At 37.5% G+C, this 144179-nt stretch overlaps 1 protein-coding gene and 1 non-coding gene across 12 annotated transcripts; one reads left to right on the top strand and one right to left on the bottom strand.

Annotated features, from left to right (window-relative positions):
• Nucleotides 1-45941: 45941 nt before the first annotated feature.
• C2CD5 (C2 calcium dependent domain containing 5) lies at nt 45942-142481 on the top strand. Of its 11 annotated transcripts, XM_055571781.1 has the most exons (29): nt 45942-46129; nt 46291-46409; nt 57722-57808; nt 63907-64078; nt 67587-67682; nt 70255-70410; nt 71889-72087; nt 77202-77353; nt 80582-80773; nt 82391-82476; nt 83079-83111; nt 88342-88450; nt 100555-100669; nt 104064-104159; nt 109768-109959; nt 113360-113546; nt 115329-115493; nt 117314-117454; nt 119361-119424; nt 119812-119873; nt 120094-120192; nt 120814-120903; nt 121386-121473; nt 122524-122610; nt 134084-134134; nt 135034-135135; nt 136456-136646; nt 140330-140476; nt 141185-142481. In XM_055571781.1, the coding sequence occupies exons 2-29, from the start codon at nt 46320-46322 to the stop codon at nt 141314-141316; spliced, it is 3381 nt and encodes a 1126-aa protein (XP_055427756.1). In that variant the 5' UTR covers nt 45942-46129; nt 46291-46319; the 3' UTR covers nt 141317-142481. The 11 variants fall into 11 exon arrangements, with proteins under 11 accessions (XP_055427756.1, XP_055427795.1, XP_055427765.1 ...); XM_055571820.1 differs by lacking the exon at nt 80582-80773; XM_055571790.1 differs by lacking the exon at nt 83079-83111.
• Nucleotides 52390-52462, bottom strand: TRNAG-CCC (transfer RNA glycine (anticodon CCC)). Its single transcript has one exon. It is a non-coding gene; the product is annotated as a tRNA-Gly (tRNA).
• Nucleotides 142482-144179: the final 1698 nt, after the last annotated feature.

The raw sequence follows: 144179 nt of genomic DNA, 5'->3' as shown, positions 1-144179 counted from the left end.
TCAGGATTGAGTGACTAAGCACACACAAGGAAGAGTAAGGAGAAGGAAATGGCAACCCAGTCCAGTATCCTTGCCTGAAAAATCCCATGGAATGAGGAGCTTGGCAGGCTACAGTCCATGGGGCTGCCAAATAGTCAGACATGACTTAGCGACTAAACAACAAAAGAAGAATAAAATAGGAGTATATATTTATAAAACAATTTAAGCACTGATTGGTTGAACAAGTATTTACTAATAATCTATCATGTTTCAGGCATTCTGCTAGGGGTTGAAAGAAAATGTAAATGTTTCAAAATCTCTTAGCTAGTTAACGATTTTCAGAATATTTTTGTATGTACTGGTAGCTTCTAGCAAAGATAGACTGGGCTATTTCTCTAGTCCCTTCCACCCCCATTCCCAACAGCCTTGATATCCATATTATCTTGCAATAAAGATAAGCCATAGGTCAATTCTGATAGGTGTACTAAGGTTTACTAGAATATCACATATATATATATATAAATTATGGGCCTTCCACATTGAGAAAGAAGAATCCCATTTAAGAAATGCATATTAAAGTGATGAAGGAAACCAAAATTACAGTATTAATATTTTCATGGTAGGTTTGGGAATTAGCCGTTTGCCATTTTAATGTTTTATGGTTTGGTGCTTTAAGTACTTGACATATTTAATATTTTACAGATTATCCTCATGATATTCTCATTTTTCAATATAAAAAGTTATGTCAATTTATGTTTGCAATTTTAAGCTGAAAGACATAAGACAGTGTTATTAGGTTTTATAAATAATATTATAACTTTTAAAATAGCTTGAGATTCAACATAAATACATTTACATATTTAATTTTCTAGATTTAGGAGTTATTCAAATACCTGGGAAGTTTTACTGATCAGACAGTTTTAATCAAAAGCCTCTTAAAAGTAATTGTTAAATTTTTTCAGATTTTAAATTAATAATTTGATTGATAAGTGAAGTTAAAAGCTTAAGAAGAAATGAGCTTTTTAACTTACAACTTTAATAAATCAAACATTAATTTAATAACCTCAAGTAATCTTTTCCCAAGACATTGTCAAGGACACCCAAATATTCTCATTTAAATAACGTAGATTAAGGGTTCATCAATGTTAGGTGCAGCTTTTGATGAAAAGGAATAAATGCTATCATGTGTGTGCATTCTCCTGCTTTGTTTCTCTATTTGTTTAATAGCTAAAATTGACATTTCTAAAACTTAGTTTGAATGTTTAAATATTTCAAATAGTAAACTGCTAAGAAAGACATTTTTTTCCTTTTTCTTTTTCTTTTTTTTGAGTACTGTTCTATAAGGAGCAGCTTTGTTCAAAAATGGCCCAGAGAATTTACTGCAGGTTTCCCAGACAATAAGCAGCTGTCTCTCAGGGGGAGGGGCTGCCTTTGAACTCAGCTATCCACCAGCTGGTGGCTTCTTCTACCTACCAGGATTACAATTTTTCACGGATTGAAAGAGTTCCAGAAAGGGTTGAATCTTGGATTTGTGGAGCTTGAAATTTATCGTCTCCATTTGCTAAACTTTCAGTTTTGTTTCCCCAATAAATCTTCTTCCTTAAGCATATCTTGTGACACTGCAGAATTCACTTTGACCCTCTTCTTAAGTTCTGCTGTTTGTATGCTGATTCAGTGCTATTACTTTACATCTCTTTCACATGCACCAATTGAAGAAATTAATTAGAAATTTTATCCTGCTCAAATACAAAGGAAGTGTAAGATATACCCTTGCAGTCACAATTACGTGCAAGCAGAATGGAAGAAAACTTAGAAAGACACTTGTAATAATTAAATTAGAAATGGTCATTCCTATGAGCGAATTGCAACAGATGTGAAAAATATTTTAGGAATAAAAATGGATATTGCTGTAAATTATGTGTTGTTGCACCATATAACCCATTTTCATCTATGCAGATAATTTGCCTTTGTAGTAAATCCAAGATCTTCAAGAGAAGATCTATCTTGAGCTGGAAAGAAACCATCTAAGTATATGAACTTCGGTGTCTACAAATGCTCCCAAGTGATGAATTGTTTTGGTCCTGGCTCTGCCTTTTTTCTGCAATGTGACTTCACTAGAGATCATATATAAAGCAGAGAACTTACAGCTTACTCTGCCAACATGATAGTTATGTTGTTCTTTAGCTAAGTGGATGTGAAAGGTTCTTGAAAATTCAGCAAAGAGGCGCTACCACACCCGGCACTTAGCACTGCTCCATATTCCTGAGCACACAGCTTCCCAGTGCTTAGAAGACACAACTTTCCCCTCTTCGTGTTCTGAACAGGTATGTCCCTTTAAGTCCATGTTCAATAGCTATCACCTCCTAGCGCTTTCATGGAAATGTTCAGCCTCATCTGAAGTCTTCTTTAGTCTTAAAGCTTTTACTGATCATAGAATTATTTGGCTCATACGGTTTGTTATTTGCTTGGATCAGTTGTTATTTTATTTAATTTGGTCACACTGTGAGACTTGCAGAATCTTAATCCCCCGAGCAGGGATTGAAGCCATGTAGTGAAAGTGCTGAGTCCTAACCAAAGGACCATCAGGAAATTTGCAATTGTATTTTTATAATGGAGTGTAATGTCACATATTGAAAGTAGGAAGGGGATAGTATCCAAAAGTATTCACAGTCTGAGCAGATGTGCACGTAGTTTTTGCTAGACTGTGTGGGGACTCCAAGGTGATCATTCTTCTTGTTTCTAGGAATATCATAATGTAGTAGTAGAGATGAAACATTCTGCTTATTAAATATTCATAGTCATTACCATTAAACACCATAAAATCATTATCATCTAGACAGTATCCGAAGTCCTAAGAGTAAAGGAACTTGATCTGAAGAGATTTTAGAGAGAAGTCAGCTTATGGCAGAGGCTCTGAGATTCAATATGTAAGAGATTCAGGAAAGAAGGCTGAGAGTCCAGGAAAGGCTGTGAGCCTAAAACTGCTTTTTAAAAAATTACATTAAAAAAAAATGAGCACTAAAAAAATGTTCAATGTGGAATTACAGAAATACAAATTAAAACCATAATAAGACACCACTCCCCATCCACTAGAGTGGTTAAAATGTAAAAGACTGACAACGCCAAGTGTTGGAGAATATGAAGCAACTGGTACATAGAGGCTGCTGAGGGAAATCCAAATTGTGCAGCCATGTTGGAAAGCAATTTGGCAGTTTCCTATAAAGTTAAACATACAATTAAAACACAGTCCAGAAATTCCACTCTTCAATATTTATTCCTAGAGAATGAAAATATATGTCTCCATAAAGACTTGATCCTAAATATTATGAGCAACTTTATGCATAATAGCACAAAACTGAATTCAATCCAAATGTGGTTAATGAATAAGCAAGAATGTCTCCTTTTATTACTAAGTAATATTGGATTTTATGGGTGGGCTGTATTTTTTTTTTTAATTCACTAGCTGATGGACATGGGTTGTTTCTAATTTAGGGTTATAAATATTTAGGTATAAGTGTTTTTATAGACTTCAGGTTTTATTTCTCCTGGGTAAACGCCTAAGAGTGGAATTGCTATACTGTATGCCAAAGGTATATTTTGGGAATTCCCTGGTGGTCTGATGGTTGGGACTCTGAACTCCCAAAGCAGAGGATACAGGCTTGATCCCTGGTCAGGGAACTAAGATCCTGCAAATTGTGTGATTCAGACCCCCAAAAATGCATGTTTCAGTTTACAAAAATCTATCAACATGTTTCTACAATGGCTGCACAAATTGAATTCCCACCAGCAATGTATGATAGTCCCAGTTGCTCTGCATCCTAGCCAGCATTTGGTACTATCATTAAAAATATTAATGTTTCTAATATTATGGATTGAATTGTGTCCTCCTCCAATTCTATGTTGAAACCCTAACCTCTGAGTATAATTGTATTTGGAGACAGAGTATTTAAAGCTAAATGAAGTTATAGAGTGGAGGCTTAATTCAATAGGACTGGTGTCCTTATAAGAAGAGGAAGAGACACCAGAGGTACAAAAGCACGGGAAAAGGGCCAAATGAGGACACAGCAATATGGCAGCAATCTACAAGCCAGGAAAAGAGGTTGCACCAGAAACTTACCCTGCCAACACCTTGATCTCTGACTTCCAGCCTCTAGAACTGTGAGAAGATTAATTTCTGTCAGTTAAGTCACCCAGTCAGAGATATTCTCTTATGGTAGCTAGCACAGACTACTACAAGTATATAGTGGAATCTCATATGGTTTTAATTTGCATTTCCTGAGTGATTAGTGATGTTGAACCTCTTTTCATGTACTCATCTAACATCTCTAGGTCTTCTTATGAAGTATACATTTCCATACAATTATGAATATTAAACCTCCAATACTTTGGCCACCTGATCCAAAGAACTGACTCATTGGAAAAGACCCTGATGCTGGGAAAGACTGAAGGCAGGAGGAGAAGGGGATGAGAGAGGATGAGATGACTGGATGGCATCACCAACTTGATGGCCATGAGTTTGAACAAGCTCTGGGAATTGGTGATGGGTAGGGAAGCCTGGTGTGCCACAGTCCATGGGGTCACAAAGAACTGGATATGACTGAGTGACAAAACTGAACTGATGAATATTGTTGTATCAAAACTAATTTTTGTTCCAGATTTCTTAATTTGTTAGATCATTGTTTTTATCATAATACTGTGATTCATCAGTATTTTGTATATGAATAAACTTTGCAAAAATTAGGTTTCAATGCTGATATCTTTAAATGAAATTTATAGTAACCTTCACAATAATGTTAGATGTTTTACCTTAGAATGACCTTTCAAAAACTTAATTTTGATTCCATGAATTGTATTAAAAACTACTGAAATGAACTGATTTTTTATTTGAAGATCTGATAACACTGATATAAAAGCAGGCACCATTTAACTATTTACAAACAACTTGTTCTGCTAATGGACCCAACACATTAACAGCCCTTGCTCCACTTTTCATGAGTGCAAAAAACATTCAATAAAAAATGAGTAAAATTAATTGAAACCATCATTTGATCAATGCATCACAATGTGGTATGTTAAGGCTTTCTACAACTGCACATGTTAAATTTTTGGTTTTGGGGCATAGTCTTTTTCAAAGAAGTGCTTACTTTTGAAGTATATATCACTTCTTCAACTAATTTTTCTTTTCTGGATTTTTAGCAGTCATTTAGTAGCCATTACTGTTATCCCCATGGTGGATTTAAATAGTAGCAAATATATTGTGCAAGTAATACTTCTATCATCAATATTCTTAATAAATGGAAACACAGTGCTTAATTTTTCACTAAACACACATGTTATGGATTAAATTGTGCTGCGTTTCCCTTTAATATATTAATATATTTCATATATTGCTAAGTCCTAATCGGCTGGATGGCATCACTGACTCGATGGACGTGAGTCTGGGTGAACTCCAGGAGTTGTTGATGGACGGGGAGGCCTGGCATGCTGCGATTCATGGGGTCGCAAAGAGTCGGACATGACTGAGCGACTGAACTGAATGCCTCTGGTGACTGTATTGGAGACAGGGACTTTACAGAGCTATAAAATCTTGAGATCAATGAGAGCAAAAGGGTGGGGTTCTGATCCAATAGAATTAGTATCCTTGTAAGAAGAGGTGTCAGAGAGCATGCATACTCTCTCTCCAACATGTGGGGACACAATGAGAGGTAGCTGTCACCAACGAGCTCTCACCAGAACCCAGTTTTATTGGCACTGCGATCTTGGACTTCTAGTCTTCTGAACTGTGAAAAAATAAATTTATGTTGTTTAAGCCACCCAGTCTATAATATTTTGTTAAGATTGCCTAAGCTAAAACATACAAGAGGTCAGTAGAAGCTTTTGAGTCAAAGAGTGACATAATCTAATTCTTCATAGGAATTATTCTGGCTGCTGTGTTGAGAAAACCTAGACAACCACGTGTAGCTAAGGGAAGAAACAGGAAGACCAGTTAGAAAGTTGGTGAAATAATAATACACATGAGATGTGATGATGGTTTGAACCACTTAGATAGTAGTTAAACATAAAGTGAGAAATGATAATCTGGTTTCAGAAGCTGCAAACAAAATTTGCTAAAAAATGTGAGGTACAAAAGAAAGAGGAAGGAGAACCTCCCTGATGGCCCAGAGGTTAAGACTGCCCTTCCAATCCAGGGGGCACAGGTTTGATTCCTACCTTGGGAACTAAGATCCTTGGCTGGGGAACTAAGACCCCCATCTGCTGCATGGTGTGGCAAAAAAAAAGAAAAGGGGAAGTCAAGGATGGCTCAAAGGTTTTTTGCCTCAGACAGTTGATATGATGAGAACAATTAATGCGATAGGGAAGAATGAAGATAGGAATTTAGGGGAAGACTTACCAGTAAGATCAGGAATTCTATTTGAGAATGTTAAGTTTGAAATACCAACGCACATCCAATCTGTAGGAAAATGATTCAGGCTGCAGATTAAAATTTAGTACTTGTGAGCATTTAAATGATTTATAAAGTCATGACGTAACAGAGAAGAACAAACCTGACTCCATATTGAACCTATTGTTTGAGCTCTAAACTTTGTGCTTTGTTGCCTGTGCTTAGTCATGCTGGGGGTTCCCAGGCGGTGCTAGTGGCAAAGAATCTACCTGCTAATGCAGGAGACATGGGTTCAATCACTGGGTGGGGAAGATCTCCTGGAGAAGAACATGGCAACATAATCCAGTATTCTGGCCTGGAGAATTCCATGGACAGAGGAGCCTGGAGGCCTACAGAATCACACAGAATTGGACACAACTGAAGTGACTTAGCATGGTCATGCTGACTCTACACCTTTTGTAAAAGAATGTTGCTTATAGACTGAAATATACAGGATAGTCCATTGTCAAGGTTCAGTCATGTCTCCAGGCCAGAATACTGGAGTGAGTAGCCTTTCCCTTCTCCAGGGGATCTTCCCAACCCAGGGATCAAACCCAGGTCTCCCGAATTGCAGGCAGATTCTTTACCAGCCAAGCCACATGGGAAGCCCAAGAATACTGGAGTGGGTAGCCTATCCCTTCTCCAGAGGATCTTCCTGACCCAGGAATTGAACCAGGGTCTCCTGCATTGCAGGTGGATTCTTTATCAACTGAGCTATCAGGGAAGCCCATCCACTGTTGATGGGATTATGAATTGGTGAAGTCACTATGGGAAACAGTATGATGTGATCCAGCAACACCACTTCCAGGTATTTATCTGAAGAAAATGTAAACACTAGCTTGAAGGCCATATTATCACCATGTTCACTGCCACATTATTTATAATAGCCAAGACATGGAAACTATCTAAGTTCCACTGATGGACAAATGAATCATCAAGATGTGAAGATGTGTCTATATATAGAGAAACTCACACACACAAAGAAATATGATTCAACCATAAGAAAGGAGATCTCACCAGCATGAATTGCCCTTGAGGGCATTATGTTAAGTGGAATAAGTCAGACAAAGAAAGACAGATACCATATAATTTCACATGTATGTGGAATTAAAAAAAACAATGAGTCATAGATACAGAAAATAGATTGGTGGTTGCCAGAGGCAGGGTATGGAAGTTAGTGAAATGAGTCATTAAAATAAATGTCATGGGGATGTAATGTACAGCATGGCAACTATAGTTAATGATAATGGTATTGCATATTTCAAAGTTGCTAAGACAGTAGATCTTAAAAGTTCTCTTCACAAGAAAAGAATTTTTGTTAAGTGTGTGAGGTTACATACCTAGTAACTGGTCGAACTGTGGTGCTCATTTTACAATATGTACAAATATTAAATCATTACATTGTACATTTGAAACTAATACATGTTTTATGTCAATTATACCTCAATAAAAATTTTAATGAAACCAACTTTAAGTATTTATGTCAACATGTAATGAGCTTATAATTATTATTTTTAAATGAGTGGGTAGAGTTTTTACATGTATTAGTCGCTCAGTCATGTCTGACTCTTTGTGATACTAAGGACTGTAGCCTGCCAGGCTCCTCTATCCATGGAATTCTCCAGGCAAGAATACTGGAGTGGATAGCAATTCCCTTCTCCAGGGGATCTTCCTGATCCAGGGATGAAACCTGGGTCTCTTGGCATTGCAGGAGATTCTTTACCATCTGAGCCACCAGGGAAGCTAAATTTTTAGTGGAGTAAATATCAACAGATACAAGCCACATAACCAAAGCTCTTTGAGATTCTCAATAATTTCTAAGAGTCCAAAATGTTTGACTAAACTACTGGTTTAGAAGTTGGGGACATGGGACAGAATCAGAAAATGAGACAGAAGAGGACCAGCTCATGAGGAAAGAGGAAACCAGAAATGTGATGTCCTGGAAGCCAAATGAGGAAATTGTTTCAAGTAGGAGGGTCAGGTTAAATGTGCCAACTAATACAGAATTGTCAAATTGCTGATGATAAGGACCCAATAGACATGGAGCTTCAGGGGAGAGGAGGGCTAATCATTTGTGTTAGAACGCTGAAGAAGAAGGTGATGACATCTGGAGCAATGGTTGAAGAATTTGCCATAAATGAGTGACAAGTTCCCACTTCAACCTGAGACAAAAGGCAGTGAATGAAGGATGAGGGCACCTACAGGCAAATTTGTAGGTACAGGAACAGGAAACTCGGGGGGTGCCAATGTGATGGCTTCTGTTTTCACCTAGTAGTTGGAAGTGAGGCATTGTTAGGATAAGGATGTAACATGTTTGGAGGCTTAGAAGAGTAGAAAAAGTGAAAGGCGAGGAGAGAGAGCTGACTAGAGAAATGACACGGCTAAGCAGGTAATGTTTCCAGGTGGGGTTAGAGATCATGAATATATCATCCAATTTACCAGTTGATGTAACTGAAGGATTTTTTTCTCTGACAAATATTTAACATCCCAGCTGTTGGGACAGAGAAGACAGATAGCAGAACTGCTGGACCAGCGATAGGTAAACTTTTTCTGCAAACAGCGTGATAGTACCTATTTTAGGAGTTTTGGGTCATAAGTCCATCACAGTTATTCAGTTCTGTTTTTGTAGTGTGAACTCTGTCATAGGCAATATAAAAATGAAAAAGAATCACTGTATTCCAATAAGACTTTATTTATGGACATTGAAATTTGAATTTAATACGGTTTTTCTGTTTATATATATTTACTTATATTTATTTATATATATCACAAATTATTATACTTCTTTTGATTTTTTTTCAACTGCTTTAAATTCTACACATAAATATTAACTTATGGGCCATACAAAAACAGGCAACAAATGGCTTTGGTCTGTTGGAACCAAAACTTGTGAGCCTCTACACTAGACAGTATGATAGATCAGAAAAAGTTACACCCTTGAAGAAGAACTACCCCAGAACTCTGAGTAGAGCTGGGGTTGCCTTCCATTTGTAGGATGCACTTGTGCAGTACACAACAAGCACCTAGGTATAGGAGGGTCCTCACAGAATTAAAGTCTATCACATGATATGACAACAGGAAGAAAAGCACAGGAATTGAGAATATTGGCAGGAAAGTGGCTGAAGTTATGAGCCACTGCAGTGTAAGCTGGATAGGAAAGGAAGTGGAAGTAGAAAGGGGCTGATAGACATCCAGACAAGTGGGTCAAGGGCCATTAAGTCTTGATGAACCCAAGGATCTGATATAATAGGAATAGTGAAGGGAAGAGTTGGAAGGAAGATGAAAGTCCTAGAGTGGTGTGATTTTAGAGTAAAATGTTTTCAGATGATGACAGTGTGTGTGTTTCTTATTCAGGGGTCAAAGTCTGTGATGAGAAAGAAAGAATGACCAAGTTGTCAATAAGTGACTGTACTAACAAAGGTTAGAAGCTGATATAGCTGATGACATGAATCATATAGGAACAGTGAGGATGAAAGTATAATGATTTGAAAATGGTTCAGGACCAGACGGGAGATCCATCCATTGCTCTAACATACGCCAAATAGTCCCTAATCATCTCCCTTCCAAAAATTAGCTACCAACATTTTGTTCTTACATCCCAAGGAATTAGGTCCTTTAAGATCCTTTTCTTTTCTCTCCAAGAACCGGTCTGGCAGAGAAACAGTAGTAACAACACTTAGAAGATAATAGGTGAGGGAGAAGGAAAGCTGGGTCACATTTTTTTTTTTTTTTGCTTCATTATATTCATATATTTAAGTTGCCTACTGGCTCTCCAGTTGAAAATATCACAGGCTTCTTAAACTCAGCATGCCCAAATAGAACTTGATTTTCTCCTTGACACACTCTCCCACCTCCCGCATCTAAACATTTGCCTCCTCTTGAGTATACTGTACTAGTGAAAGACATCATCAACCCTCCCCACCACAGCTCTTTTCTTTGTTCTTCTTAATCCATCCAACTGTGTTGAGACCCAGTGCTCCTCTTCCACATTAGGTTCTCATCACATCTTTTTAATGATTTCACTAATAACCTGGCCTTTATTTAAAATTTTCATAAGTTGTTCATCATGGACTTTTTACATTAATTTTTATTTTTGAAAATAATACATTAAAATACCATTTATCTTATTTACTAGGTCTCTGGGGGCCTCCTTAAGTGATACACACAAAGCAAGTGCTTCACCCACTTCATCCTTGTCCCACCTTCTGTGCGTCCTCAGTCACATCTGACTCTTTGCCATCCCATAGATTATAGCCCATCAGGCTCTTCTGTCCATGGGATTTTCCAGACAGGAATACTGGAGCAGGTTGCCATTTCCTTCTCCAGGGATCTTCCCAACCCAGTGATCAAATCCATGTATCTTGCATCTCCTGAATTGGTAGGTGGATTCTTTACCACTGAAACTCCAGGAAGCCCAAGATCTACTTTCTAAACAATTTTCAAATATGCAATACTGTATTATTAACTATAGTTACCATGTTGTACAAATGCGTGCTGCTTTAAGGTATTAAGGTACTAAGTTACTAACATTTGTCTGGCAATTTGTTAAAGCAGCAATAGGGCACACTTCCTGAGAGAAGCCTTTTTTGATGCCCCTAAACTGAGTTCAATATTCCTCTTCAATGTTGCCTCCTTTCCCTGACCTTGCCTTCCTCATAGTACCTGCCTTACTGCATTGCATTTCTGGGCTAGGACCAAGACTTGTCACTCCCAAATGTCTCTTTGGTAAGTGGATTATTTTGAGCTGAAATCAGTCAAGGCCCAAAAGACTCAGGAAGAAGCTTTGACCTTCACCTTCAGTTCAGTTCAGTTCAGTTCAGTCACTCAGTCGTGTCCCACTCTTTGCAACCCCATGGACTGCAGCAAGCCAGATATCCCTGTCCATCACCACTCCCAGAGTTTTCTCAAACTGATGTGCATCAAGTCTGTGATGCCATCCAACCATCTCACCCTCTGTTGTCCCCTTCTCCTCCTGCCTTCAATCTTTCCCAGCATCAGGGTCTTTTTCAGTGAGTCAGTTCTTCATGTCAGGTGGCCAAAATATTGGAGCTTCAGCTTCAGCATCAGTCCTTCCAATGAATATTCAGGACTGATTTCCTTTAGGATGGACTGGTTGGATCTCCTTGCAGTCCAAGGGACTCTCAAGTGTCTTCTCCAACACCACAGTTCAAAAGCATCAGTTCTTCAGTGCTCAGCTTTCTTTATGGTCCAACCCTCACCTCCATACATGACTACTGGAAAAACCATAGCTTTGACTAGATGGACTTCAGTTGGCAAAGTAATATCTCTGTTTGTTTGTTTGTTTAGCAGAGTTTTATTAAAGTGAAAAGGGGCGGAACTGGTTATTACAATAAATCAAAAGAATGTCTCAAGGTTGTAAAGATCTTACTAGACCCACTCCCACAATTTTAAGATGACAACAAAAAGATCTTACCAGGCCCACTCCCATAATATACATTTTAAGATAACAGGATTAGTCAGAAGGTTTTCAAGGAGAAACTGTCCTCAAGCAGGATATATTGTTTTTACATAATCCTTACCAAGGAATGTAGGAGAAAAAGTTTGTCATTTCCTCCTCCTTGAGAATTCCAGACCCCTATCTCCTCTTCGAGAGCCCCAGGCCCCTTTCTCCTTCTCAGGGACCCTGGACTTCTTATCAACCTACCTAGGAATTGACTCTCTCTTTCTCCCCTTTTCTTTCAGGAGAATTATGTTGCCTAGGGAAAGGGGCATCATTTTCATTCCATAACTACTTCCGGCTGTTGAGAGGCATTGTCCCTAAATTATTAAGGCATCATATCCTCCTAACTCTCATATTGAGGGTCTCTGATCCAGGGGCCTCAGGTAATAGTTGGAGGAGGTCGTGGCACTCATAGGAGCTTGAACAACCATTTGTAACCTAAAAGCTTTCAGACGGTTAGAAACATATCCAGTTACAGATGCAGGGAGCAAAAAGTAAAAACGGAACAATTAGAATTATTACAATTAAGATAGTTTTTCACCATGAGGAGCTAGTTAACATTTCCCAAAATGAGGTGACTGAAATTATGAAAGGAGAATTCATAGCCGGAATCATCTTGTTCATGTGTTTAATAAAGTTAGTAACATTAGTACTCATATCTGGTATATGTACAGCACTGGGTATGAATAATAGCACAAGTTCCTCCCTGTGCAGCCGTTAGAGTATCTAAGGCCAATCTGATTTGTAAAATCACCTTTCTAATTTGTATTTGTTCAGCATTAAGGGCTGAAATAACTTCCCTGGTGGTCCAGTGGTTGAGACTTTGCCTTCCAATACAGAGGGTGCCAGTTCGATCCCTGGTCAGGGAGATATAATCCCATGTGCCTCTTGGTCAGAAAACCAAAACATAAAATAGAAACAATATTGTAGAAAATTCAGTAAAAACTTTAAAATGGTCCAAATGCAAAAAAGCAAAATGGCTGTCTGGGGAGGCCTTACAAATAGCTGTGAAAAAAAGGCAAGCGAAAAGCAAAGGAGAAAAGGAAAGATATAAGCATCTGAATGCAGAGTTCCAAAGACTAGCAAGAAGAGATAAGAAAGCCTTCTTCAGCGATCAATGCAAAGAAATAGAGGAAAACAACAGAATGGGAAAGACTAGCGATCTCTTCAAGAAAATTAGAGATACCAAGGGAACATTTCATGCAAAGATGGGCTTGATAAAGAACAGAAATGGTATGGACCTAACAGAAGCAGAAGATATTAAGAAGAGGTAGCAAGAATACACAGAAGAACTGTACAAAAAAGATCTTCATGACCAATATAATCACAATGGTGTGATCACTCACCTAGAGCCAGACATCCTGGAATATGAAGTCAAGTGGGCCTTAGAAAGCATCACTACAAACAAAGCTAGTGGAGGTGATGGAATTCCAGTTGAGCTATTCCAAATCCTGAAAGATGATGCTGTGAAAGTGCGGCACTCAATATGCCAGCAAATTTGGAAAACTCAGCAGTGGCCACAGGACTGGAAAAGGTCAGTTTTTATTCCAATCCCAAAGAAAGGCAATGCCAAAGAATGCTCAAACTACTCCACAATTGCACGCATCTCACATGCTAGTAAAGTAATGCTCAAAATTCTCCAAGCCAGGCTTCAGCAATACGTGAACCGTGAACTTCCTGATGTTCAAGCTGGTTTTAGAAAAGGGAGAGGAACCAGAGATCAAATTGCCAACATCTGCTGGATCATGGAAAAAGGAAGAGAGTTCCAGAAAAACATCTATTTCTGCTTTATTGACTATGCCAAAGCCTTTGACTGTGTGGATCACAAAAAACTGTGGAAAATTCTGAAAGAGATGGGAATACCAGACCACCTGACCTGCCTCTTGAGAAACCTGTATGCAGGTCAGGAAGCAACAGTTAGAACTGGACATGGAACAACAGACTGGTTCCAAATAGGGAAAGGAGTACATCAAGGCTGTATATTGTCACCCTGCTTTTTTAACTTCTATGCAGAGTACATCATGAGAAATGCTGGGCTGGAAGAAGCACAAGCTGGAATCAAGATTGCTGGGAGAAATATCAATCACCTTAGATATGCAGATGAAACTACCCTTATGGCAGAAAGTGAAGAGGAACTAAAAAGTCTCTTGATGAAAGTGAAAGAGGAGAGTGAAAAAGCTGGCTTAAAGCTCAACATTCAGAAAACTAGATCATGGCATCTGGCCCCATTACTTCATGGAAATAGATGGGGAAACAGTGGAAACAGTGTCAGACTTTATTCTTGGGGGCTCCAAAATCACTGCAGATGGTGGTTGCAGCCATGATATTAAAAGACGCTTACTCCTTGGAAGGAAAGTTATGACCAACCTAGATAGCATATTCAAAAGCAGAGAAATTACTTTGCCAAAAAAGGTCCATCTAGTCAAGGCTATGGTTTTTCCTGTGGTCATGTATGGATGTGAGAATTGAACTATGAAGAAAGCTGAGCACCGAAGAATTGATGCTTTTGAACTGTGGTGTTGGAGAAGACGCTTGAGAGTACCATGGACTGCAAGGAGATCCAACCAGTCCATTCTAAAGGAAATCAGTCCTGGGTGTTCTTTGGAAGGAATGATGCTAAAGCTGAAATTCCAGTACTTTGGCCACCTCATGCGAAGAGTTGACTCATTGGAAAAGACTCTGATGCTGGGAGGGATTGGGGGCAGGAGGAGAAGGGGACGACAGAGGATGGGATGGCTGGATGGCATCCCAACTCGATGGACATGAGTTTGAGTGAACTCCAGGAGTTGGTGATGGACAGGGAGGCCTGGCGTGCTGCAATTCATGGGGTCACAAAGAGTCAGACAGGACTGAGTGACTGAACTAAACTGAAGGGCTGAAATAGCTTTTTGAGAATCTTGTAAAGCCTGTTGAGTAAAATTAGTCAGAACATCAACTTGTAGCATAACATCTATAGTTCCCAGAGAGATAATCATACCAGTGAAATACACACCTTGCCCAATGAGTGGTAAGGTGTGGCAGATTAGCAGGCTTCTCTCGAAACTCTGAAAATATGAAGCCATGAGTAAAAGCTACACCTAGGGTGCATCTCCCTATCCAGCCAGGGGGAAGCCACACCCATAGGTAAGAGCCACATATACAGTAGGTCCATTTTAGAGCAAACCAGTATGACTGAGGGATCCAGTCCCAATCAGTGCCTGGCCAGGCAAAAAGAAGGACCTGAACTTCTTATGTGCAGCAAAATAGTCATTAAACCAAGTTAAAATATAATAAAAATTAAGAGTCACATTATATCCATAGTTACATCAGTTTATCTTAGGATTGTTAGATGTCATCACAGAGTTGAGGAAAGTCCTTTCTTTGAAGTGGAGAAACCCACCCTGGGAAGCCTTGAATTGATGAGGAGGTTGAAAAGCTGAAAGCTGAGTCACATAGTTAATTCTAAGGCTTCAGGGTCTATGACAATATCTGTGCACAAAAACTGTCGTTGAGATAATCCCTTCTTCTTAGGGGCAGTTAAGCCCTCATTAAAACTATGGGTCAAGCTTTAAATCAACTGTCTTGTGTTTCCTGAGTTAGCTTACACAGATGTCTCTTAATAATGTCATTAGCCTTTTCAATTTTTCTGACATTGGAGTCTTCAGGAACAGGGTAAGTGATATTCTATTCCTCAAGTTTTTGACACCCCTTGAGTTACAGCAGCTTTAAAGGTGGAGCACTGTTGCTCTGAACTTCAGAGTTTAAGATCCCACTTATATCATGAGAAATCAGTACAGTAAGATTTTGCCCATTCAATTAACCTTGGGCTTTAGTGGATACTGCTTTTGATGTGAAAATAGGTGAGGGTCATTGAGCTTGATAATGACAGGAACAGTATTTTGTGCCCAACTCAGTTTTTCCATCAGTCCACACTCTAGAATTTACATTTTGTTCAATTAATGGGAGAGAAAGAGCAAGCTCCATATTCATGAAAACAGAGGCCTGGACCTTGTTCAGAATATCCTTCCCTAGAAGGGGTGAGTGAGACTCTGGCAAGATCAGAAACTCATGACAAAACAGCACAGAGTCCCAGTTGCAGCTTACAGGATGACTGAAATAATAGCCTTTGGCTCGTCCTGACAGTCCCACTACAGTAGTGGATTGGGAGAAAAGTGGACCGGGGCTTCAGTGAGCACAGAGAAAGTTTCCTTGGTGTCCAAAAGAAATCAACTGATTGGCCCCCCACAGTTATTAATACCCAGGGTTCCTCGGGTATTATTATGATGGGGGCTTGTGTGGGAACCCCCAGGCACCTTCGGTCCTGATTGTCTTGAGAGTCCGACCCCAGAGACCTACGCCTCAGAGGGCAGTCTCTTCTCCAGTATGGTCCTTTGCAGACCGGACATGGAGCTGGGGGCAGCTTAGATGCCTGAGGGCATTCCTGCTTGAGATGCCCTTTCTTTCCACAGTAATAACAAGTCCATCCCTTTTCACCTGGGTCCCTCTGGGTATTTTTCTCAGGCTGTTTCAGAGCAAGTTTAAAAGCCATTGTTGGGGCTTCAGTCTTTTGCCTGATTTTTTTTTCCTATTTTCTTCCTCATATTCTCTACCATAATATCAGTCTGAGCCATCTGTAACAGTTTTTCTAAAGACTGATTTGGTCCAAAAGCCTGTTTTCATAACTTACGGCAGATATCTGGAGCTGACTGAGTGAGAAATCTATTGTTTAATATTACTCCTCCTCTGAACTTTTGGAATGAACATCAATAAACTTGTGGAGAGCCTTCTGTAGTCTATCTAGGAATTTACCAGGAGTTTCCTTCTCTCCTCGTTCTATGTCAGCCAAGTTAATATAGTTTAAAGTCTTAGTGTGCGCTTGCTTAAGTCCTTCAAGTATACATCCGGCAAAGCAGCTCTGTTATTGGAACCACTTGGCTCCCAGTAGGAAGGAGGGCTATTTCATGTTCCCTCTTTCCCCTTGTCTCACGTTCAAGCCATTTATCTCCAAAAGTAATTGATTCCCCCAAAACTCAAGTTTTTGAGTCAGGAGTCAGTGTCTGTCCCAAGAAAGACATGCATTACATCTCTCCAAGTAACATTATAAAGTAAAGTTAGTTCTGTAAAGCCTTCTATGTACCTTTTGGATCCTCTAAATAGTTCAACCACAATTGGGACTGTTTGAATTTTTACCAAGACTGAGGCAACCCCTCCTGGAAGGGTGCCCTGTTCAGCCTTCTCAGCCTGTTCAGTTGGGAGCCTCAGATACAGGGGCAAAGTAAGAGAACAGGAGGGAGCCAAAGGTTTCACACCCAAATCTGCACCTTTAGGACATAAGTCTGGCATGTCTCGCAGAAAAATAAAGAGCAACATATATGGTACTTCTACCCATTTCTCTTGTTTTCTACAGAACTGGTCTAGTTATAAAACAGTATTGTAATTAAGAGACCCTTCAACAGGCTAGCATTCCCCATCTTCTAAAGGATACTGTGACATTCAGTATCACAGAAGAAGAGCAGGTGTGTCTTTTTTAAACTTTGGGTCAAACTTGTCCCTTAAAAAAAAAAATACATTATAAAGGAGTGGTTCTGGAACTGCTAGCTTCCATCTGTAAGAGGGAAAAAAGTGCATCCACAGCTGTGGTTTCTTTCCACCAGAGGCGTCCCTCTCCACCCTAGATGGGGGTGTAGACAGACTTTCCACCAAAGCTTTCCTTCCCTGGTCAGACTTAGTCTGTCCCTTATGGATGCAGGTACCTTATTCGTCCCCCCTGGTTCTACCACTGATGTGGGGTGGAGATGCACCAGGGGTAGACCTCATGGCATCCCAAATTGACTTTGTTCCTTACCACCAAGACCTTTGTTTGATTTCTTCTCCTCCTCTGATGCCACCCAGAGTGGATCAGAGTAGTCTTTTGTAATGTTTCCCAAGCTAAGATGACTAGGGGAAGCATCCATCTTCCCTCTGCCTGTGCACATTCCTCAGTACAGTCCTGACTGCAGTAGAAATGGTGAGTCATAAAGGGATGAAAAACAACCAAGATGTCCCTTCTGAGTGTCACCATGCCAGCATATGTGAGAGCAAAAGGGTCGGCCAGCGAGGAAAAAGTGATTTTTGTCCTCAAGCTATTAGGGCCAATCCTTCCAGTTCATGTCCACAGATTCCACAAAAAGAATATCTAAGGAGTTGAAACAGAAGCCACTGGAGAGCTTTCTCTGGTCTTCTAAGAGCTAGCACGACCAAAGGAAGAGGCCCATTGCACTTGCAATCTAACCAGATCCTGCAATTCCTGATCTGTGTCCTCAAAAACCTCACGATCTTCAGCAGTGCTTCTATCCACATAGATCAGAGGCACAGCCATGACAAAGATTCGCTTTCAGGTCATTGGCCCCTGAAGCAGGCAACCAAGAGAGACGTTGCTGAAGCTAGAGTTCCACTTCCTTCCCAAACATGCTCCTGTAACTTTTGGCTACTAGCAAGCCTAAATGCTTCCATATATGGGGTCTAAGTAAAAGTACACAGCAACAGCATGGATCACAAGTCCCTTGAAAGTCTATAAACTGACAGATTAGGTTAGTAGTTCTAATTCCCCATGTAATCATGAAGTAGCCAAAGGGACCAGGAAAAGTTGACCTAGAAAGGAAAGTTTGGTCCACACGCTTCACCCATTTCTGGCCATTCTCTTCACAGGGACATTGAGTGTCTCTTGGCATTGGCAGGTAGGTATAAACCCCTGACAAGGTTCCCCTTTTGGGGACTGCCTTCAATCATTACAAGGCACTGCAAAACCACAGAGCAGGGCTCATCACTTGCTTCATACAGAGCATATCATATTCATTCACACAAGCACACCATACAGTTAGTGAAGTAGAGCAGAAAATGTTTACACTGAGAAGGCAGAGAGGCTAGAGCTCTTGAGTGTCCTTACCTTGTCCTGAAGATCCTGGAGGAGCCCCCAAGATGATAGCTTATGGTGAATGGTGTTGGATTCATGATCTCCGAAGAAGATTTAGCTTTGGGGCCGGACACCAGGCTTAATCACTCAAGAGTTTTGTATAGCAGAGTTTTATTAAAGTGAAAAGGGACAGAGAAAGTTTCCAAGGAACAAGTATCTTTTAATTTCATGGCTGCAGTCACCATCTGCAGTGATTTTGGAGCCCCCCCCCCCCAAATAAAATCTCTCACTGTTTCTATTGTTTCCTGATCTATTTGCCATGAAGTGATGGGACCAGACGCCATGATCTTAGTTTTCTGAATGTTGAGTTTTAAGGCAGCTTTTTTGCTTTCCTCTTTCACTTTCATTGAGAGGTTCTTAGTTCCTCTTCGCTTTCTGCCATAAGCTGGTGTCATCTGCATATCTGAAGTTACTGATATATCTCCCGGCAATCTTATTCCAGCTTGTGCTTCACCCAGTCCAACGTTTCTCATGATGTACTCTGTATATAAGTTAAATAAGCAGGGTGATAATATACAGCCTCAATGTACTCCTTTCCCTATTTGGAACCAACCTAAAGACTAGAGATTGCTTCAAGAAAATTAGAGATACCAAGGGAACGTTTCATGCAAAGATGGGCTCAATAAAAGACAGAAATGGTATGGACCTAACAGAAGAGGAAGATATTAAGAGGAAGTGGCAAGAATACACAGAAGAACTCTACAAAAAAAGATCTTCACGACCCAGATAATCACGATGGTGTGATCACTCACACTCACCTAGAGCCGGACATCCTGGAATGTGAAGTCAAGTGGGCCTTAGGAAGCATCACTACAAATAAAGCTAGTGGAGGTGATGGAATTCCAGTTGAGCTCTTTCAAATCCTGAAAGATGATGCTGTGAAAGTATTGCACTCAATATGCCAGCAAATTTGGAAAACTCAGCAGTGGCCACAGGACTGGCAAAGGTCAGTTTTCATTCCAATCCCAAAGAAAGGCAATGCCAAAGAATGCTCAAACTACCGCAAAATTGCACTCATCTCACACACTAGTAAAGTAATGCTCAAAATTCTCCAAGCCAGGCTTCAGCAATATGTGAACTGTGAACTTCCTGATGTTGAAGCTGGTTTTAGAAAAGGCAGAGGAACCAGGGATCAAATTGCCAACATCCGCTGGATCATGGAAAAAGCAAGAGAGTTCCAGAAAAACATCTATTTCTGCTTTATTGACTATGCCAAAGCCTTTGACTGTGTGGATCACAATAAACTGTGAAAATTCTGAAAGACATGGGAATACCAGACCACCTGTCCTGCTTCTGGAGAAACCTGGATGCAGGTCAGGAAGCAACAGTTAGAACTGGACATGGAACAACAGACTAGTCCCAAATAGGAAAAGGAGTATGTCAAGGCTGTATATTGTCACCCTGCTTATTTAACTTCTATGCAGAGTACATCATGAGAAACGCTGGGCTGGAAGAAGCACAAGCTGGAATCAAGATTGCCAGGAGAAATATCAACAACCTCAGATGTGCAGATGACACCACCCTTATGGCAGAGTGAAGAAGAACTAAAGAGCCTCTTGATGAGAGTGAAAGAGGAGAGTGAAAAAGTTGGCTGAAAGCTCAACATTCAGAAAACTAAGATCATGGTATCTGGTCCCATCACTTCATGGCAAATAGATGGGGAAACAGTGTCAGACTTTATTTTTCTGAGCTCCAAAATCACTGCAGATGGTGATTGCAGCCATGAAATTAAAAGACGCTTCCTCCTTGGAAGGAAAGTTATGACCAACCTAGATAGCATATTCAAAAGCAGAGACATTACTTTGCCAACAAAGGTCCGTCTAGTCAAGGCTATGGTTTTTCCAGTAATGATGTATGGATGTGAGAGTTGGACTATAAAGCAAGCTGAGCGCCAAAGAGTTGATGCTTTTGAACTGTGGTGTTGGAGAAGACTCTTGAGAGTCCCTTGGACTGCAAGGAGATCCAACCAGTCCTGGGTGTTCATTGGAGGGCCTGATGCTGAAGTTGAAACTCCAGTGCTTTGGCCGCCTGATGCGAAGAGCTGACTCATTTGAAAAGACCCTGATGCTGGGAAAGATTGAGGGCAGGAGGAGAAGGGGACAACAGAGGATCAGACGGTTGGATGGCATCACCGACACAATGGACATGGGTTTGAGTGGACTCTGAGAGTTGGTGTTGCACAGGGAGGCCTGGTGTGCTGCGGTTCATGGGGTCACAAAGAGTCAGACACGACTGAGCGACTGAACTGAACTGAACTGATGGTCATACTAAAATCATGTGTCATGGCTATTAAGTTTACAATTCAGCTATATTTGTATTCCTAGCCTGAAAAAAAGATAAAAATTAAACAGGCAAGAAGTGGGCTTTTTCCTAAATACCCCATGAATACAGATGGAGGCGGTGGTTGCCTTGACAACTACGAGAAATCTGCTTTGCGCAAGGAAACAAATGAAGCATCAAAGCAAGAGGCAGTGAAATTATTAAGTAATTTGAGGTTTAACAGGTGTTTCTAAATTTCTTACATAGTAAGACACATGCTTAGACGTAACCTATGTGCCCGAGACCAGACATTTTTATGACAATAATGAATTGAATGTGGCTGGGCTGGGCTTGCTACCTCTGAATATGATTTCAACATGAGTCAGGGCCACATGGCAATTTATTTATTCCTATTTTCCTTTTGTCATAAATCTTTGTTATCCTCTAGCTTCATAATGTAATGTTAGTATGCAAATTCTCAAAGGGGGTGATCATTACCAAATTGTGATGGATTATTATAGAGTCAGGCAATGGCACCCCACTCCAGTACTCTTGCCTGGAAAATCCCGTGGATGGAGGAGCCTGATAGGCTGCAGTCCATGGGGTCGCTAAGAGTCGGACACGATCGAGCAATTTCACTTTGACTTTTCACTTTCATGCATTCAGTTCAGTTCAGTCGCTCAGTCGTGTCCGACTCTTTGCGATCCCATGAATCGCAGCACACCAGGCCTCCCTGTCCATCACCAACTCCCGGAGTTCACTCAGACTCACGTCCATCCAGTCAGTGATGCCATCCAGCCATCTCATCCTCTGTCGTCCCCTTCTCGTTCTGCCCCCAATCCCTCCCACCATCAGAGTCTTTTCCAATGAGTCAACTCTTTGTGTGAGGTGGCCAAAGGACTGGAGTTTCAGCTTTAACATCTTTCCTTCCAAAGAAATCCCAGGGCTGACCTCCTTCAGAATGGACTGGTTGGATCTCCCTGCAGTCCAAGGGACTCTCAAGAGTCTTCTCCAACACCACAGTTCAAAAGCATCAATTCTTTGGCGCTCAGCCTTCTTCACAGTCCAACTCTCACATCCATACATGACCACTGGAAAAACCATAGCCTTGACTAGACGAACCTTTGTTGGCAAAGTAATGTCTCTGCTTTTGAATATGCTATCTAGGTTGGTCATAACTTTCCTTCCAAGGAGTAAGCGTCTTTTAATTTCATGGCTGGGGTCACCATCTGTAGTGATTTTGGAGCCCAGAAAAATAAAGTCTGACACTGTTTCCACTGTTTCCCCATCCACTTCCCATGAAGTGATGGGACTGGATGCCATGATCTTCATTTTCTGAATTTTGAGCTTTCAGCCAACTTTTTCCACTCTCCTCTTTCACTCTCATCAAGAGGCTCTTTAGTTCCTCTTCACTTTCCGCCATAAGGGTGGTGTCATCTGCATATCTGAGGTGATTGATATTTCTCCCAGCAATCTTGATTCCAGCTTGTGCTTCTTCCAGTCCAGCGTTTCTCATGATGTGCTCTGCATATAAGTTAAATAAGCAGGGTGACACTATACAGCCTTGATGTACTCCTTTTCCTGTTTGGAATCAGTCTGTTGTTCCATGTCCAGTTCTAACTGTTGCTTCCTGACCTGCATACAGATTTCTGAAGAGGCAGGTCAGGTGGTCTGGTATTCCCATCTCTTTCAGAATTTTCCACAGTTTATTGTGATCCACACAGTCAAAGGCTTTGGCATAGTCAATAAAGCAGAAATAGATGTTTTTCTGGACATCTCTTGCTTTGTCTATGATCCAGTAGATGTTGGCAATTTGATCTCTGGTTCCTCTGCCTTTTCTAAAACCAGCTTCAACATCAGGAAGTTCACGGTTCACATATTGCTGAAGCTTGGCTTGGAGAATTTTGAGCATTACTTCACTAGCTTGTGAGATGAGTGCAATTGTGCAGTAGTTTGAGCGTTCTTTGGCATTGGAGGAGGAAATGGCAACCCACTCCAGTGTTCTTGCCTGGAGAATCCCATGGACAGAGGAGCCTGGTGGGCTGCCGTCTATGGGGTCGCACAGAGGCGGACACAACTGAAGCAACTTAGCAGCAGCATTACAGAGTCATCCAAGTTTCTTTTGCATCTTCTGTGTCACCAGATGGCCAGCATGGTGTGGCCAGGCTTTCTGTTCAGGATATTATGAACCTGAAATCAAAGCATCATATGGACTGAGATTTTTGCCTGGGGGCTCTAGGGGAAAATTAACTTCCAAGTTCATTTGTGTAGTTGGCCGCATTCAGTTCCTTGTGGTTCTTCTAAGACTGAGGTCCTCTTTGCTTCCTGGCTGTCAGCCAGGAGCTATTCCCAGGAACTAGAGGCTGCCCTTAGCCCGCTTCTGCATGGCCACCATTACCACTTCACAACATGGGAAGCCAGACAGTTCTCAAATGTCCCCTTCTTCAACTAGCCAGAGAAAATGCTCTACTTTAAAAAAAAATTATTTATATTTAAATATAAATAAATCTTCCTGCAATCCCTAGGTCAGGAAGATCCCCTGGAAAAGGAAATGAAAACCCACTCCAATATTCTTGCCTGGAAAATCCCATGGACAGAGGAGCCTGGTGGGCTACAGTTCATGGGGTCACAAGAGTTGGTTACAACTTAGCCACTAAACCACCACATTTACATTTATTTATTGATTATTGACTGCCCTGGCTCTTCGTTGCTGCATGTGGGCTTTCCTCTAGTTGTGGCAAGCAGGGGCTACTCTCTAGTTGTGGTGTTTGCTCTTTTTATTGTGGTGGCTTCTCTTGTTGCAGAGATGGCTCTAGGGCACCCTGGCTTCAGTAGTTGCTGCCGTAGTTTTGGTACATGGACTTACTTGCCCCGACGCAGGTGGAATCTTCCTGCACCAGGGGTGGAACCAGTGTCCCATGCATTGTAAGGTGGATTCTTAACCACTAGATCACCAGGGAAGCCCAAAAATGCTCTACTTTTAAAGATTCGATATAATTAGTTCAGGTCCATCCAGATAATCTCCCTAACTTAAGGTTACCTCTTCCTGTAACAACATAATCACAAGAGGAAAATTTATCAGAGTCACAGTCCCAGGGATTATCAGGTAATGCACAACCTGTCAGTGGGATATCTGGGGACCATTTGAGAATTTTGTCAACCATACCACTATCCATGAAAGTTTATCAGAATGGGGAGTATATTTTGAAAAGAACCCAACAAACAAAGAACATCTAAGGTTTTTCTTAGTACTTTCCCCCACATTCTCAAAGAGAACCCTTTCTTTAATGGAATTAAACTTGAATTATTCACAATTACATAATTAGTTTCATTCATTGTGATTTATATGACTAAATCCAATTCTTCCAGCACGACTCTGAATTTCCAAGGTTAGACAATGATGGTGGCAAGTGTTAGCATTGTTGGGTTATCCTTGCTGGCCTGTGAGTTCATTTTGGGCTAATTTAGCTAAACCATTAAATAACAATAAAAAAAATTTTTTGGAGTGCTAACAATATCCAGTGATGTCTGTATTATTGCACTAGAGTTTTGTAAGGTGCTACTTACTATTGGAAAAGACCCTGATGTTGGGAAAGATGGAGGGCAGGAAGAAAAGGGGGTGACAGAGGATGAGAAGACTGGATAGCATACTACTGACTCGATGGGCATGAATCTACTAAACTCCTGGAGATAGTGAAGAACAGGGGAGCCTGATGCGCTGCAGTCATGGGATTGTAAAGGGTTGGCGATGACTTAGTGACTAAACAACAACTTACTATTGGGGGAAACTGGGTAAAGGGTGCATGGGATCTCTTTGTTACTCTTACAACTGCATGCGAACCTACAAATTTCACCTTAAAATTCAAAGTTTAATTTTAAAAAACTATCCACTTTTTTTGTGGCACATTAAATTCAGGTGCCAGCTATCTGGAACATTGGGGCATTGATTTTGTTTTTTCCGTAAGAAAAAGATATATGAAAGAGGAGCAAGATAGAATGAGAAAGGATTTTTGGAATATCCTAAGTGAGGAATCTGATCAAAAGCTCTAGACAGGCTCTTCCCCAGCTTAAGTCAGCTGAGTTTCTAGATCAGTTTCTAAATTTTACAGAGTGAGTAAATTATCTATTCATGCTTTGGAGTTTGTGTGTTGTTTAGAATATTGGAAATCCAAAGCTTTCCCTAAGTTTCCATTATATTATGCAGAGGATCAGATGTTTTAAGCAAAAATATTGTGACTTTTGTAACCACGTAAAAGAGAATGATTAAAAAAAAAATGGTATGAAGCACCCAAAGAGCAAGGAACATATTTTCTCCTAGACACTGTTTCTGTGATTTCAGTTACCATCACCATGTGATGAACCCATATATATATTCTTCTCTGTGGATAGGCTACATCGTAGGTGAGAAGAGAAAAGAGCTGAAATGAGTCTTTGATTCTGTTCATTATGATTTTTACCATAAAAAGTGTTTGAAAGAACTATTATGTTTTAGCTTGTTATATAATGAAGCTTTAAAACAAAAGTATCCTATGCTAAGAATGACATCAATCTCTTACTTATTTCTCTATTTGACCCCAAGCAAAAAATTTTTCAGGTAAGTTCCAGATGCCATTCACCAGCTATTTTCTCCTCACATCTTCGTTAAAGATGCATCATCACTCCAAGACTGTAATAATTGAAGTCATTAACTGACATGTCCGCACTCTGCTAATCTTGGCTTATTTTTCACAGAATTGCTAATCTTCAGGGAACATCTCAAACCATCATTTCTCTTTCTGAGTCAGAAAAACAGAAAGTGGAGAAAGTTATGGATGAAAAGCACTCTTGAAACATTAGACTTCAACATGGGCCATGTGACCATCTCTCTTATCTGGAAAGAGACAGATCTGATACACTGTCATTAACATTCAAGGCACCCCAAAGCTGTATGGTCTAAGGAAAGAGTATAAAGGATGTTTTTGTCTTTATATCTTTCTCTACATCATGAAAATTTTTGCATGCGTGTGTTCAGTTGCTCAGTCATGTCCGACTCTTTGCAACCTCATGAACTGCAGCATGCCAGGTCTCCCTGTCCATCACCAACTCCTGGAGTTTACCCAAACTCATGTCCTTTGAGTTGGTGATGCCATCCAACCATCTGATCCTCTGTCGTCCCCTTCTCCTCCTGCCCTCAATCTTTCTCAGCATCAGGGTCTTTTCAAATGACTCAGCTCTTTGCATCAGGTGGCCAAAGCATTGGAATTTCAGCTTCAACATCAGTCCTTCCAATGAACACCCAGGACCGATCTCCTTTAGAATGGACTGGTTGGATCTCCTTGCAGTCCAAGGGACTCTCAAGAGTCTTCTCCAACACCACAGTTCAAAAGCATTAATTCTTTGGCACTCAGCTTGCTTTATAGTCCAACTCTCACATCCATACATGATTACTGGAAAAACCATAGCCTTGACTAGATGGACCTTTGTTGACAAAGTAATGTCTGCTTTTGAATATGCTATCTAGGTTGGTCATAACTTTGCTTCCAATGAGTAAGCATCTTTTAATTTCATGGCTGCAATCTCCATCTGCAGTGACTTCAGAGCCCAAGAAAATAAAGTCAGCCACAGTTTCTCTATCTATTTGCCATGAAGTGATGGGACCAGATGCCATGATCTTACTTTTCTAAATGTTGAGTTTTAAGCCAACTTTTTCATTCTCTTCTTTCACTTTCATCAAGAGGCTCTTTAGTTCTTCACTTTCTGCCATAAGTGTGGTGTCATCTGCATATCTGAGATTACTGATATTTCTCCTGGCAATCTTGATTCCAGCTTGTGCTTCTTCCAGCCCAGCGTTTCTCATATGTAGTCTGCATATAAGTTAAATAAGCAGGGTGACAATATACAGCCTTGACGTACTCCTTTCCCTATTTGGAACCAGTCTGTTGTTCTATGTCCAGTTCTAACTGTTGCTTCCTGACCTGCATACAGGTTTCTCAAGAGGCAGGTCAGGTGGTCTGGTATTCCCATCTCTTTCAGAATTTTCCACAGTTTTTTGTGATCCACACAGTCAAAGGCTTTGGCATAGTCAATAAAGCAGAAATAGATGTTTTTCTGGAACTCTCTTGCTTTTTCAATGATCCAGCAGATGTTGGCAATTTGATCTCTGGTTCCTCTGCCTTTTCTAAAACGAGCTTGAACATCTGGAAGTTCACGTGTGTTGAATGCGTGTGTTGGGGAGGGGGAAGTTTCCTCTTCTCCCCTTCTTGTGCTCTTGTAACTGGAGTAATAATATAACTCACAGAAGACTGATTCATAGGAGAAAAAGGAACACAATTTAATTCATGCACATGGTGGTCCCATATAAATGACACCTAAGAAGTGATGAAAACAGGCAACTTTTATACTTTTTATACAAAGAAACAATAAATTTGTGAGGAATTGACTGGACAAAGAAACTTAGGTTTGGGGTGCCCAATTAGTGAAGAATCTGAACTGAGTTTGGGCTTGGGGTAGTAAATTTTAAAACTCGTCAGGTCTATTTACACAGGCTTCTCAGCCCCAATTTCCTACCTCAGGAGATAAGACTGTCCTTCTGCCTCCAGGTGAAAGAAGGGCATCTTTTACATGAGACATTTATTTCCTGCTTTCAGGGAGACAGAGAGGAGAGTCAGAGTTGCCCTGTTGCATTGGCCATTTCTTTAGCAACTTTGATTCAAAATAATCAATATGCTATTGAGGTACATTTTGGAGTGAGGTAGTCTGAACCCTAATACATGTAACACTTCAGTTGAAAGAGGCCTGCCTTACAAGGCCCTAAGTATAAAAAAAAAACTTTTTAAATGGTATCATTTTAAGTATCAAGTTCACTTTGCAAGGAAAGAGGAGACTGGGTCATGATAATAGTTCCTGACTGTTAGGTGGACTTTGGAAGCTTTGAAGGTAAGAAATTTCAGTGACAGACTGTTTCTGCCCTACTGGAATGCTGGCTATGTCTACTATATTAGAGCCAGTCTACCCCACCACAGGATGGAGCACATTTTCGGGAGACCTAAGACCTCCTAGTTAACAGCCAGTGTCGAACCCCCAATCTTGCAAATTCCAGCGTTCTTGCAAGAACAGCCATTCTTGCAAATATGCAGCTGCATGAGTGGGTCAGCAAAATTGACAGAGGAGCCATCCAACCAACTCAGAATTGGCCTAAGAAATCCTTGCTGTAATGTCATTGGGTTTTGGGATGCTTAAAGCAGATTGGGACAGTTGAGGAAGACTTCATGAAACTCAATGTTTTAAAAAAGAAACAATAGTCCCAAAATAGAGTCATTTATGTTAAGTCCACGTCACCAAATCAAGACTTAATACCTAATCTAATTACTGTCTTAACTCCCTTGGAATGTGATCTTTAACCAGTTAGCCTGGAATTACCTGTCAGCACTAACTGAAGCAATTTGGCCAATAGGTACGTTCTCTCCCCTTAGAAAGGTGATCCTGTCTGAAACTGCATTGTTTGTTAATAATTTTCTGTTTCCACCCCCTTTCTGCCTTTAAAAACTTTTCCTTTTCCATAACTCAAGGGAGCTCCTATCTGTTTACTAGATGGGTGCTGCCTGATTCATGGATTGTTTAATAAAGCCAATTTGATGCTTATATTGACTCGGTTGAATTTTTGTTCTTTAAAAATATTAACTCAAATATTAACTCAAATAATAATAAAAAATATTAACAAAACAACTCATTTTTCTTAATTTTCATTTTCCCCCTTTTCTAGTAATAATGCCTTCATTTCTGTGTCCTCATGTTTCTTGCCTGGAGAATCCCAGGGACGGGGGAGCCTGGTGGGCTGCCATCTATGGGGTCGCACAGAGTCGGACACGACTGAAGCGACTTAGCAGCAGCAGCAGCAGCATGTTTCAAAACTTGAGGCAGTCTTTTTCTTTCATTTTATTTCCCTTTAATGTGCAGAGCTATGTCTCATCAATTCTTCCTTAATAATTTCCGACTCTACTTTCCTTTCCATTAACAGTTACCATGTTTATGCTAATAGCTAAAGCACAGCAATGATTCTTTGGCCTTCAGCAGTTCAATTTATCCTGAATCCTCACGGAATTTTCATTTAGTAAAATATTGCTCTAATTATGCCTCTTTCCTCCAAAAAATCCTTAGATGGCTTCCTTTGCTGACATAACAATGTCCTTGCTCCTTCGATTTATTGATCGAATCACCTCCCTCCCAATTCTGGTTGCCATTTGTTGCCCTGGGGATAACCTATCCTTCCATGTTACCACTTTTCTCCAAAATCCCAAAATCCAGCCACAACTCTAGTCATTATTTCTAGACTATTCCATCAGCATTCTTTCTTCAATAGTTTTGCTCTTGATTTTTTCCTCAAAGGAATCCCCATTGTCTAGACCTTGCTAATCCTCAAATTGCCAACTCAAATCTATCTTTTATGAGAGGCTTCTTCCCTAACTTTTCTCAGATTCCTTAACTCCTTTAATATTTTGTCCAAACCATTCAGTTAACATCCAAAATGTTGCTCAGTGGTAAATAATCTGCCTGCAATGCAAGAGACTGCTTGGGTTCTTGAGACTTGCAAGAGACGTGGGTTCAATCCCTGGGTTGGGAAGATCCTCTGGAGAAGGAAATGGCAAAGCACTCCAGTATTCTTGCTTGGGAAATACCACGAACAGAGGAGCCTGGCGGGCTACAATTTACGAGGTTGCAAAGAGTCAGACGTGACTTAGCGACTAATCAACAACATGTAGTCATTTATTATAGTTAACATTTTTCATGTGTAATAAATGTTTCATCCACATACCTGAACTACAAACTTCTGGAGATCAAGATCCATACCTTACACCTGTATAAGGATAAAGCATCATCAGAAAATAGTAACTGATGCTGAAGGAAGCAGTTAGATTTGCATAAGTAGGGAGAGAAAGGGCATTCTAGAGGAACAACAGGGACAAGAAAATATGCACTGTTTGTTCCAGAGACTAGAAAGATGATATCAAATAAAGGGTCAATTTAATTCCCTAACAACAGCAACGATAAAAGCAGTGCTCAACTATCCTTCCACTTGCTTACTTTTCTCCAAGGCACATCGGGGCTCATTTTTGCCTCAGGACTTCAACACTTGTTGTGGAAAATATGATAACCAAAACAGAATTTTAAAATTACTTTGTTGTTTGCAAGAGGTGTGTTACAGGAAGGAAAGAGGGGGCGTGTTCACTAACCATAGGCAAATTACCACTGAACCCCAGTTCCTTAACATATGACAGGATCTATTTATACCTGTCCCCCCCACCTCCCAGCCTCTCTTCCTCAGAGTTGTCTTGTGGCTTAGCACAAGGAAATGCCTCCCTAAATGAGCAGGGTGGCAGAAGAGAGGGCCCTGTAGTCAAAAGTTCTAAAGAGCTGTTTAAAAAGGGTGCTGTTTGCATAAATTTGAAAGAGTCATGCAGTTGGTCCAATAAAACACTCAGTAACCACTATTTACATGAGCCCTTAAATTCTCTAACAATCAATATATAGTGGTGTCACCATTCAACAAATTCATTTATTCAACAAATATTCTCTGAGTGCCAACAATGAGATAAACACTGTGCTAGGGGAAACATGCCTCATAATAAAAAATATGAAAAATTTATATACAGAGAAGTCTTATGAGGTGGCTCAGTTGGTAAAAAATCTGCCTGCAATGTAGAAGAGACCTAAGTTCGATCCCTGGGTCAGGAAGATGCCCTGGAGAAGGGAATGGCAGCCCACTCCAGTATTCTTGTCAGGAGAATTCCATGGATAAAGGAGCCTGGTGGGCTACTATCCATGCAGTCACAAAGAGTGGGACACGAAGGGCAACGAACATTTTCACGGGTAGAAATATACCACCAAGGCAGCACAGTGGTAAAGAATCTGCCTGCCAATGCTAGGAAAAACAGGAGACATGGTTTCAGTTCCTGGGTTGGGAAGATGCCCTGGAGAAGCAAATGGCAACCCATTCCAGTATTTTTGCCTGGAAAATTCCAAGGACAGAGAATATACTGTGAGAATATTGACCAATCGAAAGCTGGTTGGGCAATATTAATAGATAAATGTTCATGAAAAAAATATTGTTAGTTCACTTTGTAATGTTGAAATGGTCAACAGGAAGAGATCACAATTTTATTTCTGTGTCTTCTGAATAACAGCCTCAATATATATAAAACAAAAAAAAATTGATAGAACTGTAATGGAAAATAAATAAATCCACAATCATAATAGTTTATTAAGGAGAAGCTAATTTCTTTACCATCCCTTCTCCCTCTACATCGTTACATTGTGTATTCCCCTCCTTTTTTCCTGATAGTATCTTCTAAAAGAGCTATTTTCAAGTTATTCTATTTAAAATAGTTCCTATTATTCTTTATTGTGCCTATACTTGCCTGAGATTACAGTATTCATTTACCTATTTCCTAATTTCTCCTCTATTGAAATATCCCATGAAGGCAGTGATAATATTTCTCCTGCACCATGAAATCTTTGGTTCCCTGAACAGTTTCTGCCACATAAAAATGTTTGCTGAATAAATGAGTAGCTAAACAATAGTGAATGGTTGTTGGATACTTCTGTGTTCCAGAAACTGTTTTTTTGTGTTTTTTTGAAGAATTATTTACTTACGGCTGTGCTGGGTCTTAGTGGCTGCTCCTGCTCTTCTCTAGTTGCAGAGGGGGCTACTCTCTTGTGGTGCAGGAGCTTCTCGTTGCAGTGGCTTCTCCTGTTGCAAAGTACGGCTCTAGGGCAAGGGGGCTGCAGCATTTGCGGCTCCCGGGCTCCAGAGCACAGGCTTAATAGTTGTGGCCCATACGCTTAGTTGCTCCACGGCATGTGGGATCTTCCTGGACCAGGGATCAAATCCATGTCTCCTGTATTAACAGGCAGATTCTTTACCACTGAGCCACCAGGGAAGTCCCTCCAGAAAGTTTAAATGCATTATTGAAATGCTCCCAGCACTTCTTAATTTTATAGAAATCCTTAGTTTTTACAGTGTAAGTAATTTACTCAGTCTCAAACAGTAAATGAGGAGTTAAAGATTTAAATCCAGGGCTCTTGTCTCCTTGCATGTCCTTAGCATTTCATCAAACTTGAGAATCTGTTCTTCTTACACAGGGACATGACATTTTATTCATTTAATAAAAATATACTGTATTGCCTACTGTGTGTAATCTGCCAGCAATGCAATGATGAGACAGAAATTGACGGTGCTTGATTTCACAGGGCTCATTACCAGGGCAGAGGGCTTTAAACAACTACTCACCTAATTATTTAGTTACAATTATTTTAACATTAAAAGGGATAACTTAAAATACTACACAATGCTGACCTAATCTGGGAATGCAGGGAAGGTTTCTTTGAGAAAATGCCAATTGTGTTGAAATTCATTCCCACTCATCTTTCAACTTAAATGTCTTGAGCACCCTAGACACAGGATGAGTAAAATAATTCATGGTGGACTTAATTTTAAAAGAAAACATTTATTAATTCTATATATTTCTTGTAGGGGTGAAAAAATTTCTAGGTTCTTGGGTTGGTCTAATAATTAAATAAGACAGAATAACAGGAGAAAAACACACTTAAATATATATGTACAAGAGCCTCTCAGAGACAATGATGGTCAAAATCTGTCAGGAAATTGAGGCTAATATAAGGCTGTGTCCTCTTCAGCTAAGGAGACACAGGTAGAGGCCTGGGACTTCAAAAGGAGGAAGACAAGTCCCCAGAAGATGAGGAGAGTTTGGCTTGCCACACACAAGTCTTTCAGATAGAGAAGTCATCTCTGAACTGATCCAGCTAGATACATATATTTTCCTTTAGAGTTTATTTTTTTCTTTTTTTTTTTTTGTTGCATAATTTGTCAATATGACATGGCTAGAAAGCAGCAAAGTTTATTTTAAGGTATTGAATATAGTTCCCTGTGCTATACACCCCAGACTGGTAATATTTTAATTTTACTATTCCTTTATTTATGAACTGGAATATATCTATAAAGAAAAACTTTCCCTTAAAATTATTCCCTTAGGTTATCCTGAGGTGAAATTCTTCTAGGAAAGGCAAGATAATACTTTATTCATTCTCTTTAGTTTCTGTTCTCAGAATAATGTGTTTGTTTCCTAGCATTCTCCAAAGGGAACAACGAGGCTTTTTATTCTATGGCTGTAAATATTATGAACATTGGATTTTTACACATTTGATGTGTTCCAACAAAATATACATGCTATTAAATTTGATGTGGCCCAATAATATATATATATACACACATATATTCAATATGGATATTATTACTAAAGATTTGATCATATAAAACAGATTAAGATTTGTTTGTAGTTATTTTTGTCCCTAGGATACTTCACAGTAGGGATATGTAGATGAACTTCTATGTTGTAAAGACATTTGGAATGGTTTTTTGTGTGTGTGGTTAATTTACCAATTTTCTCTTTGAGACCCATGGACTGTAGCCCACCAGGCTCCTCTGTTCATGGTATTTCCCAGGCAAGAATACTGAGTGGGTAGCCATTTCTGTCTCCAGGGTGATTTTCCCGACCAGGGATTAAACCCAGGTCTCCTGCATTGCTGCTGCTGCTGCTGCTGCTAAGTCACTCCAGTCGTGTCCGACTCTGTGCAACCCCAGAGATGGCAGCCCACCAGGCTTGCCTGTCCCTGGGATTCTCCAGGCAAGAACACTGGAGTGGGTTGCCATTTCCTTCTCCAATGCATGAAAGTGAAAAGTGAAAGTGAAGTCGCTCAGTCGTGCCCGACTCTTAGCGACCCCATGGACTGCAGCCTGCCAGGCTCCTCCATCCATGGGATTTTCCAGGTAAGAGTACTGGAGTGGGGTGCCATTGCCTTCTCCGCTCCTGCATTGCAGGCAGATTCTTTACCATCTGAGCTACGAGGCAAGCACCTTCTATATAGTTAGATTTGCCTTATTTTGATTTCAATTAAAAAAAATTTTTTTGTACTTTGTTTCTAAAGCCTGTGCCACAGAAAAAAGTACTTTTCTAAAAAGGCTAGCTTCTTTTCTATCTTCTCTCTCTCTTCACAGGTAACCATTTTCATTAGTTTTCATTTATCCTTTGCTTCAAAATAATATATGTGAATACTTTTCTCTTTATTATTATTCCTCCACTTCCTTCTAGAAAAGATACTTGGTGGTTGTTTTTTTTTCCCCCTCAACTTGGTTGTTTTCAAAACATGCTTCTTTTTTTCATGCTTAGCCTGTATATTCTGGTAATTGTTCCTCAGTAGTATATGGATACTGTCTTTACTCATATTACAGTTGCATACTATTCATATTTAAATATGCAAATGACATAGTACTTTATTCAGCCTTTCATGATTTTCAGACTTTTTCATGATAGGCGTATGTGTTCTTAGTCTTTTGCTGTTACAAAGAGTGCTATCATTAATAGCCTTGTGCACACAATCTTCTGTGTTTTTGTTAGTGTTTCTTTGGGATATGTTTCTAGAAGTAGGATTTTTGCATCAAACAAAAATTCATTTGTAATTGTGCTAAATATCCCCACATTCTTCTCCACATGGATTATATTTTGGCATTCCCACCAGAAATGTATATGTTTCCCCGCAGCTTTGCCAACAGAGTATGTTTGTCAAGCTTTTGGGTTTTTTCCTACCAGATATATAAGAAATGGCAATTCATTATGGTATGATTTGCATCTTTTAAAATTATGAGCATCTTTTTATATGCTCAAGGACCATTCGATTTTCTTTTTTTTCTTTGTTTGCCCCTGCACTGTGCAGCTTTGGGGATTCTAATTCCCAGACCAGGGAATGAACCTTTGCCCTTGTCAGTGAAAATCCTAAGCACTGGACTGCCAGAGAATTCCCTGATTTTCTCTTTTCAGGTGGTTCAGGGTACAGAATCTGCCTGCCAATGCTGGACATGCAAAAGAGAGATGTGGGTTTGATCCCTGGGTCAGGAAGATTCCCTGAAGGAGGAAATGGTAACCCACTCCAGCATTCTTGCCTGGGAAATCCCACAGACAGAGGAACCTGGCAGGCAAAGGCCCATGGATCACAGAGTCAGACAAGGCTGAGCACCCACGAACAGGATGGACGTGAACCATCTGTTTATACTTCTTAGTCATTAAAAATCTTTTTTAGAAGCTCTTTATATACAGAGCTATTAATCCTTTTTCTGTGATATAAGTTCCAACTACTATGATGTGAGGAACATGTTCAATTTTTCCTTTTCCATACAGCTATTCAGTTATCTCAACATTAATTATTAAGAAATGGAAAATGGTATTGTTTAAAGGAGACCAATGCAGTTGGAATAGGTCAGTGGGAGGGAGGGTCATGAAAATTAAGCTAGTAAAGTTAGGCTTCCCTTGGAGGTTAGTTGGTAAAGAACTTGCCTGCAGTGCAGACCTGGGTTAGATCTCTGGGTTGGGAAGATCCCCTGGTGAAGGAAATGACAACCCACTCCAGTATCCTTGCCTGGAAAATCTCATGGACAGAGGAGCCTCGTGGGCTGCAGTCCATGGGGTTGCAAAGAGTCGGGCACAACTGAGCAACTAACACTTACTTAGTGTTTGTAGGGGCCAAATCACATAAAATCTTAGAGTATACTTTAGAAATTTTGGTTTTTCTCTTTGTAGCAGTAGACAAACATTCAATAGTAATATATATCAGGAGATGTTTGAGCAAACTTCCTTTGGCTAGGTGTGGTGGTGGTGAGTCAATTTCTTTACCCAAGTGGGAATGAAGACAAGCCACAGGAGTTAAGTAGGAACTAAGGTCCCAAGGTATGTAGCTGAATTTATTCTTGGAATATTCAGATCCCTACATCAACTGAGTTTTGTTGTTCCAACCCCATAGGTATTGCTAAAATTTCAACTGGTTGCATCTGAATTGCAGTAGCTGTCTGTATGTATGTTGCCTGTAATGAGTGAAGTTACTTTCTCCTGTGGGAAGCAACTCAATCGATAGCAGGTCTAGAAATCCTTTATGCAACTGTTTGGAACAGACTGCAAGTGTGTCATATCACAGTGAGCTGTACAGGGATACTAGCCATAGGTTAGGTCCACTTCTGTTCTTCCCATCAATTGCAGTAATTATTAACTGCCTCACTTCTTACCATCCCTCCTTTAAATAGTCCACAGTGAGTTCAGCCTAGAAGCTGAATCTTGCTCATTACAGATTTTAGTAAATATATATCTCTAGCTTTACTTTCGGAGAAGGCAATGGCACCCCACTCCAGTACTCTTGCCTGGAAAATCCATGGACAGAGGAGCCTGGTAGGCTGCAGTCCATGGGGTCGCTAAGAGTCGGGGACGACTGAGCGACTTCACTTTCACTTTTCACTTTCATGCATTGGAGAAGGAAATGGCAACCCACTCCAGTGTTCTTGCCTGGAGAATCCCAGGGATGGGGAAGCCTGGTGGGCTGCCGTCTCTGGGGTCGCACAGAGTCGGACATGACTGAAGCGACTTAGCAGCAGTAGCAGCAGCAGCAGCTTTACTTTTCAAGATACATTGGAACATTATTGAACATCTCCTCTAACAATAGGAAAATACTGGACATTAACAAAGGGGTTGAGAAATTTATACCAATGTAATTCAATTAATGTTACATTCAGTGTCTCTGTGAAGATAATGGCCTATAGGGTCAGGAAAACTCTATTAATGTCACCTAACTGGCAAAGGAAAAATAATCTGCATCAGAGGAAATACAGCAGCTGAGTTAAAACTTTTAAGGGTCAGTATCTAGCTTGTATATGACTTCCTAGGTGGCTCAGTGGTAAAGACTCAGCCTTCCAAGGCACGAGACGTGAGTTCAATCTCTGGGTCGGGAAGATCCCCTGCAGAAAGGAATGGCTACCCACTCCAGTATTCTTCCCTGGAGAAAAAAATGGATAGAGGAGCCTGGTGGGCTACAGTCCAAAGGGTGGCATAGAGTCAGACAAAACTGAGCACGCATACACAGAAGGCAGTCTAACTTGTACAACTTGTAATGAATTATGGTGAATTGGGATCTATTTCAGTCTGTAGATACTGAAACAAAACAATTCATTTGAATAACAATCCCTTAGAAATGGAATAATCTAGCATTAGGTGATAGGGTAACACAGGTGGAAAGTCATGATTTGGCTTTAAACAAACCCATCAAGGCAAATATTAAGCTAAAAACCCACTTCTGATCTCCCTAAGTTCTGAACATTTTTACTTTCTTATAAAGAAAAGTCTCTGACAAGAAAAAATGGATGTCATCTAATCTTTGGCAAAAGTATTCCCCTAAAATAGAGTGACGCAAATATATTTGCTATTTAAAAACATCTCTTTGGTGGCTTCATAGTTTTAAAACAAAAGTGGAAGTGGGGTTACCAGACATCCAGGTGATAAATAGTGAAGGAAGTAGATGGATTTGAAAGATGCTTATTGGAAGGACTGATGCTAAAGCTGAAACTCCAGTACTTTGGCCACTTCATGCGAAGAGTTGATTCATTGGAAAAAACTCTGATGCTGGGAGGGATTGGGGGCAGGAGGAGAAGGGGACGACAGAGGATGAGATGGCTGGATGGCATCACTGACTCGATGGACGTGAGTCTAGGTGAACTCCGGGAGTTGGTGATGGACAGGGAGGCCTGGTGTGCTGCAATTCATGGGGTCACAAAGAGTCGGACATGACTGAGTGACTGAACTGAACTGAACTGAACTAGGAGTAAAAAGCCACAGGACTTGGCAATTCTTTGAGTGTCAAAGGTAAGAGGAAGAGTCCAAGGTAATTATCAATTGTGCTTAGAGTTTTCCAGAAAGATCTTCAATTCAGTTCAGTCTCTCAGTCCTGTCCAACTCTTTGCGACCCCATGAATTGCAGCACGCCAGGCCTCCCTGTCCATCACCAACTCCCGGAGTTCACTCAAACCCATGTCCATGGAGTCGGTGATGTCATTCAGTCATCTCATCCTCTGTCGTCCCCTTCTCCTCCTGCCCCCAATCCCTCCCAGCATCAGAGTCTTTTCCAATGAGTCAACTCTTCCCATGAGGTGGCCAAAGTGTTGGAGTTTCAGCTTTAGCATCATTCCTTCCAAAGAAATCCCAGGGCTGATCTCCTTCAGAATGGACTGGTTGGATCTCCTTGCAGTCCAAGGGACTCTCAAGAGTCTTCTCCAACACCACAGCTCAAAAGCATCAATTCTTCGGCTCTCAGCCTTCTTCACAGTCCATCTCTCACATCCATACATGACCACTGGAAAAACCATAGCCTTGACTAGATGAACCTTTGTTGGCAAAGTAATGTCTCTGCTTTTGAATATGCTATCTAGGTTGGTCATAACTTTCCTTCCAAGGAGGAAGCGTCTTTTAATATCATGGCTGCGGTCACCATCTGCAGTGATTTTGGAGCCCAGAAAAATAAAGTCTGACACTATTTTCACTGTTTCCCCATCTATTTCCCATGAAGTGATGGGACTGGATGCCATGAACTTCGTTTTCTGAATGTTGAGCTTTAAGCCAACTTTTTCACTCTCCACTTTCACTTTCATCAAGAGGCTTTTTAGTTCCTCTTCAGTTTGTGCCATAAGGGTGGTGTCATCTGCATATCTGAGGTGATTGATATTTCTCCCGGAAATCTTGATTCCAGCTTGTGTTTCTTCCAGTCCAGCATTTCTCATGATGTACTCTGCATATAAGTTAAATAAACAGGGTGACAATATACAGTCTTGACGAACTCCTTTTCCTATTTGGAACCAGTCTGTTGTTCCATGTCCAGTTCTAACTGTTGCTTCCTGACCTGCATACAAATTTCTCAAGAGGCAGATCAGGTGGTCTGGATTTCCATCTCTTTCAGAATTTAGGACAGCACATGTAGACAACCCTTGAGAGGCTTAACTTTGAGGGGATGGAGAGAGATAAAAGGATTTTAGGAAATCAGGAAAGAGCGAGCAAGGTATTAATACTGTAAGTGTTACTTAAATTTAATTCAACAAGTATTTTTTTGATCACATAAAGGGCAGGGAACTGAGAACTGAGAGATGAGTGAGCAGAAAGCAGTCCTCAAGTTGCTCAAAGTTCAATGGGGAGAGACAGGCCAAAAATTATGTATATGGACAGTGCAGTATTACATGTGTTGGATTCAGTGGTAGCATTGTATGTTTATTAGGAAGGAGAACAGGGAAGACATCTGAGTCACATTTAAACTGAGTCATTAATTTTTTAGGTGTCCCTGGTAGCTCAGCTGGTAAAGAATCTGCCTGTAATGCAGGAGACCCTGATTCAATTCCTGGGTCGGGAAGATCAGCTGGAGAAGGGATAGGCTACCCACTCAAGTATTCTTGGGCTTCCCTGCTAACTCAGACAGTAAAGAATCCGCCTGCAATGCAGGAGACCTGGGTTCCATCCCTGGGTTGAGAACATCCCCTGGAGGATGGTATGGCAACCCACTCCAATATTCTTGCCTGGAGAATCCCCATGGACTGTATGTAGCCTGCTAGGCTCCTCTGTCCATTGCTTCACAAAGAGTTGGATATGATTGAGCGACTAAGCACAGCACACACATGAATTCTTAAATGTTTTCTATGATGACTATCTCAGAAAGGCATTTCAAGCAGAGAGAAAAGCATAATTTATTGAAAAACTACATGTAGCCTTTAAAGAACAAGGGTTCTTGGAATGGCATTGTCTAGATATAAATCCTGCCTCCAAGTTACCAGCTCTATGACTTTGGGTAATCACCGTGTGTTTGCCAAGCCTCAGTTTCCTCATCTATAAAATGAAAGCTGACAATTACTATCTCAGGTTTTTAGGGAGGCTTAAAAGTTGAGATGCGCTGACTGTTGCACATCAAATATTCAATATACATTAACTTTGGTTAATACGGTAGGATATAAAATGTAAAAAGTGTGAGAGGGTATGAAGCTAAAGAGGTAATCAGGAAGCAGATCATGATGGATTTGTCAGGAAAGTCAGTATTGTTCCCAGAACTAATTAAAAGAAACCAGTACAATATTAGATGACAAACTGAAGCCAGATTTAATTCTGTGAAAAAAAAAACTTCAGGAAGCATCTTAATTATAATCTCCTGTTGATAAGCCTAAGGCAACAGCTATGTACAAGTACCTCTCAGGCTACTAATTAGGAGGCTGAATGACTAATCTCTAATTGTGTAATTTACAAATTTTTTTATTACAACATCCTGTAACATTATGCAATATTTTTCCATTAAGATTGTTGCTAAACTTAATTTATCTAATTTTTCTCTTTATATATATATTTTGGTATTAAAAAATGATAGTATAGCTACATTTTGATTTCAGTAAAAAAGCTATTTCACCTCTACCATTGAAACAAAATAAAACAAACCAAGATTAGCTGATCATGTACTTATTATAGCTGACCTTGAGAGTATTGTAAGGGCATTTTAAGTGTAGAGTTACACTCCACAAAAACTGCAGGTAGATTTAAGGAAATTTGCATTGAAACTGTTGCCTCTATTCATTTGTCATAGTTTGGATGGATAAAGGTTTCTCTAGTTTCATCTTTTAGATTTTAATTTTGAGGTAGTCTTTCTTTTTTTTGGAGGGGGGAGTTCAACTTCTCACTTACATGAACAGTATTCCTTCTGTAAAGAAATTTTTGCTTTGAAAAGATAATTCTGGGTCACCACTGTCTAGTATACTTAATTTAACCTGTTGAGTATTTTTTTTTTATTGAGGTAAAACTAACATGTAACACTGTATTAATTTCAGGTATACAACATAATAATTTGCTATTTCTGCTTTATTGACTATGCCAAAGCCTTTGACTGTGTGGATCACAGTAAACTGTGGAAAATTCTGAAAGAAATGGGAATACCAGACCACCTGACCTGCCTCTTGAGAAACCTATATGCAGGTCAGGAAGCAACAGTTAGAACTGGACATGGAACAACAGACTGGTTCCAAATAGGAAAAGGAGTTCGTCAAGGCTGTATATTGTCACCCTGCTTATTTAACTTATATGCAGAGTACATCATGAGAAACGCTAGGCTGGAAGAAGCACAAGCTGGAATCAAGATTGCCGGGAGAAATATCAATCACCTCAGATGTGCAGATGACACCACCCTTATGGCACAAACTGAAGAGGAACTAAAAAGCCTCTTGATGAAAGTGAAAGTGGAGAGTGAAAAAGTTGGCTTAAAGCTCAACATTCAGAAAATGAAGATCATGGCATCCGGTCCCATCACTTCATGGGAAATAGATGGGAAAAGAGTGGAAACAGTGTCAGACTTTATTTTTCTGGGCTCCAAAATCACTGCAGATGGTGACTGCAGCCATGATATTAAAAGACGCTTTCTCCTTGGAGGGAAAGTTATGACCAACCTAAATAGCATATTCAAAAGCAGAGACATTACTTTGGTCCGTCTAGTCAAGGCTATGGTTTTTCCAGTGGTCATGTATGGATGTGAGATTTGGACTGTGAAGAAAGCTGAGCACCGAAGAATTGATGCTTTTGAACTGTGGTGTTGGAGAAGACTCTTGAGAGTCCCTTGGACTGCAAGGAGATCCAACCAGTCCATTCTAAAGATCAGTCCTGGGTGTTCTTTGGAAGGACTGATGCTAAAGCTGAAACTCCAACACTTTGGCCACCTCATGGGAAGAGTTGACTCATTGGAAAAGACTCTGATGCTGGGAGGGATATGGGGGAAGGAGGAGAAGGGGATGACAGAGGATGAGATGACTGAATGACATCACTGACTCCATGGACGTGAGTCTCAGTGAACTCCGGGAGTTGGTGATGGATAGGGAGGCCTGGTGTGCTGCAATTCATGGGGTCGAAAAGAGTTGGACACGACTGAGCGACTGAACTGATGAAGTGATCAACACAGTAAGTCTAGTTACCATCCATCACTATACAACTGACCGCTTTCACCATTTTGCTCACTCTCAGCCCTCTTGTCCTCTAATCACCAGTTTTTTTCTGTGCGTTTGGTTTTGCTTTGTCCTCTGTTCATTTCTTTTTTAGATTCCACATGTATGTGAAATCATATGGTATTTGTCTTTCTCTGACTTATTTCACTTAGCATGATACCCTTAAGGTCCATTCATGTTGTCACAAATGGCAAAATTATCTTGTTTATGACTGACTAGTGTTTTATTGTATATACATACACTGCATCTTCTTTATCCATTCATCTATCACAGGACATAGTTTGCTTTTGTATGTTGGCTAGTTTGTAAATAATGCTGCAATTAAAATGGATGCATCTTTTCAAATTAGTGTTTTTGTGTTCAGTAGACAAATATCCATAAGCTTGACCATATCATAGTTCAATTTTTAATTTTTTGAGGTACCTCCATAATGTTTTCCATAGTGACTGTACCAATTTACACTCCCACCAACAATGTGCATGGACTCCCTTCTCCACATTCTCTTCAACACTTGTTAACTTTTGCCATTTTGAGAGTAGTCATCCTAATGGGTGTGTGCTGATATCTCAATGTAGTTTGATTTGCATTTCCATGATAGTGATGTTGAACACCTTTTTATGTGCCTGTTTACCATCTACATGTCTTCTCTGGAAAAATGTCTATTTAGATCCTTTGCCCATTTTAAAATCAGATTATTTTATTTACTATTGTTTGCTTTCGACATTTTAGATACTAACCCCTCATTAGATATATATTTGCACTTCTATTCAGTAGGATGCCTTTTCATTTTGTGGATGATTTCCTTTATTGTGCAGCTTTTTAGTCTGATGTAGGCTCACTTATTTTTGCTTTTGTTGCCTTTAGTTTTGCATGCAGTGTGCAGTTGTGTCTGACTCTTTGCAACCCTTTGGACTGTAGCCTGCTAGGCTCCTCTGTCCATGGGGTTTTCCAGGCAAGAATACTGGACTGGGATACCATTCCTCCTCTAGGGATCTTCCTGACCCAAGGATCGAAACTGCATCTCCTATGTCTCCTGAACTGCAGGTGGATTCCTTTACCCGCTGAACCATCGGGAAAGCCCTAAAAGGCTTTGCTTTTGGATTCAGTCTAAAAATTTAATGCCAAGACCAAAGTCAAGGACCTCATTGCCTATGTTTTCTTCTAGAGGTTTTATGGTTTCAGGTCTTATATTTAAGGCTTTAATCCATTTTAAGTTAACTGTTGTGTATAGTGTAAGATAGTGGTCTAGTTTCATACATTGCACGTACTTATAAAATTCTCCAATGTATATATACTCTTGGCTCCTTTATGGAAATTGCCCATACACTTGTGGGTCTATTTATTGCTTTCTATTCTGATCCACTAATCTGTATGCCTATGTTTTTGACAAATCACTCTATAACTTTGCAGTATAGTTTGAAATTGGGGAGTGTGATACCTCTTTCTCAAGGTTGCTTTGGCTATTTGTGGGGTGTTTTTTTTTTTTTTTTTTTGATTCCATAAAAATTTTAGAATTGTTTCTTCTAGTCCTGTGGAACATGGCTTTGTAACTTTGATAGCGATTGCATTGAATCTATACAATACCAATGCTTTTGGTAATATGGACATCTTAACAACAGTAATTCTTCCAATGTATGAGCATGGAATATTCTTCAATATTTTGTGTCTTCTTTCATCAATGTCTTAACAGTTTTCAGTATACAAGTCTTTCATCTCTTTGGTTAAATTTATTTCTAGATATTTTATTCTTTTTGATACAGTTGTAAATGGAATTTTAATTTCTCTGATAGTTTTAAAGAAAGCAATAGGTTTCTATATACTGATTTTGTATCCTGCAACTATAGAGAATTCATGTTAGTTTTAACAATTTTTTCCATGGAGTCTTTCTTTATACAGTATCACATCATCTGTAAATACTGAGTTTTACTTCTTGCCTTCCAATTTGGATGCCTATCTTGTTGAGTATTTTCAAAGTTAAAAATATAATCTTGATATCTTCATCTGGAATTTTCCACTCCTGATGAATCCCAGTGGTATAATATTTCTACTGAAATTGCTAATGCTCATTCTGGTATTTAACATAGCATGCATTGTTAACGCTGTTTTTGATACTTTTATGGAGTGATTTGTGTTACCTCATGTGTGTGTGTTTCAATTTCTCTAATCTTTTTCTGATGTCTGAGCTTATAAATTAGGCTTCATTTTAGCAAGTTTATGTATATATACAATTGGGTCGAGTCTTCAAACTGTTTAATCAAGTACGTCCAATTAGCTGAACATAATTTCCTATGGGGTGTGTATTAGTTGCTCAGTCGTGTCTGACTTTTTTAGTCCCCTGACTATAGACCACCAGGCTCTTCTGTCCATGGAATTCTCCAGGCAAGAATACTGGAGTGGGTTGCCATTTCCTTCTCCAGGGGATCTTTCCAACCCAGGGATAGAACCGAGGTCTTCTGCATTCTAAGCAGATTCTTTACCATCTGAGCCACCAGAAAAGCCCAATTTCCAATGGTAGGAGGTCCTGAAATTCCGGCAGAATTGTAGATCTCTGCTGCTGCTGCTGCTGCTAAGTCGCTTCAGTCGTGTCCGACTCTGTGCGACCGCATAGATGGCAGCCCACTAGGCTCCTCTGTCCCTGGGATTCTCCAGGCAAGAATACCGGAGTGGGTTGCCATTTCCTTCTCCAAAGCATGAAAGTGAAAAGTGAAAGTGAAGTCGCTCAGTCGTGTCCGACTCTTAGCGACCCCATGGACTGCAGCCTACCAGGCTCCTCCGTCCATGGGATTTTCCAGGCAAGAGTACTGGAGTGGGGTGCCATAACCACACTGAAACGAACTAAGAGTGGAGGGCAAATCCCTTCAAGAAGTTACAAGAGTGTCAGGGCAGGGGCAAGCTATAGCCGCTCAGCTCTATAGCCATTGGTTAGCACCCAATGGGCTCTTCCCCCAAGCAATTGACAGGGAGCAACTGTCAACCTGCAGCTGTTACTGGTTCTGCTCAGTGATTGGACTTCCCTGGTGGCTCAGACCCGTAAAGAATATGCCTGCAATATGGGAGACCCAAGTTCGGGAAGATATTGTGGAGAACGGAATGGCTACCCCCTCCAGTATTCCTGCCTGGAGAATCCCATGGACAGAGGAACCTGGCCGGCTACAGTCCATGGGGTCGCAAAGAGTCAGACACGACTGAGCGAGTAACACTAACAGAGTGGGCCCCTCTCCCACTTCTGTATAAAAGGAGCCTGAATTGAGATTAAGCAGAGGTAGCTTTTTGAGGCCTTAGTCGGCCATCTTCTCAGTCTGCTAACTTTCCAATTAAAATCGTTATTTCTTCTTCCAACAACTCATCTCCTGGTTTATTGGCCCGATTTATGGCCAGCATAACCAGCCTGAGATGACTTAAGGGTACGAGGCAAATTCCTGCAAGAAGTGCCTTTGGATTTCAAAAATTTTCCGTCCAAAATCTACCTTAACATCTGTAACCCAGTACACGTGTATATGACTGAATAAAGAATGTTACTATAGAATACTCGACTATCTTACTCCAATACTTACTCAACTACCCGAGAGGTTCCTGAAATTTCTCACTCTATTTCATATAAGACAAAAACTGTAGCCCTTCCAGGTAGAAACCAGTTAAGCTGATTTCACGAACTACTAAATGGTAGTTAAAGGCAAACTGAAACCGCTCCTCTATCCGTCTCTGCTGCTGCCCGGTCTCTCCTGGCCCTTTGGAAACGCGGCGCTGGCAGCCGGGAAGGTAACGGCCCGCGGAGAGGTTAGGAGCTGCACCTGCGGTCCGCCCTTGACCTGTAGGCCGGTTTCCTCTCTGGAAGCCGCTGAGCTCCAACTCACAGCCCACGCTCGCTGGATGATGCGGAGCTCCACCAGTTTCCCTGCCCTCCGCTTCCTCGAAGTCCGTCCCGCCTCTCACCTGCTCTCAGCCAATTTCGCATCTCCTCTGCGAGGTGGGCCGAGCGCCGAGCAATCGATGCCTCCTCCTCCGCCCCGGGAGCCGCCATTTTGGGGGAGGAGAAAGACTAGTAGGGGCGGCAGCGGCTCAACGGGATGTCGACTGGCTTCTGCTTCTCTTGCCAGCGCTGTGGAGCTCGGGCAGAAGCCTCCATAGGGGCCACTCCTCCGCCTGCCTCTCCGGAATGAGGCCTAAGTTCCCGCACCGGAAGGCCCCCTTTCTCCTCCAAGAGTAAGTAGCACCAGGCGGCGCAGCGCGCCCCCGCGCGCCCTCCTCTGTCAGTTACCCCGCGCGTCCCCGCGGCCGCGCGCCGTTCCCCGCGCGCTCCCACCCCTCCCCCTCCCCCTCCCAGGCTGGGCGCTCGGCGCAGACTCGCTTGTTTGTGTCTGCAGGAGCCCAAGAAGAGGCCGAAGCCGAGACGATGCCTGGGAAGCTGAAGGTGAAAATCGTGGCCGGGCGCCATTTACCAGTGATGGACCGAGCTAGTGACCTGACTGATGCCTTCGTGGAGGTTGGTGCAAGGTCCTGCCCCTCCAAACCCAGGGAGCGCCAAGCCCTGTGAAGGATCCTAGCCACCTTGCCTGCAGTCCCTCAGCCCGTTCCCCGCCCACTGGCCTGCCGGGTGCGGTGCTTAGCCAGCCCTCCCTGGAGAGCTGACTGCTGAGACTGCAGCCCATGTAATGGGTGCACGGCTTGCAGGCGTCAGCGGCACGCTCAGCCGCGAGGGAAGGCTGTTACTGCTCTGTCTGCAGGGGTGACCCTGATGTCAGGACTCCTCTAACAGGCCACCCGCCAGTCAGGAGATCGCAAGGCGTGGCCAGGCGGCCACTGAAACACACACACACACACCCACATCCACCCTTCTCTGGGGGGAGGGTACCTGGTTTTTTAATGTTAGAGTGATGGAGATATTTAAGAATATAGATACAGTCTGTTATGGACACGGGAGAGCTGCAAGGCGATCTCCTCTTTAACATAGTGATTTCTGAATCATCAGTGCAAGTTCTGAAACCCAAGTGCAACACTTTTCTGCTCTTGTATAGACTGGTAGGTCTGATGAGCTGTTTCAGGGTAATTTAGTGCCTTGAGGTAGGAAGCCAATTAAGTGCCATGGGTTTAAATTGCAAAATTGCTTTTTAAATCTAATGATTAGTTTAAAACTCATGCAAATTAGCACAGGCCTGGGGCGCGGAAAGTAATAATCCAGAGTCTGAAAGAAGCCTAGTAATACTGTAATAAAAAATTGTCAGGACGAGCCAGAGCATTAGAACAGTAATTGTTTGGGCTATTAATGCTTCGAGTTGATAGATACATGATAATATACAGCCTGATTCCATCTCAATATAAAATACTGTTCACGGTCCCTAAAGATTCTCTAACTCAGTCAAATATTGACACAAACATTGACATTCTTAGTCTCAACTTCATTTTTATTTGAGAAACAGTTACTGAGTATGTTCTTGGGCCAGATGATAAGTCATGGGGTTGCACAGATTGCAATAGCATAGTCTTTGCTCTCAGGTGTATCAGAGACTGACCTGCACAGTTTAGGTTAATAAATAGTAGCTAACATGTGTTGAGTCTTGTTATTGCCAGGTCTGTGCTAAGTATTTTTCAATTCTTAGTCTTTATATCTTCAATTTTAGTCTGGGTCTTTATATCGGACTTCCCTGCTAGCTCAGGCCGTAAAGAAGCTGCATGCAGTGCAGGAGACCTGGATTTGATCCTTGCGTTGGGAAGATCCCCTGGAGAAGGGAATGGCTATCCTCTCCAGTATACTTGCCTGGAGGATTCCACAGACAGAGGAGCCTGGAGGGCTACAGTCCATGGGTTCGAAGAGTTGGACACGAGTGCAGGACTAACACAAAACCTAGCCTTTATATCAGTCCTACTATTGTGTTATTTCCCATTTACAGTGGAAGTACTGGAAGGACACAACAGATTGGTTAGTTTTAATAACATATGGACTTTTGTTTCCAAGCAATATGTACATATAATCGATTAAAACATATCTGAAAAGAATTATGATACCTGAGAAATGCTATGAAGACTTGCTGGTACAAAGGAACCTGGCAAGTTCAGGAGCCAGGGGAATATGTTCTGAGATAACATTTGCATTGTCAACCTGTATTGACTGTTTTTACAATTAAAAATGCTTTACAACTTGAAAAAAGCCTAGGAACAGTAAATAATTTGCCAGAGGTAACTTAACCTTGTAATTCTCCATAGCCTTGTGGTCTGTTAATCCACTGTGCTCATACTGCCTTTCCAGACAAGATGATGGGTGTTTTCTGTAGACTCTGGAAACTTAATTCTGTCTCTGAAGGTTGAGGGGTCTTCCTAAAAAAGAGATATCGGAGCTGGGCTTTGTAGAATACCCAGAATTTTCCAGGCAGAGTGGAAAGGCGCAGAACATCAAAGGCGCCGAGTGGAATACGTGGTGTGTGAGGAGACCAATTTGGTTTGTGATGTGCTTGGTGTCAGAAGGGATATGTGGGTAGTGGAGCTTTGAGGGGTTAAAGCTAGAAAGGTAGGTTTGCGCCAACCTCATTTTCTGTATTAAAGGCATTTTCCTTTATTTTTTGAGTATAAGGTAGTTTGGGGAAGTTTTTCAAGCAGAAATGAAATAAGATCATTTTTGTATTAGGTTGTTTCTTTCTAGAATGACTTGAATGGTGATGTTATTGATAGACTGGATAGATGAGAGACGAGGCAAGGAGATCAGTTGAGAAGGTGGTAAAATTATCCAGACAATGTGTGCATGTTTAGATGATAGTAGGAATGAATTAAGGGAGAAAGATTTGAGGGACATTTCTGAGGTAACATTCTCAGGCCTTGGTAACAAATGGTGTTTGCTGGAGAGGGAGGAGTTGGATTTAATGGTGACTCATTCATTCCTTCTTTCAACAAATAGTTACTGAGTGTCTGCTGTTTGCCAAGCCTTGTGGTAGTCACCGATCTAGCCGATGCATATGTGATAGTGAATAAAATATTCTTGGTTCCTGTTTTTATGGACTGTATATTTTGGTGGGAGAACCAGATGTTAAAAAGTAAAGGAAACTTAAATTTATAATTAGAAATAGTGGTGAGAGTCATGAAAGAAAAGTGATAGAGAATCTCAGGGGGTTTACCCTCACTGTTCACCTGAAATTATCACGACATTGTTAATCGGCTGTATGCCAATCCAAAATAAAAGGTTTAAAAAAAATTAAATACCATGTACTTGTACCCTTTTAGAAGTAGTAGACTGTTAAAATTTAATTTTGCATAGCCACTGTCCTGGAGTAAAAAAATAAATATATGCAGATACACTTTTCTAATTGTTAGTAACTATTAAAAAAGAAGAAGAATCTCTGGAACTTTAGGTTGGATTATCAAGGGAGGCCCCCGAGAAAGTGCCAGCTAGCCACAGACCTGCTGGATGAGAAGGAATAGCTGCTTGGTGGTGATGGTGGTGTGTGTGTGTGTGTAGCGGAGAGGCTGGAGGAGAAGGAAGCCTCCGCAGAGGGAAGATCCTGAGGATTTGCTTATTTCAGGAAGTGAGGGAAGAGATGTGTGCTGGCAAGTAGTAAGGGAAGGAGTGAGTGCTGTGAAATAACACTGGACAGTTAATCAGGGAGCCGATTGTGCAGGATCCTAGAGGCCATGACTGAAGTTTGGTTTTGATTCTCAGTTCAGTGGGAAGCACTTATTAAGATGAGTATTTCTGTTACTGTCTAGAGAATGGACTGCAGAGGGGAAAGAGCAAAAGCAGTTAACTAGTTACGAGATTTCATAATAGTTCAAAAAAGAGATCGTGAGGGTCAAGGTGATGGTTTTGGTAATAGAAGTGGATGGATTCCAGATTCACTTAGAAAGTAGAGAGTAGAGGACTTGGTAGGTTGGAGTGGGGGCCAGGGAAAGGGAGATGTAGAGATGATTCCTAGCCTTCTGGTGTTACTGGAGTAACTTTCTCAGTCTCCATGGGGTTCAGAGAGATTGACTGAGTGGGTTGAGCATCAGCTTCCATTTGGGCATGTTCAGTTTGAAGTGTCTTTGGGTCCTTTAATTGGAGTTATTTAGGAGAAAAGGTTGGATTTGTGAGTATGGTGTTCTGAAGAGAGGTATGAGTTAAAAATAAGCTCCCACAGTCCAGTACTTCTCAACTCGGTGAGACCCAATCTCGCATTTATATAGCAGGTATTTTGGAATCTTCCCTTTACTATCTTTACATGCTTACAGTTCTAAAGAATCAATATAATGCTCTAACTGTAATATGATACAGAAATAAAAGTATTTTATAATATGTATTTTAATATGGGCATACTTGTTAATGACCATAGTAGAAGACATGAAGTAGTCAGATTGAGTCCATGATATTTATTGGGGCTTTGTATATATCAGATACTGTACTGGCTATAGTACAGCATGCAAGGATAGAGCAGTGAGCAAAACAATGTCTGTAGTCATGGAACTTAGGTTTTAGTGGGAGGAGAGAGTTAATCAGGAAAGTTGTTAAGAGAGAAACTATGCAAGGTGGTGAGAAGTGCCCCATGTGGAGAAAATAAAGCAGGGATTCAGGATAGCAAATACCTCACCTCCATGTACAATCTCCTGAACACGGCTGCTCCTCGCACAGAGTGAGACAGTTGTGTAGTGCTGGCATCTCAGATGGGCCTTCACGGCCATAGGTGATCTGGGTTTCCAAAATAGTCAGCTCATGGGAAAAAAGTTGTCCACTAATTTTTACAATGGTCATATTTCTTGACAATTATGTATATTAAAGTGAGTGTGTATTTAAACCACACTACAATACTTATATTTGTAAAACTGAGTTAGGTTCTAGGTAGGTTTTTGACCCATCTGGCCATCTGATCTACGGACATTTGATAGTCATGACATGGGACAAGTCTTCATTGTTGGGGACTGTCTCTTGAATTGCAGGACATCTAGCATCTCTGAGCTTCTTCGCTTAATAATACTACTGTTTGTCCCAAAAATACCCGGTGGCAATTTTTAAAGTTCCATTAGAAGTTGGTTCTGTCCCTTTTGCAAACCACTGACTAAGGGGGAGAGAAGAGGGAGCAAGAAGAAGGATGGATCCTTGAACAAATTTGACATTAAGAATCTATTAGAAGTTGAGGATTGTGGAAAGGAAACATACTGTCAGCCAGTGATTTTAGGAGAGAATCAAGAAAGTAATGTCTCAGGCGGCATTGACACTCGGAAGGAGTGACAAGGCCGGAAACCCATACTGTAGAAAAGTAAGTACACAGAAGGGCTTTGCAGGTGGTGCTAGTGGTAAAGAACCCACCTGCCAAGACGGCAGACATAATAAGAGACCCAAGTTCGATCCCTGGGTTGGGAAGAGCCCGTGGAGGAGGGCATGGCAACCCACTCCATGGGAGAACCCCATGGACAGAGGAGCCTGGTGGGCTACGGTCCATAGGGTCACAAAGAGCTGGACACAACTGAAGCGACTTAGCACACACGCACTGTACACAGGAATAAGGAAGTAGGGTGGCATGAATAGGCAACTGTTTCAAGAAATAAGGCTGTGAGGGGAGAGGAGAAATAGTGTGATATTGAGGGGGTATGCAGCTTTTAATACTTAAAAAATAAATTAGAAGATATTAGAACATATTTGTGTGCTAATAGGAATAATCCAGCAGAAAGGGAAAGATTAATGCAGAAAAAAGGGGATAATGAAGGATTACAGTATAATAAAGGGATACATTGTATGGGGTGGACTCTAAGTACTGTATGAACGCATAGGAAAGGAGCATAATGAAGTCTGGGCTGGTGATAAGAAGCCTTTGTGCTGGACTGGAAGGATGGTAACATCTCCACAGGCAGAGAGGAAAAGGGAGCATTTTTTGGATGAATAGGACAAACTTGATAAAAGCAAAAGGAGGGGATAGAGCACATGTAATTGAAGAGAGGGTTCTTGTTGAATAGAACTGGGAAATAAAATTTGGCTGAGAAAAGGGGATACAGGCCCCCCGGTGGCTCAGATGGATACAGATTACCAAGTGGTCTGAAAAGGAGGGGGAGAAGTCTGTACGGTGGATGCTCTCTTAACCAGTTTCTACCAGCTGACTCATTACGGTCTCCAGTGCTCTACGTTTCTACCATAAACACATTTTTGAATACCTCGTATCATTAGATTCTGCTCCAGTGTGCCTGTTTCTCCCATCAGTTCTGATATATTACTAAGAGGCAGTTGTGTTTATTTATGCCCTACCCTATTTATGCCAACTCCATTTGTTACTGTTATTTGTTTAAACCTCATACAAATCAGTGATTTAAGTGGGATGATGAAGTTGATAATGCTGTGTAAAGATTTATGGATACACTTGCTAAAAATTACTCCTGAATTAGATGAAGATTTTAAAATGAGTATTCTCTATCCATAGTTTTTTACCAGCAATTTTAAGTCTACTGCATGAAAAAAAAAAATTATTTGTTTATATGGCTGCACCAGATCTTTAGCTATGGCATGTGCAATCTAGGTCCCTGACCAGGGGTCGAACCTGGGCCCCCTGCATAGGGAGTGCAGAGTCTTAGCCACTGGACTACCAGGGAAGTCGCTCTACCACATTATAAGGAAATCCAAACTGGCAAACACAGATGATACATTATGAGTGTTGTTTACGCAAAAAAGATGCCACAGAACTATCAGCAGTGGATCCTTACTCAAAGATAAGGCCTTTAGTCTGAAGATAAAAGATAGAGAAATGAATATTTGTTTGCCTGTTTTATTTGAAAATGTTTACTGCTTGTATCATTTTTAATTATTATCTGATCTAACCAAATTATTTGACTGACTGAGTAACTCAGATATTGGTCCTGGTTGTATTGGTTGAGGGAATTTCTGCTATATATGATGTGAGGCTTTCAGGAAGCCAATGAAGACCAAGTAGTATTTAAAGATGATTATTAAATGGGAATCTCCAGGATGAATGGGATGGAATCTGTACAAGGGAAGTATTAATCAAAATATATCCCAGTATTAATGTGCATGTTACAAACTGTTCTGCTAAACTACATTATCATTTTGTGTTTACCCAGGAGCCTTTGAAGGAACTGGGAGAGGAAAAGAAATTAATAGTTAATGAGCATCTTCTACCAGACATTTTGCTAGGTCTCTACATGCATTATCCTGATTAATGCTTACAGCAACTCCTCTTTTCAGAGGAGGAAGCAGCTTTAAATAACAGGTTAAATAACTTTCTCAAGGTAATTTAGCTTATGAGTGGGGAAAGAGAATGCCTTTACCTTACCAGGGAATCTCGTTAAAATCCCTGATGTTCTTTAGCTAAATGGTGAGGCATTCATTTAATTGCTGAGTAATAAAATCTCCTTTGAATTAAATAAGACCAAATGAACTCTGATTCTTCTTTAGTAGGTGGGGAATTACCGCAATGTTGGCAGAGTACCTGCTCTAGCCTTTCTCTTCTAAAATCTTTTGTTGGTTTAGAGTAGTATGGGGACTATTAGATTTTTACTGTAGATGAAATGGAGAGTTGACCATCCCTACCCCCCCCAAAAAAAAGCACATTATGGCACTACACGGTAGTGGGACAGAACGTAAGAGGGTGCCAAAATCATAACTTAGGGTATGGCAGTTGAGCCAAAACCCTTGGGTACATTTGGCTTTTGAATGGTGTTGAATGGTATTATGAATCCTAGTGATATTTTACTTCAAATAAAGTAGTTTTTAGGTAAATTAAAAAATAAATATTTCTTTGATGTTTTGAATATTGAAATGTAATAAACATTAAAGAAGTAGTAAGCAGGTTTCTTCTGAGGGGTCTTTTTCCTCATTTCATTTCTTTTACATTTGTAGTTTAAAAGTGAAAAGATAGTTACACAGTAATACAGTTGGCCCTTCACTCCCTGGGGTCTGCTTCCTTGGAGTCAACCACCTGCAGGTAGAAAATATTTGGAAAAAAAAAATTCCAGAAAGTTCCAAAAAGCAACAGTTGAATTTTTGTGTGTGTGGCAGCTATTTACATAGTATGGGCTTCCCAGGTGGCATTAGCAGTAAAGAACCTACCTGCTAATGCAGGAGACATGAGACAAGGGTAGGGTTGAATCCCTGGGTTGGGAAGATCTGCTGGAGAAGGGGATGGCAACCCAATAGTCTTGCCTTGAGAATCCAATGGACAGAGGAGCCTGGCAAGCTATAGTCTAGAGAGTCACAGAGAGACAGGACTGAAGTGACTTAGCATATACACATGTTGTATTTACAGCTATTTACATAGCATTTTGGAGAAGGAAGTGGCAACCCACTCCAGTATTCTTGCCTGGAGAATTCCTTGGACAGAGGAGCCCGGTGGGCCACAGTCCATAGGGTCGCAAAGAGGACAGGGCTGAAGTGACTTAGCACAGGGCTTCAGCCGTGTCCTCTTTGCGACCCTCTGGACTAGAGATGATTTAAAGTGTACAGGAAATTATGTGCAGATACTGTACCATTTTATATAAGGGACCTGAGCATCCACAGATTTGGATATCTGGGGGTTGGGCGAGGGGTAGGGAGGAGTCCTGGAACCAATACCTGGGTACTGAGAGACAACTGAGCACGAATAACTCCTGTTACAAAAGATTCAGATACTCAGATGTAAACTTGAAAGCCCCATACTTCTTGCAACACTGTACTGTATTATCTGCTCCCTTATTAGTTCCTTCTTCAGAGATCATTGCTGTCTCTTTTTTGGCATATATCTGTCTACTCCTCCCTCTAAAAAAAAGCAACTTTTACATATCATATATTTCTTGTTTTTTTCATATTCCCCTCCCAGCATATATAGTTAACTCCGTTCTTTAGTAGGGAGTGTGTGATTTAGTCCCTTTCTTGTTCTCACTAGGTTTTTGTGTATTTTTTGGAGGAGGAGCCACATGTGAAAGTACTACTTGAGGATAAATTCCTGGACGTGAATCCAGAGTTCTGTAATTTGACTCTAAACAGAGTTTTTGCCATTTGAATTTATTTTTATTTTTGATGTTTTTGACTTTTAAAATAGCCCATTTGAAAAATAGGTAATATGCATGCATGTCAAAATTCCAGCAGGTACAAAATGAGTCAGCCTCTCATTGCCTCTCCTTCAACTGATCTGTTTTGTTCTGTTCAGTGGCCTCCGTTAACATTTGTTGTATGTCCTTCCAGAAATAATGTGTGCACATATAGGCATATGTCATACGCCTTATGACATTTTGTCATTTTTTTCCTCCACAAAGAATGCCATACACATTGCCCTGCAGTAGAGATGTATCATAGACATTGTTCCTTTAAAAAAATTTTTAAATTCAAATTATTTTGGCTGCACTGGGCTCTTTAGTTCAGCACACAGACTTCTCTGCTTGCAGCACATGGGCTTAGTTGTGGTATGTGGGATTTTAGTTCCCCAACCAGGGATCAAACCTGGGCCTTTAGACATTGTTCTGTACTAGTGTTTGGAGAACGGCTTCATTTTTCTCTTTAGCACTGCATCATGCAGCTTTCCCATACTTGATGTAGCCAGTTCCCAATTGATGGACATCTAGGTTACTTCCAATCATTTGCCACCATCATGCTGCTTGTATATGTCATTGTGCATCTCTGTATGAATGTCAAGGGTATGGGCGTTTAACATTTTGATAAATGTTGTCAGATTGCACTTTGTGAAGATTGTTCAAAGTTGCACTTCCAGCAACAAGAGTGAGTATGAAACACTCACACTGTTTTTTCAGACTTCTTGACCTCTGCCAACCCAAGTAGTCAACATGTTGGTTTAGCTTTTCATCTTTTGATATATTAAAAAGACATCTACGTTTCCATTTCTTTGAATTTCCTATTTTCAGTTGGTTTATTGATCTTTTTCTTACTGCTTTGTAGGAACTTATTAGAAATCAAGGAAATTAGCTGTTTGTGACACGTCTGGCAAATCCTTTTTCTCAGTTTCTTATTTATCATAGTCCTTACCATGCCTGATGGAGTAGGAAATGGCAACCCACTTCAGTATTCTTGCCTGGAAAATTCCATGAACAGAGGAGCCTGGCTGGCTACAGTTCATGGGATCGCAAAGAGTGGGACACGACTGAGCAACTAAACGCACTCACCATGCAAGAACTTACTATTTTTGTGTAATTTCTTAAACTTTTTCTACCCTCTGATGCAACTACCTAGGTACAAAATGGTGGGTATCATCCCTGATAATTCAAATTGTGTGATAAAATGTACATAAGATAATGACTATAGTTTTGGGTATTTTGCTTTTAGAATATTTTCTGGACTGATTAAACATTAATGTCTGCCAGTATTGTAATACCAAAAGTAGGATTTTAAGTCAGGGAGGAAAGGAGATTTCATGGGTAATCTGACAGAACCAGCATTTCCTAAGTATCTACAATGTGCAAAATTCTTTATTGGGTATTGGGATAAACCTTTAGTGAATTTTGAGGGTGGGAGATACATACTGGTGAAAACTGATATAACTGGGAAAGAGCTTGGCAAGATCAAATTTAGGAAAGATGAGACAGTCTAGGAAGTAGTTTCTTATCTGTTTTGCTCTTAAGCTTCCTGACTGCTTCTCAAGTCCAGTCTGAGGTTTCACAATCTCCATTCTTTGTTAGAAACGTCCCAGGGATTTAGCCTGCTTTCCATCTTCTTCATTTCCTTATTTACTTTTTCTTTTTGATTTAGTGCCTGCCAAGACTGACGTTGAAACCAGATAGACTCCCCATCCAACCCCTTTTATTGTCCCCTGATGTAGGAACATAAAACCCTTAATGACCATAGTTATTGCTGATCACTGATGCTGGGAGGGATTGGAGGCAGGAGGAGAAGGGGACGACAGAGGATGAGATGGCTGGATGGCATCACCGACTCGATGCACATGAGTCTGAGTGAACTCCGGGAGTTGGTGATGGACAGGGAGGCCTGGTGTTCTGCGATTCATGGGGTCACAAAGAGTCGGACACGACTGAGCGACTGAACTGAACTGATGTACACACAAGTAAAGATTTTAAAAAATAACAAATATGAGGAAGTAAGAAAATAGAGGAGTATATGTTACTAAGTTCTTGTAATAATAGGCTGTAGTTCTGGATTCCCTTGATGAGCTGGTAAGACAGCTGTCCTTTTTACCTTCTGATTTGTTTTGCTGGTCCTCCACCCTTAAGACTTTCCTCTTAAGCTCCTGTTTAGTGAACGCCGTGTTGAGTACTTCCTCCATATGGACTTGGTGGTGGATTAGCCACTAAGTCTTGTCCCACACTTTGACCTCATGGACTATAGCCCACCAGGTTCCTCTGTCCTGGGATTTTCCAGGCAAGAATAATAGTAGAGTGGGTTGCCATTTCTTTCTCCAGGAGATCTTACCGACTAGGGATTGAACTTGGGTCTCCTGCATTGCAGGTGGATTCTTTACAGACTGAGCCACCAGGGAAGCTCTCACACTGACATAATGGTCTGATTTTAATTTCCCCATGCCGTGCTGTGCTTCATCGCTCAGTTGTGTCCTACTCTTTATGACCCCCGTGGACTGTAGCCTACCAGGCTCCTCTGTCCTTGGGGATTCTCCAGGCAAGAATACTGGAGTGGGTTGCCATGCCCTCCTCCAGGGGATCTTCCTGACCCAGGGATCGGCAGAGCTAGTCAAACAGAACGGCGGGCGAGCCCTTGTTCCCAGGTGTAATCTATCAACTTACCTGGGCCTATCCTATTTTCTCCCCTTTCGTGTCAGGGATAGTTGTCTTTTTCCCCCTGCATGGTTAATCTTCCCATTGCTTAGCTGACGTTAAATTTTATCTTTATTCACATTTTTGATCTTTATATTTGAATTATTTCTCATTTGTTTTTAGGTGAAATTTGGTAATACTACCTTTAAAACAGATGTGTATCTCAAATCCCTCAACCCTCAGTGGAACTCAGAGTGGTTTAAATTTGAGGTAAGTTTTTAAATGTCAGCATTTTTTGTGTGTGTATTTTTGATATGACCCTTTTTTCTCCCCTCCCCAGGAATGATTGCACTACCTTTTATTTCAGGTATTGTAGTTTTTGTACACCAGGAAAAAATTTCCTATGTGTGTGCTCAGTCACTCAATTGTGTCTCTTTTCGGCCCCATTGGCCTCTGCCCATGGGATTCTCCAGGTAAGATTACTGCAATGGGTTGCATCTTCCAGGGCATCTTCTCAACCCAGGGATCAAACCTGCATCTCCTGCATTGGCAGGCATATTCTTTACCACTAGTGCCAGCTGGGAAGCCCTGCTGCTGCTAAGTCGCTTCAGTCATGTCCAACTCTGCGACCCCAGAGATGGCAGCCCCCCAGGCTCCCCCGTCCCTGGGATTCTCCAGGCAAGAACACTGGAGTGGGTTGCCATTTCCTTCAATGCATGAAAGTGAAAAGTGAAAGTGAAGTCGCTCAGTCGTGTCCGACTCTTAGCGACCCCATGGACTGCAGCCTACCAGGTTCCTCCGTCCATGGGATTTTCCAGGCAAGAGTACTGGAGTGGGGTGCCATTGATTTCTCCGTGGGAAGCCCTAGGAATATTGAATTTTCAAAAAAATTATGTTACAGTTTAGAAAAATGGTGTATGAATAGGAGAGCCCAGATTAAAAAGGTATTATATTATTATGTAATAATTTTCCTCTGGATTTTAGCATATACCTGAAATCACGTATGCACTGTGTATAGATTAAAAGTTTTTGAATTTTGTAAAAATATGTCATAAATATTACCATTTTAACCATTTTTAAGTGTACAATACAACAGCATTAATTGCATTTACCTGCATACAATGATACACAAGCATCACCACTATTTCCAAAACTTTTTGGTCACTTCAGAGAAACCACTCATTCAGCACCAACTCCCTATGCCCTCCTCTCCCCTGCCCCTTGTAGCCTCTCATCTACTCTCTGTCTCTGAAGTTGCCTATATAAGTATTTCATGTAAGTGGAATCATAAGTATTTGTCCTCTTGTGTGTGGCTTCTTTCACTTAACATGATGTTTTCAGGGTTCATCTGTGTTGTGCAGTGTGTATCCAAATTTCATTTCTTTTTATGGCAGAATAATATTTCATCTTATGAACATACCATATTTTGTTTATTCTCTTTATCTGTTATTGAACACTTGGATTTGTTTCTGCCTTTTGGCTGTTGTGACTAATGCCACACCAGTGAACACTGGTATAAAAGGATCTGTTTGAATCTTTGTTTTCAGTTCTTTTGGATATATACCTAGAAGAGGAGTGGGTGAGTCATATGGTAATTTCTGTGTTTAGCTTTTTAAAGAACTGCCAAACTTTTCCACAGTGGTTGCACCATTTCCCACCAGCATGTCTTGAGAGTTTCAGTTTTTCCATAGTCTTGTCCATATTTATTTATTTTAAAAATGTAAGTCATCCTAATAGGATAATTTAATTACATAAATTATCCTATAAATTATATACATTATTATATAATTTTTTTTTTTTTTTTTTTTTTTTTTATAATTGGTTAATGTCCTTTATTTTTTTTTTTTTTTTTTTTTTTTCCTTTTTTTTTTTTTTTTCTTCTTTTATTTATTTATTTTTTTTTAATTTTATTTTATTTTTAAACTTTACATAACTGTATTAGATTTGCCAAATATCAAAATGAATCCGCCACAGGTTTACATGTGTTCCCCATCCTGAACCCTCCTCCCTCCTCCCTCCCCATTCCATCCCTCTGGGTCGTCCCAGTGCACCAGCCCCAAACATCCAGTATCGTGCATCGAACCTGGACTGGCAACTCATTTCATACATGATATTTTACATGTTTCAATGCCATTCTCCCAAATCTTCCCACCCTCTCCCTCTCCCACAGAGTCCATAAGACTGTTCTATACATCAGTGTCTCTTTTGCTGTCTCGTACACAGGGTTATTGTTACCATCTTTCTAAATTCCATATATATGCGTTAGTATACTGTATTGGTGTTTTTCTTTCTGGCTTACTTCACTCTGTATAATAGGCTCCAGTTTCATCCACCTCATTAGAACTGATTCAAATGTATTCTTTTTAATGGCTGAATAATACTCCATTGTGTATATGTACCACAGCTTTCTTATCCATTCATCTGCTGATGGACATCTAGGTTGCTTCCATGTCCTGGCTATTATAAACAGTGCTGCGATGAACATTGGGGTACTCGTGTCTCTTTCCCTTCTGGTTTTCTCAGTGTGTATGCCCAGCAGTGGGATTGCTGGATCATAAGGCATGTCTATTTCCAGTTTTTTAAGGAATCTCCACACTGTTCTCCATAGTGGCTGTACTAGTTTGCATTCCCACCAACAGTGTAAGAGGGTTCCCTTTTCTCCACACCCTCTCCAGCATTTATTACTTGTAGACTTTTGGATTGCAGCCATTCTGACTGGTGTGAAATGGTATCTCATAGTGGTTTTGATTTGCATTTCTCTGATAATGAGTGATGTTGAGCATCTTTTCATGTGTTTGTTAGCCATCTGTATGTCTTCTTTGGAGAAATGTCTATTTAGTTCTTTGGCCCATTTTTTGATTGGGTCATTTATTTTTCTGGAGTTGAGCTGTAGGAGTTGCTTGTATATTCTGGAGATTAGTTGTTTGTCAGTTGCTTCATTTGCTATTATCTTCTCCCATTCTGAAGGCTGTCTTTTCACCTTGCTAATAGTTTCCTTTGATGTGCAGAAGCTTTTAAGGTTAATTAGGTCCCATTTGTTTATTTTTGCTTTTATTTCCAATATTCTGGGAGGTGGGTCATAGAGGATCCTGCTGTGATGTATGTCAGAGAGTGTTTTGCCTATGTTCTCCTCTAGGAGTTTTATAGTTTCTGGTCTTACGTTTAGATCTTTAATCCATTTTGAGTTTATTTTTGTGTATGGTGTTAGAAAGTGTTCTAGTTTCATTCTTTTACAAGTGGTTGACCAGAGTTCCCAGCACCACTTGTTAAAGAGATTGTCTTTAATCCATTGTATATTCTTGCCTCCTTTGTCGAAGATAAGGTGTCCATATGTGCGTGGATTTATCTCTGGGCTTTCTATTTTGTTCCATTGATCTATATTTCTGTCTTTGTGCCAGTACCATACTGTCTTGATAACTGTGGCTTTGTAGTAGAGCCTGAAGTCAGGTAGGTTGATTCCTCCTGTTCCATTCTTCTTTCTCAAGATCGCTTTGGCTATTCGAGGTTTTTTGTTTTTCCATACAAATTGTGAAATTATTTGTTCTAGCTCTGTGAAGAATGCTGTTGGTAGCTTGATAGGGATTGCATTGAATCTATAGATTGCTTTGGGTAGTATACTCATTTTCACTACATTGATTCTTCCAATCCATGAACATGGTATATTTCTCCATCTGTTAGTGTCCTCTTTGATTTCTTTCACCAGTGTTTTATAGTTTTCTATATATAGGTCTTTAGTTTCTGAATGGATACAAAAACAAGACCCCTGCATATGTTGTCTACAAGAGACCCACCTCAAAACAGGGGACACATACAGACTGAAAGTGAAGGGCTGGAAAAAGATTTTCCATGCGAATAGGGACCAAAAGAAAGCAGGAGTAGCAATACTCATATCAGATAAAATAGACTTTAAAACAAAGACTGTGAAAAGAGACAAAGATGGTCACTACATAATGATCAAAGGATCAATCCAAGAAGAAGATATAACAATTATAAATATATATGCACCCAACACGGGAGCACCGCAGTATGTAAGACAAATGCTAACAAGTATGAAAGAAGAAATTAACAATAACACAATAATAGTGGGAGACTTTAATACCCCACTCACACCTATGGATAGATCAACTAAACAGAAAATTAACAAGGAAACACAAACTTTAAACGATACAATAGACCAGTTAGACCTAATTGATATCTATAGGACATTTCATCCCAAAACAATGAATTTCACCTTCTTCTCAAGCGCACATGGAACCTTCTCCAGGATAGATCACATCCTGGGCCATAAAGCTAGCCTTGGTAAATTCAAAAAAATAGAAATCATTCCAAGCATCTTTTCTGACCACAATGCAGTAAGATTAGATCTCAATTACAGGAGAAAAACTATTAAAAAATCCAACATATGGAGGCTGAACAACACGCTGCTGAATAACCAACAAATCACAGAAGAAATCAAAAAAGAAATCAAAATTTGCATAGAAACGAATGAAAATGAAAACACAACAACCCAAAACCTGTGGGACACGGTAAAAGCAGTCCTAAGGGGAAAGTTCATAGCAATACAGGCACACCTCAAGAAACAAGAAAAAAGTCAAATAAATAACCTAACTCTACACCTAAAGCAACTAGAAAAGGAAGAAATGAAGAACCCCAGGGTTAGTAGAAGGAAAGAAATCTTAAAAATTAGAGCAGAAATAAATGCAAAAGAAACAAAAGAGACCATAGCAAAAATCAACAAAACCAAAAGCTGGTTCTTTGAAAGGATAAATAAAATTGACAAACCATTAGCCAGACTCATCAAGAAACAAAGGGAGAAAAATCAAATCAATAAAATTAGAAATGAAAATGGAGAGATCACAACAGACAACACAGAAATACAAAGGATCATAAGAGACTACTATCAACAATTATATGCCAATAAAATGGACAACGAGGAAGAAATGGACAAATTCTTAGAAAAGTACAACTTTCCAAAACTCGATCAGGAAGAAATAGAAAATCTTAACAGACCCATCACAAGCACGGAAATTGAAACTGTAATAAAAAATCTTCCAGCAAACAAAAGCCCAGGTCCAGACGGCTTCACAGCTGAATTCTACCAAAAATTTAGAGAAGAGCTAACACCTATCCTGCTCAAACTCTTCCAGAAAATTGCAGAGGATGGTAAACTTCCAAACTCATTCTATGAGGCCACCATCACCCTAATACCAAAACCTGACAAAGATCCCACAAAAAAAGAAAACTACAGGCCAATATCACTGATGAACATAGATGCAAAAATCCTTAACAAAATTCTAGCAATCAGAATCCAACAACACATTAAAAAGATCATACACCATGACCAAGTGGGCTTTATCCCAGGGATGCAAGGATTCTTCAATATCCGCAAATCAATCAATGTAATACACCACATTAACAAATTGAAAAATAAAAACCATATGATTATCTCAATAGATGCAGAGAAAGCCTTTGACAAAATTCAACATCCATTCATGATAAAAACTCTCCAGAAAGCAGGAATAGAAGGAACCTACCTCAACATAATCAAAGCTATATATGACAAACCCACAGCAAACATTATCCTCAATGGTGAAAAATTGAAAGCATTTCCTCTAAAGTCAGGAACAAGACAAGGGTGCCCACTTTCACCATTACTATTCAACATAGTTTTGGAAGTTTTGGCCACAGCAATCAGAGCAGAAAAAGAAATAAAAGGAATCCAAATTGGAAAAGAAGAAGTAAAGCTCTCACTGTTTGCAGATGACATGATCCTCTACATAGAAAACCCTAAAGACTCCACCAGAAAATTACTAGAACTAATCAATGACTATAGTAAAGTTGCAGGATATAAAATCAACACACAGAAATCCCTTGCATTCCTATACACTAATAATGAGAAAACAGAAAGAGAAATTAAGGAAACAATTCCATTCACCATTGCAACGGAAAGAATAAAATACTTGGGTATATACATTATTATATAATTTTAATGTGCGTTTTTATTATGAATGAGATGAGTTTTATTTCTTATGGCTAAGGCTCATCTGCATTTTTTTACGGTGAACTGTTTCGTATTTTAGCCACCAAAGGAAGATATTTAGATTTTTGAGGTAGACTTCACCAGACTTGATGACCATTTTAATACAAAGAATGTAAATGTGAGGTGGTATCTCATTGGTTTTCTTTTGCATTTCTCTGATGACTAGTCTCTCTACGTTTACTTAGAGATAAATCTGTGTGATTTTTTTTTTCCCAGAGATAAGTAATCTTCTACATTATGCATATATTTATGGTAATGAAGATTTTTATCATAAGATTTTTATTATATTTTTATTATAAGATTTAACTTTTAAAGTATCCTTTTTTAGGTGGATGATGAAGATTTACAAGATGAACCTCTCCAGATCACAGTTCTTGACCACGATACATATAGTGCAAATGATGCCATTGGTAAAGTGTACATTGACATTGATCCTTTACTCTACAGTGAGGCTGCAACTGTCATCTCAGGATGGTTTCCAATTTATGATACCATTCACGGTAAGCAGTACATTTTAAGAAAATAAGTCACAATGTCTTTTAAAAAATTAAATCTTCAAAATTATTTTTGGTCGTGCCGGGTCTTTGTTGCTGCATGGGCTTTTCTCTAGTTGAGATAAGCGAGGGCTTCTCTGTTGTTATGGAGCATGGGCTCCAGGTGCCCGGGCTTCAGTGGTTGTGGCTCATGGGTTCCAGAGCTCAGGCTCAGCAGCTGTGGAGCATGGACTTGCCCTGGGTGTCATATGGGGTCTTCTTGGACCAGGGATTTGAACCCATGTCCCCATTGGCAGGCCTATACTTAATCACTGGACCACCAGGGAAGTCCTCACAATCTTTTAATTTATCTTAAAGACTTTTTTTTTTTTTAATTTTATTTTATTTTTAAACTTTACAATATTGTATTAGTTTTGCCAAATATCAAAATGAATCCGCCACAGGTATACACATATGTTCCCCATCCTGAACCCTCCTCCCTCCTGCCTCCCCATACCATCCCTCTGGGCTGTCCCAGTGCACCAGCCCCAAGCATCCAGTTTCGTGGATCGAACCTGGACTGGCAATTCGTTTCATACAAGATATTATACATGTTTCAATGCCATTCTCCCAAATTTTCCCACCCTTTCCCTCTCCAACAGAGTCCATAAGACTGTTCTATACATCAGTGTCTCTTTTGCTGTCTCGTACACAGGGTTATTGTTACCATCTTTCTAAATTCCATATATATGCGCTAGTATACTGTATTGGTGTTTTTCTTTCTGGCTTACTTCAGTCTGTATAATAGGCTCCAGTTTCATCCACCTCATTAGAACTGATTCAAATGTATTCTTTTTAATAACTGAGTAATACAACATTGTGTATATGTACCACAGCTTTCTTATCCATTCATCTGCTGATGGACATCTAGGTTGCTTCCATGTCCTGGCTATTATAAACAGTGCTGCGATGAACATTGGGGTACACGTGTCTCTTTCCCTTCTGGTTTCCTCAGTGTGTATGCCCAGCAGTGGGATTGCTGGTTCATAAGGCAGTTCTATTTCCAGTCTTTTAAGGAATCTCCACACTGTTCTCCATAGTGGCTGTACTAGTTTGCATTCCCACCAACAGTGTAAGAGGGTTCCCTTTTCTCCACACCCTCACCAGCATTTATTGCTTGTAGACTTTTGGATCGCAGCCATTCTGACTGGCGTGAAAAGGTACCTCATAGACAAAGGAGGCAAGAATATACAATGGATTAAAGACAATCTCTTTAACAAGTGGTGCTGGGAAATCTGGTCAACCACTTGTAAAAGAATGAAACTAGAACACTTTCTAACACCATACACAAAAATAAACTCAAAATGGATTAAAGATCTAAACATAAGACCAGAAACTATAAAACTCCTAGAGGAGAACATAGGCAAAACACTCTCCGACATACATCACAGCAGGATCCTCTATGACCCACCTCCCAGAATATTGGAAATAAAAGCAAAAATAAACATATGGGACCTAATTAACCTTAAAAGCTTCTGCACATCAAAGGAAACTATTAGCAAGGTGAAAAGGCAGCCTTCAGAATGGGAGAAAATAATAGTAAATGAAGCAACTGACAAACAACTAATCTCAAAAATATACAAGCAACTCCTGCACCTCAACTCCAGAAAAATAAATGACCCAATCAAAAAATGGGCCAAAGAACTAAATAGATATTTCTCCAAAGAAGACATCCAAATGGCTAACAAACACATGAAAAGATGCTCAACATCACTCATTATCAGAGAAATGCAAATCAAAACCACTATGAGGTATCTTAAAGACTTTTGTGCTAAATTTGTTTTTTTTTAAAATATGGCTTTTGTTTTAATAGACATGTGGTAGTATGTATTGTTGGTAGAATTGTAACTTTTCTGACCATAATTTGGAATAATGCTTGCTGAATTTGTGCAATAAAATAAGCAAATACATCATTTGAAAATCATCTAATATTAGTACTCTGTTTCTAAAACATACTTTAAAATGAATGATTTTGAAACTTTGTAAAAATTCTTGAAAGGAAGAAAAGTGTTCAAAGGCTTTTTGTTACCTAAAGTAAAGTTCTCAAAGTATGGTCTAGGGACATCTGTGTGTCCCTGAGATACTTTCACAGGCCCTGAGAAGTGAGATGAGAACCGTTTTCGGCATGATACTTATATGTATGTCATTTGCCATTTTTAGTCTCATTTTCTTACGAGGGTACAATGGAGCTTTCTAGAGGTATCTTAGATAGCATATTCAAAAGCAGAGACATTACTTTGCCAACAAAGGTCCGTCTAGTCAAGGCTATGGTTTTTCCTGTGGTCATGTATGGATGTGAGAGTTGGACTATGAAGAAGGCTGAGCGCCGAAGAATTGATGCTTTTGAACTGTGGTGTTGGAGAAGACTCTTGAGAGTCCCTTGGACTGCAAGGAGATCCAACCAGTCCATTCTGAAGGAAATCAGCCCTGGGATTTCTTTGGAAGGAATGATGCTAAAGCTGAAACTCCAGTACTTTGGCCACCTCATGCGAAGAGTTGGCTCATTGGAAAAGACTGTGATGCTGGGAGGGATTGGGGGCAAGAGGAGAAGGGGACAACAGAGGATGAGATGGCTGGATGGCATCACTGACTCGATGGACGTGAGTCTGAGTGAACTCCGGGAGTTGGTGATGGACAGGGAGGCCTGGCATGCTGCGATTCATGGGGTCGCAAAGAGTCGGACATGACTGAGCGACTGATCTGATCTGATCTGATCTGATGATAATATCATGTTACCACACACTGAATGTAGAGCAGAAATGAGAATCTAAATATTTCATTAAGTTACGCACTATAAAGTTCGAAAAAATGTAATGCCACTCTTATCATTAAACATTTTTTTGTTTTTCAAAGTATAGTTATTTTTATAAAAATGTTTATTTTGACATAAATAGATTTCCTGTTAGTTTAAATGAAGTAATAAGTAAATATTTTTCTGAATTCTCAGTTTAAATTTGTAACATGGTAAATATTGAAGATAGGTTTTGACCCACATAGACAAAGACTCTTTGAGATCCTCAATAGTTTTTGAGATTAGAGGGGCCCAGTGATCAAAAAGTTGAGAACCACTAACCTAAAAATAATGTCATCTCTTTAAAAGGGCAGATGGACTCATAAGAAACTGGCAGATACTTCTGCCTACAGTCTTGCACTTTTCTGCATGTTTTACATTTTTGACCTGGCAATTCCATCGATAGTAGTTTATTATAAGAAGTAAGATATTTGATGAGATTTGTGTGTATTGTGACATTATTCATATTCTGTATTTTTACTGATACTTAAAATGGTAAAATAAGTTGGGAACAGTATTTACTTAGAGCATCTGTAGAATAAAAATAATTAGGAAACAAGGTTAGCATTGCTATTTATGATCGATACATTATTTTAAAATCATTAATTGGCATTTATTTGCTGATTATTTAATTATACTTTATTTTCTAAAGGTAGAAACTTGATTTTCCTTTTGAAATTACAGGTATTCGTGGGGAAATCAATGTAGTTGTCAAAGTAGACCTCTTCAATGATTTAAATCGATTCAGGCAGTCATCATGTGGAGTCAAATTCTTTTGCAGTAAGTAAATATATTTTATTACTCATTTGACAGGAAATTTAATGCATTTATTAATAAATGTGAGAAATTTTGTTAATTTATACATATTTATATTAATAAATATGAAAATGTATTAATAAATACGTTAAATGTGAGAAATCAAATTAATATTTCAGAAGGCTGACAGAAAACCTATTATACTTTGGTCTTAATGTCAAAGAGAAAATTGCTAGTTTTTCAAAACTAATTGCTGTAGTTCTGGAAACTTATCTGATTTTAAAGTAGATGATAGCCAATTTTCACAAGTTCATAGAAAGTTTTTTCTAGAAAAATCCAGTAGGGCATGTCTGTGCGTGTGGTTGTCATGACGATGTCCCTGTGGCCTACAGGGAGGCTGCCTTTGGCTGTTCCTGCCTTCCCTGACTTCTCTAGTCTCTATGCCAGCCTCCGCCCAGCCCACAGAGCATGATGAGAAGGAATCACATTAGTTACTGCGGGTTACAGTACTTAACACCAGTAGACAGAGTAACAGGTGAAGATTTTTGAATCTTTTTCAGAATTTTAAAAGAAGAATCCATATGTTAATGAGAGAATATTTACTTAAACCTTATGTTCAGTGATATTGGGTTTGAGGTGGAGAATTGATTGGTAAAGCACTACATAAGAAATATTTAAGAATGACTGGAAACAAGATTGAAGATAAAGGTGAAAAGTTTTTTCCTGCAGTGCAACAAATTAATTCAGCCTTAGAGAAATTAGATATGGGAATGCAAAGTGTGCTAGCATTTGGTACAGTCTTAACTCAAAACACAATAATTAAGGGAATAAACCCAAACTGATATATAGAGAATGAGCCCACAGTTCATCCAGGCTACATGTTGAAAGAAAATCAGTGCATTCTTAAACTAGGTGTGAGCCCATGTGTAATATAAAACATTGTGATATAAAACAGCTGATATACTGTATTTGAACGTAGCGTACGCTATCTTGATGTCAGTGGTCAGAGACAACACGAGGGGAGAGAACTTGTTGCACTTTCTCAATCAATGAAGACAAATCCCATTAATATCTACATTTGGGAAACATACTGGATGAGGCTACATGTGTGGAATATTCAGACCTAATTCAAATAGGTTGTTCAAAATCAGACAATATAGATGTGGAACCATTTGTGGTGGATGGACATGTATATCTTGCAGAAGTCTGACATGGCTTTAAAAAGCAGAATTATTTAAAAAGCATAATTACAGGACACTAACTTATAGAGAAGATTGCAAGCTACTCATCTGGTTTGAGCTTTACTCTTGTACCAGTAGTCAACAAAATCTTAAAATAATTTTCACATATTTGTCTTATTTTATAAAAATTAATATTTTATTGCCTATTACATTTTTTTCATAAATTAGAACAAGTTATTTTTGTCAAATGTGTAAAAGATCTGACTATAATTAAGCTTTGACTAACTGTCACAAAAAAGAAAAATCCAGTGGCATTTTATGCTGGTATAGGATGCTAAAAGATAGGAGTGGAGTACCGTGGTACTATCCAGAACGACATAAGCATCTACAGGTATGGAGCCCTACAAATGCCATGAAATATGGGGTCGCAATTAAGCAGTTCTGGGCAATTCATAGCCAGCCTGAACTAACAAGGTTGAAAACTCCTAAATAATTGAGTTAGTTTCAAGGTACATGAATGGCCTGAAACTAATGACTCCACCACAAATGGCTCCATGTCAGTATTGTCTGATTTGGAACAGCCTATATGAATTAAGTGTAAATACGCCACACATATAACCTTATCAGATTTGTTTCCCAGATGTTGATATTAATGGCATTTTTTTATTGGTTGAGAAAGTGTGAATTCTTGAATTCTCCCCTTTTTGATAAATCCAATGAGCTTTGTTGTTCTCAGTATTGAATGAGTATGTTAAGTAGTGTAGAGGCTACTGAACCAGTTGGCCATGGAGCCATGGATTATTAGGAACTACAAACCTGTAGGACTTCTCAGATTAAGTCAGAAAGGTAATGGTGTGATTTTTGAGGCTGCATTATGAGGTGTTTTTAAACTTTTTAAAAGGGCTTCCGGTAATTAGAGGTTTTTGGTATTCATTATCTGCTTTCTGATTTTTTGTATAATACCTACTTAGCTCAGTTGAATTTTGACTTTTTTTATATTTTGTATTGAATACTACTTAAGATGGTGTGTAGCTATTTTCTATATTATAAAAATAAAGTTTGTATCTACTATGCTTATATGAGAAAGGTGAGAAGCCTCATGAAAGAAAAATATTGTTTCTAAGAATAATCATTAGAATCAATAGATTGGAAGAATCAATTAGAATCAATTGATTCTTGATTATTCTAATATTATTCTAATATTATTAGAATAATAATATTCTAATATTATTCTAATCAAGAATCATTAGAATCAGTTGTTTGATTTGAAGTATTATTATGATTACACTGAGGTTATCACAGTCAAAGATGTTCTTGTAGTATGTATCCACAAGGTAAAAACTAGTTGTAGATTTTTAAAGGGTTGAATTTAACTTTGTGATAAACAGAGCATAATAAATAATTTTCTTTAACAGCAACATCCATTCCAAAGTGCTATAGAGCTGTAATAATTCATGGATTTGTAGAAGAACTTGTGGTCAATGAAGACCCAGAGTATCAATGGATTGATCGAATTCGCACGCCAAGGGCATCAAATGAGGCCAGACAGAGGCTCATTTCTTTAATGTCAGGTATTTGAAAAATAATAATAATAACTTCATGGCTGATTGACTTAATCCTCGAGAATTCTTCACTTCCTTTTGACATTTTACTAAAACTTTACAATGAAGACTGAATTGTAACTGACTGTTTCCCTATCCTTGGCCCCATTCTGCTAAACACATGTGCATTGTTGTCTTATAACAAGAAGAAATCTGAATCAGAAGCTTATGGTTCCTTTTTTCTAGGTGGTGAAAGGAAATTGCGCTTATGAAGTGGAATAGAGGGAAGTAGTTTTCCTCCTTTGAGTGTTTATTTGTATTCAGAGCTTAGGTGATCTCTCTGAGGCTTTCTGTTTGCGTGCGTGCTCAGTTACTTCAGTGGTGTCTGACTCTTTGCAAGCCCATGGGCTGCAGCCCACCAGACTCCTCTGTCCATAGCATTATCCTGGCAAGAATAGTGGACTAGGTTGCCATGCCCTCCTCCAAGGACTCTTCCAACCCAGGGATTGAACCCACGTCTCCTACGTAATAGATAATTTTTCCTGTATTGTGGGCAGATTCTTTACTGCTGAGCCACCAGGAAAGCCCCTAGGCTTTTTGTTTAAATGTCTTTTCATAGTCCTTCTCTGACAATTTATACCTCCTTTTATCCCCTACTCCCCTGCCACTCTTACTCCATTACTTTATTTTCCTTTGAAGAACTTATTTCCATCTAAAGTTTGTATTTATATGTATGTGTGTGTGACTGCGTATGCACACACACACACGCACATACGTTCATTCTCTCATATATATCAGATAATAAACACAAATGTGTTTATAATAAATTTGCATATTTAAATAGAAATATAGATATATTTATAGTTACTAATATATTATTAACTCTATTAAACATGTACTTAATATTTATAAATTTTTAATATAATTGATGAAATTTTAAATATTTATAAATATTTAATGTTTGAATGCATATGCATGTTATATTTAATGTTACTGTTAATATATTAATTTAATTAAATGTTTTTGTTTTTAGTCTACATATTAAGAAATCATATATAATTTATTATATTTATTTATAACATATTAGAGTATATTATGTGCTGTATATTCTATGTATTTTATTTATATTATATGTAATACTTGTTTACTTGTTTTTTATCTGTTTCTCCCCCTGTAAATCCCACTAGTTTTAGGGCTTTATCTTTCTTGTTCCCCTCTGTATCTCTAGCACAGAAGAAAAGAATGCCAGGCGCACAGTATACGGTGAGAAATTATTTAGTAAATGAATGCACGAATGAGTGAACCTTACTTAGCACATCTGTAAAATGTAGCTAATAAGATCTTACCTCCTTGACTATAGGAGTATGTACCAGGTAATCTTCTAGGTTCCCTTCAAGTTCTCAAAATCTGTGATTTTTCTGAACTCTTTCAAATCACCACCATACCCAGCTTTGTATTTTGAAACATACAGATAAAAAGCTGACTGAATTTTCTTCGCTTTTTTGTAGGTGAACTGCAGAGGAAGATTGGCTTAAAAGTTCTTGAAATGAGAGGAAATGCGGTTGTTGGGTACTTACAGTGTTTTGATCTGGAAGGCGAATCTGGGTTAGTGGTACGAGCCATAGGAACAGCGTGTACGCTGGATAAATTAAGTAGCCCAGCAGCATTCCTTCCTGCATGTAATTCCCCGTCCAAAGAAATGAAGGAGTAAGTATGAATTGATGAATTGTTCTTATGGAGCTTTTTATCTTTTGCTTAGATATTTTCATTTGATTTGAAACAGTAGAGTTGTTCAAAATACATTTTTTCCTGTGGCAATTTTACTTACAGAGATGACTATCACAATTTGAAACTTAGATCTTTCTAGTATTTTTTATACTGTCTTGTGAAATTCATATTAAATAATGTATAATTAAACTTGTTCTACATCTTTAGGCACTGTGTACCTAAAGCATAAAATGAACTTTTATGCATTGTGGGGAATTTTACTTGTTTTATGGGAAATGGTTAATACCCCATACCTCATAATCCAATTATGCATATTATTAGCAACATAGTATAGACAGCAGGGGAGAGACCTGTTCAGGGGTCTCAAACTTCAGTGTCTACAGAGGTCAAGCAATTTATATAAATAAAATAATTGGGTATAATTAAATGGTGAATACTGGGACTACATAGAGCACATGTTGGCAAACTTTTTCTGTAAAAGACCAAATAGTAAATAGATGGTAAATATTTCATGCACTGGACATATAGTTTTTATTTTTGTTTATCAAAAAAAATTTAAAAAAAGGAATTTGGTGATTTTGACCTTTAGGAAGTTTAGTTGATTTTGACCTTTAGGAAGTTTAGGAAGTTAGAATCTCACATTTTAAAAAAAAAAACTCCATCTGATCCAACAAAACATTTCTGTTGGCTTGATTTGGCTTATGTGTCATCGTTTGTGCTTAAGGCAGAGATTCTCAACATGGTGGTGGTGCTATCAAGAAGGAATACTTGAAATGAAAAGTTTCTGTTGTAATGTCTGGGGTAAGGTGGATGATTCTGTTGGAGACCAGAAATGCTGCCTGTTCTGCAGAGCAAGGGACAACTCTATACAACAAAGACTTGTTTTATACTAAAAATGCTGATAGTATTTCCACTGAGAGCCATTGCTCTAGAGATTCTTGTAGATCACAGGTCAAAAAACTTTTTTTGGTAAATGACCAGAATGGGAATAGCAAGGACTCAACTTTGCTGTTGTTGCAAGAAAGCAGCCAACAATAGTTTGCAAATGAATGGGTGTGTCTTGCGTTCCAATAAAACGTACTTATTTTTGAAAAATGGATGGCAAGATGGATTTGGTCTGTACTGTGTAGTGTGCTGACCTCTGACTTTCATCATCAGGGAGTCAGAGTTCTGTAGTAAAAAAACCCAAAATGTTTCCTAGTTCAGCAGTAAAGAGAGGTTGCCTAGAAAGCAATCACAATGTTTTTTCAAACAGTCTTTATAAAGGTGAAATTTTTCTCTTTGTCTCAACTTAACTCTCTTTAATTATTTCTTTCTGCTGACCTTTAGTTATTTGAATTAAATTTTAGTCACAAGAGGGAGGACAGTGTTGCGTATGCTACCTAATTTTATTTAGAAGTATTGATAAGTGTAATTGTTTTAAATAAATTGAGTGAATTTGCTTTATATTCCATTTAAAATATGTTTTAAAAAAGCTGTGAACTACCTTATGCTATAGATAAAGTCAGATGGCAGGTATAACCTTTTGGGGGATTGAGATTTTTTTCTTTCCATAGCAAATTTACTTGAAGACCTGGGTCCCTCCTCCTTCCGCCACCCTCCTGCTTTATCTGTACTGCCTGAAGGGGCCTGGCCTTTACGACTGTGATGTCTGAAGTTTTCCTCTTTTCACTAAATTACTTAGTGGAAAGAAAGCTGCAGTACCTGTTGTTGTCTTAAAATGATATATGGATAGTAGGGAAATACATTTTGCCTGCATTCAGGGAGAGTTCCATTTATAGTAAACCTGAGCTTGTCTAAGTTTTCTCTTTTTTCTAATTTTGTTGCAGCCATTTGCCTTAAATTTTCAGATATTCACACCATGACGAATTTAAGTGGCTTCATTAAGATTTTCTGATGGCATCTTATTACTTAAGTCACGTTATTTAAAAACAAAACAAAACAAAACACTTTCAACCAGCTTCTTTGTCTTTTTGATAAAGAATTAGTTTGGCTGCTAGTTTAAAATTGTTTTATGAGTCATCTGATTGTATTACTTTGCTATTTAATTTTAACTTTGTTGCTTCTAGACAAGAATTTGATAAAGGTAATTTGGATTATGTTCTTGTCTGAATGGATTTAATGTTAAGAAATACCACTGATATATTCTTGTAAGGCAACCTTTCATATAAGACCAATAAGAATCAGGGCTCCAAGAATACATTATGGTGATGCTCCTTCCACTATGCTTGGATTTTAATTTGATGTAATAATTTGAACATTTAACAGTGTTCATTTTATTTTGCTTTTATTAACCGTGTGTTCTACTCCATCAGTTTGTTTTCATTTTAGATGTTTAGTGTATTACAGAGTATAAATCTCTTTGGTGTTTCCTAGTTGAACTATCTTAATGGTAGAAAGTGCATTTAAATATGATTTATCAATTCCCTACTTTTTTTTAAAAAAGTACTTTTTAGGAGCTTTTAGTTATAGTTTCTCCTCTGTATGGCACTGATTCTTAGACTTTTTAACCATTAGTCTCTGGAGCAGAGAAAGAAAAAAACAAAACCTCACTTAGTTGCTTGTATAGAAATTGGTCACCCATGAGATATTTGATTTTTATCCATTAAACACTTAAAAATTTAAGTTAGCAACAAAAGCAGAAACATTTGTCCTACAGTAAAAAGCAGTGATATTTTCAGAAAGTAGATGGTCTGTAAAGGACCACTGTTGCCAATTAATGAGAACTCATGTTTGAATCTTGACAAACTGTGACTGTTGGGAATGTTTACTGGGAAATGGAAAAGGAAGAAAGGCCAGGAAAAGTTGGGCTCTTAAACTACTATTAATTTGAATTCTAAAAAATGGGAGCATGAGAGCTTTTCAGAGTATAGTCACTTATTTGTTTCTCCCCATTAGGAGAAGCATAAGGTAAGGAATTGCACAGTGAAATAATTGATTATATGAAGTCCAGGATTCTTAATTATATAATATGCCTTTTTTTTTCTCCTTTTTGACCATCCATTGAAACTGCTCTTTCAGCTAAATTTCTTTGTGAAAATTTTAAATGTCATAGATGAATGTATATCTGTGTATCTGGTCTAAATATGTATCTTTACATGTACATAGATGTGATCTGTTGCAAGATATAGTTGATATCCTACAAAGTTTCAGTTTAGAATTTAGTTGAAATAAATTCTGTTTAAGTTTAAATAATATTTTCTGTTTGAAAGTTACAGAAGAGTCATTTATATTGTTTAATGTTTTTATTTTTTTAAGAGCAGTGTTCCTTTGCTTTGTTTTGTTCCCATTGTAACCTGATTTTAAGGTAGATATTTGGTGTGCAGAAATATGGATGATTGGATATACATATATATACATTCTATTCACTCATTTATCTTTATGCTGTCATTTTTCATATTCTTATGTACCCCGGTCTTGATATTCTAGACAGAAACAGTTCTGTTATTAAACTTTCTTTATAGAAAAATATAATTAATTATATTAGCAATTATTCATATCTCAGTTTCAAAGTCCATGTAAGAACTTCATATTTGACTTTTCATTTTTATGGGTATTTTCTTCCTGAAATACTGTTCAGTAAGCTCAGTGATGATCAAAATAATAACAGGCATTTTAAAGTAACTGAAAATCCAAATCATAGTCTTTTTCTTATTTAATCCCACTGACAGTTCTGCTTGCTGTTTCTCTATTCACAGTCATAATTTATTAATCTGATTCCTAACAAATTAATATCTAGCTCTTCTTTTTTATAACAACTTGTTTTGTGCATGCTAGGGATTAAAAAAATAATTCCTCTCCCCTAACTAAAGCTCGTTTGAAACTGTTTTAACATAACTTTGCTATCTGTTGTATGTATTGTTTTCTTTTCTTCCACTTTGACCACAAACTCCCTCAGGTCTCCGCTGGTTCATCCTCCAAGCCATGGATGCCGCTCGACTCACAACAGCCCAATTCACACTGCTACTGGCTCACGACTTACTCAGAACTTCTCTGTGTCTGTTCCCACTCTCATCTATACTGGTACGAGACTGCTCAGACTCCAGAGCTGGGGAAGCAGGCCACGGGCAGAGTGGCTGCAGAGGGCAGGCAGGCAGGTAGCGTAGGCAGGCCCCGCTAGTCTTTGCTTCCTCCTCTTCTCACTCCTAGTCCAGCGGCAGTGAAGAATCCTGTGTTTAGCCGCCGCAGAGGCTCTAACTACATGGAAGTGAAAATGTTCTTCCAACTTCCAAAGTCTCTTCCATAGATCCTCTAAGAACCCTATCTGGTGTGTGTGTGTGTGTTTGTGTGTGTGTGTGTGTGTGTGTATATATATATATATATATATATACACACACACACACATATATATACACATACATATAGATACTGTGAGTTTTGGGAGAATCTTCCAGTATGTATTTTTGCCATTATTTCTGCATTAGAAATAAAATAGATAATTGGAATCTAAATGAAATAGCTGCCAAAGCTTCCAATTTGCTTATTTTCTTTATGTACAAAACTTGTTACAGTAGGGTCTGTTTCATTCTGTGGAAGAGAGCTATTGGAAAACAGGTAAGTGACTCTTGTGCATAAAATGCGATGTCTCTGTGTAACTATATTCATTTTCCACTCTGCTGTGTTTTTAGCTGTGGCACTCTTGATGCTATAGGATAAGGAAACATGTTTTTTTTCCAAGATACCCGTGTGTGCAAATATGAAAACTATTGTGAATATTTACACACACCATTTGCAGTCACCATTTTTTATTTTGTAACTTAAAAAAGCATTGTTTGTTTGAAAATATTTTTAATCATGTATTGATCTTTTTGTTTATTTCTTCTTTTAATATTTTTTTACCCCTTGAGTCTGCCATTTCATGCTTTTTTGCTTTTTCCCTTGGCTTATTAACTGTTTCAATGCAGATAATTACTTATCTGGAGAATGGTGAATGGTTAAACAACAGTTGGATGCCTTTGGCCTCAGACCCAGCTCCACATTTAAGAAATGACTACTGGCCCTGCCCCAATCCTTCCCTGGTGTTTGGATCATGCTGCCTCTGTCAGGTCCTTTGGCACATGATTGCTTAATATTTCTCCACCTTCTTCTGGCAGGATTCCCTTCAATGAAGATCCCAATCCCAATACTCACTCATCAGGACCCTCAACCCCTCTGAAAAACCAAACTTATTCCTTTTCACCTTCCAAGTCCTACAGTCGACAGTCCTCTTCTTCTGACACAGATTTGAGTTTGACACCCAAAACTGGTAAGGCACTTCCACTCACCTTTTCTTTTTTTCTTTTATTTTTCAAATTTGTTTTTTGTTCCTTATTAGCTTTCCATCCAAGCCTTTCTTCCTGTTTTTGGCATTTAAGTTAAAAGCTAATGGAAATACTGATCATTTTCAGTGATTACAATTAAAATGTGAAAACTTTGTATAGTTAAGAAGTTATTTTGTTTAAAGCATGACATTTTGTTGATTTAATTATAGTTTAGATATTAAGTCCAGGATTTATTTTTGCATGTAGACATTTTTCATTTCATGCTCAAATTAAGAGGAATAACATCTCAAAGCATTTGAATAGAAAGTAACACTAGTAGCTTGCAGTCCAGTTCCTCATGCAGTATAAACAGTTTTGAATTCATTGTTTCTATTTTGAAATTTAATTCTAAGATTTTATTATGAAAAAACCCTTAAGAACAGCTGATATTGTTATACTGGAGTATATATATTTATTAGCTTTTATTTAAAATGTTTGGTTTTGCTAGTTGTATTCTCTAGGTTAGAAAATAGCATTTCTGCTTTACTTATTCTTGTATATTTCTCAGTATATGAAATTTATAATTTTTCCCTCTCCTATTTGTATTTTGCTGATCTCTCAGTTTTGTGAATATGTTTTATGATAAAAATTGATTAATGAATCAAATTAGTTTCTTATGCCTTAAAATAAAATTAGCTTATTTAAATCCATCGAATTAATATTCTTAAGAAAAATAAAAGATAAATGAAACATTTAAAAGTTAATCGTTTGCAGTTTTTGCAAATAGCATGTTTGGGAGTTTCCTTGACAGATTGAGGAAAACGTTTTGCCTAGTTCATGTGTTATTTTTAATTTGTAATCTTTAGTAACTATTTTTATGTTAGACAAGAAATTTAGAAGGACCCCAGATTTTATGAAAATAACGAGAAGAAATCTAATTCTAGAACCAGTGCTACTTTCAAAGCAAAGATAGGGTGTTTTTAAAAAGCCTGTAGTCATAATATCTGGAGAAGGAAATAACAGCAGACTCTAGTATTCTTGCCTGAGAAATACCATGGGTGGAGGCACCTGGCAGACTAGGGTCCATAGGGTCACAAGAGTTGGACACAGTTTAGTGACTAAACCACCACCACCAGACACACTATTATTTTTTATAAATGTAGTCACAAAATGTAAAGAAGATAATTATTAATACCTAATTCTTTGAAAAGCATTACTTTATTTTTACATGTATAACTATGAACAACAATAAAAAAATGTGATATTTGATAGTAATGGATGCTGTGGAATGTGGCATCTTAACCATATTGGTGTCATAAAAACAGAATCATTGAAATTGTAGGGAATTGGGGGTGTTTTGTTTTTTTGTTTTTTTAAATTTTGTTTTTAAGTAAAGAATAAGATTCTGGCTTTGAAATTCATAATATCAAAACAATAAGGGCGTAGCATAACATTTGATGAGTAGTTTTCTTAATTTTTTGAGACTTTGTCCACTGCTTGTTCATTTTTGTATTCCAAGCCACTTTTCAGTATTCCTTATCTTTTTTTGCCATGCTACAGACACATTTTTTAAAGTATTTTCCTTTGTCTTTCTGTTTCTTTTTAATTAATCAGGAAAACCAAATCTAGTGAAGATTGTCAAGTAATAAATTAACCAAACCAGACTTCTATTCCCTTAGCTTTCTAGTAGGCAATCAACTGTATTATCAATGAAAACTTTTTTGTATTTTCTAGCTCCAAATTTTTGGTTTTTAAAAATTCATTTACAAAAAAAGTATTGTTCTCATGTATTTCTATATAAGCTGCCACTAAGTAAATTATTTTGTTTTGCCTGTAATTATTCACTACATCAGTTGCATTTTTATAGGATATTAACAGTTTTTAGGTGCTTGTCCTAATCATGGGTCCTTAATACTTCTGAAAAAGTGAAAGTGAAAGTGTTAGTTGCTCAGTCCTGTCTGCCTCTTTGCAACCACATGGGCTATAGCCCGCCAGGCTCCTTTGTCCATGGGATTCTCCAGGCAAGAATACTGGAGTGGGTTGCCATTCCCTTCTCCAGGGGGTCTTCCTGACCCAGGGATTGCAGGTCTCCTGCATTGCAGGCAGATTCTTTATCGTCTGAGCCACTAGGAAGTATTCCTATTTTTCATGGAGATTGAAAGTGCCAAAATTATGAATGTTCTAAAATTTCTAGAGCTGTAGGTCAGCATGTATTTCATGATAGATTGGTTGCTCATGATTGATTAATTATATGTACATTGGGAAACAAAAACAGAATAGAATAAAGTTAATAGAACTTAGACTGAGAAAGTTGTTTTTCTGTTTGTAGATAAAGCTCTCATCGACCTTCAGATGAGTCTTGTTTTAAAAAAAATTCACACTTACTTCTGTAGATTTTTATTTTTTGACATTTTACCAGATTTTATTTTCATTTTTTTTTTTCAAGTATTCAACTAGGAGAAGTGGAATTTTAGAATGCTAGTGTTAAGATACTGATGTGACATCTGACTCAAGCTAATTTGTACTTTTTTTTGATCAGGCTTTTTGCCATGTGTGTTTTTTGTGGTTCAGAGCATATTCCTTTGACTCTCAGGTACTCAGATCTTTGTAAATGCAAACAGTGCTGTGATCAGATTTGAGTATTTAAAATTTTAGAGGAAAAAGAAAAGCATTAACATACCTCCTGAAGCATGACAGAAGGTAGTTAATATTGTATTTATTTAAACTTAATGTGGTAGCAGGTGTTTGATTTTTTTTAATTCAATTAAAATACTCATAAGTCATGTGTTTTAGCTAGTAACATTGGAAGAACTATATATATACTCTTACCTCTTTAAAAAGGTTTTTGTATTTGAGACAACAAATTTCTGGCTTTAAAAAATGTGATACATTTGACCTTAAACAGTCTTAAGCAAAAAAATGGGAAGTAATTTAAATGTTTTTAAGGAGTCAGCTAAAAGTAATCAGAATGGCATAAAATCCTGTTGATCGATTTAAAAATGTTTAATGAGTGCAGAGTTTGTAAAGGTTTTGTTAAGTTTTAGACTATGCCTTTTATTTATATTACGTTGAACAGATGATCTTGCTAATGACTTCATATGCTTACTGTAATTTGTGTACGCATTTTACAGTTCATTTTACTGTTACGTTTTGCTTCACCATTGCTTTCCTTATCCTGCATTTTCTGGTCATCTTCTGAATCTGCATCTTTTCTCTGCTACTTTCCTCCACAGCACCTTACCCACAGGGGCCTAGGATTTACCTGTGTCCCAGCTCCCCCTCTCTCCCTTGTGGGTCCCTTCATCTTAAAAAGTCCTGTCTCCTCCTCTCGGAATCTAGCCTTCCCCCTCATCCTTCTAGCCTTGTCAGCCCAGTTCTGAGGAAAAGTGTTTCTTTCAGTGAAGAGCTGTTCCTGGCTGCTTCTGGTAGGATCATATTATGTCAGCTTTTTAATCCCTTTATTCGAAATCATTTTTGAAAAAATTAATTATTTCATACTATACAGAAGTATTGAATATTTGACACAGGATGTATTTCTTATTTTTCTTATTGGCAGACAGTAAAATTACCATGAGAACACAATTGAGGATTACTTGATGGATAATTATGAATATTCTGCTAAATAATCTTATGTATTAAAAATTGTATGTCTAAGTGCTTAGAGCTGCATATTTCCAGTGATTATTAGGTTCTCATTACTAGAATTTCTGTTCTAGATGCTTTTACTTTCTTTCCCTTCACACCAACTCCATTCACGTTGGACCTATGCCATCATGTTGCTAAACCATATGGTTACATTAGTAAATTATTCTGTTTGAATCAGTTTAAGTCTCATTTTAGTGATATTCTTTCATTATCTATTTTTTTTCTTGTCCATTGCATTAATTTTCAAGTTATTCTGCTCTATTTTCTAATATTTCATTTATCTCTACCAAATTACATTTTATTTTATGGCTTTCAATATGCTTCATATGAAGATCTTAGTTTTGTTTCTGTGTTTAGTATTGTATAGTCTCTAAAAATTATGTTTAGGTTACTACAATAAAAATACATTTCTTTTTAATTTTTAAAGAACAAAATGGGACTATACACATGCTAACTTTGTTTCCTTATCCAAGAACAGCTAAAAATATAAAAGTAAATTAGTTCCTTTCTTAAGTCATTGTAGTAAATATGCTTGCATGTATCTTCAGATTTAAAAGGTGGGACTAAATTATAAATTTTAGTTTGTAGAGCACTGGCTTCTCACCTGCCCCCTGCTTTATTTAATTCTTTGACCATAGTTGGTCTATTAGTACTATCAAAAGAACAAAATAAGGAAAGACATTTAAACTTATGCCTTAAAAATAAATACGTCTAAGAGCTTGGGAAATGTAATTCTTTCATCCATAACCATGTACATTTGTGATGTGTCTATTCTATGTCTGCAGTTTTTAGTTTTTAAAAACTTTAATGTCAGTTTTTGCAAATGAGTGTTATGATATGAATATTAGTGCTATTTTGTAATGAATATTATGTTTATGAATGCAAAATTATCAGAAAATAGATGTGACTATATTTCAAAATTGCCTAAAATTCATACTCCTTAGAGAATTTTGGAATATTTTAAGCTCAATTAGTGCTTTCTCTATATATGTATTTAGTTTGAAACAAACATTTAATGTTTTTCTTATTTCTTTTAGTACTCTTCACTTGTTAGCAGGGTATAAATAATTGATATTACATTGATTTTTTATTAGAAGATTCAGCTTTTAAGATTGAATATTATATAAAAAAGTTTATCACCTTAATGTAATTTTAAAAATGATTTTTAGAATAAATTAAGTCCACACTCACTGTGATCAGAATTTTGACATCTTGCTTCTAAAGAAAACCTTGTGAATAAGAAAGAGTATGTGCTTAGTTGCCATCACAAATACTTCAAATGTTTAGATTTTTGTTTTTAACAGATTTTGTTCATGATATTTATGAAGATAAATGCAATTAAACTTTCTATGTCTCTAGTTGTTTTTGGTCATTATTTACATACTGATGTTCTGTAGGAATGGGAAGTGGTAGTGCTGGAAAAGAAGGGGGGCCCTTTAAAGCTCTTTTAAGACAACAGACTCAATCAGCATTGGAACAGAGGGTAAGGTTCACTCAATATTCTTTCTTCTTACACTGTTAATATGATTTTATTCTCATGCTTCTATACTTGTTTCCATATACTAGTTTTGATTAATATTATAATTTCAGTCCAAAAGGTATCATAATAATTTGCTTATAAATGATTACTTTTAATTTGGAATAATTCTATAACTATTTTGGTCTTATCTCCCAAAATTATATTAGAAATAGTCTGTTTGGAAATATCCATTGAATAATGAAATCATTTCTAATCTTACATTAGAGTTTAATATATAAAAGGAAATAGTGGATAATTTTCTAGAAAAAAGTTTATTAGTGTTTTATTAAAAATAATTCTTTAGTATATTAATATAGATTTGCTGAGATGAATTTTATCAGTGGCCAGTCTCTTTGGGATTAAGAAATGCAGATTCCATATTTTTACAGATTAACATAGATAATATGATTGTTCAGTATGTGAATAAATCTCTATATGATTGTTCAGTATGTGAATACATCTCTATTAAGTACTGTAAATTTATTTAATTAAATATGTTGTATGAAGAGCTAAAGTGTTTGGATGATTTTCTCTCTTTATTTTTTTGTATAAACTTCATTGCTAAGGGAGGATCGCCTCATAGGTTCTGTAGAAGGCGGGTATGTTTCTGAACATGTGTGAGAGCCTATTTCATGTATTGGTAGCTTTTCTAGTTTTAATCTTGATCATTTAAGTTTTATTTAAGCATTTAACAAATGTTGCCAGCTTTTTTTCTTTTTATAATGCAAAATTGTTTGTTTTTTGTTTTAATTTAATGGCACTATGAGACTCATTTTTTTTTCCCCCCTAACTAATACAGTGCATGGTTTTATATGTCATGTCAGTTATTTTAAGGCACAGTTCCATAGCTTTCATTATGTCTGATTTGGAAGTTACAAGCATTTACAGAATTTTCTTTTACATGTTCCGTTTTATACTACAGTAAAAAAAAAAAGATGAAACATATCAAATGCCTGTAAAAGGATGCATTTTATAAAACAAAGGTATTTATTTGCTAGAAGTTGGCTTTCGACAAGAGTGTTTTTCAGATGCTATTATTATAAACAATACAACAAGTAATTTTTTTAGACTTTCTTTCCTTGTGCTGAAAGTATCTGTGTGTGCAGTTTGCCTGTTATGAAAGTCTGGAGAGAACAGAGCGGAACTAAACTTGGGACTTTGGTAGGACTTGGGTGGTACCTGGTTCTTTGCCTTTGAGCTACTACTCTTACATCGGCAGGCATATCATGCCAACGACTGCCATCACGTAGCTCACCTAAACATTCAAACTGTACATTGAAACCAAATATAAAGAAAGACTAACGGCGTGGGGAAGAGGATCAGAGTTAAAGTGTGTGTGTCACTTACAGAGAACTCTTATCACCTACCCCCTCCCAGTTTTACATTTTCTGGAGTCCCTTACGCTAGGAATATTTTCTGTAATCTAATTACCATTCTAGAATTCACATGAACAGAGAAACTTGACTTGCCTTGATGTTTGATATAATGAGACTTTGCCTGTGTGTTGAGTCCGTGACTCTCCTGTCCGTACTAAGAGCTTTAAAAAGCACCTAGTTTTAAAAGACAAAAGAAATACTAATCATTGAAAAGGTTTTGGATTTAGTTTGGATAAAATTTATGTTTTCAAATATGCTTTCAAACATTCTTAAACTTTTGGGCGCATTAACACATTGGACATACATTACTAGATAATCCTCGAGGCATTAACAGCAGAGATGTGGAGGTTTATAGTTTTCGTTTACCACTCTGTAAACCTCAGTTGGCAATATATTTACATTATCAAACCTTGCGGTGGCAGTGAGTTGTATGTGTGAGCCTCCCTCTCTACCCTGTGTACATAATGGGTAGAAAAAGCATTGTCGTGCTTGGCTTCCCCATTTACCTGTGGCTGCCATCAGTATGGGAAAAATTTGTGCAGAAATAATGTGGAATTCTTCCTGTATGTGGTCACTTATGCTTTAACTCTGCCAAGTTGAACACTAGATCAAGTTGAACATATGATCTATTTATCATTTTATATATTCATTTTTAAAATATTCACTTCTGCCCCTTGCTACCCTTAATATATTATATGGCCTTTTGTTTCTTGTGGAAAAGAGGAACTTTATTTGTCCATCATCTTTTTATTTTGAGTTACTCAAGTAGCAGTTATCAAAAATAAAAGTGCTTTTTTCTTCCTCTCTCACAAAAGAATTAAAAAATGAATTGACAAGATCGTGGTAATTGGTATCAGATTATTGGGAGATAAAAGTTTAGATTAAGGTTCTGCCTGTGAAGTATTTGCTGTGAAGCAAATTGATTTATTTTTCCAATATGATTCTTTTTTAACTTGCCAGAAAAATGAAGTTACTTTTTAGATTCTGGAATGTATATTTTTCTTCAATAAAGAATCCTAATTGACTTAGTTTAGTTTAGTATTTCCCAAATGTATTTTACCATGAAGTCCTTCCATTTAAAATGCCTGTTAGGAACCCACTTTGGGAAACTTAGATTTAAAATGGATTCTTTTGATAAATTACGATCTTTTTTGAAGTAGGGATAAAATTATATGATAAATCATTGTAGGAACCTGGTGGGGAGTTTTGTATCTAGAAAGTTTTCTGTGGTGTCTTGGGATAATAAAAAAAATCTCTGATTTCAAAAAATGAAATTGATTAAATATCTTTTAAGAAAAATCCTATTTAAATCTTTAAAAAAAATTCCATATGTTCTCAGAATTTTCAAGTAGCCTGTCTCTGAGCACATGCTGTTAAATGATTTATGCTGCATGCACTTGGCTTATGTCAAAGCATCAATGTATGAAGTCTTATCTGGGCTCCACAGGGCAAAATAAGGGCTTTCCAGAGAAAATGTGGTCCCTGGCATTCCCATCTGGACACTGAAGGCAGGGTGTGCTTGGGCGGATCTTAACGAAGCTGTCCTTTTCAGTGGAGGAGAGCCTATGGATTCATCAGGTGTAGTAATAGACTAGAGATTAAAATCAATTATTTTACTCAGTGCTTTAACCAGCAATGGTAAAGAAGCCAGGTGACAAAGTTTGTGGCTCAGAGAGTGTAGGCCCTCTTCATTTCATGTTTCACCTGAACCCTGGATTTGATAGGACATCCATCTCAGGGTATGGTAACGTCTGTGAAGCCTAGTTTTGAGGTACTGTGCACAGGACTGGCACATTGGAAGTGCTCCATAATAGTTACTGGTGATGCTGGTGGGAGGACAGCTATTTAACCTTCAGTTGAGATACTGGCGGTAAGCTCTTCTGAAAGTGTTGTTTGCCAGTCATAGTTTGGGTTGAATAACAATGCCATTTTAATTCTAGGTTAAGTTTGTTGGTTTGTTTTTGGCCACGCCCTGTGGCATGCGGGATCCTAGCCCTAACCGTGGGTAGAATTCATGCCCCCTGCAGTGAAAATGCCAGTCCTAAGCACTGAACTTTCAGGGAAGTCCCTCCAGGTTAAGTTTTATGTTAAACTTGGGGGAGTGTGCTGCCTGGATGAACTGGGGACAGTTAGGACAGAGTCTAAGTTGGCAGGGCATCATCCACCTCTTAGGTCAGCTGGTCCCCTACTACTTCTGCTCTGACCAGCTCTGGAGTGAGCTGTCTCCAGATCCTGTCTCCCCATCCTGTTCTCCCATTTTCTGAAGTTTGGAGAGAAGGGTCAGAGACTCCCAAATAGAGAAATCATTTAGGTTCATTTTCTTTTTCTATCTTATCTAAAATCTTATATGCATATTTCCAGCATGGAATTTACTTATTTCTCAAGTTTAGGTGGAAGTACTACGTTCCATTTAGCTTCCAAAATTTGCATTTTCACTGTCTGTTATCCAAAATATTTAAAATGTTAAATATAAAGATCAAGTGTAACATGCTTTTTGGGCTTTACTACAGTAGTTTGAGGAAATTAAAAAATTTTTAAATTGAAAACAAATCTTAAGGATCTTTTTTTTTTTTTTTTTTTAATCTTAAGGATCTTAAGGACACAACTTAGAGACTGAACAAAAGATTCATGTTTCCAATAGTATGAGCTTATCTGTACATTTCTCATTTAAAATTTATATGTAAAAAATTTAGGTGGAAATAAGGGGGCCTCTGCCTATCAACTGGGTCAAACCTGTCCACTTCCACTGTTTTTTTACTCCCTTTTTACATAGCATAGGTTTTTCTTGCCCTTGTTAAAGATTACTTTTAAATTTTAATGAATTTATTTCTGAATATGAGGGTGTGTGTGCACACACACACTCACACATGTATATATATTTTAATACTATACCTCATGGGTTATTGGGGTGTGCAGGACTGTTTGCCTGTGTGCTAAATGACTCCAAGTTCCTTTGCTGTGTGAATTATGGTCAGTTCATATCCCCATGCTTTAAGGAGCCAGTCAGTAATCTTGCTGTGGTTAATGTGCCTGCTTCTCGTAGTATTCTGTATCTCTTTATCTCCCAACTTTTATTTGCTGCATTTAATCTGCTATGGTCCAGAATAAAAAGATACCAGTAGATTTTAGAATATAATTGTAATGTTATACACTTGTAATTACCGTATATCATTGTATGAATATAGTCTATGGGGATCTCTTAGGAATGAAATACATGAAGTTTAGTCCTTGCAACTTTAACAGTTCTTTTGACTGTTGAGAGCCCCGTTTTGCTTAATTTCCAGTTCTCAGTTATGTTCTGAATAGCTGAGGCTACTGCTAAGTGACTTGTGGTTAAGTGAGCTACGTTAATCTTGGCCGCCAGTCAGGTCAGATATTGTTTTCCTTTCTTGCATCCAGTTTTTATCATATGAGCGGCCTCAGGAACTCTCCTTTCCTTTGGCTGCTGTTTCAGTAAATTTTCTGTCTCTGCTTTACCATTTCTCTGTTGCCTGCATCTCTTCATTTCTAGACTTCCCTGGTGGCTCAGACGGTTAAGCGTCTGTCTGCAATGTGGGAGACCTGGGTTCGATCCCTGGATCGGGAAGTTCCCTGGAGAAGGAAATGGCAATCCACTCCAGTGCTATTGCCTGGAAAATGCCATGGACAGAAGAGCCTGGTAGGCTACAGTCCATGGGGTCGCAAAGAGTCGGACATTTCTAAGTTGACAAATTTGATGTCCGAGAGAGAGAGAGAGAGAGAGTGAGAGGAGAATAAATCCTGGAAGAACTTGTAGAATTTGATTGCCTCCCTTGCTGTCATCTACATACCTCTCCCCTTCTTAATTTGCATTTATATATTTAGATTTTTTTTCCTGCTGCCCCCTTGTTGGTAGAGGAAATAAGCCCACACAATAATTCTCTGCCTACCTGAACTTGACATTGGCTCTTCTCTTCACCTTTCAACGTAGCTGTTAACCTGCTCTGCTCATCCTCTCCCTCCACCTCCCTCAGCCCCACCTTGTTTTAGACCTCCTGCCCCAGAACTTCAAAGTCTACCAGTAGCCTGGAACAGGGTAGGTGTCTGAGGGAGACTCTGCCCCGTCAAGAAGTAGATGTGGATTGTGGTTCAGGCAGATTCCCCATCTCATTGCCAAGTTGGATCGCAATAGGCAATTGAGAGGAAGGAAGAGTGTGTTCAAATATCTCAAATTGAAACTCTGAGAATTTTTTTTTTTTTCTCATTTAGAAGTGATAAAAAAGGTGTTCGGATTCTCTATAACATAATACATATGGGAAAATGGATTGGGAACTCAACATCCAAGGAAGCTTTTCATTACAAAGCATCTGTAATGTATAATTGGTAGCCTTTTGTTAAGGGGTAGAATTCATTTCTTTATGATAAGCTTTTTAACAGGCATGCATTTGTACTTCACACATGGTCAGGCATATTTTTCCCCCATTCTTTCTACTAGGAATTTCCGTTTTTCACCCTGACGGCATTTCCTCCTGGATTCCTTGTGCATGTTGGGGGCGTTGTTAGTGCACGCTCTGTGAAGCTTTTGGATCGTATCCACAATCCTGGTATGTTCTCTAAACATTTGTTTTCTGTGTTTCATTTACTTACACTGTGATTATTATTAACACTGATTTTGATAGTTTTTTTTTGTTTGTTTGTTTTGTTTTTTTTTTTTTTTTTGATTTTGATAGTTTTTTAAGCTGAATTTATCCAAAAAGAAAAATGACGAAGAAAGTATAAACTAGCACACGTTGCTTATAAATATTTGCAGTAATCTTAACTAAAAATAAACTAAGTAGAAGTGTATATTTCAGCTACTTTTTTTTAATACAAAGCAAATCTTGATTCATTTTTGGCCAAGGTGTATCACTCTGAGGCAATCCTTAAATCACTTTTGAGTCAGCTGTTTTCTTTGACTCAGGCAGATAATGAAATTTACAATTTGATCATTGTGGCCATTAGCTTAAGAGGTTAGGTTAATTCTTTTCACTAGAATAATTCTTTATGGGTTATTTGAGTAATTTTCTTATTCATAAAAGAAGTCTTAGTTTGAAATGTATACATTGTGTAGAGAACCTAAAAGTTTTAAAAAAATAATTATTGTCTTTGGGTCCTTGGTTTCTTTCAGTAGCTATTTATTCCATTTAAGCAAACAGGAGAAAATGGCAACTCACTTCTTTAAAACATGAACCTTGATGATAAAAGAGAAAAAAAGCATGCAAGTCCCGGTAATTTCAGACCCTTGGATTAGAAATGCTTTGCTGATTTTTCTAAATCTAAAATAAGCATGAGAAGTATAGTAGGAACTTTCCCTGTGGAACTTGTTCTTGCATCTCTCATTGACTAGATGCCCAGTAACTTGCTCAGGTCACTTATTATTTTGATGACATACCTTAAACTTGAAGTTATATTAGTATTCTTACCTGGCATGTATGCGAATGTGTTTTTGAAAATTGAAATGGTCACTTCCAGTAACCTCTTGGGGCCTTGTACTGACAGCTATGAAAAAAGAAAAGTGCTTTGAAATTATTGTATGCAAAACTCAAGTAATGATTTTGAGGATACAAAGCATTACCGTTCTTTTAGATTTTTAAAAAATTTAATCTGGGCCCCATAGTTTGATGTCATTTGAAGTAAAACAGAATGGAATTTTTCTAGACCCTGAATAGAATTGCAGAAAAGCAATACTATTTGGAATTAGTTAAACTCTTAACGTTGAGCAAATACATATTTTAAGTGCCAGTCTTCTCTTTTTCTTCTCTGGTTTATTATTTTTTTCCCCTGTATCTCATTTTTGGGGTCAATTTAAAATCTTTTCTTCATGCAGTATTTTATGCATTCTGTAGTAATTAAATGGAGAAGGCAATGGCACCCCACTCCAGTACTCTTGCCTGGAAAACCCCATGGACGGAGGAGCCTGGAAGGCTGCAGTCCATGGGGTCGCTGAGGGTCGGACACAACTGAGCGACTTCACTTTCACTTTTCGCTTTCATGCATTGGAGAAGGAAATGGCAACCCACTCCAGTGTTCTTGCCTAGAGAATCCCAGGGACGGGGGAGCCTGGTGGGCTGCCGTCTATGGGGTCGCACAGAGTCGGACACGACTGAAGCAACTTAGCAGCAGCAGTAGCAGCAATTAAAGGCAAATTTAGACTGATGCCAGTTTTAATGGATTGAGATCTTGAAAACTATGCCAAGTTTCATATCTGTGCATTTAGGAACTTGAATTATTTGAGAAGTGCAAGGAAATACTGAGTTAAGATACCTGACACTAACTGGGTGACCCAAGGCCAGTTAGCTGAGTTTCTGTGTACCCTTGACTGAAGTATTTTGATAGTTGGCATCCACCAACTCCAAATAGCTCCAAAACTGGTTCTAGGAATATATTCAGTTGTTCGTGATGGAAACATTTAGACTTCATCATTGCTTCCTTGTACTCTGGGTAAGCTGTAGAATCTAGGAGAAGAAACAAAGGTTATTTAAACCAAATTTAAGTAGAGAGCCAAATTTTAAATTGCATTACTTAAAAAAAAAAACCCCAAAAACCTGCTTTTGAGCGTTTTCCATACTTGCCAGTTTATTTTTAGTTGTGTAAGAAATATAAAATTCCAGGCCCACGGAAGAAAAAACAAGTTCTTCCTTCTTATAAAATATGATTTGTATATTGTAACTATAGCACATCCATTTTCTTTCTCTCCTTCCCTATCAGAATATTTTTTCAGTTTACGTGGAGAAATTCTCAGTTACTGATGGTTTATTTTCCAGAAGATTATGGGCATATATAATACATATAAATACTTGTAATGTTATAAACGTTGTATTTCAGTTTTGTTTTTATTTTCAGTTAAATACAAATCATATTCTAATCGCCCTAATATTATATTATTTTGATACAATTATCACATTATTTGGATTGTTTTTTATATATGTATTGTGCCTGAAAAAGGAACATTTGTTTAACATTTTGTTAATCTTCAGGCCCCGTAAATAATTATGTGTGAAAAAATTTTAATTTGTTTACAGAAGCTAAATGTCAGATCAAAACTCAGTTAGCATCTACCATAATAAAGATTTATTAATTTTATGATTCTGAGTTACTCTGCTGAAAGAAAATTATGACAGATGAGATAACACGTGCTAATGTTAAAAGTCCTATATTTGCACTCTCAGATGAATCTTGCAGCTATTTTTTGACTAGTGAATATGGGAAATTTTCATTTCACACTAAGTATAAAAGGAAAAGCCTTATTTTAAAACGACTACCACCTGCTAACTATTGATTATTATTTTGGAGTTACTTCTTGAGAACTTCCTCTTCTTCAATATTAAACAAACAGGTCATACAATAAGGGAGAGAATGGGATGGTTTTAAAAGGTAATTATCTGAAATAATGATTAGACTTCAGTTAATGTTAGATTACTATAGCATGTTCCTTCTTCTCTATTTCTACTTCTTATTAACTCTGCTGTCTGTGTCTTTCTAGTTCCTGTCAAGTGGTGTTGTCAATTGTGTTCTTATTTGTAGTATTTTTTGTTTTTTTCCTACTATTCTGCACCTAAAACTGATCTACTAATTTGCTGTTTTGAACTCAGCCTTTGTCGGAATTATGGGTAACACAAGATCTTACAAACTGCTAGACTGGAATAGTTTCAATTCAGGTATTTTAATGGTCATTCAGTACTACATATGCTGACAAAAATTATGGCAGCTCAGTGAAGTTTTTAGAATTGTTCTCAATTAAATAGGCTTAATGTCAATTCAGTTAATACAGATACATTTTGGAATACATATGTGATAACTTTTGTAATCTCCATGGAAATACAAACATAAAAATGTTTTTACTAAAATGAATTAATCAAAACCATAGAAATACCATGAATTATGAATGACTTCTGTTAGGTGATGAACTTTCAGAGTGATAATTTTAAATTTATTACATTTTTGTACAGTTTTTTTCATATCAGGTGAATGATACTAGATTAGCTTTATCATTAAGGGAATAGTAACTGTTAAATATATAAGTATTAAATGGCTAGTTTGATCATCTTGAAGTATATGTAAACTTCAATTTAGATTTGAATATATTTAGTGTTCTATAAATATTATAAAAGTATAACTGTTTGTATTTTTATTATTTTTAATTTTTTAAAATTTACTTTAATTGGAGGCTAATTACAATATTGTGGTTTTGCTGTATTTTTATTTATAATTCTAGAAGTGTTCTAAACTTTGGTAAGTAGGAGCAGATTTTGGGGGGATTAACAGCTTTCATAAGCTTTCCTCTCTCCCTTTCCAAATAGAATATATTTTTTCTTTTTAAGTAATTTTACATATGAATATAGTTTGTAGCTTTTAAAGAAACTAAGATAGCTTTACAGCTGATGATGTGGTTTAGAGTTAAAACCAATTAATTTTTCTTTTTGATTAAAAGCGTGTTCTCTTAACATAAAAATGTAGATATTTATATTAACTCTATTTTAGAATTAAATAATAGAGCTATTTTGATTCAGTCTCAGAAACTGGCATTTTCCTAAAGAACTTTTTTAGTTGTGTCAGAAAGTACATCTATTTACAGAAAAACAAAAGCGGAAGCACCAAGAGGCTCAACATTTGAGATAATATTCCATAATCTTTTCAGTATTATAAACTTTTTGTTTTTAGGAGTCCAGGAGTAAGTTCTAATGTAAGTAGTGCATGTTTGACTATGAAGTAACTCATGTTCATCATGTGGATTTAACCTAAAGTCAGTCTAGTAAACAATCTGATCTGGTCCAACCTTTGCAGATTTGGACCGACATCAGTTGGTAAATCTTTAAGGAAATTACCTCTATTTCCTATCTAAGTTTTTGCCAGCATGTATCCCATTGGTTAGAGTTAAAGTAATCTCTTGTAATGTCATGCTTTATATTGTTTTTTTTTAATGAGAAATTAAAAATATCCTGCTGGATTCATTTAATAAAATAAGAATATATTTTAGAAAAACATGGGCAGATTATGGTCGTAGGCAGAGAAAAGGCTAGTTACATAAGAATAGGACATTGAGGCATCATCATTAATAATTTAAGGAGCTGAAAGTTTGTGAGGGCAATGATGTTTAAGATGAGAGATATAATAGATGATAGAACTGGTTTGGAATGTGGAAAAGGCAAAAGTTAAATCTTAAAGACACAGTAAAGACTTTGTTCCCTGTAAACAGAATTTGGTGAGGAGGAACATGGTTGAGGAAGCAGTATATCTTGCCATCATTTAAAATAAAATCCAGTAGTAAGTGTAAGAAAGATAAGATGGATATGTTACAGCGTATTAAAAGAACATAAAAAATGATGCTTTCAGTTTAATTTGCTCATAGTTTTATGTTTTTGATTGGGGGTATTTAGAGTCTTTCTGATAAGAATTGGTACATACTTAGAAACCAGGGATTTTCTGATACTAGTTTCAGAAAAATAACTTGATAATTCTGCAAAAAAGATTATATATTTGGTAAATGTATTCAAATCATTTATATATTTTTCTCTGTAATTAGGGAATATTTAGCCACTCCTGTCCTGTATTACCACAGAAAATCAAAAATTATAGAAAAGTAGTTGTTGATACAGTTTCTATTAATGCTAGAAATTATTTATCAATATTATATTTACTGGTCTCTGATACCAGCTATAATATGATATATCATTGACTTCATAAAAGCCGTCTAAGAAAAAAGAGGAACACGTGGTAGTCAAACATACTAATTATTTGACATTTTTATTTCAGAAACATTAAAATGTGGAATGGTATAGGAAAACATTTTATATCATACAATAGTGTTTCATGCAAAACAGTAGACCATGTGGGCAGTTATTAGAATTTTTTTTCTACTATGCAATTTGTTAGATAAGAGATGTGCCAAGGTGCCTGTCCCCCTATTTTTATATTCTGGGAGGATAGAAGAATATGTAAACGGCTTACTGTATAGTATGGTGTGATAGTAGATTCAGAGTTAAAGAGAAAGTTAGGATTAACTCTGTGTGGCAGGGTACCTTATAGAGGTAGTAGTCTTGAGCTCAGTTTTGGATAGTACATGAAGATTCACTTAGATTTATATTTCAGACAGTGTATTTGGAACGATGTTAATATATTCTTTGAGTCTAGTTCTGAAACTTCAAGTATTTGCAAAACAATATCCTAGCTATTACTCATTCAATGAAGTTTATTACATAGCTAATTCATACTTTTTGTTTGCTATTAATACAAAATGTCTTAGTTTACCTTCTTTCCCCACCCCCTTTTCTTCTGCTTTGTCCTGTTAGTTTGTGTTAACTACAGTGTTAACTACAGTGATAGAAGGTATTTTTATACAGCAGGAAGAAAGGAGCTCAGTATTTGAAAATTTATTCAAAACTCTTACCTTTTATTACCTTGTTTCTTTTTCTTTGGCTTGTTAATACACTGAGAAAGATAAAAGGAACCTTGCTACTAGGAAGGAGAATGTAACATTTGCAGATCTTGTGTGTAACATGCCAGGGAGGAGATTCGTCAGAAGACAGAGTAGTCAGATTTGCATTAAATCGCTGCCTGCTGGTTCAGAATGAATTTAAAAGCAGCAAGACTAGAGAGAGCCCAGTTAGTGCAGTGCAGGAATCCTAGCCAGATAGTGACCTGGGATCTGATGGTGACAGGAGAGCTAAAGTTTTGTGGTGCGCTTACTATGTACTCTTCTAAGATTTTATGGTAGTAGGTCATTTAATCCTCAAGCACAGCGCTCACATAGGCGTTCTTCTCATTTTGGACGTGAGCAGTATGAAACAGCCATTTGTCCGAGGTCAAATAGGAAGTGACTGAGCCCCAGATTGAACCTTACAATTTTGGCTTCAGGGCTTACACTCTTAACCACAAATTTACAAACTGTTTAGAATGTGAAGCCTGCAGGACTTAGTAATTAAAGGAGAATGTGGTGAGTGAAACAGGCTCTGTGCAATTGTCAGCGGAGAGAGAGAGAACACATGTCTGCAAGTCTTAACATCCCAGGGGGCAAATGATTCCTATCTTACAGAAACTCAAGTCTGTTTGAAAGTTCAGTTGACAATAATATTTTAAGAATAAATCCTGATAGCCCTAGCTCATTGCTTCTCAAATGGCTGTAATCTTTTTTTCTTCTCACTAGAAGTATTTCTGAATAGGTCGCACATAGTTTCTTACTTATAGCAGTCTCAGTGAGTTGAGGAAAATTTGTTATTCTTTACTGTGTAGGATGCATGTCAATTTAGATAACTTTTTTAGAAGTGACAAGAGGAAATTTAAAGTACTTATATAATGTCATTTGAAAAATACTAGTTTGAAGTAGCTTATGAACTTAGACAATATTTTTAAGTGTTTTTAAGCCCTGAGTTAGTAAAGCAAGGTGTTTGAATAGCCTTTCTTTTGTTTTTGAGAATATTCTAAAAATATTTTTTTCTTTTTTTACTGTTTTAGACAGATGGTAGGTTTTAAGACTTATTAGACTGGAAATTTTCTCAATCTTACAATGAATGAACTTCAGCTAATGATAGATTTAGTGGTTTAAATTTAGAAAATGTTACTCTTTTTCTCTTTTTTGTTTTCAGAAATATAGTTAGAAATTTGACTTTATTTTGGAGGCAAAACTAATAGTTAACATCTAAAAGTGTAGTTACTACTTTAAAAATACTTAACAAAATATGAGTCAGCTGAGGAAATACTTATATAAGGAAATATTTATATAGAATATACTTATCACTCTGATCATTCAAATTTTTCTCCAATAGATGTTTGTTAAGTGCCTACCATGTCTTAAGCACAATTCTGGGGATTGGAAATAACCAGGGTTCACCCAGGCAGACCTCCTGTTTACATACTAGCCTAGTCTGTTTCTTACACTACTTTGCTGTATGTGTGTGAGAGAGAGAGAGAGAGAGTTAAATGGAGATAGACTTTCTTGGAATTTGAATTCTACTGATGATCTCAGCAATCATTATTTTTCTACATCTGAGGGACATTCATGAGCAAATGTGCAAAGTAAGCCTAAAGTAGTTAAGCAGCATTTGGTTTTCAGTATTTTAATAAGGTCTTCAGAAAGTAGATACATAGAGTTCAAGAAGGCATAAATATAGCATGCATGACTTGAGAGCTTTCCTTTATAATGTGACATAAATGTAATATTTAATTTTCTTTCTACATATAATGTAACTGGATATTCATTACTTTTCTACTATCTGTAAAAAAAAAGTCAGATAGGTAATCTCCTTAAGTGTGAAATTTCACTCTTCATATATATGAAATATGTAAAATGTAACTGGATATTCCATTACATTATTATAATGTAACATGTAAATGTAATGTATCATTCTCTGTATAAAATAATGTAACTGGTCACCAGTTACATTATATATATAAAGAATGAAATGTCACAGTCAAGGAGTAAATTACATATTTGACTTTTTTTTTTTTTAAACAAATAGTAATGACTGCAGTTTGGTCCAACATGGATTGTATCTGAGCCACCATCCTAATATTCCAAATTACCACATCTTGAAGTTCACTCTCAGTTTGCGCATTACTTCTTCTGTAATGAGATTCTTCTTTTTAGTCTGTACTGAATCCCCAACCAGTTTGAGGTTCTATACTTTCTTGAACCTGGACTCTCTAATTTCTGTTCTATTAGTGGAAATTTATCTTCTTCAAAAGGTTGTTTTGCGTTGGACTCTTACTTTCAGACATTTGAGAAGGTAGCTTTTTGTGCTGTCCATTAACAAGATACATTGTCCTTTGTCTGAAAATCCTATCTAACACTTTATCTTGTTTATTTAAAAATTAGATTGAATAACTGCCCATTTCCTTTTTTATTTTCTTTCAACTTGATTAAAAGGTTTCCAGGGACAGAATTATTCTCTTCTAGACCTATATAAAAATAGAACTACATTTAACTCTTCATGTAGTCAGCATTTCTTAGTTGCAAATGTGTAATTGCCTAAAATCTGGAAGGAATTGACTTTTATAAAGGCATATTATGTTGAGTTGTTCACTTCTTTACTTTTTGAGGGGTAAACTATTACTGTCATTTTAGGAATCTTTACCAGTGTCACCTGTACTTTAGAAACAAGATAAAATACTAAAAAGATGGCAAGATATCAAGCTATGGCCATGCTCTAGACAAGTAATAGAAAAACGAATTAACTGTGGTGTCAACGTAAGTGTGAGGACATTACCCTTGGAAGAGGCATCAGTGAGGCATTGATCTAGAACTCAATTCATGCTTGCAATTAAGAGAATATAGTAAAAGATCTGTGATAATTATCTATGTATAGTTCTGACCCTTAGAAGAAAAATACAAAATAGTATGAAATATAATGTATATAATAAGTAACTTTTCATATCTCCTAAAATGATAATCATTTTATGATTATCAATAATTCTATAGATTCTTGGAAGGAGCATGGTATTTTAAGTGAAGATATTTTTTCTTCACATCTCTGAAACGTTAATTTGCAACTCTCACATGTCAGCTGTATATCCTTCAAGTGACCAAATTGTATCCAGTTTCATATAAGGTGTGTATAGTTGCCAGTAAATTTTTAAGCCAGGTTCTTTTTTTTGCCTTTTACATAAGTATGGTAAATCCTCAGTTTTTACTTTTGTAGGGTGAATAAAACAGTTCAGATTCACTAATGTATTTCCTATAAGAAGTATAATTAGCAGTTTTTAAGATTTCCATTAGTAGGGATTACATACTCTGATTTTTGTTTCTGAATTTTCAGTACTAGTAAGTTAGACTGAATCATGATTGCTACTTGAATATTCTGTGGCTCATCTCTGGCATTAAGTATAAGATAGGCTTTGAAGAGAAGTTTAATTTTTCTGTAATATTAAATAAATTGATTTTTCTTAATTATATCTTAATTAACCCCTAAATTTAATAGCCAAAAAATTCATCCTTTGACTTCTTGCTCACAGTTGTAGGTAATTATTTTAATCCAATTACTAGTCTGTGATGAAGTGCTCCCTACTGTATGCTTGCCCTGCTTTCACCTAGAATCTAGGGCCATTACTTTCTGTAGCCATTTCAGTGAGCTGCCATAGTTCTCAGTCTGTACTGTCACCTGATCCAAGCATGCGCCAAAGTTTCCACTGTTTCTGGCACCTGTCTGCTGAATCTGCTTTGCAAAACCCTTCGTTCTTTGAGCTTTTGCTTTAGCCAAAAACCAAATTTAAGAAATCCTTTGGAGCGTGGACATAACACCATTTGCTTCCTTAGCCCTCCTGTTATGTAACTCTTTAGCTTTTATTAAACTTGTAAATACTTTATTAACTACAGCAGTGGCATCCCCATGTGCAGTTGTGTGGCTCATGTGTCAAAATAAAGGCTGCTTGTGAACTTGTCAGAGAGTATGAATGCTCTACTTGCGCTGCTTTCAGCTTTTTGTTGGTTTTTTGTTTGTTTTTTTTAAATCAGCCACTTATTCTTTCATAGTGTTTGGTTTAATTATCTGATTATTTTATGTGTTATACCAAGGTAAGTTTGATGTAGATAAACTTTGTATTCTATGTGGTTACATGTATCTCATAGTAATTATGATTACATACTTTTTCCATTTAGGCATGCTGGCCTTTCTAAATAGATAGATCTCAAACTTAAAATAAGTAGCTTCTTCCAAATTTTTCATTAATTTAAAAAAATATAATACTGTTGATTACATCCTGTAAAATTTTTAAAGCAGAAAACTGCCATGTATTACCATGTAGCAAGATGTAGGCAAACCTAATGTGAGAAAATCTAATTTATAAAAACGTAGTATATGATTATTTGATTTAGTAAATATTATTGTAAACTTCCAGAATGATTTGAAAAGTAAATTGCAGGTTTTACTATTACGTTTTAGAAAGTCGACTTTTCATTTTACATAGTTTTTCAGGAAAATAATTTTTTTCTAAGCTGAGATATAGTTCTCTTATTTTTGCTATCTTTTTCGAAAATCATAAGTAACTTGATAGATGGAGCAACTAGTTGAATGATAGTTTATCTTATGATATAAAATTTCCCTATTAGGAAAAGATGATGTTAATAGATGTCCAAATTAATCTGGAAACTTGTATGTCCTAAAAAGAGAGAATGGATATGAAAGTGTTTTTGTGCTCTTAATGTCTACATTTCAGCTAGGAATATGAAGAAATTCTTTAACGTAGTAGCATATGTGCAAAATAGGGCCACCTAATTGTCTCACCCATTTCTGAATTCGTAATATTGATTGCTAACACCATATTGTAGTATTTTCTATTTCTTTTCCTTCTTTATCTCGTACTTTGATCTTTTCCTCAGTTTCCTGGAGTTTTGTGTTTCTTTCTTCTCTTCTGAAAGAAAGTTTTAGGGTAGCACGGTCTTGGATCTAAGACTTTAACGCAAGAACTGGCTGGCATCATTTGTAGTTCTGGTTTTTATCTCCTCACTTCTTTTTGCTGATCTCCCTGTGGGGGAAACAAAATTCCACCATAGGAATGTGAGCTATAACAAGCCTTTTAACCTTTCTTTACTTTGCTGTCTTCAGTATTTCACTAGTGAGTATGATTCTACTTATTCTACTTATTTTGGAAAACGTATTTGAAAACTGCATATGTACAGAAACTCAGAAGGCTTTTGGATTGTTGGATTTTTAGTTGTAATAGTGCCTTTTTAATGTGAAAGATTTACAGTAAAAGCTTAGCATCTTATTTAGAGTTGATCAGGTTTTTTGTTTTCCAAATTGTTCCCAAACGGAATTGGCCACAAAAAAAGAAACAATTTAGGATATGCTGATTATAGACCATTTCTGTTTTTAACATCTTTGGGCAGGAAAAGCTAACTATATATGCAGCTGCTGTTCATCAGTAGTTTGCAGCTAAATGCAAGTAATTAGAAAGTGTATGTGACAGATGTTCCATCTATAATGCTCCATTGCAAGCAATGTTGGGCTACTCTATGGTAATAAAATGTGATTCTGTGATTTGAAAGCATTTTCTTAATGACAGAGCTATATATGGAGTTGCAGTGTTCTTTCTGAAATTTGTCCTTATGTACATTAACTAGATTCTTTGTACTAATGTTTTCAATGTATTTGCTTTCTTTCTTTTGAATTGGCCAGTCCCTTTATTTCTTGTCACTTTGCTTCAGGACCCACATCTCTTTAGAAGGATGGCTATAGATGGCTTTCTGCTTTTTAATGTTGATAAATCTATGCCTTGCAGAGAACCCAGAATGTATTGCATTATTAAAAATTAAGTACAGGAAATGAAATCGGCATTTAAAATAAATTTATGGATATGACTCAAGGTGCTCACTCAGTGAGGTGAGACATAGGAAGTCATTTTAGTTTAAGATTAGAGTCTGAAAACTCTGGGTCTACCTTTCAAATTGTATTTCATAAAACAGATCCCTATAGATAGCCCTAAAGCAAAAAAGCAAATAGAACTAGATGATTTATTTTCTAGCACCTGAGTTTAAAATGTTAAACTTCTTGAGACGTAGCATTAAATGAAAATGTTAATAAGCTTTTTGAGAAGTAGCATTTTAAAGATGTGAAGTTTGAAACCTGTTGTAGAATAGTAGTTCTTTGCCTTCCAGAGTATGCGTACTTTAAATATTTCTTGTTCAAATAGACAATATGCTATTGAGTAGTGAACTGATTTAAAATTTATTTTTCAGATGAACCAGAAACTCGAGATGCATGGTGGGCAGAAATCAGACAAGAAATAAAATCCCATGCCAAAGCATTAGGCTGTCATGCTGTAGTGGGCTACAGTGAATCAACTAGCATCTGGTAAATGATAATAACAACTTGATTTTCTAGATGCTGTAGCTTACAGATTGTCATCTGAAAGGGGAAAAGCTTTATGCAGACACGGAGAAAAGAAGAAAAGTGGATTGATCCAGTTAGTGTGGGCTTTTTTAGAATACATCAAGAGGAGGTTCATATGCTATCTTTACTGCTTAATTAATGTGAAACTTCAGGAAAATTGTTTTACTCCTCCAAGCCTCAGTTTATACATTGGAGACAATAACTACCTGTCAGTTAAGGTTATTGAGGCATTAAATGAGAATATAATACTGGCACACAGCAAGTATTAACTCCAAGCCTACTTTACTCCAGTTTGTGACTCCACCAGCTCCTTCCTCTGGGATTTTGAAACTCTTAATCTATTGTAAACAAACCGCCGTGTGTCTTTCAAGTTCATTTGTAAACTCTTTCTGCCTTCATTAATTAACTATAACTTAACTTTTTCCTACCAACAAATCTCCCTAACGCTACCCAGTTAGGAAGGGACCTCCATACTCTCAGTTCTCAATTTCTTTTTCTCCTGTCTTTCATTTGGACAACTTCTTCCCCATTTAAGTCCGTGCCAATCCACTGTTCAGGATTTTCTACCTCCAAAACTTTTTTCTGTTCTTCTTTTTCCTGCCCATCTCCTCCAGTTAAACACAATTATCTCCCTTCTAACAGTCTGTCATTGTGCTTTCTCATTCTCAAGTCCTCTATCCTTAGTTGACTTTCAACCTTATTTTGATTTCATTATTGCATGAAACTGTTCCTCTTTAAAAATTTGAAACCATACAATTTCACTTTTGGATCACAACCTGGTATTTTCCTACTTATCCCATTTGCTTATTTATTTCTGGTTTATTTTGACCCTTCTCTTAATCAAGAGTTTTCCCAGTTCCTTACTTAGGTTCTGACTTTACTTGCTGTCTGCCATCCTTGAACCCTACTTTCCACTCCTTCAGAAGTTGGTAATAGATGTCATCTAGACACTGTTTGCGGAGAAGGCAATGGCATCCCACTCCAGTACTCTTGCCTGGAAAATCCCATGGATGGGGGAGCCTGGAAGGCTGAAGTCCATGGAGTCGCTGAGGGTCGGACACGACCGAGGGACTTCACTTTCACTTTTCACTTTCATGCATTGGAGAAGGAAAGGGCAACCCACTCCAGTGTTCTTGCCTGGAGAATCCCAGGGACGGGGGAGCCTGGTGGGCTGCTGTCTATGGGGTTGCACAGAGTCGGACACGACTGAAGTGACTTAGCAGCAGCAGCAGACACTGTTTGACCTTAGGCTGTCTTATTTTTCCACCTTCTGTTGGGTAATACTTAACTGCCAGCTATTACATGGATAACTTTCTTGTGGTGGTGCTGATCATTTTTGTTGGAGAAAAAATGATTAGCCTGTAATAAATGAGGATGTTACAGAGCCATGCTGTTTAATTCTCTAAGGATCCTTTTTTTTTTCTTTGCAGACCATATATTATACTCTTTTTAAAAAACAACTTTAGTGATATATAATAGGCATATAATCTCACATGTTTAAAGTACATTACTTTGAAAAGTTCTCACATAACTTGTATGTGAAACCATAAAAGTCATGAAACCATTATTATCATGAAACCATTAGCATCAGTCATGAAACCATAAAACCATTAGTGTCATTGAGACAGTCAACACATATATCACCCCCAAAGCTTCTCTATGTTCCTTTGTACTCTCTCCCTTCAGTCCCTTCTCATCCCACCCCTGTCATAGGATATACTGCTGATCTGCTTTCTATCACTAGAATAAGTTTTCACTTTTACAAAATTTTACGTAAATAGAATCTTAACATTATGCACTCCTTTTTTCACTCAGCATGTTTAAGTTGAGATTAAATTGAGTGTCATCCCTGTAACAGTTAGCAAGAACCCGTTCCTTTTCATTGCTGAGTAGTACTCCTTTGTATATATTATCCTCTTGAACTGCTCTATTCTCATTGTAGCTGTTCTACTTTTGTTAACCTACTAACCTTGTTAGGCTTATCCTGCCTTTCTTCCCAGTAAATAGTCTTGCTCTATTTGTGGATTTATTTTCATATACTTTCAGCTCTTAGGGGTATAGTTTTAGAAGACATAGTTCTTACCATCAGATTCACATTCTCCTGGAGAATTATGACAAGCATAATACATGTTATGGTAGAGATATCCCAGGATATCTTAGGATCCTAGAGGGCGATAGGAGGATTGGAAGAAAGTTTTAATGAAGTAACTGAAGCTTGAACTGTATCTTGAGAGATGAGTTATATCAATGAAGAGAAAAGGCATAGGGAGGGTTTTCAGGGTGAAAAGAATAGCATGTGGAGAAGGCCAGAGGTGTGGATTCAGTTGCTGGAGATAAGTCACAGATGCAGAAGTCTACAGAAATGAGTCCAATTCATTTACTTAGAAGTTTGCATTCACCTGATGTAAGCTTCTGTTTTCCCTGGAGACCTCAGAAAATTTTTGTATTTAAATCCTGTCTTTACTAGTTTTTTTTCTGTTCTAACCCGTCCTACTTACTATTACTGGATTTAGTTCCCTACAGTGCACACCTTGAAATGCACACCTGCTCTAGTAGCTCTTTGATTCAGCGCCTTCTGTGGCTTTGTGTTTTTTTCATATTCTCGGTGTGCATTTAACCGTTAGAAGCCTGGCCTCTTGCAGATCATTTCTTTTATGGCCTTGCTTCTTATTCATTTACTTTGTTTCAAGTGTATTGTCCCTAGGTTGCTACTTTTCCCATTAGCTTTCGGTGATCTCATTCATAATTCAATAAATATGTTGATTGTTTTTTGGCTTTCAAGTTGGGTAATATGCAATGAAGAGTTTCAGATAATTCTTTGGAAAATCGGTTTTTATCATATATATAATATGATGTAGCTTAAGCTCTGTCTAGTATACTTTGGATGTTTGTGTCAGTTGTCTTTTTATTATTAAGTTTAAATTAAGCTAAAGCAATATAGATATTTACATAGTTGTGCTTTTAGAATAATTTTAATAAAATTCAATATTCATTTAAAGAGTATTTTATTACAGTTTAATGGGCTATTGCTGGATTCAGCAATATAGTGTGTTACTACTATTATTTTGAAACATTCCAGTCTTTATAAGCTTTGCCATATTTTAAAGGAATTGTCACTAATACTAATCTTTTACAATTTTTAAGTGGCAAAGAATACTCTTCCTCTTCATTTTAACAATATTACTTCTATTTTCTATCCTGGATTTAGGAGGTAATCCTGTGATAATAATATTTAGTAAAGTCTATCTTAAATTTAAATTGTCACCTTGGTAATGACTTTGATATTTAACATTTTCCAAAGTTAGACTGCCTGAAAATATTAACTTGGTTATGTTTTTTTTTTTTTCTCTTGTAGTGAAGAGGTCTGTATTTTATCTGCATCCGGCACGGCAGCTGTACTGAACCCTAGATTTTTGCAGGATGGCACCGTGGAGGGCTGTTTGGAACAGAGGTTGTCACGACAGCATGGCTTATTTTCCTTAAGGGTAGAGAAGGGAAAGTTTGACTTTCTTCTTCTCAGAGCTGGGATAATCCTTCTCTATGAGGGTGGGTTACACGGGTGAGGTGCAGAAATCAGGACCAGGCACTTGACTGATTTTTACCTAATCCATAGCAACACCGTAGCAACTAACAAGTATTGGGTTCTGCACTGCATGACGCACATTGTTATTTCTAATAGCTCAGTAAATGGCACATATGATTACCAATTGAAGAATTTCAGGTATTTGTTTTTGTGTTTGCTACAATGTAGAAATAATTTCTTTTGAGTTTTCTCTTCCTTTCTTTTCCTTTTGTTTTACCTCCAAAATAGGAAAAGGTCATGAAACAATTTCCATAAAGAAAATTCCTAATTTATAAAACAGACACTATGCTGTATGAAAATTATATATAAAAGCTTCAATTATGTATAAAAATCTTGTGAAATATGACTTTAAGATATGTGAAAGAGAAAGTAAAAATGAAAGCATTAGGTAAAATGAGACTGCTTTTTGGTTTATTTGATTATTGGTTCCTTTAATCTGTTAGTGTCGATAAATAAAAAGATGAGGTTATCAACTATATATACAAAAAGCTGTAAGTTTGATACCAGAGCTTGCCTGAATAATATAAATCTTAAATACTTCTTACCTAACACTATGCATATTTTTCCCCAGTATTAATGTATAGTATATATTAAGGAAGAAAGCCAAAAAAAAAATCTATACGTTATCAAATTTACTGTAAATTTGAAAGTCTCTATGTAGCCAAGAAAAATATGTTACAAAGACCTTGGTTAGTTTCTTTTGTCAGTATTAAAAATGGATTTTGACCATAGTATGTTTCAGAGCATTAAAAGTCATGGTAAATAATAGGCAAGTGAAGGTTGGACGTTTTGAAGTGTACTGAACAATTGGAATATTCTGTTGAGAAAACTGACTTTGCCAGTGAGTTGTCCCCGTGCTGCCATATAGTTCTTGCTTATGTCAGTAGCTTCCATTCTGTAGTAGGTAGAAGCCTAATTTAATGAACAGCCTTTCTCATGCAGTTTGGTTGTTTCCGTATTATGGCTTGGATGGACACATGAAATTATTAGCGCTTACTAAAGAAAATTTGAAAAAATGTAGGAGAGTAGAAGGAAGAAAAAAATTCCCTAGGATGTCAGTATTTAGAGATTATCCATTTTGTACATTTCATATTTCAAATGTTTTCATACTTTTTTTTGCATTTCTTCTTATTTGGGATGATTTTGATCACCTCCTCCTGTACAGTATTATGAACCTCCATCCATAGTTCTTCAGGCACTCTATCAGATCTAATTCCTTAACTCTATTTGTCACTTCCACGGCATAATCTTAAGGGATTTGATTTAATCATACGTAAATGGTCTAGTGGTTTTCCCTACTTTCTTCAATTTAAGTCTGAATTTTGCAATAAGAAGTTCATGATTGGAACCACAGTCAGCTCCTGCTCTTGTTTTTGCTGACTGTATAGAGCTTTTCCACCTTCAGCTGCAAAAATCTGATTCTGGTGTTGACCATCTGGTGATGTTCAGTAGTAGAGTAGTCTTTTGTGTTGTTGGAAGAGAGTGTTTGCCATGACCAATGCATTCTCTTGGCAAAATTCTTTTAGCCTTTGCCCTGCTTCATTTTATACTCTTAAGGCCAAACTTGCCTGTTACTACAGGTATTTCATGACTTCCTACTTTTGCATTCCCGTCTCCTATGATGAAATGGACATCTTTTTTGGTGTTAGTTCTAGAAGGTCTTGTAGGTCGTCACAGAACCATTCAGCTTCTTTAGCATAAGTGGTTGGGGCATAGATTGGGATAACTGTGCTATTGAATGGTTTGTCTTGGAAATAAACAGAGATCATTCTATCATTTTTGATATTGTACCCAAGTACTGCATTTCGGACTCTTTTGTTGACTATGAGGGCTACTCTATTTCTTCTAAGGGGATTCTTGCCCACTAGTAGATATAATAGATATAATGTAGATATAATAGTAGATTTAATGGTCATCTGAATTAAATTCACCCATTCCAGTCCATTTTAGTTTACTGATTCCTGAAATGTTGATGTTCACTCTTGCCATCTCCCGTTTGAACACTTCCAATTAACCTTGATTCATGGACATAACATTCCAGGTTAGGAATGTTTTCTATGCAATATTGTACTTTACAGCATCGGACTTTACATCCATTGCCAGTCACAAAATGCAAAAAGGCAACATGGTTGTCTGAGGAAGCCTTACAAATAGCTGAGCAAAGAAGATAAGTGAAAGGCAAAGGAGAAAAGGAAAGATATATCCATCTGAATGCAGAGGTCCAAAAAATAGCAAGGAGAGATAAGAAAGTCTTCCTCCGTGATCAGTGCAAAGAAATAGAGGAAAACAATAGAATAGGAAAGACTAGAGATCTCTTTAAGAAAATTAGAGACACCAGGGGAACATTTCATGCAAAGATGGGCACAATAAAGGACAGAAATGATATGGACCTAACAGAAGCAGAAGATATTAAGAGGTGGCAAGAATACACAGAAGAACTATACAAAAAAGATCTTAATGACCCAGATAACCACAATGGTGTGATCACTCACGTAGAGCCAGACGTCCTGGAATGTGAAGTCAAGTGGGCCTTAGGAAGCATCACTATGAACAAAGCTAGTGGAGATGATGGAATTCCAGTTGAGCTATTTCAAATCCTGAAAGATGATGCTGTGAAAGTGCTGCACTCAGTATGCCAGCAAATTTGGAAAACACAGCAGTGGCCACAGGACTGGAAAAGGTCAGTTTTCATTCCAATCCCAAAGAAAGGCAATGCCAAAGAATGTTCAAACTACCACACAATTGCACTCATCTCACACATTAGCAAAGTAATGCTCAAAATTCTCCAAGCTAGGTTTCAACGTTACGTGAACCATGAACTTCCAGATGTTCAAGCTGAATTTAGAAAAGGCAGAGGAACCAGAGACCAAATTGCCAACATCTACTGGATCATATAAAAAGCAAGAGAATTTCAGAAAAAATCTGTTTCATTGACTGTGCCAAAGCCTTTGTGTAGATCACAGTAAATTGTGGAAAATTCTTAAGCAACAGTTAGAACTGGACATGGAACCAGCAACAGACTGGTTCCAAATAGGGAAAGGAGTACATCAAGGCTATATATTGTTACCCTGCTTAATTAATGTATATGCAGAGTACATTATGCAAAATGCCAGACCTGGGTTAAGCACAAGCTGAAATCAAGATTGCCGGGAGAAATATCAATAACCTCAGATATGCAGATGACACCACCATTATCACAGAAAGTAAAGAGAAACTAAAGAACCTCTTGATGAAGTGAAAGAGGAGAGTGAAAAAACTGGCTTAAAACTCAGCATTCAGGAAACTAAGATCATGGCATCTGGTCCCATCACTTAATGTCAAATAGATGGAAAACAATGGAAATAGTGACAGACTTTATTTTATTGGGCTCCAAAATCACTGCAGGTGGTGATTACAGCCATGAAATTAAAAAACGCTTGCTCCTTGGAAGAAAAGCTATGACCAACCTAGACAACATATTAAGAAGCAGAGATGTTACTTTGCTGACTAAAGTCCATCTAGTCAAAGGCATGGTTTTTCTGGTAGTCATGTATGGATGTGAGAGGTAGACCATTCAAGGAAGCTGAATGCCAAAGAATTGATGCTTTTAAACTGTGATCTTGGAGAAGACTCTTGATATTTCCTTGTACAGTAAGGAGATCAAACCAGTCAATCCTAAAGGAAATCAAACCTGAATATTCATTGGAAGGACTGATGCTAAAGCTAAAGCTCCAATAACTGACTCATTGGAAAAGACCCTGATGCTGGGAAAGATTGAAGGCGGGAGGAGAAGGGAACGACAGAGGATGAGATGGTTGGATGGCATCACCAACTTGATGGACAGGAGTTTGAGCAAGCTCTGGCAGTTGGTGATGGACCGGGAAGCCTCATGTCATGCAGTCCATGGGGTCACAAAGAGACACGAGTGAGTGACTAAACTGAAATGAATGTCATACATTTTAGCACTTTTATTCTTTATGCTTTATGATGTTACACCACCTGTGTTCAAATTTCTGGGAGTTATTTGGTTAAAAGTTGTCCAAATTATCATCTTTCTGTGTCCCCCTTGTACCACATGGCCTTTGGATTCAAACAAACTGACTTTAAAATCTGATGTCTGCTACTTAGTACTTTTTGTGACTGAGCAAATTACTTAGCATCTCAGCTTGGTTTCAGGCCAAGTGAAACTAGGTTTTGTTTCCCTGTGCTTGGCATTATATCGAAGGGGGTGTTCATGTAGCTATAGTTTTCTTACTTAATCTTTAAAAAAAAAAATAGAACGTTTCTGAGTAGATACTGTTGTTCCAGTTTTACAGAGAAGACTCTCAGAGGTTAAATGACTTGCTTAGGCTCACAGCTCTGCTCATATCTGTTTCCCCTGTTACTTCTAATAAGCCAGAATGCCATCCCACCAGTAAAAGAATAATATCTGGGAGAAACTTAATAATTTAGAGGCTTACTGAGAAAATTCTGTGAAATAATGTATACAAAGAATCTATGCAAAGCCTGATTCCTGGGAAATATAGTAACTTGTAAACTTTTAGATGAAACAGAATTGAGAACCCACATCTTTTCAGATTCATGGATATGACTGTGAAATCCTGCTGTTCTCTGTGGAGTTTCCCTCTTCCCTTCCTATTCTCCTGATTTCTTCAGATTTAATGACTGGAAAAGGATTTAATCATTCTAAAGTGATTTCATGAACAGCCTATTACAGTAGACATTTTACGATGAATGGGAAGGTTGTGGGTTATTTTTTTCTGCTTCATGTATGATAAATGTTCATTTCTGAAACACAGGTGTTTTGGTTTCTCTGAAAGGCTACAACAGACATTAGAAATTAGAAACTTTAGAGTGTGCCTAGCTTTGACTTTTTTCCCCTCTTAAATACATTTGTTTCTAACTGTAGATTTTTTTCAGATTGGTAAAGTTTTTTCCCTTAGGAATTATTTTCTGATTTTATGTGTATTATCTTTTCAGATAATAAAAGCATATCACTCTTATTATCTAGCCATTTTTAAAAATATTTAATTTTTAATTGATTGATGATTGGTTTGCAATATTGGTTTGATTTCTGTCAAATATCAACCATTCATTTTTATGTTGTATCCTAAAGAAGAAACCATTGGAATAATAGTGGTTTTTGTCAGGTCATCAAACATAAGAATTTAGGGAAGGGATATATGTATACCAATGGCTGATTCATGTTGAGGTTTGACAGAAAACAACAAAATTCTGTAAAGCAATTATCCTTCAATTAAAAAAATAAAAAAAACATAATTGATAGAAAATGCCTCTCTACTTGTATAAGCCTCTTCTTTCATAACAGTGTGTGGTTCTGATTTCCTGTTTATTTCTTATCAATCATAGTGGTACCTATTATGGTCAAAGTTATGATATAGTTTGTACACAGGTACTGGATAGAGAATATTTGTTTTTGGAAAAATGTGTAGAATTTTTCAAGAATGCCTTTTTTCCCCTTAATGTATCCATATAGGCTAGAAGAAAATTTGCCTGCAGGCTGTGGATTTTGCCATATACCATATGATGAATTGAATATGCCGTTTCCAGCTCATCTCACATACTGCAATAACTGCAGGAAACAAAAAGTTCCTGATGTTCTCTTCACAACCATAGACCTCCCAGTGGATGCAACAGTTATTGGAAAAGGTTGTCTCATTCAAGCAAGGTATGTTTGTGAAGACAGTACTTGGGGTCCTTGAAGGAATGTAGAGTATGAAGTCAAATAGACATATTTGATCCATATGATTTTACTGTATGGAAAATTGGAAGGAAAAATAATCCTCTTTATGAGACTCAGATAAACTTTAATGCAAAAGCAGTCTTAAAAATTGAAATTAGGTACAAATGTTTATTATTATGAAGATTATTAACTAACCTGTCACAGGTGAGGGATGTGACTCAGTATGCTTTAATGACGTTAAATATCTGATACATTTTGGAAGTTGACTTTTTGTTCTTTTTAAGAATGGTGCTATGTGGTTTTTTGTGTTTTTTTTTTTTTTTTTTTTTTTTTTAACAATTTCAGTTAGCTGTTAAGAGTTCTCTTTAAAGTGTGCTGGAATAGGAAATTGGAAAGCACACAGGAAACAGCTGCAGCTATCTAGGTCACTAACAACTGTCAGGCTGCCAAATCCATGGAGCATTTCTGTCCTCATTTTATTTAAGGTCTCAGCAATAATCACACAGCTGATCGTTTTCTCCTTGAAATTCATGACTTCACAATGCCACATGTCCTCTTTTTTCCTGCCTTTATATGTAGTCTTCATTCCTCCTCATTTCTTGTTCCTTGAGAGCCATGAGTTCAGACCCTCTTCTCGAAGCTCTCTCGCTAGTTGAAGTCATCAACTCCTATGTATCTGTATTCTGTCTGTAAGTCTAGGACTCCTAAATGTATAGCTCTAGTTCAGAACTTTATTCTGAGCTTCAGACCCATATACTTTGCTGTCTACTTTATACCCCACTTTCATAAGCATCTCATACTTGTTCCATATTGAACTGCTGATTTTATCCATTTCTTTCATATTGGTCTTTCCTGTTTTCATAAGTGATACTTGCTCTATTCAGTTCTTCATTGCAAATATGGTATTCTTAGACATTGTTCTCTTGCCTAACCTCCCCACATCAGAGTTATTTATATTTCTAATCTATTTCCTTTTTGCTTTCATTCCGTCTTGCATCTTAGACCTTCCATTTAGAATAGTTTTTCTTTCACCTGAGTTATCTCCTTGAGTATTTTTTTGATGGATCTGTTGATGGTGAACTATTTTTACGTGTTTGAAAATGAGCCTATTTTATCTTTAAACAGTATCTTTGGCTAGCAGTTATTTTCTTTAAGCACATTGAAAATACTCTTCCACTGCCTTCTGGCCTTCATTGCAACTGTTGAGAAATAACCTATTAGACTAACTGTTCTTCTTTTGAAGTTTGTCTATTTTTTTCCCTCAGGCTGTGTGCAAGCTATTTTATTTGTCTTGAGTTTTGTTCAGTTTCCTTCAGTTTCCCTGTAGAGTATTAGGTATGGAGTTCTCTTTATCCTAATTGCTATACCTTGGACATCTTGAATTTATAGATTGGTATCTTTCATGTGTTTTAAAAAATTTTAGGTTAGTTCTGTGATTCATCTGTTCTCTCATCTTGATATTCCAATTAAAGTATGTGTCACTTTCTGACTGCCTCTTCTATGTCTGTTACTTTCTTATCTATATTTTTAATCTTTTTATTTCTTTATGTTATATTTTGGATATTTTCTTATCTTTCAGTTCTTTAGTTTTGTCTTCAGCTGTCTTTAATATGCTATTATGCCTAATAATTGGGTTTAAAATTTTTGATTTCCAGAAGTTGTATTTTATTCTTTTTCAAATCTGATATCACATACTATAGTCTGTGTTTGATTCTGTAACTGATTATTTTAATATCTAAAACATTTTTATTTCTGTTGTTTCTGCTGCTTATTGTTCATTGTGTTTTACTTGCTTTGGCAAATATTGTAAAAAGTCCTGTGTGCCCTTCACCTAGCTTCCCCGATTGGTGACATCTTACACAGCTGTAGTAGGGTATCAGCTAGGATATTGACATTGTTATAATGGTTTTAACTATGCTCCAGACCTGAATCAGTTTTACATTTTTAATACTTGCATTCATTTAAGTATTTGTGTGTGTGTGTGTGTGTATATATATGTCTATGCAGTTTTATCCAACAAATAGATGATGTAAACCACCGTCACAGGCGAGATACACAGCTGTTCACCACCACAAAAGAACTTCCTTATGCTACCCACTTATATTTATACCCTGTATTGCCCCTTGCCCTGGTCCTGTGATGCTTTTAGGAAGATTTTTAAAAGTACATAGTTTATCCAGTTTTGTTTTGTTTTTTTTTTTCCTTGTTTTAGGTAGTCTTCTTCAGCAGTTCTCAGAGTGTGGCCCTTAGACCAATAGCATCACCATCCTGGGGGAATGTATAGAAATGCATATTGAGGCTCTGTGCCAGAACTGTTGATTTGGAAACCCTAGGGATGGAGCCCAGCAATTGTTTTTTAACAACTACTGGCCTGAGCAGCCTGGCTTACCAGTTTGGGGATCTTCTCTTCATCTTTTCAGTCAACTTTTTAGTCCAAGCTTTTGTTGTCTGTCACCTAAGTAGCTCTTGTTCACCATTCCCACATCAGTTCTCTTTGCACCATTCTCTGTGTAGCAGTATAAATGATGTCCTAAAATATACATTAGATCATGTTACTTCTTAAAATCTATCTGGCATTCCCATTGCTGGTAGAATAAAATCAAACTCCTCACCATGACCAGTCCTAAAATATTCATGCCCATGCTTAACTGCATCCTCCTCTGTGCTGCCCTCACCTTTGCTCACTTCACTGGAGCTACAATGGTCTCCTTTTGGTTCTTGTAATATGCCAACTTCATTCCATCGTTGTCTTTCTCCAGCAGTCCCAATTCTATTTTGTCTTTAAGATCCTGGCTCAGGTGTTATCTCTGCTCTGAGGCCTTCTGTCCAATTATTCTTTCTTCCCCTGGTTTATTTTCTGCACATACCTGATTCTTAAGTGTTGTCTGCAGTTGGCTTTGTTTCTTTGCCTTTTTTTTAATTACTCCTCCCCTGGAATACAGTCATGAGCAGGGTCTCTGTGTTTTATTCCTTGATCATTGCTCACCACCTAGAACAGTGCCTGGCACATGGTAGATACTCAAGTTTTATATTCTTTTAATGAGTAAATTAACTTTTTTCTCTATTGTCCACCCATTATATGATCATGTGGAGTTATGAAACCTAAGATTTAAAATTATATTCTCTGATGATTTTGATTACTATTTGTTTCATTTCTAGAGATTTTGAGATTTTTTTTTTCCTTTGGTTTATCAAAATGGGACTTTTACCAAAAGTGTATACAGTGAAAAAATGGCAGAAAGGATTATTGATAAAACATAATAAGCCCATCTGAAGCAAGTAAATGTTTTTAATCAAGCACATTTTTATGAAGTTTTAAAAATTGGATATCGCTTAAGATGGTGTCAGGAACACTGTCCACTGACTACATTATTTTCCTTAATAGGTTGTGTCGCTTAAAAAAGAAGGCACAGGCAGAAGCAAATGCCACAGCCATCAGTAATCTCTTGCCATTTATGGAATATGAAGTGCATACTCAGCTAATGAATAAACTAAAACTCAAAGCAATGAATGCTTTATTTGGACTGAGAATTCAGATCACAGTGGGCGAAAATATGTTGATGGGCTTAGCGGTAAGTTTCAAGATGTTTTGTTTTTGTTTTGTGATTCATGTAGTTGTAGATTCTGTTTTATGAGATTCAAAGAGTCTTTTAAGAAGACTTAGCTATTGGCATTAAGACTTCTAAAGGCTAGGGACATTATAAGAAGAAAAGAAATCCAGTGATAGACTTTCAGATACTTTTATATTTCTTTATGAAATTATTTTGAAATTAAATTAATAAACTATTATATAAATTTATATTTATGTTATTATTCTATTTTTGTATTCAGATTATAATTCTTATAGTCACATTTCTAAGAATTACCATGTAGACCTTATTTTGTAAGTTGGCCACCATTGTCTGGACTTTATTATTGTTTATACTTGCTAACATAGGGTTTTTCCTTCTTAGCATTGTTAACATTCCTGCCTCATATACTGCCTTTTCTGATTCTTACTGATCTTTTCTTCTTAATCACTAGGGACACTCATTGTAACTATTGGAGACTTTTTTAGTCTGTACACCTGAATCTCAAGGTCCCAAGAGTAGCTTTCACAATAGGTAATCTCTGATGAGTGTCTCCCGGGTATGTGGCACTGCGCTGCTCTGGAAGGAATGTGGCATTATCTTAACTTTACAAGAGAAGACAGATGCCATAATAGATTGAGACTTGTCCAAAGTGATATGGTCACACATACCAGAGCTCAGTTTCAAATGCAGGCCTGTCTAGTTCCAGAGTTTGTGTTCTCAGCTATGCTGGGTTGTTGCCTCATTAGTGAATGCAGTTAAGAAAGTGTTAAGAGATGGTGCTCTCAGGCTTCATATGGTGTGGAGGGCATTCTAAGTTTGAGCATCAGAGACTGGGTTGTGGGTCCAGTCATGGACATGTGAACAAACCAGGAGAAAGAGCTTCTGGGGACCAGACTTCATAGAGCACCACACGCTTTCCAGGATGGACTTTAACAAAATTGGCAGTTGCTTAAAAATTTTAGTAACAACAACAGCTCTTAAAATTTATGCAACTATCCAGAGTTAAAAGACTTGTCTTCTCTTTTCTCCATTCTACTCCTTTGATGTTAATAATTTGCTGTGGGTACTTTTATACATTTTTTTTTGCTTTCTTTCCTTACAGAAACACATTTAAACATAAAGCACATGTGTGTGTGTGTTTTATCTTGTTTTGTATTTCCCCTAATAGGTTTTCAGTACTAATGACATGCAGTACTGTTACAAAATCAGAATTTTATTTAATTAAATATTTAAAATAAATCTGTATCAGGTTTTCTTTCTTGGTGATTATGAAGTTAGGATGATATAGTGGAAAGTTCTTGGTTTTAAGAGTTTGAAACACATTCACATCTCTTCTCCACATTTATTGATGTGATGTTGAGTAAGCTTCCTATCCTTTCTGAACTTCAGTTTCTTTACTTGCTTTGCATAAGTTTCTTTTTTACTTTCGCCATTTTAAAGATAAACTACTCATTCATGAAATACTTATTTTATTACAGTTTTCAATCATATTTTCCTGAGCTGTTTCTTTCTGTGCACATTAAAGTCCGGTTGTGTGTGCAGAGCCAAGCAAATTGTCCTGTCACTACTGTGTCCGACCTACCCAGGGTTCTCACTGGGAGTAACCAACCCCTGTGCTACCAGTTCTGTTTTTCTGTGTTCTTTTACATATGTCCTGTGCAAACACTGGTGCTAATTATCTTTTTCCTACAGGACAAGGACCATATTTCTGAATATGAATACTGAAGGACTGTTATGATTTAGATTTTTTTTTTCTCATTATTCCCCCATTATTTTTACCAGTCGGCCACCGGTGTGTATTTAGCAGCTTTACCAACGCCTGGTGGTATTCAGATTGCTGGAAAGACTCCTAATGATGGCTCATACGAGCAGCATATATCTCATATGCAGAAGAAGATAAATGACACGATTGCCAAGAATAAAGAGTTGTATGAAATCAATCCTCCGGTAAGTGAAATAAATCTCCATTGTGAATACATAAGTTATTGTCTCAATTTGCTGTCCCTATTACTCATTCTTTCTCCTTCCTTTACATCCATGCTCAAATGTCTTATTTTTTAGGGAAGCCAACTCCAAACACCCTATTGAAAAAATGGTAACTGTCCCATCAATTTTTGATACTTCCATCTCCCTTCAGTGTTTTATTGTTTTCTGTTTCTCTTATTTCTGTGTGTCTTTATGTGTGAAGTATGTTTTTGTGTATTGCTTGTTGCTCCTGGGCTTCCCTGATAGCTCAGTTGGTAAAGAATCTGCCTTCAATGCAGGAGACCTCAGTTTAAATCAGGAAGATCTACTGTAGAAGGGCTAGGCTATCTCCAGTACTCTTGGGCTTCCCTGGTGGCTCAGCTGGTAAAGAATCCACTTGCAATATGGGAGACCTGGGTTCGATTCCTGGGTTGGAAAGATCCCCTGGAGAACGGAAAGGCTACCCACTCCAGTATTCTGGCCTAGAGAATGCCAAGGACTGTATAGTCCATGGGGTCACAAAGAGTTGGACACGACTGAGTGACTCTCACTTACTTGCCTGATGCTCTCGGTAGAATGAAGCTGCATCAGGGCTGTATTCCTAGTGGCCCAGCCAGTTCCTCCTAGTAGTAGCCTCCCGATAGATAAGTCCTTGTTAAGTAACCAAATAAATGGCTTAAAATTTTCTTTGTTTAGTATAATGAAAGATTGCTTATCTATGGCAAAAATACTAAAAAATGCAGGGTCTTTTCTTTCTCACTTTGTAGTCACTGTAGCAGGCACCCTGTCAGATTTATGTAGGGCAGATTAATGTGGAAAGCAAGTAAGGTAATGGATATGAAGGTGCTGCGGAGTAGCTGAGTTAGGAAACTGCGGTGGCAGTCTTATGTAAGGTGTGCACTAGCAGAGAACGTTGAAAACAGTTTGGAAAAACCTTTTTAAAAATAATTTCCTTGGTCTTTTTTTTTTTTTTTTTTTTAAAGATAGCTCTGTTATACCAACAGCAAGCTTTGTCTTTTACATTTGTGTTCACATACCCACTTTCTGTTGGTATCCTTGTGGCCAGCAGCTATTTAGAACCTCTATAGTTAGCTGCGATCTTTGGCTATAAAATAGGTAAAAACTTACAAACCCATAAAAGATTGCACCATACATTTACCTTGAAAAGATCATTGTAACTGTCAAAATTTATTTAGCTTAATAAGTTGCATAGCAAATACATGTATAATATATGTATTATGTGTACAAACACAAACATAGATATGTATATCATATACCACATTTTACTATTTGGGGCTTTGAAAAACTAACACTGCATAAGATATAAAAGATTAGAATGTTATTTGGGTACATAATCTTTAATTCTTTATGAGTTATTTAGGACTTTCAAATGTTGAGTAGAAAACACTGTGAGCTGGAAAAACCGCTAGTTCCCTACCAGTTGTAGTGTCCTCTTTGTACACTAGATGTCAGTGTTGCCTTGCTGTGTCTGATAGTTTCTGGATTATTGTATCAAGGCGTGGTGGTTGTTTAGTCCCCAAGTTGTGTCTGACTAAAAGAGATAGACATGTATTCTATAAAAGTTTAATTATTCCTAAAGATTATAATTAAATATAGACTAGGAATACATTTTACAGACCCCCCCCCCCGTAGTTTTCTATTAATATGCAAATTTAAAACCAGACTGAAGCATACAAATATCAAATCATTGTGTTGAGCACCTGAAACTGCTATGTTACATGTCAACTGAAGCTCCATTAAACAGAAAAAGATACGATATAAAGCAATTATATTTCTTTTAGGAGATATCTGAAGAGATTATAGGATCCCCCATTCCAGAACCTAGACAACGCTCAAGACTTTTGAGATCTCAGTCAGAAAGCTCTGATGAAGTTACAGAATTGGACCTTTCACATGGGAAAAAAGATGCCTTTGTTTTGGAGGTATTATTGCATTGAAATAATTTCTAAAAGTTTTTGGACGATAAGATATGTATTTTTGCAATCAAATCCTAAATTGGTGCGATTTTTATCATTACAACTGTTATAAATGTCAGAAGAATGTTTTCTTACAGAAATTACAACAAATTTGAAGATATCAAGACTTGGTAATATATCTTTTGTTTAACACCAGATGACTGATTAAATAATGTAGATGGTTTGAGAAGAATTAATGTTGGGGTTGAAATAAAAACATTAAACTTTTGGAGCTATTTTTGTAAATTTGAATTAATTTAAATAAGGTTCTATTCCTTCACTTACTATAGTTCTTATTTACTTTATAGGTCATAATGTTACTATAACATTTTTACATGTAAACATAATAATGTAAGCACTGTAGTGTTTTCTTGCCGAGTTCAGAATATGTAATCGAACTTTCATTGTACAAAGACATTCAGAACTGACTTTCCTGAAGAATAAATGTGACATGAAAGGTTTATGGAACCTCTGCTTTCACAGATCTGCTTCCTAGGCACTCCCCTGTAGAATGCTTAGCTTTAAAAGGGTTGATGATCTTTCTTTGATCCTGAAGGAAAGGAAAATAAATGAAGATACTGAGAAATGTTTCCTGATAAGGTGACAGTTGAGAGAAAAAATCCGACATCTGCATCTCAGTAAAGCAGGAAAGTGATAGTAGAATTGAACTGGGTTGGTATTGGAGGCTTGAAGAGTCTAGAACAGTGCCTGTGAATGATTAGGATGTCAGCTGTAGAAGATGCTCAAGGCTTAACTGAAATAAGAGTGTTACCTTGTAGAAAACTCAAACTATATGACTTTGTACACTTTTCTCATAATTTCTACAATCTGAGAATGGAAAAAGAAAAGTGTAGTAGGTCAGTGAAAGATTAAGAGGTAACAAGCTCCAGGGTTCTGTTTAGAGCAGTGCTACTCAGTGTCCTGTGAGGTGGCATTGGCACCAGCTGGGAGTTCGTAAGAAATTCAGACCCTGGGGCCCCTACTTCAGACCTCGAACATGAATATTTCAATGTGGGGCCCAGGAATCTTTCACAAACCCTCCAGATGATTCTTAGCATTACTTAAACCTTGATCCAGAGCATTTTTTTATACTTCTGATCCTGGGATTCTAGCTAATTGGAGAATGGAAGTGCTTCAAGTGTGGACAAGAAGGCAAGGTGTAGATTCAGTAAAAGAAGGGACAGAGAGACACAGGGGTTGTGTTTGGAGAGTGCTTGAGATCTTGGTGTGAAATGTTTTGGGGAATACCACAGTTGAGGTATGGCCATGACTGTGGGTAACTGAAGCAAAGTGTAAGTGAAAGTGATTCTTGACACCTCAAGGGTCTGAGGTGGGACTTAGACCCCCAGGGTACAGAGGAATGTCTATATATGTCCAGTTGGATATGTTCACTATTTATAATTCACAACAGAATATTGAGATGTAAGAAAAATGGAATTTGTACTTATTTTTTTAAGATATACCTTTAAATTTATCCCTATGTAATTCTATTTTAAAGCAGTTCCATATTTAGCCAAAAGATTTTTTAACGTTACACTTTATTAGTTTAAACAGAGGTAGTGATTATTTATGTTATCTTTGTAAATCTTTTGAAACATGCCCTCAAAAAGTCTTGAGAAAAGGCTTGATTTTTTTCTAACCCTGTGTACTTTGTAATGTAAGATATTTCATTTAGAAGTATTTATAATTATTATTGCAGTAAAGTTTATAGATTTTAGAAAAGTTTTTTCAAATTTTGTGCTTTAACTTAGGGGAAAATGGCTCTACTTTTCCTTGACGCTTTATGTTTTCTATTTAATAAATAATAAAAATAATCTTAAAAATAACTATATATTTATTATTTATGTGATAGGTTTAATCTTCTCATTTTCAGATTGATGACACAGATGCTATGGAAGATGTACATTCTCTCCTCACTGATGTCCCACCTCCTTCAGGTAAATAGAGAAAAATTATCCGAGAGGAGACTAGTTTTGCATATCAGTATTTTGGTTCATAATTGTTATAGCACTAACTTTAAAGGCTTTGTCAGTGTTACATTCTGTCATGTTCTTTGCTGCCCAAGATTGAAAACACAGTGTTTAAAAATATTTACATTAGAACTTGTGAGCTGATTTTTAATCCTTTTATGTTTATCATTACCCCCCAAACCATGCTAATTTATTAATGTGGTCTGAAGTTTCCCAGAGGTATAGAGTTTTAGAAGAAAAGAATGAGTAGATTTTACAGTTAGGACTTCATGTAATAATTGAAATATGTTATCCTTTAACAACAAGAATAAATGAAATAGTATCATAAGTTTTAACTCTAATTTATTTTGACAGGCTTTTATAGTTGTAATACAGAAATCATGCCTGGTATAAATAATTGGACATCTGAAATACAGGTAAACCTTTTATTCTTAATTTTAAACAAGTATAGCATGTGTGATTTTGGCAAGTTTTTTCTTAACATGTGTCTTCTTTTTGCCTCCTTATTGCAATTAAATCTTATCTTTTTAGAAAATAATTATTATAGTAGTAGTATGGTAGTTATTGTTTATTTTCTGTTACAGTATATAGTTAAAAATAATGAAATGACATGCCATTATATCTTCCCATATTTAGATGTTTACATCAGTAAGAGTAATCCGATTAAGCAGCCTTAACCTGACTAATCAAGCCCTTAATAAGAACTTTAATGATCTCTGTGAAAACTTGCTTAAGGTAGGAACCTTCTGACTAACTATACCTTAGTTAAAATGCCTAAGGATCATGAGATTTAAAAAGAAAAGTGCTTATATTGTCTGGAATACCTTGCACAGTGGTAGGGACAATTATTTTTATTTATTTGTCAGTCTTAACTTGCCACCAAGTAAAATGCCAAAGTTGTCCTCTCCATCCTAATATGCCATAGTATAAAAGATATATATTTTGAGTTATTTCATAGCTTTAAACTGCATAAAAATCTGTATTTATAAATTTTTAAAATCCCTCTTTCTTATGTTTTTATGACTTAGAAATATGACTAAATATTACTGTCTGCTCAGATATTAAAACTGTATTCATTTTTTAATATCTCCATTTTTTATTTTTTTAATTAATTTATTTTAATTGGAAGATAATGTACAATATCGTGATGGTTTTTGCTTTATATCAACATGTATCAGCCATGGGTATACATGTGTCCCCCCCACCCAAACTGTATTCTTAATGAAAGAATAGACAAAACAGAAATGTTTTAATCTTTTGAATTTTATTTGCCACAGTAAAATATGCATTCAAAATCATTTTTTATGGATTTTTAAATTACAAGAAGTGATATTACTAACATTTTCTTTTGTGTAGAGCCTGTATTTTAAACTCCGGTCTATGACCCCCTGCTGCCTCTGCCATGTCAATTTTACAGTCTCTCTCCCTGAAGATGAATTAATTCAGGTAATTACAGTTTATTCTATTATTAAAAAAGATTTCTTTGATCTGTTTTAATATTATACATTTTCCATAATTGAGAAGTGTAAGCTGCTTTATTTCAAAATATTTTTAAACATGTTATAGTATGAGTCAGACCTTATCTGTCCGTTTTACTTTTGTGAACTCTAGTTATCTAAAGGTGGAATCAAATGTGTGTTCCAGCGTAATACCCACTGGGAGTTCTGTCTCAGTGTGACTTCTGCAGTCTCCATCCTTTAGAGAAGGTTCTTGAGCTTTTTTTGGAATACCTAGGTTTCGGTGTACATGTTGGGCTTAGTTGTAGTCTGAATATTTGAGTTTATGTGCAGTTCTGGTTAGGAATCTTAACCAGTAAAACTAAAGGCAGATTAGCCAGTTTGTATAAGTTGTATGTAGTGAGAAAGATCTGTGAGAAGATGATTTGGGGAATGATTACTTCGCTCATCATATTGTTTCTGTGATTCTAGGTTACAGTCACAGCAGTTGCAATAACTTTTGACAAAAATCAGGCTTTACAGACTACAAAAACACACGCTGAGAAGTTATTGCAAAGAGGTAAACCTGCGGTAGATGGGAGTATGGTTCAGTGAAAAAAATATATTTGTCTATTTTATAGTTCAGTGAAGAAATATAGAGAATAGGTAACTAAATGATATGTTTTTTGGTAAGATACTGTTACTTTTCCTGTTTTCTTTATCAACTGTATGGATAAGCATATGATTGGCTTTTTTTTGTTTCACACATGGATAGGTGGTTCACTGCTGATTACACAGCATGTGGCTGTTTTTTAGACTTAGATTGTATCATTAATTCTTCAGCAATTTAGAGGCTCTGAAAAAAAAGAAACTTTCTGAAGTTTAATGACTTGCTGGCTAAATAAATATCTAAAATATTTTAAGTTGAATATATTACACCTATATGCTGCTGCTGCTGCTGCTGCTAAGTCGCTTCAGTCGTGTCTGACTCTTTGTGACCCCATAGACGGCAGCCCACCAGACTCCCCCGTCCCTGGGATTCTCCAGGCAAGAACACTGGAGTGGGTTGCCATTTCCTTCTCCAGTGCATGAAACTGAAAAGTGAAAGTGAAGTCGCTCAGTCATGTCCGACTCTTAGTGACCCCATGGACTGCAGCCCACCAGGCTCCTCCGTCCATGGGGTTTTCCAGGCAAGAGTACTGGAGTGGGGTGCCATCGCCTTCTCCAATTACACCTATATAGTATTGAGTAAATGTCAGATTGAGAGATGTGTTAAATGATGATGTGTTCAGATATTTATAAAAAAAAAATAGTAACTGGTTTAAGTATTACAGAACTACTATAGTATCAATACAAAAGTAGGATAGTAATAATTATTAGTGAGTGCTTATTCTTTGAAAGGCATTGTGCTAAGAGGTTTATATGTATCATCCTTTCTAAATCTTAACAGTCCCACCTGGAAAGATAGCAACCACTCTCAGTGTCTGCACGTGAAGGTAGAAAGCAAGGAGAAAATAACCAGAATAAATTGAGTTGGGGAAAAATACATATACTATCCCAGATTCTTAATTTTTAAAAAATTAATAAGAGATCATTACATAGTAATTTATATTTTTTCTTGCTTCTCTAGCCTCTACAGATAATGAAGAACTTCTGCAGTTTCCCCTGGAACTCTGTTCGGATTCACTTCCTTCTCATCCTTTTCCACCAGCTAAAGGTTGGTTAAGCAAGAGAAATGCAAGCACAAATACTAGTTTCTAGATGCTTTTACTTGCTTCTTGATTGTAGGTGATCTTAACTTAATTTTGAAATGGAGATTTGTTCTTCATTCCCCATTGTATGTTTCTTCATGTTCATAAAGGGGAGAGAGTACTGTTGCTTTCATTTTAATTTCCCTAGTAATCTCATCATAACTTATTAAGGTAATTTTTCATATGATATTCTGTTCTAATACCTCAAATATATTAAAGTTTTATTTTCAGAGATGTGGATTTCCCAAAGTTAACTGTTCACATATGGTATTTTTGATATTTTTATCTGGTGAATTTTTTCCAGCAACATTCTAACCTCTTGCAGAAACTTTTAGATTTTCTTAGACAACAAAATACTTATTTTCTTCAGAAGCTATGTGGAGAGAGGTTTTGGGCAAGGATTAGTGCAAATGAGAAAGGGATGAGCTTTCTGTCTTTCGGGTGTCTTATATTTGAGGAACATTTTTTCAAATGCAAAATGATTATCCCTTAATTCAGTAGCATTAGGTATACTTATATCTCTACAATCTTTGGAGAAAAATGGGAGGTAGTTTTTTCCATTTCTCTTGTGATTTAAATGTAATTCTTATAAAAATTTCAGAATTACTATACCTTATCTTAGAGCAGTTTATATACAATAAATGTTTGTGTTTTTTCTATATTTTTTATTCTGAGAAATGATGCATTCATTATTTAAAATCAGATGGCCTTTCTAATGTTTACATTTTATCATGCATATGATTTCTATTTGTCAGTTACTTTATCTGATACGAAGTTAGTTATAATACATAATAGCTTTAAATTCACATTGTGTATATATCAGTAGAGTCTTTACTAAATCAGTTCAGAGTCTATGAAGATAAATAGATCTTGACTCATATTTTGGAGCTGAAAAAGTTAAGCTACTTTCAGATTTGGAACTTTCTAACATGGTTACCATGTGGTTCTTTTTCCTTTTTGTCCAAATAAAATTCTCATTTAGAACTTCATAGAGAATTTCTTTAAAAAAAAAAAAAAGGTATAAATCCAAAGATAATCTGAGTTCAGATTTATAACTTAAATGTAGCTTTTAGAACAAAAAGCAGAACAGTCTAGAATCTTCCTTGAACTGACCTCATAAAATTTTTTTTTTTTAACACCTGCTTTCTATAGAAACTTACATTTAACACAGGGTTAGTTTCAAACTACTTTTAGTTTTCACTTAGTTTATCCTTACCGAGCAGTGGTGAGGAGGGGGCAACTAAAACCAATAACCCTATCAGCAATAAGGTTTGATTAATTGCTAATCTATAAAAATATTTATTTGTGGAGTTGAGGTCCCTGTCAGCTCTATTTTACCATGTTGTTAATAGCTACTGAAATCTGTGGAAGATTAAATTTAAACTCTGTAAATTAACCATGTCTATATTGATAACTTAGTTTCGGTAATAGCTTTCAAAATGTTTTCAAAGGTAATTAAAACTAATGCTTTTTGTAGTAATCAGTATATTTTGCACAAATGATACTCTGTGAACTGAAAAACAAAGAAGAATTTGAGCAGAATAAGTTATATCTAAACAATACCTAAAATATTTGCAGTTTATTTTAAGGAGCATGGGAGAGGGCCATAAAGTGGACTAATAAAGCAAGAGACCTGGCTTTTTTCTCAGTTCTGCTCCTGATGATATCAAATGTGAGAACTTGGGCCAGTTAATCTGCAGTTAGGCCACTGAAGTCTCAGTTCTTCATTTGTAAAATGTGAAAAGATGAAGATTCTCTCCAGCCTTTAAAATTCTCGGATTTTTTTGAGTTTCTATGGTGTATGGTTCTTCGATTATTACTAAAAACAAAAGCTAAATTATGCCTGAGGTCACACTGAGCTTCTTTGAGTTCATTTTCCAAATAGCTTCAAATCAGTTAAACCAATGATTTTTAAACTCTGTCCCTCCAAACCCTAGAATTTCTTCAGAGGTGCCTTGTGGCCTTCCAAGAGGCAAGGTGTCAGGGTTAGTGCTGGCTCACCTGCCTCTGAACTAGAGCAGCTTTGATTCACTGTGCTTTCTGTGTTCGCTTCCTATGTGATTTTGTTAGAAGAAAGGGTTTCAAAAAGTTTGAAAATCACTGAATCAGATCCTGCTGCCTTTATCATCATCATTGTCACTGTTGTCAGCTTCATAATCATACCATCACATCTAATACTTATATATATATATATATAAAACTTTTAATACTAAGTACTTAACTGTAAAACCTACGTGCCTTTCTTTGAATGTTATATTTTAATATCATCAGTGAACAGTAAAAAGTTTACCTGTGCATTTTTTTTAAAGTCGTGTATACTGTGGTTTATGTTGCATGCTTACTTATTGTCTTTGCTTCCTGACGTCTCTCCAGGAGAACGTGTTCTATGCTATATACATTAGAAAAAGTTATTTCAAAATATTTTAGAAAATTTGAGGATAGAATGGCTTTTGAAAGGTAGGAAACATGTAATAATAGAGTGTTATATCATGAATGTAGTAGCTGAATATTTTAACATGAAGACAGGCTTTGAATAGAGAATAGAAATATCTGGAAACAGTTAAGCTTAGTGGTTTAGAGGAAATAGGTGGGAGATAGAAAGGCAAGGATGGGGAATAAATGTTAAAAAAAAAAACTTTACTTTCTTTCTGCAACCAGAGGCTTAAAAATTGACAACTGATATGATAAATAAATAAATATATAGTTTTTATAGTTAGGTCAGTTAGCTAAGCTGACTGAGGTTTATCTTTTTTAATTCTGAAAACTTTGAATACTAATTTATTTTCCATGTTCTCATCACAAATGAGATAATCTATGAAAATTTTTATTTCTTTTTAGTTGACAGAGTAGTGTCAAGAGCTATGCACAGTATGTTTATTAATACTTCCATCTTTTCACTTGTAGATAAACCTTTACTTATCTTTTGGTGTTACTGAAAATGAGAGACTCTTTGAAGAGAAGATGTTTCAATTACATGTATTCTAATTGACTGTGTAGAGTAAGCCTGGGCCTGAGTTGTCCATCCATGTTCAGTTTTTTTCCCCTTCCATCTTTTGTTATACTTGGTTTTGTTTCTCAAGGTACACAAAACAGTTTTGATGTGTGTCTCAAATTATGGTTGATTTCGTGTTACCTTGCTAGTTATCTTGATTTTTCTGATTTGAAATATCAAAAAGTGATGAGCCTAAGTAATTTCTTAAAGAACATTATCAAGTGAAGGTCATCAAAATTCTTTGAATGCTGTGAGGAACAGAGATGATGTGGCATCACCATAAATTACTTTTTTTTCATATGAACCTGTGTTATAAGAAAAAAAGATAACAATAGCAATTTTTTTAAATTTTATTTTATTTAATTTTACAATATTGTATTGGTTTTGCCATATATCAAAATGAATCTGCCACAGATATACATGTGTTCCCCATCCTGAACCCTCCTCCCTCCCCATACCATCCCTCTGGGTCATCCCAGTGCACCAGCCCCAAGCATCCAGTATCGTGCATCAAACCTGGACTGGCGACTCGTCTCATATATGATATTATACATATTTCAATGCCATTCTCCCAAATCATCCCACCCTCTCCCTCTCCCACAGAGTCTAAAAGACTGTTCTATACATCAGTGTCTCTTTTGCTGTCTCGTATACAGGGTTATTGTTACCATCTTTCTAAATTCCATATATATGCGTTAGTATACTGTATTGGTGTTTTTCTTTCTGGCTTACTTCACTCTGTATAATAGGCTCCAGTTTCATCCACCTCATTAGAACTAATTCAAATGTATTCTTTTTAATGGCTGAGTAATACTCCATTGTGTATATGTACCACAGCTTTCTTATCCATTCATCTGCTGATGGACATCTAGGTTGCTTCCATGTCCTGGCTATTATAAACAGTGCTGCGATGAACATTGGGGTACATGTGTCTCTTTCAATTCTGGTTTCCTCGGTGTGTATGCCCAGCAGTGGGATTGCTGGATCATAAGGCAGTTCTATTTCCAGTCTTTTAAGGAATCTCCACACTGTTCTCCATAGTGGCTGTACTAGTTTGCATTCCCACCGACAGTGTAAGAGGGTTCCCTTTTCTCCACACCCTCTCCAGCATTTATTGCTTGTGGACTTTTGGATCGCAGGCATGCTGACTGGCATGAAATGGTACCTCATAGTGGTTTTGATTTGCATTTCTCTGATAATGAGTGATGTTGAGCATCTTTTCATGTGTTTGTTAGCCATCTGTATGTCTTCTTTGGAGAAATGTCTATTTAGTTCTTTGGCTCATTTTTTGATTGGGTCGTTTATTTTTCTGGAATTGAGCTGTAGGAGTTGCTTGTATATTTTTGAGATTAGTTGTTTGTCTGTTGCGTCATTTGCTATTATTTTCTCCCATTCTGAAGGCTGTCTTTTCCCCTTGCTTATAGTTTCCTTTGTTGTGCAGAAGCTTTTAAGTTTAATTAGGCCCCATTTGTTTATTTTTGCTTTTATTTCCAGTATTCTGGGAGGTGGGTCATAGAGGATCCTGCTGTGATGTATGTCAGAGAGTGTTTTGCCTATGTTCTTCTCTAGGAGTTTTATAGTTTCTGGTCTTACGTTCAGATCTTTAATCCATTTTGAGTTTATTTTTGTGTATGGTGTTAGAAAGTGTTCTAGTTTCATTCTTTTACAAGTGGTTGACCAGATTTCCCAGCACCACTTGTTAAAGAGATTGTCTTTAACCCATTGTATATTCTTGCCTCCTTTGTCAAAGATAAGGTGTCCATATGTGCGTGGATTTATCTCTGGGCTTTCTATTTTGTTCCATTGATCTATATTTCTGTCTTTGTGCTAGTACCATACTGTCTTGATAACTGTGGCTTTGTAGTAGAGCCTGAAGTCAGGCAGGTTGATTCCTCCAGTTTCATTCTTCTTCTCAAAATAGCTTTGGCTATTCGAGGTTTTTTGTATTTCCATACAAATTGTGAAATTATTTGTTCTAGCTCTGTGAAGAATGCTGTTGGTAGCTTGATAGGGATTGCATTGAATCTATAGATTGCTTTGGGTAGTATACTCATTTTCACTATATTGATTCTTCCAATCCATGAACATGGTATATTTCTCCATCTATAGTGTCCTCTTTGATTTCTTTGACCAGTGTTTTGTAGTTTTCTATATATAGGTCTTTAGTTTCTTTAGGTAGATAGATATTCCTAAGTATTTTATTCTTTCGGTTGCAATGGTGAATGGAATTGTTTCCTTAATTTTCTCTTTCTATTTTCTCATTATTAGTGTATAGGAATGCAAGGGATTTCTGTGTGTTGATTTTATATCCTGCAACTTTACTATAGTCATTGATTAGTTCTAGTAATTTTCTGGTGGAGTCTTTAGGGTTTTCTATGTAGAGGATCATGTCACCTGCAAACAGTGAGAGTTTTACTTCTTTTCCAATTTGGATTCCTTTTATTTCTTTTTCTGCTCTGATTGCTGTGGCCAAAACTTCCAAAACTATGTTGAATAGTAATGGTGAAAGTGGGCACCCTTGTCTTGTTCCTGACTTTAGAGGAAATGCTTTCAATTTTTCACCATTGAGGATAATGTTTGCTGTGGGTTTGTCATATATAGCTTTTATTATGTTGAGGTATGTTCCTTCTATTCCTGCTTTCTGGAGAGTTTTTATCATAAATTTTTATGGCACTTTCATAATATTTTCCCCCTTCATTAATATCTATATGTCAATTTTTTTAATATGTCACTTCACTCTGAAATGGTTTTTAAGAGAATTTAAAAATCATATATATTTTATGAAGTGGAAGTGAAAAAAGATTGAGCAAATATAGTAAAAATAGAGAATCTGAGTAAATGTAATCTGGGTAAAAGATGTGTATAATTTTTTTATATAAAAGATTAGCATATTGCTTTAGTAGATACATATTTAAAGACCTGAATCTTGAGATATTAGATACCATATTGTGGGACTTTAAGAACTTACGTTAGACAAACGTGTGTGAATCACATACCACTATATACACACATATATATAAATAGATATCAAATACTTTATAAATCTAATCTATATCAGGATAATGGTTTTCACTAAAATTCTGAGAATTTAAGGCTATAAGAGTGTTTAATTGAGTCACTTTTAGTGTTTGTATACTGTTGGATGAAACTGTATAGAGGAAACATTTTTTTATTACTCCCTACCCCCCATGCTTATTTCTGCTGTCACTTGGCTTTATGCTGGGGTGGTATCCTCACGTTCAGTGGCATTAACTAGAGGCTGGGAGGAGTTCTCTTTTCACTGAGCAGTTGCTGACTAATGTGACAAACATAGGTCACATTCTGGATTTCAGTAAAAAAGAAAACTTACACCCCTCAATGCATTGTACTCCATAATTAGGTATCCACATTGGAACCTTTTTCCTTTATTTTTACAGTAGGCTTTTGGAGTTTACTTTTTTGTTAAACCAAATTGGATTTAAAAATATAGTTTAATTTTTTAAACTTAAATGACTTGCTTTAAATTATTGTAAACTAGTTATTAGAAATATAAATCTATAAGAATTACAGAAATTAGCTTTTAGTTTTTCTTACCAACTAATGGTTCTGAATTCTTACAAGTATATATAATTCTTTATATTAACTAAATTTTTTTTATATTAACAGTTCATTGCATGTCTGTTTTTTCTCTCTTATTTTTTAAGATATATTTTGTCACTATGACCAAATGGTGGGCTTCCCTGGTAGCTCAGCTGGTAAAGAATCTACCTGCAATGCAGGAGACCCCAGTTCAATTCCTGGGTCAGGAAGATCCCCTAGAGAAGGGATAGGCTACCCACTCCAGTATTCTTGGGCTTCCCTGGTGGCTCAGATGGTGAAGAATCTGCCTGCCATGCGGGAAACCTGGGTTTGATTCCTGGGTTGGGAAGATCCCCTGGAGGAGGGCATGGCAGCCCACTCCAGAATTCTTGCCTGGAGAATCCCCATGGACAGAAGTGCTTTGCAGGCTACAGAGTTGGGCAGGACTGAGAGACTAAGCACACGTGACCAAACAGTGAAAGTGAAGTCGCTCAGTCGTGTCCGACTCTTTGCGACCCCACAAACTGTAGCCTACCAGGCTTCTCTGTCCATGGGATTTTCCAGGCAATAGTACTGGAGTGGATTGCCATTTCTTTCTCCAGGGGATCTTCCCAAACCAGGGCTCGAACCTGGGTCTCTCACATTGTAGACAGACGCTTTACTGTCTGAGCCACCAGGGAAATCTATTAAAAATGCTAAATTTTCCTTGTTATTGGTGGCCACAGCAATCAGTAGGGGATCCTGAAAGGAGAAAGATACTGAGGGGAAAGAGAATGAACAGGAACTCTATAAAGGGTGGAAAATGTGAAAATTGCACCTAAGAAGTGTGAAGGAAGCAAGGAGTTGATGAAGAAGTAGAGATAGGGAATCTTAGCTTCTTCAAGGCAGCTCCAGGGCAGTAAAAGCCAATCAGGAATCGAGGGAGTGAAAAGCAAAGAACGTTGAATTGGGCTACTGACCAAAAACCAGGATTATTTGGGGAAAAAAGATAACAAAGGATGGTAGTGAGAGGAGTGAATGATGGGGACTAAAGAAGAAAAGTAAGTGGGTTAGGATATTGTACACCTTTAATTGGAAGTTTTAATGATTCAAATAGGGCAACTAATTGTCTTTTGTCATATATGTATTATCTGTGTATTCTAGTTGAATTTTTTTCTTCTAGTGAAAAACAACCTACATTTTTCTCCATGCCTTAATAATTTTTAACTGTAATATGTCAATTTCATTATCAAACCACAAATATTTGAAGACCATTAGGGTCCAGGTATATACTGAATGTTTACATACATCATTTGTCTCACTCAGTCATTAAGCCAGATACTGATCAGTGCATTAAGGAAATGCCTAAAGGAACATAAAACCAAATTTTGATCATCATAGTTTAAAACTGAGAATGTTTAAATAGGAAAATAAAGCAATATAGTTTAGAGACTCCAGATTGCACATAGTTTTATCTGCCCGAGAATCTTTTCAGAGTTTGCAGGAATTTTTTCAGTTTTAATACTTTTCTTAGGGTGACAGGAAAAGAATGTCTCAAAGACTTTTTTAATTATTCAGAGCAAAGATGATCTGTAAAATTTAATGATAGTAAATTGTCAGAAGAGTAGTCAGTGTAAGACTTTATCATGACTAGTACATCCCTTTGTCATTGGTATGACAGATTGTTTAGGAGAATGAAGGCGTCTCAAACTTCAGAAGCACTGGCAGGTGTATAATTGAAGGAGGAAGAATTCTTGCTAGATTTTCTTTTTGTTTTTCATCTGTATGCTCATTTCCACTAAACCACTTTAATCTAGATTAATCCCCCTCCCCACTCTGCTAAGGCCTGTTAAAAGTCATTAGAGTATACTAATAAAACAGTTCTATATGTTGTTCTGCTTGCCTTGTTAACTTTCCAGCATTGTTTTTTTTGAGGGATTATCACTATCACTTAGTAGATTTTTTGAATAGCAAAATTGTATTCAGTGGGCAAGGAAATGGTAAGAGAACTGGGTTGCTGTATGGCTTGATTTAAACTCTCTTTGCGGCTTCAGTGGGGACCTGACATACGAAGTGTTTGTCTCAAAGTCTTCCACAGAGATATACAAATGGCCAGAACTGAGCATTGGCTCCCCAGCAAAGCCTCAAGGACATTTAAAAAGATTTCTACTTCTGAGTATGAAATCTGTTGCCTTTTTAAAGTACTGGCTTAGAGATTGCATGTGGCTTCCCCGATGGCTCAGCAGTAGAGAATCTGCCTGCAGTGCAGGGAACAGGAGATGCGGGTTTGACCCCTGGGTGGGGAAGAGCCCCTGAGGAGGAAACGGCAACCTACTGCAGTTTTCTTGCCTTAGAGAATCCCGTGGACAGAGGAGCCTGGTAGGCTACGGTCCATGGGGTCACAAAGAGTCAGACACAATTGAGCATGCACGCACTAGAGATTGCAGAGGGCTTCCCTAGTAGCTCAGACGGTAAAGCATCTTCCTGAAATTTAGGAGACCTGAGTTCAATCCCTGGGTTGGGAAGATCCCCTGGAGAAGGAAATGGCAACCCACTCCAGTATCCTTGCCTAGAAAATCCCATGGACAGAAGAGCCTGGTAGGCTGTACAGTCCATGGGGTCACAAAGAGTCAGATACAACTGAGCAACTAACACACACACCACCAGAATTTCTGCTTTGTCAGTGAGCCAGACAGCTAATGTCTATGCTACCTTCTTTTTTGAAAAGGCTGTGACCTGGGAAGCTAAACAGTAATCAGAAGGGGCAGAGAGCCTGAGGTCATTAGATGTTTGAGGTGTTCAGACCAGTCCAAAGTGCTGAAGTCCACAGGACTAGCTTCTCTTGGGCCTTTTCTCTGATAGAAAAAAATGAGTGTCCAGGCAAACGTGGCAGAAGGTGAACCTGCTCTCCTTCAGTGAGGTCAGAAGTCTCCTGACTCATTCACATTTGAGGGCTGGGAATAAATATTTTTCCTCTCTTGTTTCTCTTCTTCTCCACTTTTGTAAAACTTTGGGGAAAGTAGTAAGTGTAGTAAGTGTACATGATAAAAAATTCAAATCCTACAAAAAGACCACATTGTCCAAAATAAAGCTCCCTTCTCCCTTCATTTTCCTTCCCAAGAGGCAAGTGCTTCTAATAGCTATATTGTCTCTCTTTGCAAAGATGTTCTATTTATCCTTTAAAAAAAAAACACACACACACACAGATAATCTACAGACCATTGTATACCTTTACTTTTTAACACTTGACATATTTGAAGATGGGAGCAGATAGATTCTACATGTATAAGCTCTTTTTGTGGACATTTCATATACAGTTGCTACCAGGGAATTCCATATTGCCAAGATAATATGAAGGTATAGAGGATAATTTTAGTCATTTTCATGTTTTCTCTTAGCTTCCTCTCCCTTCTTCCCATCCCCACATGATAAAACTAGGGTCTTTAATGCCAACTGTATTTTCTGTGTCTATACTCAGTGAGGCTGTGCTGCCCAGGACCTCTGGGAATCCTGGAACTCTCCTGGGATATGTGAGCCTGGGGTGGGCCACTTACTTTCCCAGCTTCTGCATTGGATCAGCTGTTGCTAGAAATTGAGTGTCAGTTCTGTTTAGTCTTCCTGCTGTAGGTCCTGTCTCCTCCTGGGCTTCCAGTACCCCTCAGGATCCCAAATCAGGAGGACACTCCCTCGAGAACTTCATGATGGTCAGGGCACACCCAGTGTGATCCCCTCACAAGTCATTTTGTGAACTTCTCCTCATGATCCCTTTTATTGGACAGCTGTGCATCTCAAGAGGAATGTTGACCACTGTACTCTCTCCAGTATTAGCTCGTGGTCACTAGCCTTAGGGAAAAAGAGGTGGAGTGGGGATGGGAGATATGTCATTGTCCCCCAGTTGGCAGATACATTCTGTATAAGTCTGATTTTTGAAAAGTACAACTTTTGCAAATTTAAGAATATTACCCCCAAAATCACCATATGACACAGAGGCAAAAATATTATATATTTACTTATTTACTTAGTTTATAATAATAAAAAAAATGGCTGACCCAAATTATTCTTAGTGTTTTTATGAGTTATTTCTATCTTGGCAACACTATATATCTTCAGTTATGAGATTCTTAGAAACAAAAATTCAAATATGCTAGTGTGGGTAGAGCCTGAAAATTAGAAATAGATGATGACTTTTTTTTTTTAATGTAGTGCTGTTTGAATTTGTACAGTTCCTTAAATATCTATGATAAAAATGTAAACTTTCAGGAAGAATTCAAGATGTTGCTTTTGTGAGCTTACTAGAAAGGAGGTTATAGTTTGGGATTCCTAGTTATTTCTGTGAAAAGTAGTCACCTTTTAGTTCCATAAAGTCATGATAGTTTCAGAGGAAGCTGTTGGAAGTGAAAGCTTTGAATGAGGGGGTTGGTGGTGAGGTGGGTGGGGCGGGGCTAATGTATGGTGTGTGTTTATCTATGAGACACAGGTCATTGCTTTGTCTGTAGCTCTTAATCTTACTGGCTTTTCCCCCATAGACATTTACCTTCCCTCTTTCATTTCCGATTTTCTTCCCAGTACCTCGACCCTTTTCTCTGTTCAGGTTTCCCACATCCTGCTTCCCTCCCGCTAACATTTGTTACTGTGTTGATATTTTCTAACATGTAGACTTTCTGGAACTTTCTTTGTGTTATAATAACAAGTAATCTTTCTTGGCATGGTGTTTATTAACCGAGCTAGTTTTCATATATCAATAGAAACTGCCATTTTAAACCTAAGTACTTCTATTTGGTTTGCTTTTATAATGAGGCCATAAAAATTTTCTCCTATTCATCTGGTTTTTAGAGAGTATTAACCAAGAGCAAAGAGATACTGGCTTGTACTTAGCATCCAAGCTAATGTTGTTCATATTGTCTTACTAGAACACCTGGAGAGTGCAAGTTCTAACTCAGGTATACCAGCTGCACAGAGAGGTGAGTTTGTCTAATGAAGCAAATAGTCACCAAAGGTGTGAAATTCTAGCGTGGTGGTGCATAAGCATACAGACATCGAAGAAATGCTCTGGACAATGGGATAGACACCAAAATGTGGCTTTGTTGTAGTTAGATTGTGAAATTCAAGTAATATTTACACCATCTAGCATTTTAGAAGTGTCCCAGTTTCTAAATGTAAGACTTTAGCTTTTAATATTATGTTTTAGCTCAACAGTAGTAAAAGGTATTCTTTTGAAAAGGAGAACTTGTTGGGCTCACACTTGATCCTCACTCCATGTTAATAGAAGCTTTGTTGTCAAAATCAGATGTGGAAATAGAATATTGATAAAAATGACCCTTTGGCTTCCTAGTTACTACTGGTAGAAAGAAGATAGTTTGCAAAAAATAAGTTAACTAGTGATTTTTTTTTCATGTATCCTTTAACATTTGATTCTCATTATTTATTTATTTATTCATTTATTTTTTTGATTTCAGGGCAAAAATAGGGCAAGGAATTACTCACAAAGTTCTGATTGTAAATTAAAGTCCTAAGTATAAACAGCTAAAAACAGTGTAAAATAAAAACAAGGGAAAGGAAGTTAGTTAAAACGCAGCACGTGACCCTTTCCTTGATCTTGGTAGACCTGCTTCTGTTCCCCCTAAAAGACCACACAGCTCTGACATCGCCAGAGATGCTCAGCCAACCGACAACTTGGTTTTGGACAAATCAGTGTCTAAAGCTTGATTCTTTACTATCTCTCTCACCTGACTTGAAAAGGATCACCTTTCCCCCTAAGTTACAGTTAAATTACATCATCGAGAGGAGTGTTGTGACGAGTAAGAGACGTCATCCATATTTTTTCTTTGTTTTTTCTTTTGTTTTCTGTCTGTGTTTTCAGCAACGTCAGTTGATTACAGTTCCTTTGCAGACAGATGCAGCAGCTGGATAGAGCTCATTAAACTGAAAGCTCAGACCATAAGGCGCGGATCAATTAAGACAAGTAGGCGGATGTTTCTACCACGTTGTGATTTGAGAAGCATATCCCTGATTTCCCAGTGGTGAAGGCTGGCCCTGACTACTCAGTAATAACATTGCCAATCAATCATGTGTTGGAGTGTGAAAGCTGCAGATGCTAATGGTCATTTAGCAAAAGCTTTTGAAGGGCCTTTAGATGTTTAAATTGTAGCTGCAGGGTTGTGTTTTTAGTTTTTTATTTTGGCGAAGGTATTCTTAGACGTATATAAATAGATATTATGTCACATAGTGGAAGGAAATTAATGAGCTTTTATTGAAGAGACTCTTTCAGGGCCCAAGGTACTCGATAGTATATGGCATCTGTCAGATTACTAAGAGTAATGTCTACAGTGAGACTAGAAGGTATCTCCAGAGAGAAAGTGGCCAACTCTTATCTCACTGCTAGACTCAGCATCAGGACTAAGATATTTTTTTTTTTTAATCTATACTCCATGTGTTTTGGTAGACTTTGAGGTAAATGTATTTGAGTGAAAGAGTTGACATTAAAGGGAAGGAACTGTATTTAGAGGGAAGCTCACAGGCTATGAAACCAACCAGGTCTGGTTTTGAATCCTAAAAGTGCCATTTTAATAGCTGTGTGACCTTGGCAAGTTATTTAAGTTTTGTGAGCCTCAGTTTCCTCATGTGTTAAATGGGGATGATAACACCTATGTCGCTGCGTTGTTGTGAAAATTATATATATACACACACACGTGTGTGTGTGTCTGGTTCATGGTAGTTATTTGATAAGCAGTAGGTATTTGTTATTTTATGAACAATTAACTTTTAGACAGCCAAGGTCATTTGTTAAATTTTTTAAATTATAACTTTGATCGAGAAGGTTTGGAAAAGAAACCTGCTACAACTAGTTAAGATAAGGTTTATCTACAAGTTGACAATGATGAAGTCGTCTGAAAAAAAGATGGAAAACACTGCACTGGGAAATGTAACAACTTTCACACTCTCGTAATAATTTGTTCCTACAGCAGATTTTTTAATGCTCTACCGCTTTTTCTTTGTCTTCACTTTATAACGATCATTGTGTGTGTAGCTACACCGCATCGACATTTTCTTTTGCAGGAATGCCATTTTTCTTCCCAAAGATTCCATTCCAGCATTTCCTCTTACGTTTTTCTTTCTCTCTCTATTTGTAACTGCATGCAGTGCATGATAATTTCTTTTCTTTCATGACATGGCTTAGCCTCACAGACAGCTGAATGTTGTCACCACTTATTTGGAAACACTAGGGAATCATTGAGTCACCAACATGTGATCTTGATGCTTTCTCTTCTCTTTCCAATTTTAGCAGTGACAGTTGAAAAAGCAAGTCCAATGGGGGAAGGAAACTTCCGGAATCGTTCTGCTCCCCCTTGTGCAAATTCTACCGTTGGGGTTGTTAAGATGACACCTCTTTCTTTCATTCCTGGAGCAAAAATAACAAAATATCTTGGGATAATTAACATGTTTTTCATTCGGGAAACCACTTCTCTACGTGAGGTAATTTTATAGTTGTTATTTCATTGTGTTTGTGAATTTTCTGTGGTTGAAAGTAGTAGTATCAAAACTAAACATGTTTCAAATTGTTTGTTTTTTTGCCAAAAGTAACACACACACACACACACACACTTTTTGCATAACCTGTCTGGATTGGCTGTAGATTAGGCTCAGATGGTAAAAGTGTCTGCCAGCAATGCGGGAGACCCAGGTTCGATTCCTGGGTCGGGAAGATGCCCTGGAGAAGGAAATGGCCGCTGGTACTGCTAAGTCACTTCAGTCGTGTCCGACTCTGTGCGACCCCATAGACAGCAGCCCACCAGGTTCCCCCGTCCCTGGGATTCTCCAGGCAAGAACACTGGAGTGGGTTGCTATTTCCTTCTCCAATGCATGAAAGTGAAAAGTGAAAGTGAAGCCGCTCAGTCGTGTCCAACTCTTAGAGACCCCATGGACTGCAGCCTACCAGGCTCCTCCGTCCATGGGATTTTCCAGGCAAGAGTACTGGAGTGGGGTGCCATTGCCTTCTCCAAGGAAATGGCAACCCCACTCTAATATTCTTGCCTGGAAAATTCCATGGACAGAGGAGCCTGGTAGGCTATAGTCCACAGGGTCGCAAAGAGTTGGACGTGACTGAGCGACTTCATTTTCACTTTCAGTATTATCACAAGAGTTGTGTTGGGTTTAAATTCATTTATTAGAAGTTACAAATCCTTATCAGATGGTAAATTAAAAATAAATAAATGTATCCATGTTTGATAGAGGTTTAAAACAGCCCTGAAAGAATAGCTTAGTTTCTCAGTAGGTATTTGCCTGAGATGGATTTAAATGGCAATTTTTAAGAGTTCACATTAAGAAATAGTAGGGGACTGTATCCTGAATAGATGTCTTTGGAGGTTTTTTTATATCATTTACTTCTGTCGTTTTCTCCTGACAAAGAAGGAGGCTGCTTGTTTTCTCCTCTAGCCATCAGTGTTATTTGTTCAAGTTCCTACCTCACACTGGGTATCATTAAACTTTAATTTGTTTTTTAAAGAACAGCAGTTATAATCTCTTGCTTGATGAGGTCAGAATTAAGAATCAGAGTCAGCCTATTATATCTTGCATTACAGAGGAATTTAAACTCAGGAAAAGATTGTATTTCTATTTGTCTTATGTTTCTTGAGCAGGGCTGCTAAGCAAATTAATATAGTGAGTAGGGAAAATGTTTAATTATTTAAATTTGAAATCCAATAAACTCTTCAAAATACTTTAGCAGAAGTTTGTATTTTTTAAAAGTGTGTTAATCATAAACACAACTTAATTGTGTTTTTTCCCCCCATTGTTTCACCAGCAGTGTTTCTATGGCTTCTTGGAAATGGCAGCCTGCTTACTAACTCAGGCTCACCCTCCTGCACCCAGCAGACTGCCTGGTGCAGAGTAACCACAAGCTGTTTTTGTGTAAATGAGGGAGTGACTTCTGACAGATTAATTAATTAGATAGATGTTTCCTTTAAGAAAAATTATTTTTACAATCATATTCTAATTGTGTTGAGATGGAAAAGAAACTATCTCAAGATATTCTCAAAAACCTTTTAATGTAGAATTAAAATAGGCAACACTTAAATCCATTGAGGTTTGACAAAGAAATTTGGGTTTGAGAAGCTGTCATAGATTGGTGAATTAACCTTTTCCAGTTGCACATGGATATTATACTGTTGAATGCATAAAACTTTCTTTCCAAAGTGTCTTTTCAACTGCTGAAGCAACCATACCCCGAAATGTTGCTTCACAGATTTTCCTTCAACAGAGATTTATAATACCAGCTATAATATAGTTAATAGTATAACATGTAGTGTATGCATGCATGTGGGCTAATTTGCTTCAGTTGTGCCTGGCTGTTTGCAGCCCCATGACTGTAGCCCACTAGGCATCTCTGAACATGAGATTCTCAAGGAAAGAATACTGGAGTGGGTTGCCATACTCTACAGGGGATCTTCCTGACCCAGGGATTGAACCCATGTCTCTTATGTCTCCTGCCTTGGCAGGTGGGTTCTTGACCACTAGTGCTACCTGAGAAGCCTGTATATAGTATAATATCTGAAATCTGTTCATTCCTCGTTGACTTATTTGCTTTCAATTACGTAATATTAGAATTTACCCCTCTGTAGTGTCTTTTACTCTAAGAATTTTTTGATTTGATATGTAAGAGGAAAACTGATAAAAGTAGAAGAGAAGACTGTCCTGGACTGTGATTGAGTCAGAGGCAGGCTGAAGCAACTCCTTTAATTCCTTAATGACAAACTTTATGTAGGATCCTGTAGCTTTTCAGAAAAAATGTGACCTAGACAAATGCTTTTTCTAACAGTGTATTAAATTTTGCCCTTATCTTCCAATTTAAAGTTGGAAATTTCTTCCTAGACTGTAAAAAACCTCCAGTAAAATTTGTGGGAAATTTAGATTGTAAAGCATTCTAAGCTATCAGCTAGCCTTTGGTTTCTGTCTTGTTTGGTTTTGAACACTGCGAAAGTTCCCCAAACTGTTGGATTCTTTCCATGACAAATATGTATAGGTCACTGGGCACATGCACCTGTTGAAACGGGTGTTAGTGTATATAGTTGTGAGCATGGCACATGCAGTCCCTGGCATGATGGAATTTAGTGGACAGTAAATAATCATCATGTGGTGAATAGATAGCTCTTAGTAAATAGTAAGTCATATAAAGAAATACAACAAGGGCTCTCAGAGAATATTAACAGGAGAACGTAATTTAGGTCTGATAGGGTAGATTGCCGGAGAAGGCAATGGCACCCCACTCCAGTACTCTTGCCTGGAAAATCCCATGGATGGAGGAGCCTGGTAGGCTGCAGTCCATGGGGTCACGAGTCAGACACAACTGAGCGACTTCACTTTCTCTTTTCACCTTCATGCATTGGAGAAGGAAATGGCAACCCACTCCAGTGTTCTTGCCTGGAGAATCCCAGGGATGGGGGAGCCTGGTGGGCTGCCGTCTATGGGGTCACACAGAGTCGGACACGACTGAAGCGACTTAGCAGCAGCAGCAGCAGCAGCAGCAGGGTAGATTGCTCTGAAGAAGTCACATGTAAACCAGGACCTGAAGAATTGAGTACGAGTTACCCTGGTGGAAAATCGGGTGTGGACCCTTCATGTATGATGACCCCGAGGCTGGAAAAGGTGTCAAACCTTCAAGAAACTGAAAAAGACGAGTGTGACTTGGAACATGGTTCATTTTCAAAGTGGGAGATATGGATAGCAGGGAAGTCTCATTGTTTATATTTACCATCAATTTATTTGAATGACGATGGGAACAGTTTCATGGAGGGAGGTGTTGACAGTGGAGGAACAGTTAGAACTCTCGCTCTGCCATCTGTCCACTAGCTCTGTGTTCCACCTTCATCATGGACACGTCACATGAGCTTCAGTTTCATCATCTGTAAAATCAAGATAGTAATCCCTGTTGGGATAATGACACACCTTAATGACTGAACACCAACAATAATCCCTGTTGTAGACATGTGTTAGGTAAAGGTTTTTCATTCATGCAACAAATCCGCATGGTGAAGGAAATTAAAAGGACCATCCATTATAGTAAGATCACTTAAAACTGTTTTAATACATATTCTTTGATGTTTTATGTACGTTCATTTACCCAGGTATATAGTTTGGTTTTCTTGTGCATTGTCCTTTAGGAAGGTGGAGTCAGTGGTTTTCTCCATGCTTTTATCGCTGAAGTGTTTGCAATGGTGCGCGCACACGTGGCTGCACTGGGAGGGAACGCTGTTGTCTCCTACATAATGAAGCAGTGTGTCTTCATGGAGAACCCAAACAAAAACCAGGTGAGGTGGAGTTAAAAACCTCTGATGGGGAGACCCTACGAATTCACCCTATGGCCTTTTCACTTCCCACCCGCCTCCAAAAAAGAGAATTGCTCCTCAGAGCTCTTTGATTCCAGAGGCTTAAAACATGTTTTAGTAAATATTTTGGTAACTGTGGTCATACATAGATCAGGTGTTGTTTTCACATCCCCAGTGACTAGTTATTAGTCTGAAATACCTCTGGAAGTTTGGTCCTAAATTACTTTTCCCACCACCTTCTTGGGGGGGTGTCTTTGGGATCCAGTGATGGCTAATGGAGGACAGTTAAAGATGCCCTCTGGTTTGAGCTGTGATGCTGTCCACTTCTGACTGCCTTGCTGGTAAAGAGTACATCCTGGTGGGGCCACACTGTTAATTCTAATAAGTAATATAGTTTTGTTAATGAGGATAGGGGAGTGTTACTTAGGTTAAATTTTAGAATAGATTTCTCTTATCAGCTTTGTTAACATAATAATTCACTTAGAACCGTTAAACATAGTCCTTTAAAAAATTAAATAACTATATTAATGAATTTTTTTGTTTCCTTTCCTATGCATTGCCTTCTTAGCCTTTGCTCTTTTTTTTCTTGAACTGTATGCCTGTTTCTGCTCTACAACACTGCCCCCAGCGTAACAGGAGAGTATGAGCGTGTTACTGAAATGTGACTGAAATGTCGTGTTATTCTTTTAGGCACAGTGTCTTATAAACGTCAGTGGTGATGCGGTGGTTTTTGTTCGTGAATCTGAATTAGAAGTGGTGTCTACTCCGCAGCCTGCTGCCAATTGCCAGCCCTCATGTACTGGAGGAGAAGTCACAACCTGAAGTCAGTTAGAAAGAGCTCAACTAAATGACATTCATCAATTTCCTTTGTCATTCATTTATTGTACTAGACGTAAAAAATGAACTTAATATGAGAGAATTAAGAAAGAATTGATCCCATATGAGAATGTTTGATTTGAATGGGATCACTTGGACACATGAGAATTTTCAAATCTTGACGTTTTTTTTACCAAGGCTAGACAGACAGGCCTCATGGAGGCTTGACTCCCCAGGAAGTTCAGATAAATTTCTCTGAGAACTGTAGCAAAGATGCAAGTTATTTATAATTTATGTTGATTTTAATAAAATCGTAATTTAAATTATCAGGAAATTAGGCTAGCTATCCTGGTGTAATTTATAAAAATTAAGCAAGAAATTAACAAATTGTTAATAAGTAATCTGATTTGAGGAATGTATGGGGAAAATGGAGAAAAGTTGTCAGAAAACTGTGAGTTTATTAATGTGTTATTTTGATGAAGAATCTGGTAACAGCTGAAAGGGAAAAGTGCTTTAGCCATCTTTGAAAAAGAAGTTAAGCTTCTGTGACTTGTATCTTAATTGCTGCAAAAGTAAGATCTGTTTATCAGAGCCAGTGTCCTTTCATTGGAAGCTTAATAATATCTCTAAGGAAGGAGGAAAAAATTACTATATAACTTCATTTTTACCCAAGTTTCAATTTGTGTTTAATTTTTCTGGAAGGGGCTTGGCTTCAACTGGGAAGAACAGGCCAATGAGTTTTGTTGAAGTAGTTAAAATCTGATTGATCTAGTTGGAACATAAAATTATTTTCTAATAAAGTCATACTGAACTCTTACCAAATAAACAAAATTTTAGTACTGTCTTATTAGGGGTTTGGGGTGGTGAGGTAGACTGTATTTGGCATAGAATTTGGAAATGTAACTTGAATGTAAATATGCTGCAGAATGTTGAATGTATAGATAGAAATACTTTTTTTTGTCAATGCCAAATACATATTACAGATGAACCTTTGAAAGTACATTCCTCCTTTGGACAATAAAATTTCTTTTTAAAACTCATGATTTTGCTCTTCCAGGATAACAACTGCCCTAAAGATTAGGAGTCATTTCCTTGTTATCACAGGTGTCAATATTTTTCTGTATTTTGTTTATAATTTTATTTTTTAAATAAAAGATTTTATAAACTGGAATATTCCTAAATCTGTTTTTTTGCCTCTTTGTAGTATTGTCAGTGGTCCGAAATCACTTTCCATATGATCACCTTCATTTCTTTAGTCAACAATCTTCTGTTGTATGTCTGTTCTTCATTTGGAGGGGAAATACACTTGTAATTGTGCCCTTTCATTGTTGTTGGTAGGAAACCTGCACGGTTAAGTGAGAAAATGTGTGTAGCTTGGGATGAAGGTGGCTTCCCCAAGAGGATAATACTTAAGCTCATTCTGGAAAAACAGGTACTTGGAATTGACTGACTTGTTCACAGTTTTATCCATCCATACCACAGCTATTTTGTGATTCCTGAGTATGTTTCTGAGTTCTTTCTTGGCAGGGGCTTAATAATGTAGCTCACTGGTTGAGTACCTGTTTTGTGTCATATCCTGTGCATGTTGTTGTTCAATCACTAAGTCATGTTTAACTCTGCGACCCCATGGACTGCAGCATGCCTGGCTCCTGTCCTCCACTACATTCTGGAGTTGGCTCAAATTCATGTCAGCTGAGTCAGTGATGCTATCTGCTAGCTGTCTGATCCTCTGCTGTCCCCTTCTCTTTTTGCCTTCAATTTTCCCCAGCATCAGGGTCTTTTCCAATGAGTTAGCTCTTCCCGTCAGGTGGCCAAAGTATTGGAGCTTCAGCAACAGTCCTTCCAATGAATATTCAGGGTTGATTTCCTTTAGATTTGTGCATATACCTTATTACTAATGTTTAAAACATAATACTGGTTGTTTTTGTTTTACCTTTTGAGACCAAAATGTATTTCCATTTTGGTCTCAACATTTGGATACTTAACAGAGGCACAGACTGATTTCTAGAAAAGCTAGAGTTTCTATAACTACTCAGGTTTTCTGTCTGCTGACACAGGCCATTTGCTCAATGTGGGTCACGTGTGAGGTAGTCAGCCCTTGCCAGAAATGGCTCCTTCTGGAAAGGCTGATGTTACCTGATGCCGAAAGAGTTGCTGCTGTTCATTGTGTGTAAATTCCCTCAGAAACATCATTTTAGACAAACGTACTGGGACTTAATCTTTTGGAAATATTGAGGCCAGTGAGAGGACTTTAGTACACCTTGTAGTATCTCATTCTCTATTGGTACTCCAAAGCTTAAACTACACAAGTTATCCAATCCTTTGTTAGATTTGCTAAACTCACTGTCCCATTTCCTCACCTCCAGTGTGTGTGTTTAGTCACTCAGTTATCTCCAACTCTTTGTGACCCCATGGACTGTACCCCACCAGGCGCCTCTGTCCATGGAATTTCCCAGGCAAGAATACTGGCGTGGGTTTCCATATTCTTTTCCAGGGGATCTTCCTGACCAGGAATTGAACCTGCATCTCCTATGTCTCCAGCGTTGTAGGAGGACTCTTCACCTGCTGAGCCATCAGGGAAGCCCTACTCTGCCATAAACCATCACCACCAGGTTTCCATCACCTGGTCTTCCCCTAAATTTGAACTTGCCAAGGATGCAAGTATTGGACTGCAGTATCAGGTAGCTAAGAAGCTTCATGCATACACATACAGTTTTTCATAAATGCATAAATTGGATCAAGTACCTAATTTTTAAGTATATTGGTGTTTTTTCTTTTTTTTTACTTTTTCACCTGGTTTTCTCTTCCCCCATCTTATCCCTCCCAATCCATGTTAATAACCTAGTATGTATTCTTACATATTAAAATA

This window comes from Bubalus kerabau, chromosome 1 (assembly GCF_029407905.1).
Source record: "Bubalus kerabau isolate K-KA32 ecotype Philippines breed swamp buffalo chromosome 1, PCC_UOA_SB_1v2, whole genome shotgun sequence".
Classification (NCBI taxonomy): domain Eukaryota; kingdom Metazoa; phylum Chordata; class Mammalia; order Artiodactyla; family Bovidae; genus Bubalus; species Bubalus kerabau.
This window is presented reverse-complemented; position numbering and strand designations above follow the sequence as displayed.

Excerpts from the sequence above, each read along its gene's own strand:
- C2CD5 (XM_055571781.1), top strand. The coding sequence starts at position 46,320 with ATGCCTGGGAAGCTGAAGGTGAAAATCGTGGCCGGGCGCCATTTACCA. Across the intron at positions 64,079-67,586 it reads AATTTATGATACCATTCACG|GTATTCGTGGGGAAATCAAT; the intron begins GTAAGCAGTACA and ends TTGAAATTACAG. Across the intron at positions 104,160-109,767 it reads GAGGGCTGTTTGGAACAGAG|GCTAGAAGAAAATTTGCCTG; the intron begins GTTGTCACGACA and ends GTATCCATATAG.